This window comes from Juglans regia, chromosome 9 (genome assembly GCF_001411555.2).
Source record: "Juglans regia cultivar Chandler chromosome 9, Walnut 2.0, whole genome shotgun sequence".
Lineage (NCBI taxonomy): Eukaryota > Viridiplantae > Streptophyta > Magnoliopsida > Fagales > Juglandaceae > Juglans > Juglans regia.
Genome location: NC_049909.1, coordinates 22,105,697 through 22,246,431, shown reverse-complemented (window position 1 = coordinate 22,246,431; position 140,735 = coordinate 22,105,697). Strand labels below are relative to the sequence as shown.

Sequence of the window (140,735 nt, the reverse complement as noted above, 5' to 3'; positions counted from 1 at the left end):
TTTCACATAAAATATAATAACAATTCAACTTTTTCAAATCTGAAAATAATAATAATATTAAAAAGTAATATTCTAATAATATTTTATTTAACTTTTATCTAAAATCATCTCATCTCATTATTCAAATGGGATTTAATTATTTATCAAATGCATTAAGGGTTCTTCATCTATTTATATACTTCACTCTAGACCCCAAAAGACAAATTATCTTGCTTCTATTTATTCTGGTGTGTATGCGTTAGGATGTTGAACTAAGTTAAGTTGAGATAATAAAATATTATTAGAATATTATTTTTTAATATTATTATTATTTTAAAATTTGAAAAAGTTGAATTGTTTATTATATTTTATGTTGAAATTTAAAAAAGTTGTAATGATGAGTTGTGATTAGTTAAGAGGAGTTAAGGAACCAAACAAACCCTTAAGTCTGCGATTTTTTTTTAAATTTTGGATTATTTATTTATCTATTTACTAGAATTGAAACATGTTTTTGAACCCTAGATTAGCTGTGTGAATGGACGAAATGGGATTACCAGAATATTATTATCCGATATATATAATAATAAGAGTAGTGATAGACTTACTACTCTATTATTATCAATTTACTATTCAAATATATTTCTAATTTTTTTTATTATTTTCTTTTAAGTATTTTTTTAACATCTTTAATCACTATAAAAAAATTAAAAATATATATAATTTTATTAATATTTACTTTCTTAATTATTAAATAAAATTAAAAATTAAAAAAATCAAATGAAAAATAATAATAAATGAATAATATTATAGTACTAACTCTATCATTATACTTTTACAATAATAAATTGTAGCCGGAGAAACTTTTGGAAGCCAGCTGTCACTCATACCATCTAAAGTCAAACATCCTAATCTACGTCTGAAAGATTATAAGATCCCACGGGTGCCCACGTGTCATCACTCCACCTCACAAAATCGTTGACAATTTGATCCAAGGGTCACATTCTTCTGGATTGTCATAGGTTCGGCCATTCAATTAACTACGGTTTAATTGAAATAACGTATTATTTAAATAATGTATATCTCAATCCAAATTAACTACTGTTTAAAAAAAATGCAATAAATTATAAAGTGTTTGGGTGCAGAACACGAAATAGCGTTACTGTACCTTTGAAAAGTAAAGAGTTGCATTAAAACGGCATCTAAAGCTACCTTCTCTATGTCTTTGACTAACAACAATGCAACGTAGACCGAAGTAGATTACGATGAGGGGCGAAGGGACGAGCAACTCAGTCGTACATATAACTTATAAGCAACGTCAAATTATTAATTTATTTTTATAAAATTTTATTATTACGGTAATATTTCTTATATTTTAATCTATTAAATATATTGTTAATTTAAAAATCTACTACATAAATTAATTGAGTAGTGCTATTTAAAATTATTTACATCACACACTATTCATATAATATAATTTAATAAAAAATATAATAAATCTTATATTCTAAATAAAATTTAATAAAAAATTTAATTTTTAAAAATTTTATTCAACTTTTATCTTATTTCGATTCACTATCCAAACCTCTTCTAATTATAATATGTTTAACTTGTCCTTATTGGGGGTTTCTAGAGCACACACGAGTTGAATTAAGTACATATTTGACTTCGAATTGGAAAAAAGGGGATAATTCCTTACAATTTCTAAACAAAATAATTAATATTGTGGTGGGACAAGAGGAAGATTATAAATAAGTTGGCTTGGCCAGCCCTACTAATTAATTCTACTTAATTTCAAAGGAAACTGATCCTCAGAAACGAAATTCCAAGGTGTTAGCTAGCTACCAATGCGGTCCCAAGGAATTGATAGATAGTCTGATATATAGGAGGCTATATAATATATATATATATATATATATTATTGAAGGGAACATAAATTAATTAAGAGCCGTACTATAATACCTTAAATTTCTAAAGATCAACAACAAAATAATAACCATATATAATATATACATACTAGGAGAGCTACTATAATACCCTTATCATGCATTGTTTTATATTTACTTTTTAATGATATATTACGATATATTATGTTATTTGAACACGTGCTAGCTAGGTTAATTGATCACCATATTAAAAAAAAAAAAAGATCTATTTCATGCCAAGGTTGAAAAGATCTCAAAATGATCGTATAATAATTTTAAAAAGTGTAAGTTTCGTTTTTTTTTTTTTTTTTGAAAAAAAATAGAGTCTATCATAAAAAATAGATTTTTTTTAAAAAAATTATCAATTTTTAAAAAAAAATAGTTTACAAGACTTGTACGCTCTAGAATTATACAAATCACTACCCTATATATATTATAACCTAAGTTTAATATATAGCTAGCTAGCACCGTACCGTTGATGTATATAAGTTTGAAATAAATATTCTTTTTTTCTCCCTTCATCTAGAATAAATGATTCTTGGTTACTTTGTTACTTCAAGTACTTCAAGATAGACACGCTATTGAATTCTCAAATAATTAATTAACAAGTGAATGTATGCCAAAAAAAGAAAAATTGAAACGATAAACATATTATTCAGTATTAATATTACTTCTAAACAAGGGTTGATTAATTAGAATTGTTACGATATTCTAGTATGAAAAGTTTACTCGTAGAACTCAACATTCTCATAATTGATATATTTTTATGATAACATTTATTATTTCTGACAACTCAACGTACATTTAAAGAAACAACATTAGCTAGGAAAATAAGATTTGAGGAAACAAACAAACTAAACTAAACCAAGGACATATAAATTCATTACAAGAAAAATAAATATTTATGACGTTTATTTGTTATAAAATTGACTATTTGTATTAGAATATACTCATTTAAATAAGAAATAACTGTCAATAAATAAATAATTTTCTTATAATTAAATGATAATAATGAAAAAAATAAATCCTTGCAGAACTTAAGGAAAATGAGTTTTCTTCAATTTTCTTGTTGCCTCTATATTGAGAGAAAAACTATTGGAGTATAGGCCGGGGACAAAAAGAAAATACAATTAGTAAAATACTTATATATCATAATTTAATTTTGAATCTTGTAAATTAAATTTTATTATTTAAAAGACGTATGTGTTATGCTCTAAACATTAACTTGAGAAGATAATAACTCAAAAGAAAGTACATAAGTAAATGCATATCTTAGTATTTGATTTTCACTAGAGAGTGCATATATATTATTTTAAATAAAATTTGATTAATATAGATAAAAATTCTGCCGTTGGCAAGTCAAAATTATCGATGTGAATTCCACAAATCTACCGGTCTACACATGTTAGTAGTACTACTGATATTTTGATAATTAATTTACACACCATTATAATTTATTGAGAAGTGCTATACGGCATCTACTGTAGTGGTGCACACAATGCACATACTATGTGGATGTCTCTCATCCAATTGTTTTTTTTTATCTTCCTTTGGCTTCTCTCTCTCATCTCTCTCTCACCAACGTCTCTCTCCCATCTCTCTCTCATCAACTCTCTCTCATCATCTCCGCTCTCTCTCTCGTCTAGCTCTCTCTCTCTCTCATCTCTCGTCTCGGTCTCTCTCATCTCTGCTCTCGCTCTCTTTCTCATCTCTGCTCTCTCTCTCGTCTCGCTCTCTCTCTCATCTCTGCTCTCGCTCTCTCTCTCTCATCTCTGCTCTCTCTCTCGTCTCGCTCTGCTCTCTCTCATCTTTGCTCTCGCTCTCTCTCTCTCATCTCTACTCTCTCTCTCTCTCGTCTTGCTCTCTCTCTCATCTCTGCTCTCTTTCTCTCGTCTCGCTCTCTCTCTCATCTCCACTCTCTCTCTCTAATCTCTGCTGTCGCTCTCTCTCTCCTCTCTGCTCTCTCTCTCGTTTTCCCTCTTAACCATGTGGTGTATATTTTGACACCTAATTTGTGCAAAATTGACTTCAATAAACAGTGGCTTCTATATATAATATTTCTCAATTATATTTCTAATTTATTTCATTGAAAGGTCAATATTGTAAAAGCATTAAATTTTACTACGCGTTAGCGATACATTGAACGCCTGTGTGTGTATATAAAAATAACCCCACCCTATTCACCATTCACCAACCTCAACCATTCCATTTCTTCACGATTCAACGTCTCTCTGAGTCTGCGTGTCTGTTCCCCTCTCTTCCATAAGAGTTCGGTTCAAGGTTTTTGATTCAGAGACCCTTTTCTTGTTCTCTTTCTAAACGAGGTATGATTGTTTTCTTGTTCTCTTTCTAAACGATTCTTTTGGTTTGCTTATTTGATTGCAGTGGTTTTAGTAAACAATGGATTTTCTTTGTTGTTTTCGGATTTTATTTTTGAAAACGATGTCCAGTCCCGGACTTCGTTTCCTAAATCAATCCTTTGGGAGTTTTTCTGTGTATATATAATATGTTCTATATGATGGGGAGTTTATTTTGTGCTCAGTTTTCTTGTGAGAAAAGTTATCTCTTTGGATCCTAAATTTTATGCTTAATTTTTCTGGTAATATTCATCGATTGAAACAAGAAGGGCTGTACATGTTTTCGAGGGATTGAGGGTCAGTGTATTGCAATATTTTCTCTCGTTGTCATTAGGCCGAGGTGAAGTTGAGGGACAGGAAACAAGAAAATATTCTTACCCATAATGATATATTTTCCTCGATGAAGTGGAGACAAACGTTGAACTGCTGAACTTTCAGTTTATCTTTTTGGGTTTTAGAAAACTGCGAAGGGAGACGGTAGGATCTACTTATCAAGAGGATCCTCCTTTCGTTTCGTAGCCCAAAAAAAAAAAAAAATACAGAGGGGTTGGTCCATCTTCCTTTTCTATTTGACTTAATGGAGAGATGAATATATTATATAGGCCATAGTTTGATCAGTCTGTAATTATCTTAGCTTAAATGTATAAAATAAGTTTGAATCATAGGATCGAATAAGTGTTTTCAATTTTGATGATATCTTTTATTCGCCCAGTCTGGCGTTTGTAAATCAGATACTTCGGATTTTGTGGTGTTGTAGAAATATCCACATGAGCGGAATGAATTGAATTATTAAGAAGACCCGGTCTTTCCAATGAAAGAGAGGTTTTTCAGTTGTCCACTGCCAGAATCCTGGAATTGATGCGCGTCTGTAAATTGTAATAGATATTTCTAAAGCTCAGTGCTCCTCGGATATTATAGGTGCCAGATAGAAAAGGAGTGCTAGGTTGCAGGGGGGCCTAGCGTGGATTATGCTGCTGGAATAACAGACATAATTCTCTCTTTTACTTCCTAAATGTGATGATGATAGGCAAGAGTCCATATTTCATATTCTTCTTAGCCGTGATTCTGGGGTTTTTGAAGCATGCTTTTTGCTCTTCCTTCATCTGTTTGCAGCCAGTCTGGCTGTTTGACATTCCCTTTTCTCTTGTCATTTGATGATTGCCACTAACTTAACCGTAGATTATTTGATCTTGGCCTCTCCCTTGGTTCCTATTCATTCGTTCTTTTATACATTCTGATCTGTTATTGATGAGTTTCTATGGATATTTCTGCATCCAGTATCATCCTAACGAGACCTCATTTTGTAACAGAGTAAATAGCTATGGAACACAATTTCTTTGAGCCTGAGTTACATTTCGAATCAGCTGGAGATGTTTCTTTTCATCAGACATGGAAATCCATTTCTGCCCCAACATCAGTCCCAGACAATGAAGATGGCTGCTTTGATTGCAACATATGCTTAGATTCAGCACATGAACCTGTGGTCACTCTCTGCGGTCACTTGTACTGCTGGCCATGCATTTACAAGTGGCTTCATGTACAAATCTCCGCAGATGACCCAGATCCGCATCGGAAGTGCCCCGTTTGTAAAGCTAACATCTCACCGACATCGTTGGTCCCCCTGTATGGCCGGGGCTCCTCCCCTCCAGATTCTACTGGCAAGAAACCCAACTCGGGCCTTGTCATACCCCACAGACCAGCTCCTTTCGGATTGAACACTCTTACTTCTGCTACAAACTCTACTTTGGATTCCAGCCACCAACTTCACCCAAATTATTTTCAGTCACAGTCACAGTCATTTCATCACCAGCAATACTTTCCTCACATGTATGGAGGTTTAGCTGCAGATGCATCAACTTTTCTTGGGGGTGAAGCGATGGCTCGTTTATTTAGTCCAACAATTGGCATGTTTGGGGAGATGGTATACGCGAGGATGTTTGGGAGCTCAAATATAAGTGTATACCCTTATCGTTATCCGGGTTCCCATCCTCGCACAGGGATTGGCAGTACTAGGATGAGAAGGCAGGAAATGCAGCTTGACAAGTCTCTTAATCGACTTTCCATTTTTCTCTTCTGTTTCATAATCTTGTGTTTTCTCCTTTTCTGATCACGTTTCCTTTCTGGCTTTGGCCTTTATAGTCGCCGGAAGATGTAACATTATGTGCCGTAGATCATCTTCTTTTTTTTTCTTTTTTGTGTATAGTATTATGTGACATTTTTTTAGCTGGATTTATGATGAATTATTGGTATGGATGTATCTGCCGCTTACGATCACCAGTGGAGCCAGGAATTTGATTGGATTGGGATTGCACTTTAAAGGAACTTGTGCCATATGAGCTTGTCAGATGGTACTGTTTTAACTACCTCCGTTGAAATTCACAAATCTGCCGTTGATTATTTTCAAAATTTTCTGGGTCAGTCTGGCACTCGTGTTTTACCTAACCTGGTCTTCGCTATTATTATTATTGGAGTAATATTATATATAAATCTTAAATAGATAAATTTTATACAAATTTTTTATAAAAAAATAAATCTTATTAATAAAGAATAATTTTTTTATATTTTTTAAAGATGAGGTCAACCTTTTTATAAGGATTTGTATGAGATTTGTCTATTTGAGATTTATACAAATAATTTCTCATTACCAATGAGGAGAACCAGGTCATTGGCAGAGTCCCTACCATAAAGGATGTTAAGGATGCCTTCTTTACCATTTCCATTGAAAGTAGCCCCGGGCCAGATGGCTTCGGCTCTGGTTTCTTCAGAGTCTGTTGGGGTCTGGTCAAAGATGATCTTCTTGCTACCACTCATAATTTCTTCCAGAACCATTTTTTTCCTAGGTGCTATACTGCTTCTGCTATTGTGTTAATTCCCAAGATGGACAAGCCTACGAGCTTCGACAAATTTAGACCTATTAGTCTCTGTTTAGTGATTTATAAGATTTATTCTAAAATTATTGTGGCTCGCCTGACTAATTTGCTCCTTAAAATGATATCGCAGGAACAATGAGCTTTTATCTCAGGTCACAGTATTTTTGAAAACATCGACAGGGGAAACGTGTTGATTAAACTTGATATGTCAAAGGCTTATGATCGAGTAGATTGGAAGTTTCTATTACACGTTTTGAACAAGTTTGGTTTCTCTCCTCATGTTTGTGATTTGATCAATGCTTGTATTTCATCCTCGTGGTATTCGATCATTATGCAAGAAGTTCTCTCCCGTCTCATTAAGAAATATTTTGAGGCAGGAAAAATCAGATGTTTTACTCAAGCCAGAGGGACCCCCTTTATTTCCCATCTTATGTATGCCGATGATATCGTTATATTTGCAAATTGTGATAAGAAATCTATCCGAGGGTTGATGGAGGCCTTAAACAAGTATGAGGTCTGGACAGGACAGGTCCTCAACAAAGAGAAAAGTTTCATCTTCTTTTCAAAGAGAATTCCGGGTTACAGGAAACATTCCCTACTCAGACTCACTGGTTTCACTGAGGGTCATTTTCCATTTTAGTACTTGGGGTTGCCCATAGTGGATGGTAGGTTGAAGACTTCTGATTTTGGGGCTTTGCTGGGTAAAGTAAAAAATAAGATTGCGGGCTGGAAGATGAAATTTCTCTCTGGTGGTGGGATAGTTATTCTCTTGCACCACGTTTTAGCTAGTATGACCACTCATCTTCTAGCGGTGCTAGAGGTTCCTAAAATGGTGATTACTAGTCTGAACAAGCTCCTGAGCTCCTTTTTTTGGGATGAGTCTGAAGGCAAAAGTCATAGGAAATAGATTTCTTAGAATAATATCTACACCTTACTAATGAGGGTGGGTTGGGGATTATGGAATTTAAGGATGTTCAGAGAGCCTTACACATGAAGTTTGCTTGGAATCTTATCAAGGGTAAGTCTCTTTGGGCGGATTTTTTCAAAGGCAAATATTTCAAAGGAACTCACTTATCGCTGCTAGAGCCCTCTAAAGGGACTCGTTTTTAGAAATCAATTGTCTGCAGTATCCCGAAGGTCCTTAATCGCTCCAAATGCGTTGTAAGAGAGGGAAACATCTCCTTTCAGTATGAAAATTGGGATACAAGAGGTCCCCTCAATAGTCACCTTCCTGTGACTGCTCAGCCTTCGCTAAGATTAAGGATTGTTGTATTGAAAATGGGTGGGATACGTCTCTCTTGAATAACTTAGTGGGTCATTAGAAGGCTAGTGAGTTGTACGAATACTTGGCTAGACGGAAAGAGGGCAATGAAGTACTGGTTTGGTTGAGAGATATGAAGGGTACATTTACTACCAAGAGTGCCTGGAATTGCATTAGGGTTTGGGCTCCTCCTTTACCTTGGGCCCAGTGGATTTGGCACGCCAATCATGCTAAGAAAATTTCCATCATGAAGTGGAAGGCCACTGATAATTGCCTGAGTGTTGATGAAAAGATTAAGATGGTGGGTATTTCGATTGCTTCAAAATGTAACTGCTGCCAAGAGGACCATACTGAGGACTTGAATCATGTCCTCTGCACGGAGGACCTTCCCCGAAATGTCTGGCGGTTAGCAGCTAATCAAGTTGGGGTCCACATGCCTTCATTCCTCACTTGGAAGGAACAGACAAATTTCTGGTTTCGCCGTGCGGGTAGCTCTTCCCAGATACGTATTATTCTAGGTCTTATTCCCTCTATTATCTCTTGGGAACTTTGGGAGAGACGTTGTAAAGCTCAGTATGAGGACAAGGGTCATACGGCTCAGTCGGTCTGGTACGCTTCTAAAGTATGGTTTTGTTGTATCATGGAACATATTCTGAAAATTTCCTCTGTATCCAACAAGGACATTGATATTTTAAATAGACTAGAGATTCTGGTTTTGTCTCCCAAGTCGCAAAGGGTTAGGATGATAAGATGGACCCGACCCCAACAGGGCTGGGTAAAGCTCAACATTGACGGTAGTAGTCTTGGAAATCCAAGCTTTTCTGGCGTCGGGGGTGTTATTCGGGATGCTAATGGTAATCTCCTCCTGGCTTATTCGATATCTCTGGGTCAGAGTACTAATAACTTTGCCGAACTCAGTAGCCTTTTGGAAGGAATTCGTAGATGTTATACCCTCTGGCTTCAGCGTGTTGAAATTGAAACAGATTCTCAATTGCTGGTAAATTGGATCACTAAGGGTGACTGTCATACCTGATACTTAGAAGACTACTGGGATGATCTTCAAGATTACCTGAATAGGTTGGATTATATTGTGAATCATATCTTTTGTGAAGGAAATACTGTGGCTAACTTCCTAGCAAAATGTGGGGCTGAGAGCTTGAACTCAAAATGGTCTGACAATCATACCTGGCCTAGTCGATTAAGAGGTCTTCTTCGCATAGACAAATAGGGTTTACCACATTTGCAGGTCCAATAAGGTTTGTACCAGGTAAATCATTTTTTGGATTGTTTTATGTTCTTGTTTCTCTGTTTTGGTTTTGTTTCTCCCTTATAGGTTTCCATGTACTTGGTGTGTCTTATTGAAAATAGTGTTGTTATTTTAATTAGTGTTGTCCTTTGGACTGGTTTTTGACGCCTAGGTTTTGAATTTTATGTAATCACCAGGTGTTGGGATGTAACCACGATTTTTTTCCGCCACAAGTGAGGGCAATCAATAAATTTGGGATACCATCCTTAAAAAAAAAAGGCTAGAGGAACAGACACATGTTCCTAAACATTCGCACTCTCCCTGCCTGCCTTGTGAAAACACAAATGGAATGTGCAAGTTACCAATATATATACATAAATTCAATGTGACCAACCCAAGAAATTTGACTAAATTACAATAATAATAATATTATTATTATTACTAAACTCGACACCCATGAAATTCGACTATATTATTATATAATTGAGCATTAAAATAATTTTTTTAATATTCAAATATGACGGCAGTAATTCATTGGTGATGCCGTAGTCTTTGATGGATTTGTATCGTTATATTAATAGAGAGATTGATTTGATCAAAGTTAACAGTTCAAAATTAAATCTCAAGAATTAGTCTATTAATGGGGGATCTCTAGAGTTCCAAGGGCCTCAACCCTTGTCCAGAAAATAAGATCAATGAAAGAGACCCTTCTCGGTTGGTATCATTCCCTGTTACTCGCCTTACAGTCTCTATAGCAACATTGGAGATTTTACATTCCCTGATTAAATCTCTAAGCACTCGTTTGGTTTTTGACTGTACTCACCTTATAATCTCTATAGCAATCTGAGTTCGGTTCAGATTTAGACTTATTCTAATATCTAAACACCCAACTCTCAATTTATTAAACTTCTCTCAACTCAAAACTTCTTTACACGTGTGATCAACAATTTTTTTCAACTAAACACATATTTACATGTGAGACCTATAACATTTTTCAACTTTTCAAAAATACATCTAAACTCATCTTAACATACAAACACATCTAAACTCATATTAGGTGGATCCCACAAAACTCGCTTCACCATCTCAACTCATTATTATTCATAAAGAACTCAACTCATCTCAACATCCAAATGCAGTCTTAATCAGCTTAGTTTTAAATTGAAAAAATAAGTGTTAGAGTTACAAAAATATTTCATAAAAGTTAACTTATAAACTAATGCGACTTTATATGATATGTTATATATACTTTACAATAAAAATAATTTTGATTTGTTTTAATGAAATCCCTTTGCAGCTAAAGATTTAGGTTCAGTTTGAATTGAGAAACCATCTCAACTCATTTCATCTCATCATTATAATTTTTTCAAAATTTCACATAAAATACAATAAACAATTCAACATTTTCAAATCTCAAAATAATAATAATATTAAAAAATAATATTTTAATAATATTTTATTCAACTTTTAACTTTTATATAATGAGAAATGATTTATACAAATTTTAAATAGACAAACTCATGCAAGCCCTTGTAAAAAAGTAGACTCCACCTGAAAATAATATAAAAAAAACTATTCTTTATTTGTATGATTCACTTTTTTACAAAAAAACTTGTATAAAATTTATCTATTTAGAACTTATATATAACATTACTCTTATATAAAATCATCCCATCTTAATCTAAGCTATCGCCTAACTTGCCACTGAAAACTACGACGGGAAAAAATGGACCGCCAGGTAACGAGCGATGCTCAAAATTAGAATCTGATCATATATTATAATGCCACATCGATTCTGCCCATTCAAACAGGCCCATCATGCAGTACTCCAAATTCCAACCGTTGAGAGCATTTCCCCGGGAAAACATCCAACGTGAATTGAAACTAAAATTCCAAGCACTCTCCACAAATGATCGCTCTCGCCATCTCATTTCACACAAACCCTTCTCTCCCCTTGCCAATATTCTTGATCCTCATAGCCCAAAGAGCGCGAAATCTGCAACTTTCACAAGAAGATCCGAATTCCGTTTACCAGGAAGAGCCGAAACGACTCGCTTTGTGCACTCAGTCGCTGATTCTGATCAACCCAGCGAGTTTCGACGAGACCCAGATCACCAATCAACTATTTTTGTTCAAAATCTACTCAAGTTTCGAAGGGACAAGCCGGCGGAGGAGATTGAGCGTGCTCTCGATCTATGCGAGCTCACGCTGAGCGAGGATTTGGTGCTGAACGTACTTCAGCGGCATCGTTCGGATTGGAGACCAGCGTATGTATTTTTCGAGTGGGTTTGTAAAAGAGGAAGAGAAGGAAGTGCTTACTCACCTGGGTCGGTTGTTTACAATGAGGTTCTTGATATTCTTGGGAAATTGCGGCGTTTTGAGGAGCTTGTCAAAGTGCTCGACGAAATGTCGAGCAGAAAGGGCCTTGTCAATGAAGAGACCTATGGGATTTTGATCAATAGATTTGCGGCTGCTCATAAGGTGGAGGACGCAATTGGTGTATTCAATAGGAGGAAAGAGTTTGGATTAGACAGTGATTTGGTTCCATTTCAGAGGCTTTTAATGTGGTTATGCCGGTATAAGCATGTGGAGGCTGCGGAAACTTTATTTCATTCAAAGCGATACGAGTTTGGTTGCGATATCAAGACCTGGAATATCATTCTCAACGGCTGGTGCGTGTTGGGGAATGTTTACGAGGCAAAAAGGTTTTGGAATGAAATAATTGCATCTAAATGTCGGCCGGATTTGTTCACGCACGGGACTTTCATAAACGCTCTGACAAAGAAGGGGAAATTGGGCACCGCGATCAAGTTGTTCCGAGCTATGCGGGAGAATGGTTTGAACCCAGATGTAGTGATCTGCAATTGTATCATTTATGCGCTTTGTTTCAAGAAGAGGATCCCTGAAGCTTTGGAAGTTTTTGAGGAAATGAAGGAGCGGGGCTGTCTACCAAATGCGGCGACTTACAACTCGCTAATCAAGCACCTCTGTAAGATAAGGAGGATGGAAAAGGTATACGAGCTTTTGGAAGAAATGGAACAGAAGAAGGGCAGTTGTTTGCCAACTGATAAAACCTGGAATTACTTGCTCAAGTCCTTGAAGAAACCAGAGGAAGTTCCAGAGCTTATGGAAAGGATGGAGAGAAATGGGTGTCAGATGACTTGTGACACATACAATTTGATGTTGAAGTTGTATATGGATTGGGATGATGAGGCAAGAGTAAGATATACATGGGAGGAGATGGAGAGAAACGGGATGGGACATGACCGTCGATCTTATACTATTATGATCCATGGCTTCTATGACAAGGGGAGAATACGAGATGCGCTGCGTTTTTTCAGGCAGATGATATCGAAGGGAATGGTGCCAGAGCCAAGGACCAATATATTTGTCGATGACATGAACGACAAGTTGAAAATGAGAGCAGGCGAACAAGTGGAAATTTCAGCAGAGGTGGATGGCAGCTCATAGAGAGATAGAGAAGGTAATGCTTCCTCCAACTTTGAAAGTTGAACTAAGCTTGTAAATCCCTTACTTAGAACGGAACATCAAAATTATTACAAGAATTTTGGATATGGTAAAGTTCTCACTTTTTATTTGTCTTGTTAATTCCTCATTATTTTTCTCAGCAACCAAACGAGGAGTTGATTCTGCATTTACCTTTAGAGAAGCATTGCGCGATAGGTTTTTGTAGAAACTGAGCGACCTGAATGTACTTGTCATCTTAACTGATTTGAAGAAGAAGAAAAAGAAGATGCACTAAAAAGTGAAAGAGAATTGCTCAGCTTTGAGGGGAGGGTCAAACAAGCTAACAATAGGGTTGCCATCTCTGTCTCTCTTGCTTGGTTTTTATCCATGGGAGGAATCCGGTCAGGGGGTATGCTAAACTTAATATAAACTGGTGCAGCCTTGGCACTCCAGGGGGAAGTGGAGGGGGAGAAGTGATTTGGGATGAACAAGGAAACCTGGTGGGGGCTTTCTCAGCTTACCATGGAGAAGGGACAAATACAAAGGCGGAATTCCAAGCCCTTAGGGATGGCTTGAGCTTTAGGGGTGATCCAGGTTAACATACAAGTCTTACCTTCCATTTTTAAGAAATAGATGATAAAAGCTTGTATAGAGAGAAATACAAGGAACGAGGGAAGCTTCAATAGAAAAATATTGGAAGGGAAAAATACTTCGAATATGGACTTTTTCCCATCAAATAGTCAGGAATTCTTGATGGTATCTAGCTAGAACAACCTGTTCTTCAGCTTGAATACCTCGATTAAGCGCCAAAGAATTTCCTGCCCATCTCTACTTGGAACCCACATAAGTCCACTTTCACAGTATCGCAATAAATTATATATATTTGAAATAAAACCCATGCAGGGGTGGATTTCTACATTCCAAGTCTCCAACCACCTAGCAGGATGGCATGAACCATCATCCCTAGGGTGGTCGAGCCACCTCTTTTGGTGGTGAGAAGTTTTCTTTTGTCAATTTTCTTGTTTCTAAATAGATTATTATAAATAGTATGATGTATCTCAGTTTTCTTGAAAATAATAAAAGACTGGTGTTGAGGGTGTAGAAATAATAAGTATAGGCTTTATGTCACATTTTGACTGTAGAAATATTGCTGTAACAAACTATATACGAGACAGTATAATAGCAACACAAACTGATTAGGAAAAAAATAAAAATAAAAATAAAAACAACACAAACAACATCCCGTCTAAATTTGGGTCCAAGCCCGCCCAAAAGTTTGGGTACCATTGGGCCCAATCGACAAGTTTACCATTGCTCTATTTAAACAACCCATGAAGTATTCAACTTTGCAAAGCAATCCTTTACATTCCACATTTGTCAATTCACTAAGATATTGCTTTTTATTTTACTTATATCCACTTTTTTTTTTTTATATTGCACTCACATTAAATACTTGGGAAAACGAGACTAATAAATAAATAAAATAAAATATCTCAAAACTATTAAATGTACGACTTGGGGTTTAGTTAACAACATATTGACATAAAAGTTAGGAATTAGATTTACTTATTTTTAAGATGACATTATTTTTTTTTAAATTTCAATGGAGAAATGAAAGTTTAGAAGAGTTATTCATTTCTTAAATCAAATTATGTCGTATAAGTAATTTACTAGATATGTTCTACACAACAGCTTAAAAATATAATTTTTTATAAAAAAAAAAAAATTAGAAACAGCCCATAAATTGGAAAAAATAATTTCAATTTTTTTTTTTTTATAAGAAAAATGCTACTATACGGTCTCAATTATAGGGTGACAATAACAAAACTGTTTTGGTAATTGGATGTTCCTCTTCTGTGTTCAGTATGAAGTGTAATGGGAGCGTTTTCAACTTAAGGTTAAAGTCCAAAAAAAGTTGCACAAATAAGGGACACCCGCGTGCTGTGCCATAGCCATATGCACCGGGAGGAACCTACCAAAGTAGAGTCCCTGAGCAGAGACGAGATACCCCATAAAAAGGCAGAATAATGGAGGTATCCTGCTACTCATTTCCTTTCCTTGATGGAGTAGCTGTGTCTCTTTTATTTAGGCTTGATAATGTACGTACCAAGCTGCGTGCAATTAATATGTTGACTTGACTCTTTCCATCTCACAATCATTACGCACCTCCACCCACCAATCTCTCTGCTTGATCCCACGGTTCAAAACCAACTGAAATATACTATGATTACGATTTTATTCCCTTTTTTTTTTTTTTTTTAAATATTGACGATCCTAAAATAGACTTCTTCCCGTTCGGTTCTCTAAAAATGAATCATTTGACAGCTAGATCTATACATATGGCATCATCATGCCTACTTGATTTTATACTTTTAATTTCTTTTATTAGCGAAATATTAACTTATCCAAAATATATAAAAAAAAAAATAGTTGATATTGTGGCCTGTGTAAAGTTTTTAAATTGATTAATATTATATAAATTTTAAGATGTATAAATTTCGTATATTCATATTAAAAAAAATATATATATTTTTTATATAGATTCAAGATTTTTTCTCTTTTTTCAATAATAATACGTAGAATTTATGAATAAATCATGTTGGTTTTAAATTTGACTATTGTTAATTTGCTACTCATCATAAATTCTTCATTGCATTAAATTCGCGGGTATAGCAAGAATGATGCCTGAACATTGCAAACACTTTGAACCAGTGATGATCAGGAGATGTTAAAGGTATATGGTCTGATGATATAACACTTAAATCTCTAAAATGAAAGTTTTGAGTTCGACTCCCTTCCTAAATTTATAATAAAAAAAAAAAAAAGATGATTTGGAGCTGTATAAAGGCTTTGAAACAAAAGAAAGTTTCAATTTGCGAGCATCTAGTTTTCTAGATCAATCTGCAGGATATATAAAATTCGAACTGATTTTTGGAATTTCGTTTGGAAAAAAAAAAACACATTTTCAAAATCTTGATTAAAGGTCGTACGAGGAGAAAAAAATAGAACCAAAAATTTTTTAAAAAAAAAATTGTACGTGATATGTAATTGTCTGAAATATATATGTACGTACGTGCGTTGGCAAATATAGCGCGCGAGCATGACGTCCAACTAGCTAACTAGGAAAACGTAGACGCCCGCCCGTGTATATAACTATTCTATTATAATAAATGATTATTTCATTATAAATAATTATTTTTATTATTTTTTTTTCAATTTTTATTATTTTTTTGTTAAGTTTTTGTTTAATCAAAAGACTTTAATATTTTTTATCATTTGACATGTAACTTTCTTATATAATTTAATAAAATATTATATTTTATCAAAAAATTTTTAAAATCCTTGATCATTTGACGTATAACTCTTTTATAAAATTTAATGAAAAATTATATTTTTCCGAAAGATTTTTAATTGCCCTACGACGCACATGAATTGAGGTCTTTTGATCTTATTTTCCTCTTATTTTCAATTTTTTTAAAATAAAAAATTAATAATATTTTATTATTATATATAAAGAGTAAATAAAGAAAAATTCTATTTACAATTCCCACTTAGGGACTGTATGTACAGACCATTTATTAAATGAGAAAATGCATTATTTTAGGAGGGTTATTTTTGTAATTTTAAAATTTTTTAAATATAAAATTGCTTAGACTTGCATTGCAGTTCTCAAAAGGAGATTGTATATAGCATTGCTCGTAAATAACTAATCCAATATAAATACAAACCAATGCTCATATTTTGTTGAAATTTAGATTTTTTTTAATCTAAATTTTTTGTCCATCTTTAATATTGTATTTTTTTTTCCAGACAAATAAGTTACTGACTTTTTTACTTATTTTATTTATTTAAATCATTATGTCATGTGCACTCTGAGATTAACTCACCCGGGAGCATTTCCTAGTGTGTATATATATATATATATATATATTTAAAGAGAAAATATATTTACAATCGTAAATTATATAACTGTAACGTAATCACTTCAAAAAAATGGATAAAATATGAGATCTACATGAAAAAAAAAATTTAATTAATTAATTTTTTAATAATAGACTCTATTTTTTTAAAAATAATTACGTGACGTTTATGCATTTCACGATTGTATGTAAAATTACTTGTATTCTAATGTATATTTACCAAAAATAAGTTTATAAACAACTTCATCGATCGTCTCAGATGAACAACGTCCGCAGTGTGGACCTCCACTAATTTATTCTTCCCACTGTGGGAATCACGGGGATCGCATCTTCTTGTTTAATTTTCGTTTTGGAGACGGCCAACGTAATATTTACTCCTTAAAGTTAGGTTTTCTTACATGTATATAAATATATGCGCGCTGCAAGTACTCAATATCGATCAAAGAAATAAATGGGAGGCTGCAAACGAATAATGATTATAAATGTACACACCCATTTCTCTGAAGAACAGTTATTAGCAGTGTTCTACAACTTAAGAGGGGCCGACCGGGAGCCATATAACATATATATAGAACCAGCATGGAGAATCCGGGGGGGGGCCATGCACGGTCTCTGCCTGCAGGCTGCAGCCAGCGCCTCCTTCCGCCGCCACTGTTTGCAGGTCTCGTACCCGTATCTGATCATTGTTTGTAGTTAGCATGCATGGGGCGTCCATTAAACATGCAGTTAATACTCAGTGGTCTCGGACTCTCGAATATATATGTTTCTTAATAATAATAATAATAATAATAAAAGGAGTGAGAATTCCAAATTAATTAATATATCCAAAGTGCAAATTAATGATCAATGGCTGGGATATATATCTAGATTAATGCGTAGCATGAAGCTGGAGGGATTTTTAATATTTTTATTTTTTTGACAGTGGGTTTTTCGAGTTTCTTGTTTATTAACCCTAACTTAACTAGTGTCCGTGATAAAGTTTTACAGTATGGCATGTCAAGTCAATTATATGTAGGTTGTAAACAGATATAGTCCTAATTGCTCATGTTCTAATTCTCCGGCAATATTAGCCTAAAAAAGCAATGTCATTCGATTGTTATCAACATTAATTGCAAATTCAATGACTTCTTAAAAAGATAATACTCTAGCTACATATAGATCACAATAAAAGTAATCTTACATGCAAATTGATATTGCTAAATTTAATTAGTCAGATTTTAAGTTATTTTTATTGTAAAATGAATATAAAAAATGACTTGAAATTACGTCAATTTGTTAAATTCTTAGCGGCAATACCCCTCATTTATAAATAAGCCGGATTAATAGTACTACTCTTATAAAGAAACGACTGTTTAGGTGGTTGGCAATATATATAGTTTCATTCCCAACCCACGAAAAAAGTGGCTCTGGAATAATCAGATGGATCGTGTTTCTGTCCTACAAAACACCACAAGTTTTCATGGTTTATTAGCAGAAATAAATGGCATAGGCCGGTTCTCCATTTTTATCACTGATCTTGTATGAGGCACAAGAGGAGATATTATATACCACAACATTGTCACGATCAATAATAATTTCCTGCAGCTAAGGTAGTAGTAGCCCATGTTGTTGCATAGACTGGTCCATCGCCTAGTACCTTTTGATCTGTATCTAACACTCACATAAGACCATTGAATTTGTCCTTTCCACAAGCGGGGGCTGAAGACACAGTCCTCTCGAAAGGTCTTCCTTGCACTCCCCAGTCCCCCCTCCCATGTGGAAGTTAACTGTGATGCCGACGCTCCTTGACTCTATTCAACCGCCCATTAAATGTCGTGGAAAATGTTCCCTCTGGAAAAGGACCCCAAAAAAAACAAAAAATGCTCACAATTTTCTTAATTTCTCGCTTTACATATTGTATCAAGAGTTTAATGCAAAATATCGTAAAGTATAGTCATAAAAATAAGCAAGACAACCCGCCGTTGGAGAACTAATCTAGCTCCTTATTATTACAGTAAAAAAATTTCTTTTTTATTACTCATTATTCACCATCCACACCTCATACCTGAAAAATACACACATTCTATAAAAAGTTACAAGTGTGTGATGTGAATAATTGTTAATTTGTACCAAAACTATTAGAGTAATCACATTAAGCTCACGGTTGAATTGATTTGACTTTTTTGTTAGGAATGCATCAAGTATATTTATTCTAGAGTTCCATTTACTTAACTGAAATGAAAAGAATTAAATTCGGTGCATGAATTGATTCTCACCGTCTTTCCAATATATTTCCACATAAAATCTGAAATGTCTGAATCTGCAATGATATTTGAGCCTTATTAGATATAAGTAATTTGACACATCAAACTGTATATTGATATTGAAATAATTTTTTTATTGAAAAAAATATATATATATATATTAGAGAGAATAAAATATCTCTTATTTCATGAAAATTATTTTTATTTTTAATTTACAATATTTTATTATATAAATATCTTATATATAAGTATTGGTGCGTAATTTGACGTACAAACTCGCTTGCAAAGTACTGAGAAGAATCGACCGTTCATTTCTTTAAATCCATGCCGGATCTTCATAAATCTATCATGTGTCTTCTTAGTTACATGGTTTCCAAAGCGAATGCTTTAATTTTCTATTATATTTTAAGCTCGTTTTCGATATATACACCAACAAGCATCGGTCTAACATCTCAATCGAATCCACCACAGTACTTGAAAAACTGTCCTATATGCATTTATCCACATGAGGTGGTCAGAGTAATCGGGTGGATAATCCCACTTCACAACTATTATTAAATCGATAATATAGCAAAAAAATATATATTAAACTGAAAACACGAGTAGATATTAAGGAGACGTTAAGATTCGTAAATTATCTCAGCTCATCTCAATTCATCTTATTACTATTTATTACTATTCAATAATTTTAATTCACAAATCTCATTACTATTCACAACTCATCTCATTACTATTCACAATCCATCTCAATTCATCTCAACTCATCTTCGAATCCAAACGTCTCCTAAGAGTGATTTGTATTAAAAAATGGATTGAGATAGTGAATAGTAAAATAAAAGTTAAGTTATTTGTTATATTTTGTGTAAAAATTTAAAAAAATTATTTTAAAATTTAAAAAAATTAAATTATTTATTATATTTTATATGAATATTTAAAAAAATTATAATAATAAAATATACTGAGTTGTAGTGAATTTTAAATGAAAACGAGGTAAAAAAAAAAAAAAGTAGTTCAATTTATTACAAATATTAAACTAAAATGAAAGCACAGTAAAAAACAATGAGTTCACTTTACCAGGAAGTGAATCATTGCATTAGCAGAAGATAATAAGCTGTTTGATGGCGATCGAAAAGCGGCCTACACAATATCAAACCGACTTTAAAACAACAGTACTTAGAACAAGAGCTTCATTATCACTGTCTTCGGGCCCAGGTATGAAGAAATTAAACCTGAAACTTCTTTAGTAGGTCCACATGCAGTCAAGCTCAGTGGGACCCATTCCCGCTCTGCCACCACCGGTGCCATCGACCTTTAGGTCCTCCTGCATTGGCCATGTCCCAGACGAGCTGCAGAGGCCAGGTTCGGCGGAGCCTCCGTGGAACATAGGCGCCGCTCCCTGCGGGAAGAAGAACGGCAGCTGAAGGTTATCCTGCAAGGACCTCAGGCTCGGGAACGTCGAGACTCCAACGTTCGTCGGAAACCGCGCGAAGGGGTCGACGGAGGCAATTGCAGGCAGTGGTGGAGCGAGGTCGAAGCTAGGGTTGAAGTTGGTGGCAGCAGCGGAGGCGGCTGCTGCGGCTATGGTGGAGAAACAGGACACGTGCTCCCTTGCAATTGGGCTGTCGTACGAGCAGCGATCACGATCGGTGAGGTTGACGGAGGACGCGGCAGTGGCGGTGGCGTAGGGCGAGGAGTCAAGCAGCGGAGGGAGGGAGACCGAGGTAGGTGAGCTGGGCTCTGGGTACAAGGTAATACTAGCAGCAGAACAGATCAGGCGAGTCTTCTTCGATCCAACACTTCCTCCACCGCCGGATCCGCTCTTCTGAAACACCCGGGATATGACCCACTCATCCTGTTTGAAAGAAATTTGTGTAAATATCTCGCAGCAAACAATGCAGTGAAAAGGAAAAAGTTTCTAAGAGCAAAAGAAATTAATACAAAGATATAGAATATAATCAGAAACGTTAGGGCACAAAGTCGCCTGCTTTCAGTTCGTTTCCATATGTTTATATAAGTTTTAGATTGACTTAATCATAAATTTACTCGTTTGAATGCCTCGTTATAAAGATTCTAATTGAACATCTTACGCGTTAAGAAAATAAATAGTGAAATTCCATAGAAGCAAAGCTTCGGAATGGCACAGGAAATTTGTCTCAACAATTAAATGAGTGCAGAACCCATTCATATGTGATTTCATCCTCCACCCACCCTCTACCACCGATTTATGGAGAGAGAGAGAGAGAGAGCAACGGATTTCCTGTGAATCATCTTGTAATGCTATACAAGCGGATACAGAAGGACGAAGCGATCAAAGTTCCATGCATTAAAAAGTTTGTAGGCCGCGCCGAGTCGGGCATTTCTACTTTTGGATATGCGAAACGTTCTAAATTCCAGAATCAATGTAGACAGCAATGCTTTTAAGTTTATCCTGATGATGGAATCAATGCCATAAATTTTGTTCACAAACCAGCCGAAGTGAGAGTACGAAACATTAACTTAGGCCCAATGGCTCGAGTTTCTACTAATTACCATTCAAGTCGAAGCAGAAGGAAGTTGGAACGGAACTACGAACAACAACTTCCGAGGAGCGGGAGCATTCCGATCAATGGAACTATCAACTGAAAAACCTAACCTAACCTTATCAAACTTTACCTAAAAAAACCCATCCATAGATACATTGCCGTAAATAAAGCCTAAAATGGCGGAAAATAAAAAACTAAAGCCTAAGACCAACTCCTTCCACTCAGTACGTGATTTATTTAAAAAAAAAAACAATAATACGTAAAGGCTACAATAGTAATGAACCATTTGTGCTGGAAAGTGGAAAGTGCAAAACAATCTACGAACGCACTCAGAAAGCGAGAGAGAGAGAGAGAGAACCTTGGAACTCCTAGAGAGGTAATGGTAAGCAAATTTGCCTTCGAGTCGGTACTCATGCATGACCCAGTTACTCTTCTCTCCTTTAGGAGCTCTTCCTCGGTAGAAGACGAGCGTCTTCTTCATCCCCACGAGAGAACCAGTCTTGGTGCTGTAAATCTCCCTATCTTTCCCAGTAGCCTTCCAGTATCCAGCCTCAGTAGCCCTGTTAGTTCTAAGGCCAGTTGGGTACTTGCGGTCACGAAGGCTGAAGAAGTACCACTCTTTCTCTCCTATCTTTGCTTTCTCTGGAAAAAAAAAAAAAGAAAAACAATTTTTAGAGAAAAATATAAAATCTATCAAACTTGTGAATCTCGTTGGTGACCAGAAATGAGCTTTGAAAAAAAAGTAAATACCAGGTAGCTCCCATGGCTCGCACTTGTTGAGGTCAACTTCGGCAATGGCTCTGCCGGTGAAGTTGCTGTCCAAGACTTTCTTGAGGAGGTAGTATGTGATAAGTTCTTCATCAGTAGGGTGAAAGCGAAATCCAGGAGGCAAGTGATCAGCATCTGTGTTATCAAAATAGCCGTAGGACTCCATGGAAATCCAGCTAGAAGTCACAGGCGAAAAAGAAGCTTAATGAACAAAAAAAGCAAAAGCAACGAGTTTTATGCAGAACTTTAGAGACTGGCAAGGGTTATCAATAACGCAGGTCAGAATCTTGCTTCCAATCTTCAAGAATCTGTGAAAACCAATTCAGAGAACGACAAGGAGTTTGTGAACTCAAGAACAGAAGTCATAGTGGAGGGAGGAGAAAGAGGTTTGGTCTGGGTAGTTGTTAGTTTAACTCATAGGTGGGGTGGAGAAAGAGAGTGATCTTATATGGGTTTCATGGGGATTTTGATGAATCGGGTGGCAGGGAGAAAGGCGAAATAATAAGGGATGATATGGCTGGAAAATCTCTGTGTTTTCTCTGCCCTGTCCTTTCCTGTTACTCTGATCACTCTCTCTCTCTCTGCTGTTCTGCCAAGGTCCTTATCATGTCCATATAGCTAGAGAGAGAGAAGTAGAGAGAGAGAGGGGTGATGTATGTGTCTGAAGAGTGGCTCTGGGGTCTGGTTTGAGTATGCGTGCGTGCGTGAGAAAGTGTGCAGGTATTCCTCTGTCAGTGAAGAAAATGAAAGGGAGGGAACAGAAAGTATTTTACGAGAGAGGTCCTCTTGTGGTGGAAAGGAGGGGAGAGGGAAGATGGGGGAGAAAGATAAAACGAGAGACTTTCACCATGGATATCAATAAAGCTGTTTCAAATCTCCCCTTGTCAGCACAGTGCGTAATTAAATAATCAAATAGACAAGCCAAGCCAAGGGTTATCACACGCCATCTTCTTTCGGTACTTTCTCTCTCACACACACTCTCTCTCTCTCTCCGACACTGTTTCTCCATGAGATTCACTGATGATCGTCTTTGTTTTCGGGCATTTGTTCATTTGTTTGGATTCTGATGTCCTCCAGCCAAAGTTAAAAGAGCATGTATGGTTGCTGCAACCTACATCTAATAATACGATTTCACTTTTTTATCACTTTTCCAAGAACAGCTTTTGCCATTTACTTATATATATATATATGACATTTTTTTTATACTGAGGTACAGGCTTACAGCAACAGTTGGACGCATAAGACAAATAAGTTTCCCCAGGAAGAAGCTAAAAGCAAGGTGGATAAAAATTAAAAATTAAAAAAAAAAAAAACAAAGGAAAAAAAAAAAAAAAAGTTCACCAGCCCTCGTGTTGTAATCTTTTTGTATCCTTGTTGTTATTGGAATGGTTGGGGATCGTTGCTTGATGCAGTACCCTCATATATATTATTCTATTCTTCAATGCACACTACGTACGTACCCCTTATATATGTTTATATATGTATATTCACGTGCAAATTCGATGATATGTAGTGATCTTGTATTGAAAGGATTTCATTAATGTTCTACTGTGGAACTATTGCTTGATAATATTAATGTGCTATGAGACATATTTTTTATGTAAAGTGAGCAATGGAGAGGATGAAGCTATCTATTTACTGTATTGTTGCAGATGTTCTACCAATTCCTGGGGCAAAAAATAGGCAAACAGTCATGTAATTACTACAAATTAAAGGTTTTAAGACTCATGCATGTTTCTCATGTACTTGCATGTGCTGCATGTTGATCGTTCTGAGATGATGGTGTGAATATCGTGAGAAAGCAGAAGTTGATACAAATCTCACTCATCTTGTTGATCTAATTATTAAATGATCAATCGTAATCGGTTTCTGATTAAAAAATAAATCTGAATAGTTCCTTTTATAAGTAACAACAAAATAGCCAAGATAGCCATCATTTTCAAACTACATGTCAAAAGTAGCAAAATATTCTGTTCTCTGTAGAGGAAACAAAAGTCCATCATAATGAGTATCTTAACTCCATATTTTTGTCTTCTGATCCTTCTATACCCACGCAAAGATCAGCTGTTCCAAAAACAATTGAAAAAATGGGAAGGAAAAAGGGCTGTATTTGCATTATTTCTGCACTGCAAAAAAGGGTGTGAACGTAACCCAACCCTCAGCTATATGCCATGAAGATGAAAACACAGATGCCCAGAACGTAACACAATTGAAAACGATCGAAATACCGGATTGATTGGTTGTTGGAATCGATTTGTTGATTTTACACCCAAATGAACCATCACCCATTAAATTGATTAAGATTTCTTACTTTTTAGTAACATAAAAGACTGTGAATCCCAAAAAAAATGGGAGACAAAAGGTGGGGCTTCTTTCTGGTTTCTTTTACACGAATTCTAATACTGTGTGAGTTCAAATCATCTGGATTTCGACTGAGGAATAAATGATTAATTAAGCATATGTATATGTTTGTATTGAGCATTCCCATCCATCCATCCAATCCATTCCATCCATCACAATCAGTGAGAGATGAAGGGGGAGAGGGATTGATGCAATGAGATTTTGACACATCATGCTCGGATTTTGAGAGCACAGCTCCACTCTCAGGCTTTACATCTAATCATCTCTTCAATCTGCAATGCTACTGTCCGGGGGTCTCCCTCTTGTCGCTACCCTTCTTCTTTGCACCATCTCCTTCGCTACTCTCTTTAGCAGCATTTACCCAAAAAAGGCCAAAAGGTTACCTCCCACCATATCTTCTCTGGTTTTGGTCACATCTGCCTGGGCCTGCTAGGTTTCCCTTGACCCTTGGAAAAACGAAGCCTGTAATTTTCTGTATTGAGAATAAAAAGAAAATGAATGAACACATTGTTCCATGATTTTCACTCCTTCGTTTTGGTCTCATAACCTTTTGAAATATATTACTTTGCCTTTCAAGTTGTATCAGTCTAATAATTTTTTTATTTTTTATTTTTATTTAGTGATTAAGAAAGTGATTGTAAATATATTAATATATATTTTTTATTTTTTTAAAACATTTAAATATATTAAAAAAATATAAATAGAAAAATTAAAAATTAAAAACTAACTAACGAACAAGTAAAGCAGACTTCTCTAAGCCGAAGAGCAGTTCGACTCTAATCTTTTTGTTATGGCCACCTTTAGAACTTGACATGGTCAAATAAGTATTTTCTTTTTTTTTTTATACGACGGGACGAGGAGTCATTATACAACATAATCCTCTAAACTCACTTATGAAACTTAGGTTGTATTTAGATGTTGAACTGAATTGAGATGATAAAATATTATTAAAATATTTATTTTTAATATTATTATTATTTAAAAATTTTAAAAAATTGAATTGTTTATTATATTTTGTATTGAAATTTGAAAATATTGTAATTATGAGTTGAGGAAGCAAATGTTGTAACGCAAACTTATGTCCTGTTTGGATTTAAAAAGTATTTCATCACATCTCATCTCATTTCATTATTATAATTTTTTCAAATTTTTATACAAAATATAATAAATAATTCAAATTTTTTAAATTTTAAAATAATAATAATAATAATAAATAATATTCTAACATTAATATTTTTTTAACTCTTATCTTTTATTTAAAATCATCTCATCTCATTTCAATTTTTAAACCAATCCATAAAAAATTAGCAAAACAACCCACTGCTTTAGCCTCCCCTAAATCATTGTGGCATGGACATAAGTTCGCGTTTACCAGTTGGGCTACACACGAGTGGGTCCAATAACTTCCTATTCTATATCCATATCAAACAAAATTATAATTAAAACTCTATGTACGGATGTATATTTGCACCCAAAAATAGATCCGGATCAGACCAGATTAGTTTTTTCAATTTTGAATCGATCCGATTCGAAACCGATTCATGTATGAGGGAAATCGGCTGAAATTGATCCGATTTCAATTTTACGATTTTCCAAACCGGACCTAATTGGTTGGGGAAATTTAAATATATAAATTAATTTTATACAAAATATTTTTCATATATAAGTTTTATTTATAATATATAATTATATGTGAAAGTTGTAAATATAATATATAAAAGAATTTCATATTATAATTTATAAATTATTACATAAAATATTAATATTAAATATGAACATTTATAATTTGTTTGATCATATGTTATTAATATAATTATATATAGGATAATGTTATATAATTTATAAAATAAAAATTTAATCTTAAATATGAAAATTTAATTGATCATATGTTTTAAACATAAAAATATATATTAAATTATATTATATATAGTCTAATATATTATATAGTTATACTAAATCAATATAAGTTTATAACTAATACTAATATATAATATAGACTATAGTTATACTTATACTAATATAATTATACTATATCACCATAAGTTTATAACTAATGCTATTATATAGTCTAATATATTATATAGCTATATTAAATCACTATAAGTTTATTACTAATACTAATATATAACTATACAAATAGTATAAAATTTTTAATTATCATTTAAAAAGGAAAAACAGAACCACTCAAACACATTGTGGAAAAGATGTCGTTTCCTCTCCAATAAACCCTAAAGTCTCCTCACTCCCTCACTTCACTCTCTCGTCTCTATCTCTCTGCATTCTATCTCGTTCTCTCGTCTCTGTCTCTCTGCAATCTACCTCACTTTCTTGTCTCTTTTCCTCAGCCTCACTCTCATCCCTCAGTCCCACTCTTTGTCGCACATAACTTAGCCGCAACCTACCAGTGCTACCACGCACAAACCCTCGGCCTCACCTCACTCTCTCTGTCTTCGATTCCTCACGGTAAGTTGTTTTTGTATTTTTTAAATTACTTTGACATCTCAAATATGGTAGATGGTATAATGTATTTGTTTTATTAGAGTTTTTTAATCTGAAATTTAGGATTTTTGTGATTGTGATTGTGTTTGTGTTATTAAGGTTTTATAATTGGATCTATAAGTTTAAGAAAATGGGATAATTGCATCTGGTTTGCCTCAAGTTTTATGCTTCTCCAAGAACAAAAATATAAAGGTTTGGTTTTGGAATGGTGGCCAGTGTGATCATCAATAAAACAACCCATAATTTGTCATTATCTTGCTTCATTACGAAATACTGATTGGTAATGACAACTCAATCCTTTAACTGATCAAGTGCTTACAGCTTACCTCATATATATATAGTTATAGCTGCTTTTATTAATTTTATTTTTTGACTTCTAATTTAGACTTTTGAATTTATTTTATTCCATAAACTTATAGGCTTGTTGACGTCTATTCTTGAGTTTCTGGTGAGTTTTCTAATTTACAAGAGAAAATCCATTTTCTATTAATTTTCTTGTGACTGCTCTAAAAAATACGTGTAAGTTATTTCCTTTAACATGCAATGACTTGTTGCAATGTTTTGTTTAATATATGATGTCTAAATTTTGTAACTTATGTCCATTAGTCATAGCAGATTTTTATTTTTATTGCAGATTTTTTTTTTTAATTTTTGTAATAGCTGTATAACTTATATTTATAAACTTTTAGCAGATTTTTTCTAGTGGAATAGCTTTTTGGAAAGCAATATTTAGTAAAACAGATTTTAGTTAATCAGATTTTTTTTAGTAAAGTACATTTTTTATTTCAGTAGCTTTTAGTAAATTAGATTTTTTTAGTAAAACATATATTTTTTAATAAAAGTATAAAACATATTTTTTTTAAATTAGTTTTTTTTTTAAAAATTATAAATAGATTTTTAATGTCAAACTGTCAAACTTACATTTAAAAAGAAAAAGAAAATCGGACTGGACTAGACTGGAAACCGATGAAACCAGAAGTACCGGTTTAGGAGGTAATCGATGCATAATCGGTTTTGAAAAATGCAAAATCGGTAAATACCGATTCGGTCATAGATTTTGTCCACAATCGGACTGAACCGGACCAGTTACAACCCTAGCTCTATGTACTACTTCTATACTTAGCCTAAATTATTAAAATTAAACCATCAAACAATCTTATTATACAAGTATGTATAAATTTCAAAAAATACTAAATCTAGTCCCAAGCACTTTAAACTTGTCCAATTTGCTAACAATTTGGTGTTGCTTGATTCAAAGCCAAATGCCATATTTGAATCAATTTCATTTTTATTTTTTATCAAAGTTAATATTGTTCTCATGGACTTTTGCTTGTGGAGATTAAGGTCTCGCTTTTTTCGCATATGAGATGAAATGAAATTAATGTTAAAAATTGAATAAAATATTGTTAGAATATATTCTTTTAATATTATTTTTATTTCATGATTTGAAAATTTTGAATTGTTTATTTTATTTCGTGTGAGAATTTGATAAAGTTATAATGATTAGATGAGATGAGTTGAGAAGTTTGTAAAAACAAACGAGACCTAAAACTTTTTGTTTGTTTTTCTTGATTATTAAAATATATACATATAAAATTTAACAAGAGTGTTTGTCAGAAATTTTCCCTCCTGATCTAGAAAATTTTTTAATTTTAAAATTATTCTTTTATGATTTAATAAACATTTAATTATATAAAATCAAGTCAATTTTATAATGATTTTTATGTAATTATTTAACGATCGTAGAAGCTCTATACATTCTCGATGGATAGCCACAAGTAGGGGTGAAAAGAAACAAGTGAACTGGTAAACTGGATTGACGAGGGTGGGTTTGGTCCAGTCTAGTACCGGTTCGATTTTTCTCAAAATTGATCGATTGGTCCTGTTCCAATTTTTTTTTTCTAACACCGGATTAAACCGGACCGGACCGATTCATATATTTTTTTTAGTTTTTATAATATATAATTAAATATAAAATAATTTTGTATTATATGATAAATTACTAATTAATGTAATATTAAATCTTAAAATCATATATAAATAATTATATATTATCACTATAATCTATTGTATTAGTAGTTATACTAATACTATATCACTATATATTATAATATACATTATAATATACTACAATATATTATCACTATATTATTATATACTATAATATATATATATATATTATATAATATACCGAAAAAATCAGATCGAACCGGTAAATCGGAAGTACCGGTTTAAGATTGTAACAGGTGCGGTATCGGTTATTCAAATCTCAAAACCTATATATATTGGTTTGGCTTTAAAATATGTCAAAAACCGGATTGAACCGGACCGATTACACCCCTAGCCATGAGGAAGTAGTCAAACCGCATAGATGACAAACCCTTGTTTGAGCCGACCAGTTCAGCTCCGTATCCAGTGGGAACAAAATGCTCTAGCAATGCAACTCAGAGGCAGCTGACTTTTGATAAAATAATAATGATAATAATAATAATAATAATAATAATAATCTAGTTCTGTTGTAGTTTAAAAAATGTAAAAGAAAATAAGAAAGAGTATATCTTCCCACCAATTGACCTGATTTCTCTCAAATAACAGCCCTCCAGTGGATGTTTGCCATGTAGGTTTCCCATTTCAAACATCTCATATGCCTGCATACAGTTAATAAACGCCCTTGACAAAATCGATGAAGTTCGACTTTTCTCTTTGTGCCTTTCCCCTTCCCCTCTTCCATCTCAAAGAGGCATTCTTACCCTCCCCCTCTCCCAAAACCAAACGTTGGCGAGGGAGCCGCGACCTCCCTTGACCCTTAGCCATGACACCTCTCTCTCTCTCTCTGAACTAGAGACTCATTTAATAGTCTTTGTTTGTGGTAGATGTTTGTGTTTAAAGACCCATTTCAATAGTCATTGTTTGTGGTAGATGTTTTATCCAGAGACCTATCGATGATTGTAAGCTTGGGATATGAATATTTTAGGACTAATTCTACAAATTTACTTGAGCATAGAGATGAGATGTTTGTTAAATTTCAATGATTATTATTCCAAAGACTTGAAAGAGACATCAAGAGAAATGTTTGTTAAATTTTAATGATGCTTATGTGTAAAATTTAGTCAAGATTCTTGCATAAACATCTTTAAAATATAAAACTCAAGCCTCTAAAAGGTTTAAAAACTTCAATTCTCAAACACAGAATATCCATATAAGTATGGTGTTTTGCCGTTTGGTGGTTTTTTACTCTTTTTATTTAGCAAGAGAAGCCAAATTGTAGTGTCTGGTCAGGGGAGAACCAAAAACAACAAAACCAAAAGGTTGTGGTGGGTGATAGAATTTGGTGGTGCGAAGACGTTTTTCGGCTGTGTCGACGACAAACTTAATTTTGTACGGCGACTGTCTAGATATTTTTCAAAGTTCACGGTGAAATTTGAAGGAGGGTCGATGTTTCTCTTCACGTAACGATTTTACACTTCCTTTAGTTTTATAAGATGAGACCAAATTCATTACGTCTAGTATACAATTTCAAACGTTACTTATTTTTATTGGGGGTCGTTATACGCCCAAGATCAGTCGAACGGTTCCAAAGAGCAACTAAATAAGAAAATTAGGGGGCACGAAGATTAAGGAGAGAGATCTCTCCCTCCTTCCTCTTTTAGAAATGGGCGATGCTCTTTTATGGGCCCTTCTATATAACTTTTATTTGTAGGAAGGCCCGTTTCAGGCCCATATTGTGCCCAACCAACCTCTTTTAACAAGAAACCAGGCTTAGATAAAGGAACCTTGAAAGCAAACTATCTGCCTCATTTTGTAATTACGGTATTCTTTTATTAAAAGTGAGAGCTTATTAATAAAAATTACAAGTATAGTCTTATTTTCATAAAAAAAAAAACTAACTTTTTTAAAAAATAGTTACATAAAATTTATCGATTTAATACTAGTAAAAATCATCCCACTTTATCCGTAAAAGGCGATGAAAAAGGTGAAAGTTTGAAAACTTTTTGTTGCCTTGAGATGTACAAATCACAACTCCTGGTACCTGACTTAGTTCTGACATGAGGAACATCGTCTTGTTGCCGAAAGCTCGTAGAGATTCCTCTAATTTCTTGCATCCAATATCAGAGCAGAGATACCTTTAAGAAAGTAGCAGGATTTGGATGGTGTGACACCTGCTCTCCCTGCAGATCAATCTTAGAGAGTTAGACCAACAGTGAAAGGATAATGGGTAGAATGATTGAAAAAGAGTATTATCAATCCGGACTTTCCACATCTAAATCTTCAAAAAGTTTACACATTTTTGCGTAAAGACTTGTGGGCGCAGTTTTGAATGCATGCTGCATTTGTTTGCAAATTGCGCATGTCAATGTCCGGCTAGCTGCCTTTTTTGGATTTTAATTCTGGGGACTTTTCAATGTGCAACTTCCTTCACAAACAAATTATTGAGTAAATTCACAACTTTCGGAGGAATGGTAGATAAAATGTTTTGGGTCTCGAATTTGAGACTTAAAAAATGTCCCAAATGGATTTTTTTTTTCTTTTTTGGTCGAATGATTAAAAAAATATTTCTTAATGAAGTTGTGAATTTTTTTTTAAAATATTTAAAATGATTAAAAAAATACATGAAAAAAAAGATTAAAAAAAAAATACTGTTCGAGACATTTTTTGGATCCCGAATTCAAGAACCGTAGCAGTACTCTATTGTGTTATACTTTTTTTTTTTTTTTTTAAAATAAGATCAATTGTTAAAATTTTATTTTTTAATGTAAATTACAAATTTAACTATTCTTTTCAAAGTTCACATGCGTCACTTACATATTTTAAAATTATAAATATTATTTATTATCGAATATTTTGTCAACCTCTCTTTGAATTTGAATTGTAATAAATGTTGGAAAAAATTATTATAAATTCTTGTATTTGTATATTATGTGTGTCTTGTCACGCCGAGAACATCTTTCAGAAATTATGTTGGTTGAAATCAACTTTAATCAACTTGTCTCGCTTGTTGGCAGATCAACTTCCTCGCCAGTGGCCCAGTACTCATCGTAATCACATGCCAAATTGCCAATTGATTTGTCTCACTTCTTGGCCTACATTAAATAAAAAAAAAAAAAAAAAATCCTAGAGAGTAAAAGAATAATGAGTATATAGTGACAAATGATATTAGACAGTCATCATGAACCATATGAATTGTTGTTCAGTGTCGCTTCACATTATAAATACTATTATTATTTTGGTTGGGTTATCCGTTTCGAGCTTAATTAACTCTAAGGCCCGTTTGGAATCATTTTATATGTTGAATTGAGTTGAGATAAACTGAATTCTTTATGAATAGTATTGAATTGAAATGATATAATGAGGTTTATGAGACTTACTTAAGATGAGTTTAGATGTGCTTGAATGTTAAAATAAGTTTAGATATATTTATAAGAAGTTAAAAAAAATTATGAATCCCGTATGTAAAAAAGTGTTGAGTTAAAAAAAATTATGAGTCACACATATAAATAGATTTTGAATTGAGATAAGTTTAATAATTTAAAAATTAAGTATGTAAATATTAAATTCAACCAAATTGAGAAATTCCGTCCAAATTTAAAACGGGGCCTCCGTTTGAAGGGGGAATTTTTTTTTTTTTTAAATCGTTATTTTAAGAAAGATGTACGTGTTTAGCGTGCATGGCTTATTTTATGTTCGGGCAGTGCTAAGTGTCAGCTAGCACAAATCTCTTTTTTCATCTTTTTTAATATTTTTAAAAAATAAAAAAATATATCAATATATTAAAAATCAATTTTTTAATCATTAAATAGTTTTAAAAAAAAAAATCTAAATATATAAGCGATTAAAATAAACGAACAAAATCAAAGACGTGCTAGCATTTTGTTTTAGAAAAAATCTACACAATTTCTTACTATTTATACAATCTCTACACACCACACTTTTTTTAATTTTTATTATTTTTTTCTTTTATCAAATATTTAATATATAAATAATAAATAGAAGAATTGAATTAGTTTAAAAAAATAAATTTTAAAAAAATAAAAAAAATATTAAAAAATTAAAAAATAATATAATGTGTGGAAGTTGAAGAGATTGTTTATCATTGCTCTTTACGACTAAATCAGGATTTCAAAAGAGATATTAAAGGACTCCAGATTGGAAAATGGATTATATAGCCCACATTGTTTTGGGCGAGAAATTATGTTGTTTATAATGATTTTTTAAGTGACACTATCGGGTAGAAAATAGAAAAGAAGTTTAAAAATAAGAAAAATGGAGAAAAATCCCTCCTTTTAATATTGACAACCAAGAGAATGTAGAGAAATATTTTAACCACAAAATTTTTTTATAAAAATAAACTTATAAATTGGTGTGACTTTACGTGATATATCATATTGTAAAATTATTTTTATTATAAAGTACATCGATCTAAGTGTGTTTATGATTTTATTTTTATAAAATCAACACTACTCTAGAAGGTGAGAGGTCGGAGATAATCGGAAAACACTACTAAAATTAAATCATTTTTCAAACAATTGTGTTTTGGTACCGATCGACTGTAAAATTATTTATACTAATTTTCATAATGTCATCCAGAAGTCGTGGAGAAATAATGTCTATATATTCAATAGGAATCAGCTAATTATATCCAGAAGTCGTGTACTTTGGTTTATAATTTTTTAGACATGCAAAGCGCTGCAAGACAAACTGCAACAGGGGTTTCTCTTCGTTATATATATAGTTTTCTAATCTTTTTATTTTCCTTGGCTCATAGATTGCTAATCATTTATATTATTTTATTTCCCAAATGATGAGGAAGCATGAATGATTCACATTGATCTGTTGTGCCTCAGTTTCCACGTTTTTTTCTCTTGAAAGCCATGGAAAAGAGCAGCTATATATTCTTCTCATGATCAGGAATCAGGTAGTTTATCATTCCCCTCTTGTTTTTTTCGATCTCTGAAAAAGCAACCATATCCAGCAATGTATTCCAGCGTATTTGATGGAATTATTCTTGATCCAACCATGATGGTAATCCCATTAGATGATCACATGGTTCATCGAGGGCATCGTGTTTTTGACACAGCCATTATATAATTAGATGGGTGAGCGTTATATATTCATGATCTTTGACGTTCATATCAACTCATCTCTGCTAATCAGAAGTTAAGGTCTAATGCAATCCGAGCTTCTCTGCAAACTTTCAATTTTCTCTTACGTTTGGGTACATTTGGAGTAGCAAGTGTTGATTTTTTTAAGCTATAATTGTTGATTAATTGTCTTATTCCGACAGATATCTCTATAAGCTGGATGTTCACTTGGACCGTTTCCTCAGATCAGCTTCAAAAGCAAAGATATCCCTCTCCATTCCCTCGGTCAGATCTTCGAAGCATTCTTGTGCAACTGACTGCAGCATCTCAGTGCAAGAAAGGAACTCTAAGATTCTGGTTAAGTGCAGGTCCTGGGGATTTCTTGCTCTCACCTGCAGGATGCCTGTTCAAGCTAATTATGCAACCCGTGACATGCAACGTACAAGTAATGCACAGCCACCAGCAGCTGGTACGAAACCTGCTCAAGCAATACCTGCATTACAATATGCAGGACACACGGCATGCAGCAAGCAGCAATTTATTAGCTGTAATATTTTCACTGTAAATGATATTCCTCTTGTACCAAGCACTAGTATAAATACAGAGGCATTGCCTCATTGTAATTGCAGAAAATTAATATACAAGAAACATTTGTTTCAACATGGTATCAGAGGATACCAAAGACTAATCGTCCATCCACCTACTTCATCACCATGTCTGGTTCCACAGGCACCTCTTCCTCATCATCATCATCTTCTTTACCTTCTTCTTCTCCCTCCCTTTCTTTACCCAATTTCTCTCATATAATTTCAGTAAAATTAACCCCTGAGAACTACCTTCTCTGGAAGGTACAACTTGTTCCTTATTTACGAGGCCAAGGCTTATACAAATATGTTGATGGTTCCTGTTTAGCTCCCCCCATCTACACTTTCCAATGGCTCACCTAACCCACAGTATGAACCATGGGCTCAACAAGATCAATTTGTTATGTCTGCCCTCATATCCTCCTTATCTGAACCCATTATTGCACAAGTAATAGGTTGTGCATCTGCTCTTGAGGTATGGTTATCTTTGGCCTCTACCTATGCATCTTCTTCTCAAGCTCGACTAATTCAAACACAGTTGCAGCTCGCATGATTGAAGAAAGGAACAGACCCTATATCTACTGAAGCATTATTATCACATCTTCTTACACATGAGGCCAGGCTGCGACATCATGCATCCAATGCAGCTGCCCAATGTCTGCATCCTATGCTGTAGTCATAGCTGATGACTTCTCTCAGTGCAAAGAAGGGTTTAAAGTGACAACATAGACTGTACCCTTGAAGTCACCCCAATTTGCAACAATGAAGAATGTGAACTACCTCCCAAATGTCCTCTCCAAGATGAAAGCTGAGGAAAAAGGAGCATTTGCTTCTATTTGGGTACTAGACGAGGAAGGTTATATTGCTGAAGGTCCAAACGTGAATGTTGCTTTTGTAAACCATGATAAGGAGCTTCTCTTGCCTTTGTTTGATAAGATCCTTTAGTGGTTGCACTGTGAAAAGGCTTATTGCACTTGCGCCCGAGTTGGTTGAGCAGGGACGTCTAAAAGGGGTGAGAATTGCAAATATAACTGTGGAGGAAGCCAAAGGTGCGGCTGAAATGATGTTTGTAGGAAGCACACTGCCTATATTGCCAATCATCGTGTGGGATGGACAATGTGACATTTTTTTCTTTAAAATCAACAATGCAACCATGAATGAGATTTCGAAACACTTTCATGTTTGATTTTTCCTAACAGGCAAGGTGGGAGAATTGACAATGGCACTCTCAGATATGCTTTGGAATGATATGGTAGCAGGGCCTGAAATGAAGAGGATACCTATTACGTATCAAGGGAGGCTGAAAGAGTGGTTTCATCTTGCTTTTAGATGCCTCATTCCTCCTTATTCTTGTTGCAGAGGCCTTCGCCATTGTAGCCTTTCTTTTTCTGTATGAATGCGTGGAAAAAGTTCTGAATAAAACAGTATCGGCATCGTCATATTGAACTTATTTATTTAGCAGATGTACAAATTGGTAGCCAAAAGACGGGCTAACTGAATTGCCTCGCTTTCTTTTGTATTTGAAATTTTGAAGGTTTGAAACACTGCCCGCATGCCAAAATCTTGAAGCAGGGGCGGACCTATGTGAGTTGGGGCTTCAAAAGTTATAAAAAAAAAATTAAAAAAATAAATGGTCACTAATTCAGATATAATAGATAATGTTTGTATACTTTCACGATCGAGTAGGGCTGCCCCCACATGAACGCCACGTGCGTACAAAGAAAATCACTTTTTTTTTTAAGAAGAGGATGGTATCCTAATTTTATTAAAAAATATCATTTGTGGCGAAAAAAATCGTAGTTACAAACCAGAAGCCTGGGGGTTACACATATTCAAAAATACCAAAACTCAGGCATAAAAAAACCCTAAACATCAAACTAAATTTCAAGCTGAAAAGAAAATACATAAAACTCAGGACAACCAACCTAAAAACCACCTGCAAGAAAAAGTTAGCTCAAACGGATAATAGAATAGTAAAGAAAAAACAGCTGCAATAAGAAAATACTTCACTACGATATACGCAAGTAAGGCAGGCCAATTCTATCCATGCACAGAAGACCTCTTAACTTCCCAAGCAAATTACCTCGATCCTCAAGCCAATCCATATTCAAACCCTCAACTCCAAGTTTAGCAAGGAAATCAACAATGACATTACATTCACGAAATACATGACTCACTCTATAATTCAAACAATCAAGACAAACTTAAAGCTCGTCCCAATAATCCTCAAGATACCAAAGGTTACAATTTCCCCTTTTAATCCAGTTAACCAGAATTTGAGAGTCTATCTCTATATCCACCCGAAGGAAGCCAAGTTGGCAACACCTCCTGACACATTCTAGCAAACTTATCAGTTCAGCGAAATTATTAGAGCCCTGATCGAAGGAAACAGAAAAAGTCGCACACATCTTACCACTGACATCACGAATGACACCCTAAGCCGCAGTTGGACCAAGATTACCCATACTACTCCCATCAGTATTAAGCTTGATCCTGTCCTGTTGGGGCGAGGTCCACTTCACCACATAAACCTTCTTAACTTTAGGAAGCAAAACTGAGATATCCAATCTCTTCAAAATGGCAACATCTTGACTAGGAAGTCTAATAGGATTCTTATTCAATTGCATGATTATACAAACCCAACTTTTAACAACATGCCAAACTGTCTCAACTGTATCCAAATGACCATCATACCTAGCTTTACAACGCCTCTCCCAAAGCTTCCAAGAAGAAATGGAAGGAAGCAATCCAAAAATAATCCTAACTTGAGAAGACTTACTAGCCTGACGAAACTAGAAATAAATTTGTTCTTGCCAAGTACAAAAAACACCTATATGCACATCTAATTGAATGGCCGCCATACGTCAAAGTTGTCTAGCAAAATCACCAGTACAAAGAACATGATTAAGATCCTCCATATGTCTAGAAACACAACAATTACACTTAGACACCATCGGAATCCCAGCCATTTTAATCTTAGCATCCACACTCAGGCAATTATTGGAGGCCTTCCATATCATTATGGACATTTTTTTAGGAATATTATTGTGCCAAATCCAGTTGGCCCAAGTAAGAGGAGGCGCCTGAACCCTAATGCAATCCCAATCACTTTTAGTAGAAAAACTACCATCATTCTCCTTCAACCAAACTAACACATCCTGCCCCTCCTTCCTTTTTGCCAAAAACTGGTACACATTATTAGCTTTTTGTTGACCCACAAGCCTTTCCAAGAGAGAGATATCTCAACCATTCTCAATGCGACATTCTTTAATCTTAATCATAGGATAATCAATAACGGATAGTGAACATGGAAGGGACCACCCTCTTCCCAATTATCATACCAGAAAGAGACATTACCCTCATTCACAAGCCATTTTGAATTATGTAAAACATTCGGAATACTATTGACAATGGACTTCCAAACATGAGTGCCCTTATTAGATGCCAAAAGGGATAAATGCTTATCCCTAACATACTTATCTTCGAAAAAATCTGCTCACAAAGAATGACTTGACATCAACCGCCAAGCAAGTTTCATGTGAAGAGCACTCTGAACATTCTCAAAATCCCTAATACCTAACCCTCATTCTTCAATGGGGCAACAAATCTTCTTCCAAGCCACCCATTTTCGTTTGCCCTTTCCTCCAGATTCATCCCAAAAGAAAGAGCTCAAGATCTTGTTCAAGTCCCCGATCACAATCTTATGAACATTTAAAACAGCAAGCAGATGAGTGGCCATGCTCGAAAGAACATGACGCAACAGAACAGTTCGCCCACCAACATAGAGTAATTTCATCTTCTAACCTGCAATTTTCTTTTTAATTTTCCCAAGCAAATCACTAAAATCATAGGCCTTCAATCTGCCATTAACAATAAGCACACCTAAATATTTAAAAGGAAAGGAGCCCTCAGAAAAACCAGAAATACAAAGAATAGAACGCTTTCTAGACACAGAAATATGTTCAGAGAAAAAAATAGCACTCTTATGTTTACTAAGGATTTGACTCGACCAATCTTCATAAGAATTCAAAACCTGAATCAAACCTTTTATAGACCTTTTACTACCATTGGCAAAAATCACAATATCATCAGCATACATAAGATGAGAAACAAGTGGGGTGCCTCCAGCCTGAAAGAACGGATTAATATGACTATTATCAAAAGCATGTTTAAGAAGGCGAGAGAGCACCTCTTGCAAAACAATAAATAAATAAGGTGATAAATGATCACCTTATCTCAGACCTCACTCACTCTTAAAGAAACCTTTGGGAGTACCATCATAATAGAATACCATGGTGTAGCTATGCATGCATTAATTAAATCACAGAATTGAGCAGAAAAACCAAAAGCATACAAAACATGTAACATGAACCTTCAATCAACTCTATCATAAACCTTAGACATATCAAGCTTGATTAACACATTACCCCTGACAGACTTTTTACTAATAGAGTGGACCATCTCTTGAGTTAAACTGATATTCTCAAAAATACTACGACCAGGAATAAAAGCTCCCCTGCTCCTGAGATATCATCTTAGAGAGCAAACTCTTCAATCGAGCCACAATGATCTTAGCACAAATCTTATAGAAAACAGAGCAAAGGCTAATAGGCCTAAATTTATCAAAACTAGGAACCTTATCAACCTTAGGAATCAATACAATATAGAAAGCAATGAAAAACCTGAATAAGTAGTACGAATGGAATAACTCAAAGATGGCTTCCAAAAGATCCTCCTTAACAAATTCCTAACAAATACGAAAGAAGGCATACCCAAAACCATCCGGCCCGGACTGCTATCAATAGGAATGCTGAAGAAAACCACCTCACTATAGATTAGACCTGATAGAGACTCTATCGCTTCAATCTTCATTAATTTTTGGTTTCCCGTTTTCTTCGTAGGGTCTCTGCCTCCACTAATTTCTTAACCGATCGAAAAGCGCCACTTTCACATTCATAATCCTCTCCAAAGCTTAATCTCCCCAACTTCCTAGAATTATTTCAACAAGTGATGGATTTCTGTTGCAGCCAAAACCAAAAACACCCATCCAAACACAACAAAAAGAGACTAAATCCTGAGCAAGTGAGGCTCCCTGATAGAAGCTTCACTTCTAACAACAAGCTAGAGCCTGAGCGCAAGCTTCAGCTAGCAGAACAACTCGTTTTGCCCCTGAGACAGGTTGCTATTTGGTACCAAAACAAGCGAGCTCGGTGGAAGACCCAGAGCCTTGAGCTTGAACACAACGTGCTTCATCAAGAGCTAGAAAATGCATTAGTTGAAAATAGGTGGCTCGAGAAAGACATGGAGCGGCTTAAAGGAGAGTTGGCGAAAGCTCAAGATATGGTTCTTCCTTTGAAGCAAACTGGGTCGGCTCAGGTTTCTTGTACTTCTATTAATTTTGATCAGGACTTCTATGCTTGTTTGATTGGTGAAAATTGGTCAAGCTGGGATTAAGTGGGTATAGCAAGAAATGTTCAATGATTCCTGAAAATTCGTATTTTTCAATTTTTAACTGCAAATTTTAATCTTCGTCTAGAACAAACAGTGAGGACTGATGCATCAATGAGTAAACAAATTGCCCAGACTGACTTTGTAGATGATTGTGTTGAGTTTGATGGAGAAGAACATGGATATATAGTGAAAATAGTAACCGATGGAAATGCCTAATTATGTGCTATATATAGTCCATTGCATATATAGCAATCTATGTTCTTCTACTTCAAATTCTCTTTCCTTTCGGGATTCAGAGACTGTATTTTATCTTTACCTAGTTATATTGCTTGTAACTTCAATGCAGAATACCTTCTAAACCTTCCAAATTGCAAATGGGCATCTTCAATTTGCCTGACCAGTTACGCATTGCCATTCGAGCAATTAGAGTTGATCTAAGGTTGATTTAAAATGTGAAATCTATTGTCCAAAGATTTGCCCCTGAGATTACAAGTCTTGGCAACATGGAGAAGAGAGAGATGTGACTCAGTGGGACCTACACTATCCTTGCGAGTCTCTAGATAGATGGACCTTACCCGGTATTCATCCATGTCAAATATCCTGACCTAGATTTAACACGATCCACCTATTGCCAATAGTGTCATGCACTCTCCAGGTGGGATTGAACTGATTATCACCTAGGGTTCTACATAACATGACTTTTACCCGAAGCCAAAAATTTATGAGGTACTCAACTCTATTTTGACTTTGCTCGTAGGATTCTCTCCATGAGAACAAGTTTGTGATTATGATGTAATTGCAAGAAGTAGGACCAGGTTGAAAGCCTTTTGTTTTGACTCTCCAGTCTTCAGCAGATGGGGAGAGTCGGAGACACAGCAACAGGAATTAGGTTGGTTTTCCAAGCCATGTCTGCAAGCTTAGGATGAGCCTGATCCTACTTCCTACCATTTTTCACCCAAAAAGGGAGAAAGACTCCTACCATTGTATTAGATAAAACCATTAAAAATAGCCATTTTTAGCTATTTTCCACCTCATATTTTAACGCATAGAATCTAACTGTCACACGATCTTATTAAAAAAATAGACAAAAAACCTTTTTTATGTTTTTTGATTAGGAGAGGGGGTCAAACCCAAGACCTCTATTTTAAAAATTTAGATGTTATGTCATGAGGTCATATGCTTTTGACATAAAAAAAACCCTCTTATATATGTAGCTGCCTAAACAAAAAGCCATCACATATAAGTATGCTGGCACGTCAATGATGTCATATGCCTCATCAATGCTACCCTCAATGTATATCCCTAGTTGTTAGACTTTAGATGCCATAAGTCCCACTTCAGTTCTCATCCCTCTGTGTGCACCGCTTCAAACACCTTCACGATCGAAGTCCTACTTCCACGTAGAATGTTCTTTGTTTCCACTTCCAAGTTCAAGCAGATGGGGTCAAATCACACATGGCTTCCCTCAGTTAGCCCATTTGCAGCCTTATTTTTTGTATTTCTCATTTAGGTGGGATGTTGATCTTTAATGGATTACGTATCAATAAATGATCCGGAATGGGAAGAACCCTCATGTGGTATGCTTTTAATTTGTTGAGGGGTAAAAAGTAGGGCAAGAATGGAGCCTGTGGATGACCCTTTTGAGTCCTCTTCTTCTACTAGATATGAAAAGGTGGAAGTTGTTGGAGTGTTGGTTCTTTAGGAAGTCGCTTTATAGAAAAACAAGGATGTCCGGTGCTATTCAGATTCTTCTTCAACCAGGTTGTTTGATTTTAATGGCCTAATCTGTGCGCATTTGTGTTGATGATTGAATGGAATGAATTTTTCATTGACTATGGCATTTCTGCTTTATCTTACTTTTATAATGATGAGCTTACATTCTGGACTCTAGGGCATGACACAGACGGTATAGTCTTGCAAAATACAGACCAACAAGGAATCCGGAGGTGGAACCATTACCTCGAGCTGCACCAAGGACATGAGGCGGCAACTCCTGAACCAAACAAAGTTGAGGAAGAGCAAAAGCGATCTTGAGTTTGAAGAACTACAAGGTTTCAAGGACTTGGGTTTCACATTTGACAAAGACTTCAACCCGGATGTGGTTAAGATACTTCCTGGTTTGCAAGGGAAGAAGTGTGAGGAGTTGGAGGAAGATAAGTTGAGGCGGCCTTATCTTTCTGAGGCATGGTTTGCAAAGCTGTGGCCCCCCAATTCCAATCTGGGCATCCGAAGGGTCTATGGCATGGTGGCACAAATCAAGTTTTGGGCTAGAGCTGTGGCTTTGAACGAAGGGTCTATGGCATGGTGGCACAAATCAAGAGTGCTGCAGATCGATCAACAAATGAAATTTGACACCAGAATGAGATTTGCTATGCCTATCATGCTAAATCTATCTAATCCATAAGAATTTGCTATCCCAATCAATGCCATCATGCAAAACTATCTACTCCATGAGAACTCTGTAGTCTGATAACTTTTTTTTTGTCTTTTTGCAATTCCTTGTTACATCAATTGTAGAGAAAAACACCTATGAAATCCTAAATTAAAAAAAATAATTAAAGTCTTGATTTAGTTGTGGTTTGGATGGTGTGATGAAATAAGATGATTTTAGATGAAAATTAAATAAAATATTATTTTTTAATATTATTATTATTTTAAAATTTAAAAAAATTAAATTATTTATTATATTTTGTGTGAAAATTTAAAAAAATTATAATAATAAAAAAAATAGATGAAATACTTTTATTATCAAAGGAGGCTTTATTTGTGTGTAGGACGGCGTCTCCTTACATTTTCGAGCAGAGATTTCTCTCTCTTTATTTATGGAATAAGAGAAAAAAAAAAAAAAAACTGAAATGCCAAATAAAAAATTCTCCTATTAAGAAAAGGCGAGAAAAGAAGAAAAAAACATAAAAAATCTAAAATGCATGCCAGATATTATCAGTGTCACAATCTCAAATCCCCACCAAAATCTAAGCAGCGAAAACACGAGATAATTATTGTATCTTCTTCTTCCATTCCAAATTAAGAAGAACAATATATTTCATAGATTCACGAGACAGACCCAAATCATCAAGAACCGAAATCTGACATAACCACAAAACCTACAATGTTGCAGTCTCTCTCCTACCACTTTCTCAGTCCCAACTTTCCCATCTCCCTACCTCACCTCCACAATTCCTCTCTTTTCCCATCCCCTCTTGTCAGCGTCCCTTACAGACCCACTAATCTCCACCATGTCTCAGCCCTCCCTCGCACCAGACCCGAGACATGGCTTGCCCAGGTCCCCGAATCCACATCCACTGCTGCACCGGAGGAGGGTCCTATCGAGCTCCCACCGTCTACTCCTTCCATTTTTGCCACCACAGACGACCCTTCTCCTATTCAAGTTGCCACCAGTGTTCTTCTCACGGGTGCCATCTCTGTATTCCTCTTCCGCGCTGTCCGTCGCCGCGCCAAGCGTGCCAAAGAACTGGTATTCTTCCTGTTTCACTCCTTTTTTCTGAGTTTTGCAATTTTATTTGTTAAAATTCCTCACTTTGGATTTTTAGGAATGGGTTTTGGTGGGGTTTTGTTTACTTAAATCCTGCATTTGCGTTTGTTATGAGAATTGAGGTGATACCAATTTGGTATGGAAGGGGACGGAACGGTAAAGTTGGTAGAATTTTCACAGACACCTTCCACCATGAAACTTGAACTTGGAGTTCTTATGCTCGAAAATAATTTCAAAATTCCCCACATAGCTTCAAAGGCCGCATTGTGGAGTTCATTCACTGTATACATGTTGTTTATCATTGTTACGAGCTGCGTCCAATTTATTTTTAGTTCATTTCGATAGTTCCGCGTTGCTACGTGTTATTATGATTTATTTCAGTTCTGTTTTTTTGTGTGTTTTTAAAGGTGTATTTGGATTTTGATGAAGTTGGTTTTGGCGGGTCTAGAAATTTAGGTCTTCGGGAGTGAAGTCATTGAAGGAGGAGGCAGTGGATACCTTGAGAGCAATGGGGTCGGCTCCTGTTGAAACCAGCTCTCCTCCTTCACCTGTTCAAGCATTCTTGGGTGGAGTGTCAGCTGGTGTCATCGCACTTATTCTCTACAAATTCGCTACTACAATTGAGGCATCTCTCAATCGCCAGGCGCTTTCAGATAGTTTTTCGGTTTGGTCTTTGATCCCCTACCTTTACCATGTCTTCATAAGGAATTGCACTTTGTAAAAATAATATGATAGTGTTGGAGTCTACTTCAGTGGTGTGTTGGGTGTGTCGGCATTTAATTCTCAAATATGATTGAATGGTCACTGGCAGTCTTAATTTCCTAACCACAACTTACAACAATGGCTGGATGTCTGATTATTATCCTGGAGTTGAGAGTTGGAGATTAGTTAATCCTACTTCTATGATTCTTTTCAGCTTTCATCACAGACTGGTCACTGAAGCTTTAAAGTTCCAGCATTTTGATAATCATGTGTGATGGTTCCAATTGTTTGATATCCATCTTAGGATCAGTTTCTTAGAAATTCTTCTTTGGGGCTTCTCATTTCTAATTCCAGATTTCAGAACAGGGACCAGTTTCTGTATATAATACGAAAGGGTTTTACTACTTACAAATCCGCCAGTTACATACGATTATGTCCATCCTTTGCAATTAGCCAGGCTTTCCTAATAGGCCTCTGACCTTGTGATTTTATCTCATATGAATTCGTTCGTACCAAGTCACTAAATAATATGGTTTCTCATATTTGTGGTTCTGGAAAAAAATATATCTTCCAGACTCACTGTTCTCTTTCTAGGTGTGTATTTCTATGCAGCATTTTAATAAATGCAAGAAGAATCATCATTTAACTAGAAACCATGTGGTACATCCATGATACAATATTGTTTGTGCTATGTATGTTGTCTACAAGAAAACAAAAATGGAAGAAATCATTTTTTTTTATACAAGAGCATGTGACAAAGGACTTTCCTAAACTAACTAACAAAGGAAATTCCACAAAAAAACACCTTTTACGTTATCATAATACACGGTATGCTTGTCTGTTCAAGAAGGTCTTTATGATGATTGCTATGTCTTGAGAGGGTCATCATATAATTCTGACACTAGCTTGTTTTCATAATTTCTAGGTCCGCCAGATAACCATAACCGTAAGGTAGTTCCTACTACTACATTCTTCCTGGAAATGTTGTTGTCGACTTCTATAGGAAAAGAAATCATCATCATCTCGTTTCTGCTGTTTACAGGACTATTGTAAATGGTTTGTGCTACCTTGCAACCTTTGTTTTTGGCGCCAACTCTATTGGGTTATTCCTTTATTCTGGTCAACTTGCCATGAACTCCATGATGGAAGGTTCTACAAATGAAGAAAACAAAAGCAAAGGTGATGAGCCGTTAGACTCACCAAATTCAACAGCTGAGAGTGCCACAGATGCCACTGAGGTAAGCAGCAGCAAGGGGGATCAAAGTTCTAATGATAAACAATAATTGAAGGGAGCTGCAATTAAAGTATAGGAATTTTAGAAAATATCATCAAAATTACTCAAGCATTTTCATCATCATGGTCTTTACTCAATGATAGCTGTGTACTCAATCCACCATGCAAATACTTGATTATTATTGTAGAAAGATTAATGCTGTTTTATACACCCATTGTGAATTTTTGACTGACAAATTTTTGGTTTTGGTGATGAAAATCATCAAGGAGGGATGATTTAAAGAAGTTTGACTGCTATAACTGTTCCGGGCATATCTTTCTGAAATCTTCAATCCAAGTCCTTTTTTATTCGTAACGTCCTGGCTGGTGATCATCGTTTTCCTTCTGTACAAATGATATGATAGCATTATTGACCACCTGAAGTTGTGCTTCCACCCCGTTGCAATCTTTTGTGGTGCTCAATGGCCCTGTTGACTGCAGTTAGTTCATCCCAAATTTTCCTTAGCCATGTTAGGATTCTAGGCTGGTTAAAATCGATGCGCTGGAGTCGCATTTGTATCAAGAATTTGAAAATTCACCACGATACTCACTGAAGAAACAAACGTGAGTATTGGACCAAAGATCAATAGCAGCAATGTGGTGGCAAAGTAGATTGCCCGTAGCCCGACAGACCAGACAGAACTTTCAATACTTCATGCGCATACCCCCACGGCAATATCGCTGTTTGGCATGCTGACGAGAAAATTGGCATGGACTACGCTCCTTGTACGTTGGATAAGATCCTGGACAAAAAAAGGCGGACTTAACGCTCCCCTGTTGGTATTGGTTAACTAAAATGCCTAATTATTTTGTCTGAAAGCGAATAATTACGATCAAGAAATGACAACTTGCAAAGACCACATACTCTTCTCTTCGCATACCACTCGCTGGTGAACAGTGTTTTCCATTCTATGATCTATCTAAAGCCGCATTACCTTTCAACATGACTGGCATTTTTGGTTTGGAGCTAGCTGTTGGGAGCAAGTTTGGAGGGATACCCTTGAAAGGACTCAAACACAGTGCAGAGGAAACCTTTACCAAAAAGAGAGGAAAGAGGACCCTTACATGCTTGTCTTCTGGCATCCCTTTGGGCTTTAGTTTATACCATTCCTTTATTTGTATGTGCCACTATTATTGAGATTGTGATTCTCCAAAACTTTCTCATAATTGTAAAATGGAGATCTCTCTTTTAACCGAATTAAATCGCCTGATTTTGAAATATTTAATACTACCTGTATAAGATTATTAGGCAGAGCAGAGTAAATGTTTGTGTTAAATTCCATTAAGAAATTGAAGAGGATGGGAGCTGCCACTAAAACCCAGCAGTAAGTCATTCTGGAGCCATACGTACGGGTCCTGCTTTTTCTTCTTTTTGGTTCTCAGAATTTGCCCCTTGCTCACGCCTCATCGATCTCATATAAAGAAAAGTAAAAACCCACAAAGAGAGGACAGGTGAAACAAAAATCTATAGACCACTGAAATCTCTGCAAAAAGAAATGATATTGAACCCACCAACTTCTGCGGCCTTGGAAATTGATTACTGCATGCATGCTATTATGTAATGAAAAGTAAAACTAAAGATTGCCATTGCTTTGAAACTCAGAAAATCACACATGCTCATCCATCCTGACCCGCACCTATTTCTTCTATTTTCTTTTGTTTAGTAGATTGAAGACACGAGTGAAGTTTTTAACGTGCAATAAAGATTCAGTACAGTCTAGTTCGATGTGATGACTGCAAACAAATCCAACGTAAATGTTCTCCGAAATGCAGATTGAAGCAGAACAAAAATTATTAGTATTTCTGAGGGAGATGGCTGCTGATTAGACCAAACAACTACCTAAAATTATTTCCAGAGTCAGAGACAATAATATAATAAAGAGGTAAAGCAAACATCGTCGACACCATCAAATCCTTCCCAGCCTGACCAGTGCCAATTCTCAACTGTCCCACTGGTGTGCGACTGCTCCATGCCAACCCCACCTCTTCTAACATGCACTCTGCTCTCTCCATCATCATCCATAAATTATTAGCCTCATCCCCACCAACATACAGACATAGGGACGACAGTAAACGAAACAGATGTGTAATATATATATATATATATATATATATATGTAAAGTAATATTATTGAAGAAAAATTAAAAAGGACAGAGAGAAAAAGAATTGCTCGGAAACCATTGAGCATAGATTTACAAACATGAAAGAGCAGTAAAAGCACACTGCCAAAACTAACGTACAACTACAAACAAACAACGTTTAAGAAGTTGCCACAGTAATTTTTTTTTTTTTTTAATCTTTTTACCATAATTGCCTCTGTTCAGAATCCGATCCCAGCCGCACCTACCCCAAGCGTAGCCGGGCGGTGCGGCTCCATCTTCCGATTCTTCCAGAAACAGGCCTCCGGGGCGAACTTACCCGACGACCTCCTCGGCTCCGACTTGCACCGCGTCAGCACGAACGGTTCATACCCATTGGACCCCACCAGCTTCTGCTCTATCATTCTAGCCATCGAGGAGCCTGCTCCCGGAGCCGCCGCTGCAATTGGGAACGAGCATGAAGATCGCGGCGGCTGCAGCAGCAGCTGGTGCGGCGGGTCAGTAGGATTGGAGACCTCCGTGCTGACTCGTTTCTTGACCTCATCTTCGCCGTTCGTTTTGTTGGCCGGTCTCTCTGGGAGGCATCGAATGAAGTCTGTACTGCAAACCCAGGTCTCTTTGGAGACCTCCATAGATAGCTTCGGCTCACACATCATCAATAACAAGCAATCCGGCAAGACTGAACTCCCTCTCTCTGGCTTTTGTTGAATTTCCTGGATATTTGGCTCGAAACCCGAATAATGTTCGTTGTGGATCGGGTATTCGGGGTCCGACCTTCGATGGGAAGGCCCTTCCCATGGCCTCTCTGGCATCTCTTTCTCCGCGTTTGACTCCTCTGCTTCTTCGCCTAAAGCTGCAGGCTTTGCATCTCTTTGCTCTTCTTGCTCTTCTGATTCTTGCCCTGACTGTGCCGATATTACAGAGGAAGGTGAAAAGCTAGCTCCTTTGTTATCTTCTGCTTCTTGTTCTGCGTGGTCGGCTTCGGGTTCCATCTTTGAGTTCTCTGGATCTGCAAGAGCTCCAGGTGGAGAACTCAACAGAGTTTCTTCTGCTGGTACCACCTGGTTCAACTCTAATTCTTCTTCTTCTTCATCAACTTCGTCGTCTTCTTCTTCTTCATCATCTTCGTCTTCGTATGCTTCTTGTTCTAATGGGTGTTCATGCAACTGATTAATAACTTGTGGACTCCTTTCTGAGTTTTCTTCCACCCCCTCATCTTGTTCCTCTACAACGAAGTTTGCCTTCTCTTCTAGGTGTCCATGCCCTTCACCAGCAGAAACCCACTTGTCACGAATTTCATCCTCTTTTTCCTCTGTTTCCACCTCAACTTTTCCTTCCTGTCCTTCGCCCACTTCCACCTCCCCGTGTTGTTCTTCCTTATCTTTGTGACCCTCAGCTTCATCCTGATCATAATCCTCATCCACATCTTTCCGAGTTGGGGAGTCCCAAAACCGATTCGCCAAGGCCGCCATTTTCACTGGGTCGGATCTGCACCTCATAAGCAACAAAGCATTCTTAGGCGGAATACAAATGCTCGCCCTTGCTTCCTCTTCCTCCGCATCCTCAACCTCTTTCCTCTGCTCTTTAATCTCAAATCCCGCATCAAAAACCTCCCTCCTCCGCTGACTCGGATTTCTCTCGGTCACTCTCTCTTCTTCTCGTACCACCAACTCTATCTCCCTCCCCTTGCCTTCACCTTCTTGCATCGCCACCAGCCACCTTGCAAACACAGCCCCGCAAGAACTCCCATTTCCACACTCACCACCGTCCGCTCTAGCAGCTTTCTCTTCCTTTTCCCTTTCGCTTGTCATACACGAAGACCGGCAAGGCAGGAAACAATTCAGCTCAGCACCGAAGGCCCTCAAAGCTTCGCAAATTGTTACTGGTAGATGTACCCACCTTTGGTTCCGATGCGGCAAGCCTTCATGCTGCTGTTGTTGTAAAATCTGGTGGCTTTGAAACTGACCGTTAGCAATATTCTGAGTGTTAAGCTCTTCATGCGTGACAACACTCGCATTTTGCTGCTCCACTCTCCGAAAGCTCGCCTCACCTCTTCTTTTGGACCTCGTTCTCATCTTTTTCCCTTGTTTCTTGGTTTTGACCCTCACCTGGCCAATACAGGTCACCTTGGGAGAAGAGGGCTCTGGGTTTTCGAAACCGTACCCTCGTTTCTTGCCCCCAGTTGGGAACATTGGCGAGGCCTGGCCACCCTTCATGCTGCCACTGCTTCTCAGTCTTCGGCTAAGAGAGGAGGAAAGAGAGATTTGGGATGGTTCTCTGGTACGGCCTGGGCTGAGAATGGATTTGGAGAGCTTCATGGAAGAAGAGGAGAGGCGCGAGGTGAAACAGATGAAGAGCTCGCTGGTGCTACTGCCGTTTGTGCTTGTCGTGCGATGGGGTCTCTCTGACTCCATTCTCTCTCTCTCTTTTTTTTTTTTTTTCGGTAATTTGTTATTGAGCCATTGACGGTTGAAAATGTGAGACTTTGTGTTGGGATAGTCAATATAGATTGGAGACTATTGGGTGGAGAAGATCTTTGTGTATGGGAAGTATGTTTTGGGGCCGTGGTCGCAGAGGTACAGACTGCAGAGAGAGTGAGGGTGACGAAATGCCCTTTGTCCTTTGCAAAATTTAACCCAGTGATCGTCTGGTTACTAATTATAAATTTCATTAATTTCATTAAAATTATTTTTAAAATTTAATAAAAAATAAATAATTTTTATAAATTTAAATTTTTTTAATTATTATTCTATATTAAATTAATCATTAAATTTATCAAAATAATAATATAATATTATTTTTTTAATAAAAATATGTTTATTTTTTTTATATTTTACAATTATACTAATTATATATTAATTAATAATTTAATTTAATTATTACATTATTATTACAAGACAATTATAGATTAAACGTGAATAAAAAATATCTTTAAAGATTAAAAATGAATAAAAAATAGATTTGATGAATGAATACTAAACTTTTAAATTTAAAGAAACCTATACATTTACTATAGCTTAAAGTTTCACATTTATCTATTTGACTAATTCAATACAATTCTATTTTGATGAAATTCATCAAATTTTACATTTGAATTGACTTTTGATGAAGCTAATGTTAATGTTCTAAAACTTTTCACGACGATAATACCCTTAACCTTTGTGCAAAATCTGGAGATAATTGCTAGTGTGCATGAGATAAATAAAAATTCTATACATCTTATAAAAAATATCTCTATATCTTATAAAAAATATATATATAAATATGAAATATAAAAATAAATAATAACCTATACATAAAATTCGTCCAAGACAAAATAAAGTTCACCACTTCCATCTCGGTAGAGCAGCCCACACGGTGGGTAAGAGCAAAGTTGTAGTTGTGGAATTCTGAAACTCGTAAAGGAAAAGCCAAAAAAGAAAAGTAGAAAGCAATGTTTGAGAGAGAAAGTAGCCCACTACTACTTTTGTTTTCGGGTTTAGGTCTTTTTCCATCCAATTTTGGTGCGCAGACACACCACTATCCTATGATATGACATTGTTTAAAGATGGGAGATAGATGCATTGTCCTCCAAACAACTTAGGTCGATCAAAGTTTCTTATTCATTTTGATTCAGAATCCGAAAATAGAGAATTGACAAAATCTAATGACATGGACACCATTCTCAAAGGAGAACCATCTGATAAAGTAATAGAATGCAAAGAAATGGTATAGGAGTTGGAACAACGTGGGTGACAGATGAGAGACAGGAGGAAGATAAAAGAAGATAATATATATATATATATATATATGTGTGTGTGTGTGTGTGTGTGAATTAACAAGTGTGTAATTTGTCTTTGTTGGGAACATCGAGAACCCATCCGTGTGGTCTTGTGCCATGTCCCAACCTCGCTTTTACCCCTCCCTCGACACGAGCCGTTTTCTCTATGCCTTACAAAAATGGATTTAGCTAAATGACAAGGTGGCATTTTCGATATTAAATCGAAAAATGAATGTTCCTTTGGAGTGGAGCTCACATGTGAGAGAGGGTTCGAGAGGGACGATGTGAAAGAAACGGAGAAGTATCCAAACGTGCACGTGATCGGTAGCCCAATGGCGATGGCGACGGCGATGTAGATGATAATATGCATCGATCATACGCAATGTTCGTTCTTTAGTTATCGTTATTCTTTATTCATAAAAAAAAAAAAAGTTATCGTTATTCTTATAATTTTAAATTTCTTATAAATAAATAATATATATATATAATTTTCTTTGCCATCAACGTAATCTACGTACTTTTTTTTAATAGATAAACATCCCAAACTTCTCAAATTATTATTTTTTTAAATATTTTATTATTAAGTCAATGTGTACAGTATATATAAGAAAATACCTATATAATACAACTTAATTTTATAAATTAAATATTATCATTTAAGTAATATAAATATTGTGTTCTACACAATATATTAAAAAACATAATTTTTCTTTCAAAAAATACCCACATCTCATATATTGGAAATATTAAAAAAAAATTATATTTACAAAGAGATTTTATAAAAATAAATTTATAATTTAATATAATTTTATATAACATATTAAATTTATTTTATAATAAAAATAAATTTATATCCTGACGTAGCGCATTAAATATATCAATTTTTAAATTTAATTTATGCAATCCCTTTTTTACATATCTTGTATTGAAATTTGAGGCCATTTACAGTTTATATGTCATCCTGATGGTATGCCACGCGCATGGAATGAGAGTGGGTATGAACTGCTTGAGACGTTTGCAATGGAGCCTATACTATGCTTCCCATGCGAACATAGAGAACAGCATCAAAGCAGGGCGTGGGACGGAGGCCATAATCCGATGCACAAAAGATCACTACACCGCTTTAGCTAAACTCAATAGCTGCTCGCCACGTTCGCAATGGATAAATGAATCCAACGTGGCGAGTATGTAGAGCTTCAGCGTAAACATAATGATTTTGTCATGGAGTGGGTTTCCCCATGTATTTAAATAGTTGATTAAAGAGTAGGGGCCAAGCTGCCAAAAGCAAAAACAACACAATAAATACAATAAAAGAAGCAAAGACGCTAACTTCAAAGCCAAATGATAAGCAAAATAATGAGTGGGTCAAGGTTTACTTCAAGGGGAGGGGAAGGGTTTGACCAAAGATTTTGTACCACAAGAAGACAGACAAACGTTATTATTAGATTATTAGTTAATTACCACTTTTAAACCCAAATAAATAAATTGACAAAACCAATATGGTGGGCTTTCTAAAAGCATGCAAAAACAATGGAATGTGACGGACAAAAAGAAGGAATCACCCATCAATAATATGGTGGGCTTTTTAAATGGCTGTAGATAAAAAGATGATATTGTAACTAAGGCTAAGTAAGGTGTGGGGGAATCACCCATCAAAATCCCACAACAAAAGATTAAACAAAGTTCTTTTAAGGTTTCTTCACTTTCTTGTATGCCTACTTAGGTTGCAGATGGTGGTTTGATGGTTGAGGTGCATAGAAATTCAAGAGCAGAAAGAAGCTAGAAAGGAGGAACAACGGAAGCAAGAAATAGAGGCATCTCCTCTCTCTTCCTTCTGTTTGGTCTATTTGGTTTCAGAAGCTACTTAAATGTTCCGAGGTCCTAAAAGTTTACACAATTTAGTTAAAACATGCCAACAGAGTGAATGTTCGACGATGCCATGGACTCTTTTCAATGAACTATTTTTTAGTAAGTAGGCCCACAGTCCGCCAGCTTCCCTTCACAATTCCAAGATGTTCTTTTCGACCTCTTTTGTACCCATATCCATGTTGCCACAATAAAATAAATAAAGAGAGAGCTAGTTTTTGTTAAATTTCTGAAATTCAATAATGCCCTCCCTAGGTGATAATGGATGTTAGAGATGAGCGTTTTTATATGCACATATAACGGGACTCATTTGGTAATTCTTCAGTCTGTCTCCACTTAACATCAAATTGAGATTGGAACGAAATGAACTATATAATAGATGTTGAGCATGATAAAGATTCTCAGATATTTAAAGATTGCCAACCCGATAGAAAGTTTCCACCATCAAAACTTGCTCAACTCCTATGCAAAATCCTAATACTTATTGTACAAGAAAAGGCTGATATTGCAGTATCCACAGCCACAATTAAATTTCAATGGAATGGCATTTTGGTGTTGAAGATTTTAGTCTCCCACAACATCGATAAGAAATCATTAAATATTATTCAGTCAAGTTCCAACACTATTTTACCGGGAATGTGCCGCTCATCTTTGGCCTTGTGAGCCTCTCTAACCTGCGTTATGGGAAATGTTTTTTCCACTGGCATTTTCAGCTTCCCAGCTTCTGAGAGTCTGCGAATCTCATCTAAACCTTCTGAGTCAGCCCTCATGTATGTCCACCAATATTCTGTGCCATTCAAAACAAAAATGCAGGCGTTAATTCAATGACCTTTGTGTGATTGCACACGTTATCATGGGATACAAGAACCAGATGAAAATGTGTTATTCATGCACTTGAAGGCAGATGAAACTGTGAATAAAGAGAACTATGATATTTATTAATCAAAATTTTCTATAGCAGAAGCTTGCTCTTCTGATAAAAAGACCAGATACACAATTCGAGCCAGATTTTATACTTACAACAACTAATACTAAACTCTAAAAAAGAAGACAAAGGATGAAGCTATTCCGAAAGTTGTTAAACACCCCCCACTACCCCGCCCGTGGGAGTAAGGACAGCAGGAAGGAGAAATACATGTTGGATCATATCATCAACTATGACTTATAAACCACAAACCCATAACAAGAGTGCAACAATCAAAAAGTTTCATGTATGATCACATTTTCCCTTCTCACTTCCACCTTTTAATGCTTTTGACATTTGGGTTTGTACATTGATAAAAAATTTAAACCCAACCTACTCTGAAGTTAACAAGGGCCTTTTTTTAATTGTCAATGAATTGAGACACTAAAACATGGTCAAATATGTAAAAAATAATATGTAAGATATAACCTTTTTACCTATTCCATGAGAATAACGGTATTGAATTTGTTTCTTCAGTAAAATAGCTGTGGCTAAAGGAAGTCCAATTGCTAGCCCATACCTATCAGCCAAAGATGCCGCCTCACCCTACAATGAAAGAGGCTAAAAACTTTAGAGGCATATGTGGCAGCATTCAGAAAAGATGCATACAAGAAATCTTTAGAGAAGACCATGCAACTATCTCATACCTGAAGCGTCATATAGTGTCCACCTCTCTTCAAAAAGTTTATACTTATTCTTTCTGTCTCTGGTGCACCAATGGTGTCCAAAACAGCATCAAACTTCCCTTTTATTGCCAATTCAAGGTCCTGTAAGGGGGAAATCAGTCTTGGTCCCCAAGATCATATGAAATCACTATCTACATAAGGTATCTGAGGAGAGATGACCTCAGCAGTGTAGTCAACTGCCTGCTCCGCACCAGCTGCCAATACTCGACCAATACTTTGACTTCCACAAGTAGCTGTAACATGGCACCCTGCAGCTACTGAAAGCTGAATGGCGGCAAACCCTACTGCTCCTCCACCACCCACCACCAATACTCTTTGCCTGTGAAGATGAGATCAAGGAGACAACTATGAGGGACTACATGATGAAAATATAACATAAAGAACATACAGTAATTCTTAAGTTGAAATTACATTTCCTTATATTTCATCCTTTTCAACAAACTTCACGCAAAGCATAAAATAGGCCAATAGAATTCCAATTATATTAAAGCATGCCAATTACTAAATTCTTTCATAGGGTTAATTTTATCACCACATCCAGCAACATTTGCAATGGAAAAGAAAAGAAATCAATACTGCTTGGTAAATAAGAATGTCTATATTGAAACATGTCCACATTGAAACAATCAACCAACCAACCAAGCAATATTCAGAACAATCTCATTTTTTACTACTGCAGTCATTGTAAAATGGTCATCCAAATGCCTGAAATAAAGCATTTCAGCTATCAGCCATTTTGTGGTGAAGACTGCTCTATCTGTAATGGTGACAGCTTTGTGCCTTCATAAGGCACATTATTCATACTTGATAAACGGGAAACAGCTAAGAAATATATGGCAGAGAGAGAGAGATCAAACCATACCCCTCACTTATCCTAGCAGAACCTTTTAAGGCACGCCATGCTGTCAACGCAGCAAAAGGAATGGCACTTGCCTCCTAGGAGCATAAAAGTTATATACGAAGTCAATCTCTGTAGACACATGGAAAAATAATAACTTTAACTATTTCTCAATTATGTGATTCATCATATGTTGAGAGCTGTCGTTAGGCCACATCATGCAGAATAAGAAAATCTGGACAGCTTATGAAATGTTATCATCAAATCCACATGGAAGTCCCAAATGACACAAGGTATGGAAGCAGCAACTGTAGTTTTTGCACCAATGCATTCGGAAGAGGTGATTTTCAGAATTCAAAAACACTGCCCCATTAAAATACTAATGATGAGCCAAATATTTTTTTTCTTTACTTTTCTGTAAAATCCAAAAGTGAGTTTTTTGAGCAGCCTTAATTTTTTTCTCTCTCATAAATTGTCCAAGCTAGCAATTAAAGCCTAGGCATCAATATTCAGCATATCGTTCAAAAGGACAACAGTACACCAACTTTAATTAGCATTAGAACAGCTTTTATCGTTGAATGAAAATGCCCACACATATGAGACTAACAATTACATCAATAATTCTTCAGCTAAAAATAAAAAACGCTCCAAAATTTACCACGTGTGTTACTGCAACAGGTTTGGGAGCAAGCTCATCTTCAGAAAGAATTGCATAGTCAGCATAAGTACCCCTAATGGCAGTTGGATGCAATGCACCAAAAACTTCTTGCCCAACACTTAGTGACCGAACTGAAGCTCCAAGCGCTGCAACTTCACCACTAATATCACGACCCAAAATGAGAGGTAGATGTGGTTCAAATATGGAACGACCATAGGCTGATCGCATCTGAAAATATTAAATCTAAACCATTCAATATGTGCTAAGATCAATGGATGATTAAATGTCTAAGCACAAGTGAAGGGAAAGTGGAGGGGGCACTGGGCAGGGGCAGAATATAGTATTGGTACATTCCGTTATATAGTATTGGTATAATAGTTTGCCCTGTGTGCGGCAAACAGTTCAGCACCCGTATCGAGTGGCACGAAGTGAATGTGTTAATACGTCTACACACAAGCGCATTAACACATAGTGGCTAGTATTATAAATTCGTAGAGTCTAGTTTCAGTAGGCAACATCTCTCAAACGCCAATTGATTTCCTTCAGTTTCATCAGCTATTTCCCACGTTTTCTCAGCAACCAAGCATAACTAAAAAAAGATAAAACCAATTCCTCCACCCACATTTAGAAAGTAAAAACAAAGCGCATACTCTGGTATCGAGAGGGTTAATGGAGACGGCACGAGCGCGGACGAGAACCTCATTGGATTTGAGAGCGGGGACTTCCAGATTGGGACGGAGTTCCAGCACCTCCGGCCCACCGAACCGCGGAAGCACGACGGCTCTGCAGCTGGTAACGATGCCTCTCAGCCCCGAAACGTCTGAACTGGGACTAAGAAAATTTCTACCAATCGAGAAGCTCCGAGGCGTCAGAATTCGCATTTTGTAATGTCCGTTTGATTAATTGTGAGTTCAGAAAAGTGATCTGTTATGGAATCGGAGAAATAAGAACGAAAAAGAGAAACAAATATCGATACGCAGTAGTGTTTGTTAGGGTTTCGATGAAGAGGGAGGGGGAGTCAACGCAATATAAAAGGAGTGAAGAAGAGAGTGAAGAGAGTCAAGAAGACGTGTCAGTACTTTGGTCCGCACGGCAGAGATGGCGGGGGTTCGTTTCCGCTGCGTAATGGAGGACGCTCGCTCTGTGCTAACGTGCACCTTTGGTGATCTTTGTGATAAGCTGCGCCTCATGCGTTTTTTTTTCCCGTGTTGATCTCTCGTGCAACAATTTTTTTTTTACTGCCATTTTTTTTTGAGAAAATCTAAATCACACTCTACTGTTTGTAGAGTCCCCAGCACACTCAACGTGCTGGGATGAAAAAAAAAAATAAAAAATTCTTCATAGTGTGCTGCGGCTTCCGGCTGCTCCCAAGCATTTCTCTTTTTTTTTTTTTTGCCTGGAAATAATTATTACAGAAAAATTATTTACAGCATGTAGCCGCAGCATACTTAATATATTGAATTGAATTTAAAAAAAAAAAACATCATGTGAGGTGTGCTATAGCTACAGGTTGATGTATAGTCATTCTCTTATTACAATATTAACATGTATAAACTATACTTATTATTTTTTAAAAAATAAAAAAAAAGATTTGAGACTAATATAAAAACAATCTAGGATTTTTTAAAAAAAAATAAATACACAAAACTTACATATCAAAAAATTGTATCTAGCATTACTATTTTCACATTAATTGTCGTATGCTAATAAGCATACTTAGGATTTTTCTTTTTCTAAACAAGAAATGGAAGTAATCAGCACAAGCCAATTATCGTGTCAAGTGTTACGATCTCATATCGATTGAGTATGAGATTGGTTGATAGTTTATAAGTCTCTAAACATCTTTCTCTTATAAGCTAGTTTTCAAAGGTAAGTTATACGAAATAGGTTTATAACAAATAGTATCAGAGCCACCTCACATCTAAGGTCATGTTGTGACGGTTACAAATGTGCGACACGCGGGGGGAGGGGGTTGATGCTAGCATGGCAGTGTTCACCCAGAGCTAGGAAAAAACCTAGTGCACAGCCAGCCCATGTGAGCGCCCGACGTGGACGTCTACTGCAGAGCGTGGTGGTTGTTACGATCTCACATCGACTAAGTATAAGATTGGTTGATGGTTTATAAGCTCCTAGGCACCCTCCCCTTGTAAGCTAGCTTTCAAAGGTGAGTTTTACCTAATAGGTTCATAACAAATGGTATCAGAGTCATCCCACATCTAAGGTCTTGTTGCGACAGTTACAATTGTGCGGCACGAGGGGTGATGCCAACATGATAATTTTTGCTCGGAGCTAGAAAAAGACCTAGCTCACAGTCAGCCCGTGTGAGCGCCATCAACTAAGTATGAGATTGGTTAATAGTTTCTAAACCCTTAGGCACCCTTCTCTTGTAAGATAGATTTTAATAGTGAATTCTACCTAATGAATTTATAACACCAAGTTTAAGATATATGACATCTACTTCTTTCTTGGCTAGCAACTTTTTTGCAATTCTCATTTATTTAAAAGAGATGATATTTATAATCGTAGAGTATACAAGCACCGCGTAATCTTTTTAAAAAATGAATAAATACAAAATCTATATAAAAAATAAAATTAATTTTTTAATAGTGAACCCTAATTTTTTTTCAAAGAAATTGCGTGATGTTTACACATTACTGTATGTAGCATTACTTTACTTAATCTGCATTTCTGTGTTGTATGCAAATATGCTAACAAATATTGTCATGAATGTAAAAGAAAATTTCTTGTTCAACGTTGCAGAGGACAAAATATCTTGCTGGGAAATTTTCCCCCGTCCGCCTTTTTGTGATAACTTATAATCAACGTCGATTCATTATCTTGATCAACGAAAATAAGAAATAGGATTCTGCCTTCCATGGTGGTGCAAAGGACTCTACCAAATATAGAAGTTAGGGGGAACTATTGACTGTATTGTAAGATACTATCATGAAAACAGATCCTACTCAGAGTGATAAAGTTCACTGATAGTTTAAAAGCAAAAACAAAAACAAAAATAACGGAGAGAATTGCATAATTTCTTATCAACCTACAACTTTGCTTCATGTCTGTTCTCCATAGAGCCAAAAGGAGCAGTGCTGCTCACGACTGCAGTACCTGTGGGAACATTAGAATTTCCTGCAATGTTAGGGTTGCCAGCTTCAAATTCTTTCGGTTCAAGGGTTACTGTATGAGTGGCTACAGAAATGTTAGCATGGGATACAGGAGCCACCATGGCAGCCTCGCCGGAGTGTTGCTTTTGCATTGTTTCAACAGGAGTAATAGCCCTCGGAGCACTGTCTGCCAAAGGATTTGTGGTAGTTTTCTGCTGGTTGATGGATGCTACCTCATTCACAGCATGAAGTTGCTGCAGCCTGTAGTCAGTTTCAGGCCGACGGCAAACCTTTCTCAGTGGCACTATTTCCTGAGGTTTAAAAAATCACGAAGCAAACAAATAATTATATACGATCATAAACCACATTTGAATGACATTACAATGCAATCAAAAGTCCTGTTTGAATCCACGTTCATCACCTTAAAATATATAAAATGAATAGAAAGCAAATGAATTCCCATGGCAGCGTGAGATATAAATAACTACATGACAGAGTGCATTTGGGGCTAAATCAATCTTACTGCTAAATAGAAAATTCCTCTAAAATGAATGACCATAAAGAAATGGATATTTTTCTACCATTTATAGGCAAGTGGTGACCTAAAACAATATAAAAGAATCATCATCATACTGGCCAAAAAAGTTATATCAAGTTTATCAAGTAAACCAAGGACCATGGCTGATGTAGAACTCAGAGGAGGATACGGGGAGGGGAGAGAGAGAGAGTCAAATGATTGAAAAAGAAAAGGAAAATGAAAACCTTACTAGAGAATTCAGGCAAGTAAATACCTCAGACTGATCATGATCGTAACGCACCAAAAACCTACAACGGCAACCTCTGACATCATGCCTTCGTCTTTGTGCATCAAGGACATGGGCATCATAGTAAAGAGCCTGCTCTTTACCTTCCTGAAAATTTTCAAAGCATTGAATAAAACGTTCTCAACATCTGATTAGAATAACTACCCTTGCTGTCGTTGACTAAAGGTCCCGTTTGGATGTTGAGCTGAGTTGAGTTATTTATGAATAGTAGTGAGTTGAGATGGTGGAGTGAGTTTAGTGGAGCCCACCTAAGATGAGAAGAGGTGTTTGGATGTTAAGATGAGTTTAAATGTATTTATGAAAAGTTGAAAAAAGTTATGACTCTCACGTGTAAAGAGGTGTTGAGTTGAAAAAGGTTGTGGGTCTCACGTGTAAAGAGGTTTTGAGTTGAGATGAGTTTAGTAATTTGAGAGTTAAGTGTTTGGATGTTATACTCAGTCCAAGTTCCAAACGGGGCCTAAATCAATTTCCTACTGCAATTGCATTGAGATAATTCCACCTGAAAACAGAGTATGAGATCTCCAGGAAGAACTGCAACACATTCTGATGATTCACATGGGAGAGAGCGCGGCCTGACATGCTTACGAACATTAACCCACTCATCCTCCTCTGATCCGAAACCAGCAAAACGGACAAGTACTTCCTGAATATCCAGCAAGATTACAGACATGACATGAGACAAACGGTAGGTGAAAGGCCAAGAAGAAAAAATGTAACCCAAACAATAAGAGCAATGCTATCTGCATTTTATTGCACACTTCTAAGGATAAAATTTTAAGAATTGAGGGATTGACTATGAAGACGACGAAAAAAAATCCAATCAGGTATTTGGACTTAAGACCTTCATGGCTCATAACTCATAATTTTTAAGGTAATTCTCATGATCCCCATTCCAAGCCCTAATATGGTCAACCGGGATATATGCAATGTGGATACCTCTTTCTCACAGGAAACAAGGAATTATTCTATGACATTGAATTTACTTAAGTAATTCCTCATTAAATATGGTGTAAGAGATGTAGATAAGACGGGAAGGAATGGATGGACAAATATCAAACAAACATAAAAGATTTTTTTTTTTTTATAAGTAAACAAACATAAAAGAATTCAAGCCACAATAAAAAGGGGAAAACTGAAGTAGCTTTAACAATTTATTGAAGAGGAACTTGAAACTCACTGGATCACCAGTCTCCAAATGTCTATGGGAAACAAAGGCAGCAACATCATACCTAAGAAAAGAAAAAAAGTTTTAGGCTAATTGCTACTGAGTCATTTACCAGAGTAAAAAAAAAAATCATATTTATAGGCTAGAATAAAGAAAGCATCTAGAAATACAAACTACAGTTCCTAACAAAAATGACAAGAAATACTAACCATGCACCATCCCTCCCAGATTTGGCTTCAAACTCCATTGGAGAATTTTCAGTAGCACCCTTTCCTGCACTTAGAACTGGCTAAAAGAAAATGAGGGCTAGATATATCTAAATATGATGACATAGATGCCTAACAATTTTTATTTTTATTTTTTATGACAAGAAACCCCGGAGATCTTGCAAATGCAACATGTCTTTTATAATGTGCCCACATCACATGGATCAAGTTATTTTCGGCTTTTCACTGATGGGGAGGTCACCCTAGACATTGTCTGCACTGAAAGATTCAAACCTTGGACCTAGGAGAATGCCCCAAAGACCAAGGCTCTTACTAAAATGGGCTTTAGAAAGTGTTGGGGTAGTGAAATGAAGAGCATGCCTATCTACTGCTCTTCCTGTTACCCAATTAACAATGTTTCTTAATGGCTTCTCAGGGTTTGGGGCATTTATGGATGGCATCTTTCATCTACTTCACCTTTCACCATTATAGGAAAAGTAAAAGCAAAGTAATAAAAGGGATGGAAGATGGGCTGTGAATTGTAACGAATGTGAAGGGCACAGACTACTAGACATCTATGCTTTTTTTTATAAGTAACTATTAGACATCTCTGTTAATTAGATATTTTGAAACATTGAAAAACAAATGATGGCCAAGAGTGCACTTTTGGAGGTAGGTTGTGTTTCTGAAAGACGAGAGCATGACTGTAAACTTGATAACAAATCAGTTCAATTTCTGTATGCTCCTGTGTCATGTTCTATGTTTACATTGATAGGCAATTTTTAAGGTAACGTGCAAGCAACAAAAAGATGTGCAAGAATCATATCAAACAACATGGACAACAGGTAATAGTCATTTCCCTGAAAATTCAAACACAGACGAATATAATGTTCTCATAAGGCTATAAAATTCCAAAGTGTTACTCTAGAAATAGATACAGATATAAACATAAACAACTACATGCAGCATTTGGATAACTCCAGAATATTATGAGTTATGGGTGCATATTTTTTTCTTCTCCCAGGTTGTAGAGTTTCTACTTAGACATTATATCTTAACATGCTTCCAAATATACAATAGATGACATACAAAAAATCAAAAAACTAATTCGCAACACCAGATTATGTGCACCATAGAGATAAAAGTTGATTATCAGTCGTCATGACAAAAAAAGAAACTCAAGACAATATAGAAGAGTAAAAACTTTACCTATAAAAAAAAAATAGAAGAGTAAATACTTTTTCGGCAAGGAATAGTCTATATTAAATACAGAAATAGGGCTAAAAAATATGGAAGAGAGAAAGGAGGTCTTTAAAACTATGAGCATTGAGGTTTTTATCCTAGTTTCTAATGTGCCTACATAATTAGGGCATTTTCTCTGTATTCGACATTTGGTATATTAATAAATTCTTGTTTTACTTATCAAAAAAAAAAAACTATGAGCATTGAGTAGGACACATCGTACCTGAAGAAGCAGCTACAGATTGTGGTTGTGGTACATTTCTCACTGGATTTGAGTCATCCCGAGGCATGGGAGAGACATTTAACTTCCCAGGAGCCTTACTTATTTTTGCCCTTATAGCATACCGCCTATTTTGGAACCAGTTCCAAACCTAAAATGAAGATTCTAAATGAGAAATGAGACTCTAAATGATTCCTCATAAGGCAAAAATACATTAAACCACCATACTTGCTTCATTTGAACTGTAATCTTCCCTTTGCGTTCTGCTGACTCACTACATCACAAGACAATGCATCACAAGTAAAAATTGTAATGCTTACAATATTGAAAGAGATGAAGGCATACCTGAACTTCTCTGCAAGTGACACAATAACATCACGTGATGGCATTGTATTATTGTGTTGCTGCAGAATAACATCCATCTCCACAACCTTGATAAAGTAGCAAGACATTATATGGCATCGTGAAAACAGAATCATTTGATGGCTAGAGGAAAGACAGTAAAATTAACTTCCATTCGTTTTCTTTTCTTTTCTTTTTATTTTCCTTTTCTGACCCTCTCTTTTTTTCTTATTAAAATCCAGGTATGGATTTTGTTGAACTATTGAAGCCCCTCAAGGTGTACAGGTAGGTGTAGGTGAATTCAAGAATCTTACCAGGAAGCTATGCTTAAGACATTCTCAGTGTCAGTATAAAATTGAATATTCCAAAAATAAGATGACCGAAAAGGCTGATAAAACTGCACCATTTAAGGTAAGAGCTCGTTTCCAAAAGTGGAGAAAATGAAGATGGCATTAAAACCTTTATTTTAATGCCATCTTCATTTTCAAAACTGTATCCTAAAAATTATTCCCAGATCCCAACACAACAGATCATCGCTAAAATTTTTGATAAGTAAAGATATAAACTTTATTGATGTGAATGAAATAGGCATATACCTAGTACACAGGAAGTATACAGTTGAACACCTAGATACATTCTAAGAGCGTTAACCTAAAGATAGGAATTCATGTATATCATCCCCATTTAATACAATAACTGAAAACCAAAGCAATAAAGTGTGCAGAAAATAATTCTTCAGCTCCATCATTGTTCTTTCTTTGTCTTCGAAGCAGCGCATATTCCTTTCCATCCAAATACACCACATAATACACAACGGAATCATTCTCCAAACTGCTGCCACTTGATGACTGCCCTGCAGTTTTCTCCAACAACCCATCAGCTCCACCACTCGCCTAGGCATTACCCAAGCCACACCGACCCGTCGAAAAATCTCATCCCACAACCCTCTTGCTACATCACAATGTAGTAAAAGATGATCTACCGATTCTCCATTCTTTCTACACATGTAACACCAGTCCAGTACAACGCATCCTCTCTTCCTCAAGTTATCCGTGGTTAAGATCTTCCCAAGGGCGGCATTCCAAACAAAAAAAGCAACTCTAGAGGGCACTCGAGACCTCCAAATGTTCCTCCATGGGAATGAGGTGTGATCCTGTGAAGTCAAAATTTTATAATACACTTTTACTGAGAATTTCTTATGATCCTGGGACCTCCATTTCAAGCTATCTTGTTGCGCCCTAGTAGACCCTAAAGAGTGTAACAAGCTGAAAAAATCTGAAACCATAGATAATTCCCAATCATGAATATCTCTATTAAACAGAATATTCCACTGATGCGAACCATGAGCAAATAATCGCACATCCGCCACAGAAACGTCCTTGTTAACTGCAATACGATATAAAATTGGAAACACTCTTTCCAATGCATGATCTCCACACCACACATCTTGCCAAAAACTGATTCGATTACCCTCACCTGCGACAAAACGAATATGATTTACTAAAATATTCCACCCCTTCCTTATAAACTTCCATAGCCCCACTCCATGCCCCCCTCTCACTTCTTTAGAACACCAACCACCCCATTCAACCCCATATTTAGCATCTATTATTTCCCTCCACAAAGAACCCTCTTCCATATGATATCTCCAAAGCCATTTCCCCAACAACACTTTATTAAAAGTTCTCAAATTACACACACCCAACCCCCCATACTCAACTGGAGAACATACTGTCTTCCAATTAACCAAATGAACTTTCTTCTCCTCCCCTAAGCCTCCCCATAGAAATGCCTTGAAGAGTTTCTCAATTCTATTCACCACCCCTGCAGGCATAGGGAAAAGGGATAAAAAATAAGTGGGGAGGTTTGTGAGGGTACTCTTGATGAGAGTGAGACGACCTCCTTTCGATAGATACACCCTTTTCCATCCAGCCAACCTTTTCTCTATCTTTTCTACCACCCCATCCCATATAGCTCTACTCTTGAAAGTAGCACCTAACGGAAGACCCAAATATTTCATTGGGAACGAGGACACCCTGCAACCCAGAAGACTTGCTAGATTACGTATATTAGGGACCACACCCACTGGAACCAACTCAGACTTGTCAAGGTTCACCTTAAGCCCTGATACTGCTTCAAAACAAAGTAATAATGCACGCAAAGTTTGGACCTGACTCCTATTCGCTTCACAAAACAACAGGGTGTCGTCTGCAAAAAGAAGATGTGAAATGATACAAGAGCTACCAGAGCTATTTCCTACTTGAAAACCAGATAAAAAACCTCCACTAACAGTAGCCTGCAACATCTTACTCAACGCCTCCATAACTATGACAAAAAGAAAGGGAGATAATGGATCACCCTGTCGCAAACCCCTCGAGCTATGAAAAAAACCTGCAGGAGTGCCATTAACTAGCACTGAAAATCGGGCCGTTGAAATGCAAAAACGCATCCAAGAAATCCACCTATCGCCGAAACCACACCTCTTCAATAAATACAAAAGGAAATCCCAGTTCACATGGTCATAAGCCTTCTCCATGTCTAGCTTGCAAAGAATACCTGGACTTCCCTCCCTCAATCTAGCATCCAAACACTCATTTGCAATGAGCACCGAATCAAGTATATATCTCCCATGAATAAAAGCATTCTGAGGCTTGGAGATAATATTTTCCAGCACTAGACTAAGCCGATTAGCAAGGACCTTTGAAATAATCTTATAAACACTGCTAATCAAACTTATTGGGCGAAAATCCTCAATATTCGACGCCCCATGTTTCTTTGGAATGAGTGCAATAAAAGTCGCATTAAGTGATTTTTCAAGCTTTTGATAAGCATGAAATTCACTGAACACCCGCAAAACATCACCTTTCACCACATCCCAACAAGTTTGGAAGAAACCCATTGAGAAACCATCCGGACCCGGCGCTTTGTCCTTAGCCATACCAGATATGACCTTGAAAATCTCATCTTCCACAAAAGGTCTCTCCAATACACTCACAAGCTGCGGATCAATTACCTCAAACGGTAAGTCATCAAGCTTCGGCCTCCAAGTTACTGGTTCGGTAAGTAGAGACTCATAATAATGTGCAATGTGACTTTCTAGATCAGCCGAAGAAGATAGTACCTGTGTACCTGAATGTAACAACTCAATCGCATTATTACGTCGATGAGAATTAGCCATTTTGTGAAAAAACTTCGTACACCTATCACCCTCTTTCAACCAGAGAGCTCTGGATTTTTGACGCCATGAAGTCTCTTCTAAAAGCAATACCCTTTCCAAATCTGCCACAACCGTTACTTTTCTCAATAACTCCTCCTCCGAAGCCCTTCCCATTAATTCCTTACCCTCCAACTCCTGCAACTCCTCCATCAAAATAGACTTTTGATTGTCAATGTGACCAAAAACTTCCAAGTTCCATTTCTTCAGGTCTTGCTTTAGAGCTTTCATCTTACCTGCAAGAATAAAACTCGGAGTGCCACTAAACTGGTACGAAGCCCACCAATTTCTCACCATCTCAACAAACCCGTCCACCTTAAGCCACATATTCTCAAACTTGAAATACCGGCGACCCCCTTGAAAGCCACCACAATCTAAGAGGATGGGAAAATGGTCTGAGCTGACTCTAGCTAACCTTTTCTGGCTAACTTCTGGATAGTGGGCTTCCCATAACGGCGAGACAAGAAATCTATCCAATTTCGACCAAGCACGGCCATTAGACCAAGTATACTCACCACCCACCAAAGGGAGGTCCATAAGATCCATATCAAAAATGAACTCAGAGAATTCCGCCATGGCCAAAGTGTGTCGATGAAGCCCCGATCGTTCACTAGGAAAACGAGTAATATTAAAATCACCCCCCATACACCACGGCACATCCCATAAAGAGTGTATTCCCGCCAACTCCTCCCACAACCGTCGTCTATCTCTATCTATGTTAGGACCATAAGACCCTGCAAAAGCCCAAGTCCACCCATCGCTCACATTTTTGAATAGCACCGAAACCGAAAACTCTCCAACACACTCCTCAATCGCCTCAAACACTCTTTTATCCCACATTAATAATACTCCACCTGATGCTCCCTGAGAGGCCAAATAGGACCAGCCCATATAGGAACATCCCCAAATACTACGCACAAAACTTCTATCAATAAAACCCAACTTCGTTTCTTGCAAGCATATCAAATCTCCCTTCCATAATCTCAATAGCGCTTTGATCCGAATGCGTTTGTCCCTATCATTGAGACCCCTTACATTCCAAGAAATGATCTTAGGCTTCATTAAAGCTTAACTTACCCCTCCCTTTTGATCTAACCCTTCCGCTACTCCCCTCCTTAACATCATAATTGATGGAGCATGTCAAGCGTTTAAGTTCCCTATCTTGTTTTGAGGCTGATTTCGAGCGGCTAGCTTCAATAGCCACAAGAAGGGCCATAAATTGTTCCTCATAACCTCCAAAAGAGACCCCAAAAATTTTCTGTAGCTCCTCTACCTTTTTGAAAATCCAATTCGTCGAACAACTCCCATAATCACTGGGGGGGAGTGTACATAAAGGAGTAAGAGCCCCCTCTTCCCCAACACTGTTATTTGAAATCACCGAAACAGTTTCACCACTTAAAACCATATTATTAAGAGAAGGATCATCCCCAGAAAATAACTCATCAGAACTACTCAACACCAAAAGTGGAAGACCACTCTGAACCACCTCACTGTCCCGCGAAAACACCTCACCGCAAAGAGACATCTCTCTCTCCCTCAAGCCAGACTGCTCGAGCACCTCTTCTGGAATTCTATCCCTCAAGCCAGACTGCTCGTGCACCACTTCTGGGAATTCGTCCACCACACACAGTTCCGATAGACTATTCTCCACAGACGCAGGAGTTAACGCCAGAAACTCCCCCTCCTCGACCTCTTCCCGTCGAAACTCCTTGACCGTCTCACCTGAGTGGTCGACCGAGGGTGTCGGCAACTTCTGTGCCGGCAGGGATGCCGATAAAGCAACTATCGGCGCCACAGGAGCAACAAGACCCTGGTCCAAAGTCTCGGATCCGAGCCGGATCTCCTTTTCCGTCTCACCAGAGGGTTCGACCGAGGTTGTCGGCAGCTTCTGTGCCGGCAGGGTTGCCGGTAATGAGCTTATCGGCGCCGCCCGCTGTCCCTGGTCCGATATCTCGGATCCGAGAACCTTCCCCGACCCAACGGTCTCCACTGCCCTCCAGGCCTTCACAGGGCCTAAAGCCTGACCCTTGCCCAAGCCCGTCGCGCTGCCCAGACCCATACCAAGCCCACCATTTCGGCCCACCACCTCTTTACCTTTAACGCACCGTTTTAGAAAGTTTATCTCATCTAACACAATGCCGATCTTCTCCTCCAATCCAGCTAACGTCTTCAACATGCTTTCCTCATTTAGCCCCGCCAATCTGCTTTCTGCTACACCATGCCGCTGCACGTCCTTGGTTGCACCTGACACCACGTCAAACGCAGCATGATACGGTACCTTCTTCAGCACCTCACTGTACGACCTTGCACCTCTTGCCCACGATGAAGGAGCACCTCCCTCACCTTTGTTCTTCTTCACAGCAACCAACTGGATATCAGCCATCTCCATTAAAGTATCAGCAAGCTTCTTCCATCCCTCCCCCTTTCTTCCTTCCGGAATCACAATCAATCCTCTCCTCTTATCACGACCAAATTCCGATATGGATATAAAACTTCCATTAAAGTTACGTCCCTTCCTCACTATTATCACAGTGTCCCCTTTCCTACGAGTTCGCAGAAACTCCTGAGTACCCAAAGTTATTGCACACTCCTTCACCATAGAACCCAGCCAACCCAAAGTTTCCCAATCCACTGAAATATATTTCACACCACGATGACTACTTTCTATTATCCTCCACCACCTTGCATTCTCCTTTCTAAACTCAAACAACTTCTGATCAATGAATACCTCATTACACAACCCCATCTAAACCAACCCACAGACCTAATGATTCAGAGAATACACTAATCCCCTCAAAAGGGAAAAGCCATTGATGAATCACTACCAACAGAAGGCACTACCAACAGAAGGAAAAAAACTAAAACTGTACGGAGAGAAACTAGAGAGAACAGAAGGCACTACCAACTAGAGAGAACAGATCATCGCTAAAATACTTCCAGTTACTACCTTTAGGTTTTTTGTTCAATGAAAGAAATGCCGCATAAACAAGCACACCTTCCAAAGTGTTTTCAGGTTTATTTTTAAAGTTTCTGGAAATAAAAACATCTAAAAAAGTATCCAAAATAGCTTCATGCTACCAAATACACCGATCACCCAACAAGATAACATTACTGGGGAGGCATGTTTTGTCCCAATAGGGCTTGGTGTATATCGGATAGGTTTCTAATTTCTCCCTCTTGGGCGTTGTTCATTAGGCGCTCTCTATTATGGGCTAGGTGCTCTCTCTTGTATACACCCAGTGTAGTTTGTTACACCTATTGATATTAATATAATTTTACTTATTAAAAAAAAAAAAAAGAAGAATAACATTACCATTGATTACATGTCGTTTCCTGGCAACGACAGAAATGAGTGTGTTCAATGTGAAATGCAATCTAAATGACAAGCATACCAAACCATACAAAACAACAAAGTTTTATTAAAAAATACCCGACTAAGAGAATTAAACACGTCTCATATTTACATATATATTTATACATAATAAAATCATAGCACCATATATACATCTACCCTACTAGTTAAAAGAAATAAATAAACGTAGGAAACAGGAACAAAAGGAATCAACAATAAATCAATTCAACCCAGAAAAGTACGCTGATAACTGCAATTGAACTGACCTCTTTAACGAAATGAACTTTAAGTTCAAATTTGATACATACATATACATACACACATGCAACAGTAAATTGATAAGCTTAAATTAAATCAACCACCAACAGGGAACTTTAAAACCCCAGAAAACCAAAAACATAGAGCCTGCATAATTGACCCATTTAACAGTTCCACCCCTAAATTCGAAATTTAAAATATTTCACCCAGACGTTAGCTGGAATTCATCCAATCAAAAGAACAATGCATAATACATGCCACACAAACACATATATAGGTTCCCAGACTCGTACATATTAACATGAATCGCAAATTAGAAGGAAAAAATAAGTCGCAGAAGAAGATACCTCATTTTGTGTGAAGCGGAAGGCAGGGCCTCCATTGCTAGGAGGCCGACCCATGATCTCTTTCCGTCGCTCTCCTTGTGTCTCCCTCTCAAACTCTCAGAAGCGAAAGAAAAAAACTTCAACCAAAAACAAACGCCCGATGGATTTAGATAGATGCAGCGCTTAAGCTCGCCAAAACTTGTATTATTATTATTATTATTAAATTATAATAATCATAAGAAGCGAGAAGGCCCTGAACGCTGTAGACTACTACGGTGCTACCCTGACTATCTTTGTGTAAAGTCCCTGCAAAATTTCTGGTAGAGACGTAGGTTGGGCGCAAAGTGCAAACTGCACGACACTAGACAGGATATTTGCGCATTTTGGCGAGCTATAGCATTAGCATTGAATGATACAATTGCATATATATCTAGATATTTGTATAATATCATCTTAAAATAAGTTATATTATTAAATTAAGTTATATTAGATTATACATATTTAAAAATTTTTATAACTATAAATAATATTTTTATAAATTTAAAGATGTACTATTTATTTTCTAAATTTTATTTTATTATTTTTCTCTCTCTCCTTTCCTTCTCTCTCCACCAACAAATAAAATTTTAAAACAAAAATTCTAGTGGGTGTTAAATAATAGAATTTACAGTGGTGCTAATTACAAAATATTAAAAAAAAGAAAAAAAAGTAAATAATAATAAAATATTAAAAAATATATAATCTAATGTGAGAGTTTTTCTTTATATACAAAATTAATCTCTAAAAGATATGATTTTACAATACTACATGATCTAGCATTGACATTGGTTTTATCAAACTCATCTTCAAAAATTGATGAAAAGTACATGTTTTCCTTAAATCTAAAACCTCTCTATCTATAACTCCACATTGAATTAGTCATTAGATTCATCAAAATAATAATATAATATTATTTTTTAATAATAATATTTTTTTTATATATTTTGTAATTACACTAACCATATGTTAATTAAAATAATCATAGTCATTGCAGGAATAGAACTGATAAATATTTGCAAAATGTCAAACACGAAAATTTGGAGAAAATGTTGTGATATTGTATAGAAATTAAAGAAAAAACTCCTCCAAATTGCCTACTAAAAAATGAGTGGATTGTAGTAGTTGAATTGTCTCATCATACCAAATTGGATTCTACTTTCGAGTATATATGTTTTTAATTCTGATTGAATCTTTTTTTTATGTGTATTCTCACGTCGGCATGTTGTCAACAAATTAATGAAGAATCGACAAATGGATCACTTTGGAATATGATTTATACCACAAGATAGTTATTCCAAAATTCGTGTCCTAAACACCAATTTGAAATTCGACAAAATCAGTTTAAAAAAAGAAAAGAAAAAGAATTTCGACAAAATCCAGAAATGAATTTATAACCACAAACCAAGTTGCAAAGCTCATATATTTACTAATGTCATCTGAAAAGCATAGTAAATGCAATAGATCTCTCCCATATAAGGGAGTCAGGAATACAACCCCATCACCAACAAGGTTCTCTCAGTGCATGCTAACACAATAATCACACATTATTATTCTCTGGTTTTGCTCTACCCGTCCAGAAGAGAACCAGAATTATGAACATCTAAGCAGCTTCCTAAGCACCATCATCTTCGAGGCTGTTGACCCGCTCGCATTCGTCGATCCATTCACTATATCTGTGATCCAAAAATATGAAATGAAAAGAAAGAAGAATACAGAAAAGCAATTCTCTAGTTCTAAAGTAACATTCATACAAAACTTCAACTTACATGTCTATGGGTTCAGTTAAAGCTGCAAAACAAAAAACCAAAAAAAGAAAAAGAAAAGAAAGATTAGTACTTTACCGATTTAATATGGCTAAAAGATTAGTGAGGACTCTTGGGGAAAAAAAGGATTATCGAAGACCAGTGGAAGCCACAACAAATAAAAAGGCGTCTAATCCCCAGAAAACAATAAAAAGAGGTCATAAAATGCAACTGCATTTGTTTATTATTTTTGTCCCACGTCATAAAAAAAGTAAAAATAAAAAACAAATGCAGTTGGACTAAACCATACAATTAAGTAAAACCAAGAGCAAATTTTTATAATCTATACGTCTCAAATCCGAGAGAGAGAGAGAGAGAGAGAGAGAGAGAGAGATTTTCAATCCAGTCCCGTTTAAGAAGGTTTTACAAGTTGAAACTCTTTTTCAAACTCAGGCCCCTGACAGGTTAATTACCAAAGCCACGAAATAATAATAAGGTACCTGTTACGGTGGTGCTGAAACTCTCTTGGCAAATCCCACAAGAAGCCTCACCAATCAAGTTCTTCATATCACTGAAACAGCACAAAATCTTTCAGTTCCAATCAACACCAATATGAAAATTACGTACATGAGCACACAAACTTTACTTCATAAATGCATTAATTAATGAGACACGACTAAAAAAAATGGAAAGATCTTCAGGATCAAATTGAACTTGCAAACATGATGCTAGGTGACCAGAGTCCACAAGTGTAATGGAAGATGTCAACTTCTAATATAACTATAATTCATCAACTACATCTCTAGTAAAAGTAATTCCATCGTAACAAGGCTGAAGAAAACAGCCAAAACTAATAATAATAATAAAAAAAAGTGCAATCTTGTTCCATGAATCTAAATGGATACTACTTACATTCGGCATTCAACACTTGTTCCATGGTTGCAGAAGGGGCAGCTGAAGACAGTATCAAGCTTGTCCATTCGCTTCTTCGGGGGTGGCTTAGCCCTTGACTTCCTTTTCCCCATTTGTCAACTCAAACCTGTTCGATATCCATGTTTCACCACATCAGCCCATGTTTAAAGCCATCAAGCATGCAAAGCATGCGATTATTACTCAAAGAATATATAAATGGAATAAACAAGATGCATTATTGACATAAAGCAAAATCTTTTCACGCATATTAAATGCTCCTGATCACTGCTTTGATTAGCACCTTCTCATGATGAGATTCCTTTCCTTTCATATGTATATAATTTTTCCCAATATTTATATTGATTGTTTCGACATATACCATCGCCATCATCACTACTGAACCAAAACTATTCGACCAGATACGGTAATTCAATTACCAAACAGCAAAAGCTATACACTTGCACACCCAGCAGAGATTTATCAACAAATATTAAGGACCGAATCATTCAACAGATACGCCCAAAATACTTTCTTTTTAATTTAATTTTTCCTCTATTGATAAACAGTAAGCACTAAGCAGATTGCAAAACATCGAGGGATTGCAAATTTAATCAATCAATAAAAGGAAAGCCCGACCGAATGACCAAATTCAACCTATGAAAAAATCAAAAGCATTAGCAATTAGGCAAACTTCAATTAAAAAAACAAATCCCCCAAACAAATGGGCAAGATTCATATAAAAACATCGGGGAAAAAAACCTAACCAGCATTAGCAAACTTATTCAATTGATATAAGGTAACCTTAAACCTATACTCCAAAAAAAAAGGGACTTGGAATACAACTATACAAGTTTTTCCCACTCATAATCTATAGAGTCCAAAATAATTATAACGAAAGTAAAACGAAACCACAGACCACAGACCAACGAAACGAAACATTTGCTCAGAACCAGAAAAGATAATTTGGAAAATTTTCAAAACACTAAAGCCCTAACTCTCTGTGATGCCATTATTGGTCCTCGTCGCAAACCATACGACGAAAACTCGGAATTTCAATAATTTTTCTTTGCTTCCTCGGAAGCCTATCCCGAAGATCAAATCTAATTATAACAGCGAGTGAATAGATGGAAAAGAAGCTGAGAGAAAGGAAAGGAAGCTTACCCACACCAAAGTTGCTTGAAATATGATTTCAACGGAGAGACTCAGAGAGAGGGTTCACCCGTCAGTACCTAAGAATTTAGTTGGATTGCAGTATTTATAGAAATAAATAGAGGATTTCAATAGGAGAAAAAATATTTGTAATAGTAAATTATGTAATGATCTATATTTTTAATAATAATTTTTATTATAAATGATTAGGTGACGTTTATATATTTTATAATTATATGTAAAATTATTTATTTTTTCTATAAATTTTATCTCTAAATGTTCTCTACCTGGCATGCCATTTATTAATATTAAAATATTATATTCAAATCTAAATGACACACGAAAATATAAAAAAAATTAAAAAATTAAAATCGAGATTTTAGATTTTTTATTTTATTTTATTTAATAAATTACATGACATGACATCACATGATGTGTCGCGCCAAGATGGCGATATAAACAGTAAATTTAGATGACCAAATGACATTATTCTGAAAATAATATGCTTAAATATTAAAAAATATATATATATACACCCATCGGTATACTCTCTCGGTACAATCTCCGTCTGTTTAGCATTATTCTTGTTTATTTTAAAAGAGTACTGCTACGGATTCGGATTCAAAAAATGTTTTGAATGATGTATTTTTTTTTTTTATGGATTTTTCTAATTATTACAAACATTTTAAACAAAAATAAAAAGTTTATAGCATCATTAAAAAATATTTTTTTAATCATTAAGTAAAAAAAAAAATTCCAACATTTTTTGAATCCCAAATTGAGACCAAAACATTTCTCATTTTAAAATCAATTATCCAACAAGCTCTTTAGAGAAGGGCGGTACTTCTATATAGATAAGGACACTCCTACAGGGACTGATATTTAACCGAAGGAAATGTTTCGAGGAGTATAAATACACTTTTTCTTTTAATCATTTTTTACACAATTTTAATTACTTTAAAAAAATAAAAAATATCAATTCATTAATATTCACTTCTTTAATCATTAAGTAAAAAAAAATTAAAAATTAAAAATTAAAAATTAAAAATTCAATCAATCATTTTTATCGATTCAACTAGTATTTTCTTTTAAATAATTACCCCTACTTCTAATTTACCATCAAGATTATCCCCAAGTTTCAATTTAAGACAAATTATAATTCAACCATTTGGTTTAACACCTCATGTACAATATATTTAGAAAAATTATATTACTATGTATAAAAAAATTATGTTACTATGGATAATATACATAGTAAAGTATTTACATAACAATTTGATTTAAAGGAAAATTAAAAAAAATGATTGGCATCGAGTGTCCGAAAACAGCATCCTGACTAATTCTGAAGGTGCACAGGTCTCAACTCAAACCTTAGAATTAGGAGGGAGTATACCAACAAAACCAAAGTCTTTACCACTTGAACCAACTCTTAAGGATTAATTTTAAAATTTGAATCTTACAAATTAAATCTTACTAGGTATGATGTGAATTTATATTTTACATACCGACTTGAAATAGAATAACTCATACATTTATATTTTCAGAGATTGGGAGTACTTAAGTATTATTTCTTATTGAGAACCTAATTAAAAATTTTAATAATTTAAAGAAGAAAAACTCATCATCCCACACTACACACCACATATGATTTTTTTTATTTTTGTTCCCTTACCAAATATGTGGTGTGGATGATGAGCAAAAGAACTCAATTAGTTTAAGAGAAATAAAACAACAAATAAAATAAAATAAATATGATGTATAAGACTATGAGTAGCAAAACTAAAACTCTTTAAAAATTACATGATGAAATAATCGATAGTTCGGAGGGACTCGGTATAATTTCTTCTAAGTAGAGAGTTGAAGAGAAGAAGAGAAAGAAGAAAAAATAAAGGTCAGTACTCGACTCTGATGTCCTGTAACCATGCAATCTAATTTTCTTTTCTCGTATTTTTCAGCAATCACAGACAAAGAATGGGTGTATCCTATACAAACAAAGAAGTTCATAATGCACCAGCATTATATATCAATACATGGAAAGAACAAGATTGGGTGGAATAGAGTTTACTGAGCAACATGAGAAAGTCTGTACAGTTTCTGTTTAGGCAAGGAGACCCATGTTCCAGAAGCCAACAAATAAATGGTTCGAACATTACAACTGTCAAGTCATATATGTTCATTTACAAAATATAAAACAAATATCAACTTGCTGCCATAATTAGCTTTCAAATGGAAAGGCAAATGGAAGAGTATTTTTTTTTTCACTCGATCTTCCAACTGTCAACCCATTTCTATACATCCCTCCTTCCTGGGGTCAAGGCCTCAGATTTGCAGATGGGGCAGACATTCTTCACAAGCAGCCACTTCTTTAAGCAATCCGCATGATAATCGTGCCCACAATCAAGAATTCCAATTTTCTCTTGGTTCTTATATTCATCCTGCAAAATAAAGAGCAAACCGCAAGTTAACGAGGCAAGTGGATTAACCAGGGTAAGTAGTAGAAATATGAGCAAAATAACAACTCAAACTTCCCCATTGCTAAACGGTACGTTTTAAAGTACCTGGCATATAATGCAAGAATCAGCTTCATGATCCAAAGAAGCTGCTTCCTCCAGATTAATAACAGTAGCAGATGATAGATAGGTTTTTGTCCTCAATTGACTTGTGACAGTTTCCTCTGACAACCCAGTGCTTACATTCCCAATCTGTTCCCCCAATGCAAGAAGGTCCTGAGGGAAGAAAATTCAAGGTAAAAAGTTTTGTAGGGTGTCTTCAAGATTTGTACAAACAAACGAAAAAAAAATCTATCAACACTATCTCCAATATGCCACTCTATGTTCTATTTAGCACTAGAAGCATTTCCTAGCAAGGACTATACATAATTAAACATTCTCCACTTACCTCATAAGACATGTGCTCTATATCCAACCTCATGTCTCTATGATGGTCCATCAAACTCCCCACTTGATAAATTTCTGGAATATCTAGTATGGCAGTTTCCTACACATTAACCCAACACTTTGAGCCAGTTTGAACCATATCATTCGTCTAAATAAAAACCACTGCTTATTTACAGAAAAATAATGACAGAGAAGAGGCAAAATAGAGAATATTACATCAGCCTGCAGAACTCTCAAGTGTGGCAGGTTGCGATGTCTAAGAGTTGCCTCAGGTATGAACCCCCCTCTGTGAGGACGGTATATCCGAAGCCCAGTTGGTGGAACAGCTGCCAAATTCCTTAGACCCATCTCAAAACTATTTTGAGAAGGATTCGGAGTGCTGCGTAAAGAATTTGTAGGAACTCTATATGAAGCTGCAGCTACTTGAGGGTGAAAGTTAATAGTCTGGCCTCTCACTCCTGGCATTGACGGGCTTGGATGTTGATGATTGTGGTGCCGGTGATTGATGGGGGAAGGATGCTGGAAACCAGATGAAGTTCTGTTGCTGGCTGTCTCATGATATCTCGGTGCACCCATGCTGCGAGTCTCCACAGAACCTCCATTGGCATTGCTCCCTGAGAGAGAGAGAGAGGAAATTAGGCTCCGTTTGTCGCAACAGAGGTCTTCTCAGAACAAAGAAACCACGAGGGATTTTGACAGAAACAATCATGCTTATGAATATTAGCTTCGTTACATATAAAAGAAGAGGTGGAATTGCTTTGACATTCTAAGAAAAAATAAGGATACAGGACAATATAAAACCCACAAACAACCTCAATTTTTTTGCTAATTCCAACAAGTAAACCTAAGAATATGTTGTTGAAAACCAATAGAGCTCTGAAAAGGATAAAGGAAACCTATGAATAGTTTGTTGCAACAGGCATATCTCCTAGCTATCGCAAACCTAAGAAATTTCAGTTTTCTAACATAAACTTAGCACCACTGGTGCAAACAGAGCTCTGAAAAGGAGAAAGCAATTAAGGAACGGGTAGTTTACCATGCATGTGAGGCATTGCAGGAGGCTGGTTCCAGACCGAAGTACCTCCATCACTGGAATTACTGCTCAACTGTTGCTCCAACCAGAGAGCACCAGCTGGCTGAAAAGGCTGACCCATATAATTTCCACGAACCAAATGACTATGGTCATGCACCATAAGAGAATCCATCCCAGTAGCACCTGATCTGTTTCCCAAACTATTTTGGGGTCCTACTTCCATGAGTGATGGAGTACCAACCCCTCTGTACTGAGACAGGTCAAAAGATGAGGAATCCATTACAGAAACGCCATCAGGATGCCTTGAATTCAAGAGAGCAACTGAAGAACTAGAGCTTGATGAAGCATCATTACGCTGAAAACTCCCAGCAGTTCTTTCAGCATATTTTCTCTTGCATGGACCCCTGATGTCATCCACAAGATGACTGTTGCTTCCATGCTCATCTGCAGAAACTCCCATGACTCCATAATTGCTGGAAGATGCCAACTGACCTGAGGCCCCATGACTTCGGGGAGCAGGTACTACCCCACCACCAGATGAAGGTGTCATGTATGAATAATAAAAGTTGGCAGCAGGTGTGATACCTAAATCAGGATTATGATGATGCTGCATCCCATTGTAATGTGGAATCGCATAGATCATAGCATTTTCACAGTGCTCTACATATTGGAGGTCAACATTTGCCGTGTTCCCTGAAGCTGATACCATACTCCGGATATTGGGTTGTGCAAAACTTGTATTGGCCCCGAAAAGGATGCAGGGCTCTGAACGGAGATAATTCTGGCCATTTTGATCCAATCCAAAACCAATCATCTGATTAGTGCATAGCATATTTCTATGCCCCATATTGAATACCTTGTCACAATAACATTGAAAATCCATCAGGCTGGGGGGAGATGCACCATAGAACCTCAAAAGAAACTAAAATTATTTGGTAAATATGCACTGATTCAAAGTAGAACAACAAAAACGCATGTGCTGTTATTCAACTTGTCAGGTGATTGACCATACAAACACACCACCGGAAAGAAACTACAAAGCAAAAAAAGACCTTCAGCATGTTTCACCTTTATAGTCAGAATATGTGATGTCACAATGCAAATTTCCCCACATGTTTTAGCAACAGTCTTCAACTATAGTTTCCTGTCAATCATCGAGATAGATCCAACTCTATTTATATCCAAAATAAAGCCGCTCTCCATTTTTGCTTTCAGTAAACATAATTACTTGGTTATAGCTTGGCTATGTTTTCCTCGCAACAGACAAGTAAATGATCACTTCATCCACTGAAATCTAAAACCGTAATGATGCAACCGACCATGAATAGAACTCTGAAACAGATCATAGATACCATAAACTTTTATTCTACAATCCACCAAGACCAGAATAAGTCTTCCAAACAAAAAATTGTGTATAAAAAATAACTACTCTTAAACATGGTCTTTCTAGAAATAACCTCAAACTCCCATTGCCCCTACCAGTATTTCTAAGACGCCTACTTCTAGGATCTAATATTCTATTTCTCGACTATAATATTGGATAACGGAACCATCCAACAAATAGAGTAGCGCTCTCACCTGTGATGTAAACCTCACTAGCATAACCCACCCCATAATTACCAAACAAAGTCTGGACGATCACTCGCTTCCTATCTACATTCATAACCCGCAGAGGAAAGGTTTTAAGAAATTCTAGGTTAAAACAACTGAAAATCATGTATTTGTAATCAACCAATACTGACCCCGATTGTTTAATTGCAAGTAGATTTTCACCCAAAGGAGAAAAACAAAAGTAACCCGCTTGGCCGCTTTGTTTCCGGTAAAATGTAAGTAAAATAACAAAAAAAGAAAATCATACGACTTTTTTCCAATTTCTTAAAGACCCAGAAGAAAACTTACCAATATTCAAAATTTCTTAGGAGACGTTTGGATTCGAAGATGAGTTGAGATGAGTTGAGATGGATTGTGAATAGTAATGAGATGAGTTGTGAATAGTAGTGAGATTTGTGAGTTAAAGTTGTTGAATAGTAATGAATAGTAGTGAGATGACCTGAAATGACCTGAGATGACCTGAGATGTCCTACGAAACCAAACGAGACCTTACTCTTTACCCAGTTGCCGGGTAAAGGCACTGAAAGACAGCTTTTTTATTTTTTTTTATTTTTTATATATATAATTTTAACCTTATATTGTCAAGGATCATGTTAAAAATTTTAAAAAAGAAAGAAACATAAAAGGTAACGAAATGTAGATATGATCTTTGCCGAATTCTTGGTTACCCATAAGAAGAATATTTATCACCCTATGCATACAAATTTCCTTCGCTTTCTTCTTCTTTCCCCCAGTTTTCCCGGTTAAAAAAAAACGCGAGCATAATGAAACCCATCATTTGATACTAACAAAAGGGAAAGTTTTCAAAGATTTAACGTTATTTTTAGAACGATTATAGGGAACTTTAAAAACTAAAAAAACATAGAAAGATATGAAATCTTAAGACGGTTTATACCTGAACTCTGGGATACCCAGAAGAAAATTGATCACGATATTTAACCAAAAAAAAAAAGACTTTCAATATTCATCTTCTTTCCCCAGTTTCCAGTTAACCAAATATATGAAAGGATAATGAAACCCTTTACATCAAATTAAAAAAAGAACAAAAAATATCTACTGGTATTTTATAACCGATCATGTTAAACTTTGAAGATAAGATAAGAAATCGCAGGATAGATATACTCACTTGCGATCGTAGAGAGGGCGATCCACGATCTCAGAGAAAGAAAGAGAGACAATCTACGAACAGAGGAAGAGAAAGAATGAAAGCGTTCAGAGATTGAACATCAATATTAAAGATGAAGAAAGCATTGTCTCGGAGAGAGAAAATCGGTTTGTGTATTTTATAGCGCTACGGGTGGAGAAAATGGGTCCGTTTCGGACAATGTCCACTGTCTTTATATTAGGGGAAAAAGACATTTTTTGAGGATTTTGATGAAGAATATTATTTTAAAATTAAGTGCAGGTTGGATCAGTGGAATGAGAATTTTATATTTTATTTTAGAATTTAAAATATTATGTTTTAGTATTATTATTATCTTAAAATTTAAAAAAAAAAATTTTGAGATTTAGAAAAGTTGAATTGTTTATTATATTTTATATGAGAATTTGAAAAATATGTACTGATGAGATGAGACGAGACTCATCTTACCCCCAAACCTATCCTAAGGGCTGTTTTGTACAGTGAGATGAGATGAAATGATTTTAGATTAATTGAATAAAATATTATTTTTTAATATTATTATTATTTTAAAATTTTAAAAAAAATAAATTATTTATTATATTTTATGTAAAAATTTAAAAAAATTATAATGATAAGATGAGATGAGATAGTTCTTTTATTCAAACAACCCTAAATTATTTTAATGAAAATTATATATTTTAAATAATTATATATTTGTTATTTGAATTAAAAAATTATTTCTAATATAACAATAGTTAGTAAATAATAAAATATTTTTAATTAAATTTATATTCATGGTTATTGAAAAATGTTTATAAAAAATATTTCACCACTTTTTTTTTTTTTTCCTGTTCTTGATAATAATGGAGTCCGAAGAATTTTTGTGTGATCGTTTTTATGAGTTCTGACATAAATTATTTTTAATTTCTAGAAGTGGGTGGAACGTGAAAATTCTTTGAGGAGATGAAAATGTGTTTTTGAATTAAAACATGTTTTTATTGAAAGTTAGTGGAAAATAATGTTATGTTATTTAATTTTATTGGGAAACATGCAACTATTGTCGTTTCTTATTTTATACATAAATATAATTAATCAAAATCTAAAATTAACATAATAAATTATAAAATTTGTACGACTAAAGATAACATCTTTGAGTAAAATCTAACCGCTAAAGTTGTATTGCGTTTCTCATTGATGCGGACGTTTGGATTTTAATCCATTGTTGAAATTATGAAAAATATAAATTTTATATATAATTTTATGAATAATATTATATATAGTCGTAGAGTATGCAAGTGTCGTACAGTCGTTTTAAAAAAAATATGATCAACTATTAAAAGTTTAATTTATTTTCACGGTCTCTTATTTATTCAATTTTTTTAAAGTGATTACAAGTCACTTTTATACTTACGACTGTAACTATTATTCTTTTAATTTTAGTTTTAAAATGTGTAAATATTGTACTTTCTTTAAAAAATAGTGAAGTCGATTACTAAAAATAAATTTTTTTAATATAAATTATAGATTGAGCTTTTTTTTTTAAGAAAGTGCACCGACGTTGTACATCTTAAAATTGTAAAAATAATTTTCTTATTAATATTATACACAATCCTATAATATATTGTCAATTTTGAAAAATTCAAAACTTAGTATACTTAAAGAAAATAACAAGACACATATTATTCAATTTTCTAAACAATAAACTATAAAGTTAGATTTGTATAGTAAAATTATCTCAATTCATTTAATTTCATCTTATTTAATTATTATAATTTTTTTAAATTTTAAATTTAATAAATAATTTAATTTTTAAAATAAAAATAATATCTTAATAATATTTTATTTAATTTTTATTTCAATTTAAAAGAGAAAAACAGAAATATTAGCTCTGATATTATCATCAGAATTCACGTCAACATAAAAAGTAACTTATCAGAGGTTACTTTTCCGTACTACCAATAAAATAAAGCTCAACAAATTTCAATTAATTGGTACGGCCAATTTCATGAATGAGGTTGGCCTTGCAGTTTCTAGGATAGCCTTAGCTCTTAGGTCCCTATCCAATTATACCACGTGTCATATCAATAGCTTACAGATATTTTTTTTTTCAAAAACCACTTATCCAGAAAATTAGAAATATAAGGAAAAAAATAAACTATTTTCCCATATATAAATTAAGAAAAATGAAAAAAAAATACACATTCCCTTGAAATCGAACGTAAAAAAAAAACTAGTGGATGGTTTAGATATAAAAATCGACTTCTATTATCATTATAATTTTTTTAAATTTTCATATAAAATATAATAAATAATTTAATTTTTTTAAAATTTTAAATAATAATAATATTAAAAATAATATTTTAATAATATTTTATTTAATTTATTTAAAATCATTTTACTATTTAAATAAGTTTCAAAATTTTATTTTATTTTTGGAGTTAGATCCCATTAAATTGAGAAATAGAGATTAATTACTGTGATCCAATATTTCCAGCTTTCAAGTATATTTATCCTCGTTTTTCACAAATACGACTTTTTAAGTTGTCTAGGTTGGTTTTTTTCCCGAAGCTATGGGATTAAGTAGAGTGAGTAGAGAGGAGAATTATTGGCCACATGGCCTAATCTCCGAAAATGTGATATAAATCTTATAATATGTTCATTTCAAAAAATTCTATATATTATATTATTATTTTATTTTTATTTAAAACTCTTTACAATACACATCATTTACATGATATTATTGAATTTAAAAGACAAAATCATTCACTCAAGTGGATCCTTCCTCTCCAACCCGCAAAGAAAAATTATATTTATTATATTTTTTCAATCATCTTCTTAACATCTCTTAACAAGACATTAAATAATTGACCCGCAAGTAAAATATAACAAATAATCACTGATCATTACTCACCCACAAAACATATCACTTACCTACTATTTTTTATTTTTAATGGTAAATAACAACTTTTATTGCGAAATGGATAAGATTTATTTAATGTAAAGCATGGAGCATTTTTTTTTTTTTTTTTTGGGTCTAACCCAAGTAACACGAGTATCAAAACATGCAATTTCCTTCAATAATAGGATGGAATCAGGTTCTTTCACTCTGAACTAAACAAAGCAAATGTGGTGGTGGGGGGTTTCTGGAGGGTACCGCCACCCATAACTTCATCAAGGACTCTCCTTTATTCTACTTGTTTAGATGAAGGATCAACCAACGCTGCGCCTAAATTATCTTTATTTATTTAAATCCAATGAAGGCTCAAGAGTTGCTATGGCTAATCACATTAGAGCATTGTTTAATGCCAGCTAAAGAACCAAGTACTTTTGGGGGGGAGGAGGGTTGACTTAAATAACCTAAGAAACCGCCATGCAAGACCAGAATTAGATGGAGCTATCAGATATGTACATGGTCTGTCTAAAAAGAATAAAGCCAACAGAGAATATGGTTCAACACCAAGTTTTCATCCATAACAAAACAAGACCTATTACAATTTTTCTGACATTATCAGGACATAAAACCAAACTGCATCACTATTTATGAGAATTTCATAGCTTCAGAGTACAGGTTAAAAAGGGTTAAATATTCAGAGAGAGAGCAACCAAGATTTTATATGCTTGGCTTATTCATAATCTCTCATTTGCGTGCCTCGCCTTTTTTCTGTTCTTTTGCTGACAAGAGTAGATAAGTTACAATCAGTCATTTTTTTGTAAATATGACTGAAGCATCACGAATTGCAAAGCAAGAAGAGGGCTACTCAAAGAGTTAAGACAGACTGTAACAAGACTTTAGGGCTACAAGAATCATACCAGCCTTCTCTTCTTCCCGCTTCCTAGCAGCCTCTGCTCTTTGTTGCCGTATCAGGGCTAAGCGTTCTGCAAGAACAATTTTAGTGAAACGACAACAAAAAGAAAGAAACGGGGCGTTTTAGTCAAAGGTTCGTGAAGGTGGCAAACCATATGACTAGGTGGGATTAGAGCAGAAGCAGGGTGCTAAACCAAACATACAAAAGATAAAGAGCTTTCAATTTCAAATGAATCACCTAAATCTTTTCTTGCTTGTTCTGTTTTTCCTTGTTCTTGCAGCCTCATGTATCGCTCATGAGCTTTTTGTTTCTCTATCTCCTCTCTGTAAATAAATATAGCGAAATTGAGTAAATGAAAGCATTAACTCATTACCTAAAGCAGTTACTTTCTTGGCTAAAAATACACAAGTACTCTAATCACAAGATTAGAAACAATCCTAACTATTAAAGACTGAAGTATTACACCATATGAGTTCAACACTGATGTGGTATTAAGACTTTCAAGATAATTGAATACGTCCAACCAAATACAAAAGCAACAAATCTTAACCACGTGCCAAAAAGAACATGCAAGCATGTAAATACAACATTCCTGTATCAAAATTACAGAGCATGATTAGTATGATCACTACTCTACAAGGTGAAATGTTTCTATAGAGATGTTTAGCACAGTACTCAAAAAAATAACTTCGGGATTTCACATGATTGTGTGCAGGAGGTGCAAAATTGTGATAACCACAAGTGATATATGGAAGGTGTAACAAGCTAATTATAAAAAAATCTAGAGATCACCAGAGTCCAAAGCAATGCGTTAATTTTACAGAGTTACACTTTTTTTTTTTTTTTTACTTTGAGAGTTGCACAAACTACAGGCCTGAAGATTGCATTTGAAATCTTTCCAATGCCCATTGATGGGAGCTGAAGCACTTTCAGAAGCTCTGTTCAGTTATATACCAGATTTAGCAACAACCTTAAAACCAGAGGATAAACTCGAAAAAGAAGAAAGAATAATAAGACACACTGAAGCGTAGTGAGTCTAGAGTAGAAACTAGAAAATGCAGGACTGTTTCACAAAGCAAATGGTACCCAAATGCATTTAATGTACTGTGACTTGAAGCATTAGACGAAGGAAATCAAGAGCATGTCTAACCTTTCACGCCTTGATAGTTCAGTTGTTTTCTCCATCTGCAACATGGATTTATATCACCCATTGCATTAATCTAAAAACAAGATATAGAAGCAGCAAAACAAGAAAGAAATCTGCTAAACTTACATCAACATTTCCAGCCTTCAAATTCTTCGGTTTTACTAAATTGGGATTTTCAATCTCAATGAGGCCCAGGGTGCCTTTCCGCTTCTGTCATAATTTAATTAGTAGCAAGCCAGAAAGGAACGCAGACATAATCATATGAATAAAAAGGATTAAGGCACTTAAAACTAAAGCGCCAAAGAGTACACGGACCTCAGGTTCTTCTTCTTTTTCTATCTCCTCTTCAGACCCTTCTTCTACATCCTCTTTGACTTCTTCCTAATAGTACCACAGAAATCAAGTAACAATCAATACTACTTATTTTGAACATGCAACAAAATAGAAAAAGCAAAAAGCCAGTGAAGCACGAATTAACTCAAAATATCTTGTTCTTTGCTTTATTATTATTATTTTTTTGTGCTCATTAACACACAAGTACAGCCAGAAGTTCTGTTAACCATGCAAGTCAACTAGTCCATAATCTTCAAATATGCTATAGACACAAGTCAAAGGAGAAACACTAGCTGTTTTAAGTCATATATTATATTCTCAAAATACTTATAAAAAAATATCTATATTATATTCTCAAAATAGATCTTTGCGCTTTTTCTATAAGTAAGATACTAATATTATTAGTGTTTTCCCAGTATACTTAAGATGTATACAAAAGATACCTAATCAGGAAGAGGAAGTAGTGCCATAAGATCTTGAAAAGAAGAAACAGAAAAAGATACACTATTTTGAGGTTAAGCCTGAATTTCCTATTTACCCCAATATCTCAAAAACACCTTATTTCCTGATGACCTTAGACAAAGTAGCTTCCCCTCTCTCTCTCTCTCTCTCTTTTTTTTTCAATTTTTTTTTTTTAAGGACATAACCCCAATTTTATTGATAACCCTCATTTTTTTTTTTTTTTTTTTTAGGAAGGGGACATAACCCCAATTCCACTCATTCAATGTTAGTTCCTTATATGAAAGGCTAAGCCACAAACCCAACTCTTAAATTTCTGCTAGTGACATTGTCAAAATCTAATACAGGCCAGGTCCAACTGATGAGAGAGTCTACATGAGATGAAAATTTTGCTCTCGAAGTATGCATAAGGAATATCATAGAACAAAAAAAAATTGCCCCTTCGGCAGGAAAAGGGAAAAGTTTGGGGGGGTCTGGGAGAGGAGTGGGACCGATATTGACGAGAAATGATAAACTACCAACTAATTTACTACTCTTAAACTACTACTGAATAAAATAATATTTTTTTCAAATTTGATTTGCTTTTTGGTTTTGATTTGATGTATCTAAAATTTGAAAAAATTATATTTTATAAGAAAGTAGTAGACAAATTGTAGATGAGTTGTTAGTGTATCACTACTCGATATTGACATGTCACAACCACAGAGAAATTTAGTTCTTGCTGGTAGTTTTTCTCCATGCTCATTTGGAAAATAATGAAGCCAAGATGAAAATATCAGTGCACCATAACTGTAGTGTTTCAACAAGACACTTCTTGAGTGCATCAGGATTCAGATTGCTCACAAACATCAGTACTTTGTCAATCATGAGAGTAGAATGACATGAACAATGTTAGATATTAATTAAAAGAGCTACATTAGTAATATAAAATATACCCTCTTAAAAGTTCGTGGGCGGGACGAGCTACCGGAAACTGCAACCATTAGAAGTACAAACGCAAAGCACATGGAGTCAAGAAAGTGAATAATCTCATCAAATTCTAATTTAATAAAAGTAACAGAAAACCAATAGTTTATTTATTAATCTTTTGGTGAATAACTTCTAAAAAATTGTCGAAACCAACCTTCTTCAGAAAATCATTTAGTTAAAAATCACTCTCACTGGCTCACAGATACCCTCATAAGACTGTAATTAACTCACTAACCCCAAACCACTCAAGAATAAATGGCCGCACATCCAACCATTGTTTTTTTTTAATTGAATGGTGTACAGAGAGAGAGAGAGAGTACATATATAGCGAACTGATTCGGTCAAATGGGCTGTGAACACTAAACGACCAACTTCCACCAACCTATTACCAAAATTAATGAGCCTCCACAATTTTCAAGCTATAATGTTACAAGAGTTCTGCTATATACATTTATTTTTACATATTCTTTATATCCTCTACCTATAAGATTGGTTAAAACAATTATTTTATATTAAAAAAAATATTCAACAAATCACATTAATAAAGTACGTACGACTGAATATAAAATTTTTGATCTTACAAATCTGTAACTTTAAAAATTTAATTGAAGAAATGACCATGGTTCATAATTCCGAATATATTATACAAAATAAAATGGCAATAGTTACGCCAAATTCGTTACGAAAAAAAAACAGTCAAAATTTTGGTGGATCTGATGTAATATTTGAGCAGAACTGAAACCTTATACGTACATACATGCATACACACACATACAAAGAGAGAGGGGGAGGGGAGGGGAGAGAGGGAGGGAGGGAGGGAGAGAGAGAAGAGGGTTACTGAGTTCTTCGTGTGTAGAGAAGTTGCGGTGACCAGTGGGCTTGCCCTTGAACTTTCCTCTTCCCATATTTGAAGCAGAGTCCGAAGATTTCGGCTGCGAATTGAAAAGAGAGAGAGAGGGAGTTTGATGTAGGTTCCGGTGGCCTGGATTTTTTTGCCTTCCCGTCTCGGCTCTCGAACTTCTGCTCCTATATTTGAAAGCTCCACTAATTCATTCGATATTATTTATTTAATTTGTGCACCGGCATTTCGCTTCACGTCGACGCGCCATTGTTACGAATTTCAGGCGTCGCTAAAAGTGGGGGAATACTCTTTCTCCTCCTCTTTCTTTCTTCCCTGTTTGGTTATGCTGGAATATAGTTTTTTCATTGGCCATCTATTACTATCAGCCTTTTCATATAAACAAGATTCGATTTTTATCGCACCAATCCTCACAAAGCGAAAGCTTTATCCCTCAGATGTAACTAATAAATATTCACGAGGAAGAATAAGGTAAATAAATGTAGAAATTATTTTACAACCCTGTTTTTTTCTTTTTAATTTGAGAAAATCGCATCTATCCTTTTGGGTACATAAATTTCTCACCAGCAGAGTATAATGAATGCATCTCTACTGCCTAAAAAAAACAAAATTCAAAACACTTGACATTTCCTCACCAATGATAATAAGATAATAGTTTTCCAACATGCAAGATTGCCACCGAAATAATGAGACTAAAGTGTATCCCCCTGGACGTGTTGGATGGAATTGGTTCTAGTAGCTAGGTATTGTATCCTCTTCGAGTTTCCTTCTCAACATCATGGACAATGTGCCGGTGGATTTGAAGTGAGCTTGATTTTAGTGATCGAGTTTCGAAACGATCCGGGGAACTAAGCATCAAGTATCATCAGGCAGCAATTGCTACAATGCAGTCGGAACACTGTCAATTGTAACATCTCCTTGCTTTATTTTCTTTTTCTGCTTGCGCTTCTTCTGTTTTTGTTTGAGATGCATTTGATCTTTAACACTTTTTTCCCACTTCTTTTTGTTTTTCTGATAAAGCAGCATTGCAGCACGAGCATCTTGTATCTAAACAATAAAGTCAATTATATTCGCTCAATAATTTCAAAGTTTCAGCAAAGTTCTTCGCCAAGAAGCTGATGCAGTAATAATATGGGCAGGATCATAAAATTGGATTATGAAGCAAAACTGGATAATTGGCCTTCCCTCTTTTCTAAAGATGCTCACTGGCTAGGGCCGGCTCAATAGGTTAGGGGGGGTCTAAGGCTAAAATTTTGATTGAGCTTCTTCTTCTTTTTCTTTTTCTTTTTTTCTTTTTTTTTTTTAAATATATATTTATTTAAATTTTAGAAAGTAAAATTAAATAATTTTATTTTTTACATTACATTTTTATTTAAAAATAATTCCTATCGTTTGCCAAGTAAAATTACTAATTAAGACTTTATACTACGTTTTCAACTAATAACCGACTTAATCTTTATTAGAAAATTCCGATTTAGAGAGGATTTTATCAAATCTAGTTTTACAAGACGTGCTCTAGAATCTTAGGGGTCGTTTGGGAACACAATTATTTTCAAGTATTCTCAGAGATTCTCAAATTCAACTTTTTCTCTCTCATTTCTCAAAACTCAATAAAAACATCTTAGCTCGAATTATTTCACTACTATTCACAGATATTATGATATATTCTTACTATTTAAAAGAGTCCTAGAAGCAATTATAATCATTATTATTAACAGAGTTCTATAAATAACTACACATTTGGGAAAAAGTGGGCTCTTGCCTCTTCAAAGGATCATACAAAAAAAAAATTTATGAACACTCAGAAAATTAGATTTTGCTATTTATAATTTTCACATTATATATTAAACTAATAATGACGAAAGAGAAGTGTATTCTTATATGGAGAGCACTTGAAATAATTATTATACGAGATAATTTTAAAACTAATAATGACATATATAATATCTATTTGATACTTTTGATGTTCTCTTATCGAGTTAATTAATTTTTTTAATTGGATATTTTTTTTCTTTTGAAAAAAATTCTACTTTAGAACTTTTTTTGGGGGGCCTTCTTCCACTAGGGGCCTTAGGCAATTGCCTAAGTCGCCTAATGGAAGAGCCGGCTCTGTAGACACTAGCTCAAGTTACAACTAGGGAAGCCTGTGACACTCCAAAGCCTGGGAGTCATGACATCAGTAGCATTACCCCATCAACGATATTGCATATGCATTGTCTAGCAATGAGATAAGCACACAAATTTGAATACTGACTAGCAAAATGTTAAAAAATTATCACCAGCACAAGATTAGAGAACTAACAGAGCAGTGCTCCCCATTCTGGATCTGAACACCAAGAAACTGTGCTGCAAGATGCCGGAGTGCTCTTCTGCCACCTTCCCTGATTCAATAGCCTCACAAATTAAGTTATTAGGAGATATCGCATATGGTAGGATGTCAATAACAATGCTCTCAATAGATACAAAATTGGGGAGTGGGGTGAAGTGGTACCTGAGAAAAGGCTGGTATTCTGAGGTATCCCTCAGGTCCTTCTTAGGATGACTTAATAGCAGTACCTGTCCAGGAAAGATCCAGCGGCATTAGATTTATACCACAACACAAGAAAAAATTAATCAAACAGAAAACAACAGTCAACCAAGATATCAACCTTCAGATCATTGTGCAAGGCATGTCCCACGAGAATCCTTCCTTTAATTATATCTGCCACCCTCTTCTGAACAACCCAAAAATCTTTTGCTGAAGAGAATATTATAAGCATGCATGAGGGCCTTCTTTTATTTATTTGAGAAGTGGAAATATCAAACATTTCTAGCAATTGGTATTTTTCACAATTCCTCCCATGTCAATCATCCCTTCTTGTAAAGACCAAGTAAAATAGGTATTCAAACAGCCACTATGCCATTATCAGATAGCAGATCGAGTATATTTTCATTAACTTGTCAGTTTCAAACAGCCCTATCCATGATATATGAAATTGCCTCTAGAGATTGTTTACTCTTTCTGGTTTGCTTGAACAAGTTGAGTGGGGAGACACTGTAACTTGTTTAAGATGCTAAAGGAGATGAAGAAGCATGACTTTTCTCTTAAAAATTAGGATGAAGGAACTTCTTATCTGGGAAAAAAAAAAAGTTTTGGTCTGAGCTGTAGCGTATAATTTACCAAAAATATAGGAGGAAATTTATTATTCATCTATAACTAGCTATGGGGAAGTATAATTCTCCCCACACCGAAAAGTTCTTTTTCCAGAAAAAAAAAAATTCACCAGGAAGAGCCTCATCAAATGGATGGTACTCAAGTAAATAAAAGAACAAAATTAAACTTAACAATTAATATTGGAGGGCAAAATATACAGGTAATCCAGGAGTTTATAAGTGCTACAATTTTCAAAATGTTTCTAAAACTCCAAAGTAAAAAAGAGATTCAACCTTTCCTCAAATCTCGGGGTCGAATGCCACTAATTTCAGTTCGGAAGTCAACAACACGATCTACTGGGCGAACAAACTCATCATACACAACATTTCCCCATGTATTAACCTGCCATTAACTAAAAGCAATCAATAACAATAAAAGGCATAAAGGCATGACCGTAAATATGATCTCTAACTAGATAGCCTTTAGTTTTTCTACTCAAATCAGGAGTTGTAGTCTTAGTAGGCTACAGGAATTCAAAGAGTTTTTTAAGTCAACATATTCCAAGAATTCAAGCTTAAGTATATGTGTCACGATATACTGCACATATCACCATAAGAAGAGGGTTACTTCTCATTTGCTAACCCTAATGGGTGAAGACTGCCAAAAAATTTTAAGATATCAACCAATTTGTCTCAGAAGTTCTAAAAATCCAGGACTAGCATCATTGTCCTGCTCTCATTCAAAAACTCAAAAAGCAGATTTTCCAGCAAAAAGACCTGATCTAATTCTGCAGAACCATAGCCATCAGATCTCTCCAGATCACAAAGTGTTCACCCTGAAGCTTCTGCCAAAAACTTTGAGATAGCTTCACCTTGTTCAAGACATTGTTCTCTTTAAATCCTTAACTTTCCTTTTTATCTTACTTTCCCATTATGAAATCTCAACAAAAAAAGATTTCCAAGCAAGAGACACTGCCTGTTTCACTGTCTATAACCATCAAAGGTCCAGAAAAGCAACACTGCCTTAATACTTTCTCTTTCATATATTTCCTTGTCCCTTTGCTTTTGCATCTTCAGATCTAAGAGAGTCCATTCTTTAAAAGACTATATGTATATATGACATAGAAGTTAACCAAGAACCCTAAATTAGAGTTCCCAAGAAAAAGAAAGTCAGCAGATGTGAAGTCACTGACTATTTTGAGGAAACATCTACAAAGGCCCAAATAGTGTCTCAATGATAATCAAAGCAGTGTATTCCTTAGGAATAATTATACAGATACAACTATTTTACAATCCATTTACAACCAGCCAGTGTGATATTACCACCAATACTAATCCTTTTGAGTTTCCCATCTCATTTGAATTTCAGATTTTACATATCTGCCTTCCATTTAAAACTGGGTTGTAAAAATAGTTGTAAGAATTTGTGACAAGTGTAGGGCGCATTACCGATCTTAGAGATGGAAGTCATTTAAAGACCAAAAAGTAAGAAACACAAAGAGAGAAACTAATGAATACCAGAGTAACTCGTCCAAGGGCACTTTTGTTTCCTTGACTAACACCGACCATTTCACAATCCATGGCTACCACATCTGTTACACTGAAAATCATTGAAAATGTAAGGCATGTGTCGGTTGAAACAAGGAAAAAAGGGGGTTACAGAAAGAGTGGTTACAGACTACACTAAACTATCTCAACCCATCTCATCTCATCATTACAATTTTCACAAATTTCCACATAAAATACAATAAAAAAATTCAACTTTTTCAAATCCCAAAATAATAATAATATTAAAAAAAATATTCTAACAATATTTTATTCAATTTTCAACTTTCATCTAAAACCATCTCATCTCATCTCACTATCCAAACCCCACCTAACTCAGCTTTCACATGAAGAATAAAGGAGATATCCTGATGGTGTTCAAAGTAGTGGGAAAATATTTCACGTCAATGGTACTGTGGTTTGAAGTTGCAATGTAACGTAACATTGCTATAGCATGATAAAAGAACAGAAATAAATAGATCGCCAGGAGATAATAATAATAATAAGTCACAATGTCTCTTTATCCTAAATAAAGGAAAGCCACAACATGGAAACAAGCTCTTGGGTACCTTAAAGAAACAATAACATATCCAAGTAATGAAAATATCCCACATTTTACTGCAATAAAATTGAGCATCAGAGTAAATAGATATAAAGAAGCACCTGATATCATCATTAATTGGAGCGAGAGGATTGATCGGAGAATCGTCCAATTCTACATTTGGCCTCTCCTTACGCTTCCCTGTGAAAAGAAGTCTTAGCAAAAGAACGTTCGAACTGAGACAGAGGAATGGTTTCTATACAATATTTATTTGTGTTTGCTTCCGAATGGAAGATTCAACCGACTCTATTTCATCGGAAGCAAGAAAGTTATTTCCACAAAACTGAATACAAACAGTCCTATAGCATAAAAAAATAAACTTTGACCGAAAGTTAGCCACAAGAAAATCTCCCACTAATTTATGTTTAGTAAAAGGAACAAAAAATACAATCCGAATATAGACCAACCAGCATTAGCAACAAGCAGCATAAATAAGTAAGCGACAGGTCGATTCCGAATTTAATAAAACGCTTGAATATTCAAAAAAAAAAAAAAAAAAACCAACCCAGAAAATCAAAGCAAAGCAGTATTTGAAGTGTTAACAAATATATTACCCAGAATGGTTTTCGGGTTTTCGGTTTGTGAGCCTTTTGAGCGTCTTTGAGGTTTTGAGTCATGGCTTTTCAGCTTCTGCACAACAAAAACATGAATTTTGATCTGAGAAAAGATATTTGTTTATATGCAGAGAGAGAGAGAGAGAGAGAGAGAGAGAGGTACTTGTTGAAGTTGAGCCCAGTTGGGATTGAGGTGTAGCCGCTTATTCTTCAGCTGGCTTCCCATATCCTACTAGTACTACTATGGGGTTTCTTTACTTTCTCCTAGACCCAGAGGCGGTGGACAAATAACGTTGTGGCTGCGAGTCTGAGACTGCAGCCTTGGAGAAACGCCGTCGCTTTTGAATCTGGTCCGCCTCGATTGAGAGAAACGGGTTGTATCAGGAAAGTGAAGAGACCCACCCGATCCACATGATTTACAGATGGGCTGCATCAGAAAGGCCGGCCCAAACCATAAAATAGAACACAAAAAGAATTAATTCCAACGTTCTTATTTACGTCCCACGAAACCTGAACTTTGGTGGGAAAGGCTTTCGTATTGGTTGTAGACTGTAGTATAATATAAACTAATCACCTTGTTCTCAACTTCTTGGAGGACGATGCCAATTGTGTGGCGTCCCAGCCATTAGCTTCCATCTCCGACGCAAGAACGAACGGGCGATCAGCTTTCTCGGCTCCCTCCTTCTCTGGCATTGGTTGGGTGGTGAAGGAAGTTTTTCAAATTGAATGGTAAACTTTTTCCTTCTGGGTAATCAAGAATTTGGTAGAAACGGTATATTTATTTCTTGTTTTCTTTGTTCGTCATGGATTTGTTGAAGTGTATTCGTCTGAAAAGTCGTCATGGGATATGCGGATTGTATATAGAGGTCAAAGTAAAGGATAAGAATGATCAGTTCTATAACTCAAGTAAGTACTCGTGGAGAGAAAAAGCTTATTTGGATGGATGGATTTAGATACTATAGTAGGATCTTCATGCCACTGTAGACCGATGTGCTGTAGAACTCTCTTCTCTCTCTCTCTCTGCTTCTGATTTTTCTCCCTCTCTGGGGTTTCAGCAAGAAAAAGAACAAAATTTCATTTTGTTAAAGATTGTAAAGGATAAAGAATTTGGTAGAAACCGTATGAAGACTTCTTCTATCTTGGTTTTTTTAAAGATCTGTTGAAGTTTATTCATCTGAAAACTCGCCATGGGATTTGTGGATTGTCGAGGTCAAACGGATATGTAGGATCAGTTTGAAAGCTCATGATAACGTAGTAAATACTGTGGAGAAGAGAAGATTTGATTGGATATAAAGAGAGCAGGTTCTTTATGGATGCTTTTCTTGTTGATTTGGACGAGATCGTTCAGAAGTAGATGTTTGTGGATTTAGATATTATAGCAGGATCTTTATGCCATTTCAGGCTGAACTCTCTCTCTCTCTCTCTGCTTCTGGTTTTTTTCTTCCTTCCCGGGGTTTTTTAAAAAGAAAAAGAACAAAAGTACATCTTTTAATCCCAATGTTTGGGAAATAAGGAATTCCTTGTACGAAGTAGTACATCTTTCAACAAGAAAGCTTTACAGAGGAAGCTATAAATTTTTATATAAGATTGTGTTCCTGTAAATAAATAACAGCGCATGAAATTTTTGTTATTATTTACCAATAATTATTGTTATTGTTATATTATGGTTCCTAATTCCGATGACCTGAATGACTTTTGTCAGTATTGTGGAATGAAAGCTGGTACTCAACATGGGGCGAGGAACTATTCCATCTACTAATCAGATGACTGGTTTTGAGTCGGGTCTACATGGCCAGAACACAGGTAATGAAAACGTTGCACAACCTAATATCCAACCAGCGGTATCAGCTTCGGAGAACACAGCCAATGCTGGCGTCCAATATGTAGCAGCGCCGTACTGGGACGACGAAATTCAGAATCTTCGTAATCCTGGTACAGGCGGGGCACCTCCAACCAGATTTTATCATTCTGACATGATATCCTCACTTGGGGCTGCTTCACAAAGGCATGCGGCCTCCAGTCAATTGCCATCTTCCAGCAATTATGGATTCACTGGAGTTTCTGCAGATGAACATGGAAGGGACGGCAGTCACTCTTTGGATAATACCCGGAGTCTATGCGAGATAAGATATTCTGAACGAATTTCTGGGACCATCCAACATAGTAACTCATCTTCAGGCTCTAGTTCTTCAGCTGGCCCCTCGAATACAAGGCATCCTGATGCTGATAGAGTTGCTGTGATGGACTCTGCATCTTTTGCTCTGCCTCAATATTACAGAGAAATCGGTGATCCATCATTCATGGAAGGACTCTCGAGTAGGCACTTGAGATACAGATCAGGCGCTACTGAAATGAATCATCTTATGGTGAATGAACATACTCATTTGATTCCAGGAAATTATATGGTTCTGCATTTTCAGCCAGCTAGTACTCTCCGACCGGACCGACAGTTGAGCAGTAATTCTGCCCACGAAGGTACTTCAGCCACGAACCAGACTCCTGCAACACCTTCTATTAATGGTAAGTCATTGATTCCTTATCATATTTTCCCTTTAGCCACAAATTAATTACATAAAAGTAATCTCATAAACTAATGTAGCTTTATATAGTTTGTCAGATTGTAAAATTACTTTTACTGTAATGCTGATCTGATGGATTACATGAAGTCACGTAAGTTTGTAGGATTACCAATGGCATATATTTTATGTCGAGAAACTCAAATCACTCAACGGTCTGCAACAAGTTATCTGGCTTACACGATGGAATTAGCAAACAGTTTTTGAAGTTGTTTTGAGGATTTTGTCGGGTTCTGTATCTTTGATTGTGAAAGCATTTCCGCCGCTTTCATATAGATAACATGCTGCTTATTCTCACGAGCATGGTTGTTTCTATTTAAAGCCACTCTTACAGCGTTTGTTTTCTTTATCATAATCTTCACAGGCAGCAATTCCATTGAAGGTTCTATGGGGACTTGGAGTTTGCAGGGTGTACGAAGATATCATCACACAGCTAGCAGTAGAGGTACCCTTGGTTTCCTCAACAGGCAGCGCCCCGATCATCTGAGCCCACAAATGCAAGAATTGAGAGGCCAAAATACTAACTCTCACCTGTATAGTTTCCATCATCTTCATCCTTCCATCAACAATTGGTGCCACGATTGTCATGATTATCATTATTATTATCCTTTGATCCCACAAATGCAAGGAGTGAGAGACCAAAATATTTACTCTCACCAGAATAGTTTCCGTCATCTTCATCCTTCCACCAACAATTGGCACCACGATCATCACCATATGATCCCACAAATGCGAGGAGTGAGAGGCCAAAATATTTACTCTCACCAGCAGGTAGCTGCAGCTTCAAGTAGAGTTGCTACGAATTCTTCAGGAAGCACTCTAAGGCCTGCTCGGAACAATTTGGAGATGGTTCTCAGGCATCGCGGATCTATTCCGCCAACTAGGCCTCAGACATACTGTCCTCATAGAAGGGAAATCCCGCCTGAGACAACTCTTAGACATAGCAGCCGACCACCCATGAGAGTTCTGCCAGCTGATGTAATATTTTCTCTTATATTTCATCTTCTTTCTGTCTCTCTTTGGAATGAAGTATTTTGCAAGTTTGTTAAACAGTCAGAGTTAATGTGTAGGAAACTGTTATACTTGATTTGCTAGTGCTGCAACAATTATATCAACTGAGGAACTTGACTGACTCTAGCAATGAGGTATGGTTGAATGTAGTGCAAATGCCATTGGTAAGCTAAAAATATTTTATGTGGTTTTCTATGACAATAAATTAAATGGACAGTCACTGAAAACCAGCTACATGGGCAAGTGGGTAGCATTGATCTAGAAACATTGACATTATATATTATATATATGTATAGACATATATTAAAAAAGACCTTGCTCTCTATGATTTTGAATTTAACAAATTTTGCAGACATCTATAAAAGCTTTGACTTGAAATTCTTATTTCCTACAGGAGTTGTTTGCATTGATGGAAGAGGACTCCGATGAAGAGGACGAGTTGTCGGAGGAAACTATCGCTAGACAGTTGAGGACAAGAACTAATGTATCATCTGCTCCTATTATCAATCCGGGGGAGACTGCTTCTGTGCATCAGGAAGCCGAATCTTGCATTATATGCCAGGTATACTTTGAAACAGAGTTTAGAGATGGCAAAGTTTGAATTGTATCTGGCTCATATTTCTGTAATAATCTATCCCGGAATTATCAAGTCCAACTCAAATATATCAGGATATTGTATTAATTTATCTGATTTTGTAGCATGAATACAAGGATCAAGAGCAGATTGCAACCCTTGATTGTGGGCACGAGTATCATGCACATTGCTTAAAGAAGTGGGTGCGCGTGAGGAATGTCTGCCCAATGTGCAAATCTACAGCACTGAACACACGAAGGAATGAGTTATAAATGTTAAAAATGGGGAGATGGTTTGAAAGATTTTCACTGTAAAGCTAGCTGCCTCATCAAGTTGAGATCCTGTTTCATATGTTAGCATGGAGGAGTAACAGTTGCATGTCCAACTCATTTATATGCTGGTTTCTGGAAAATGGCCCAGTGGTTCCTGTCTTGACAACAGCTGTAGAGACTTTTTGTCCAATTATGACTTGGATCGGAATGAAATTCATTACTTTTTTTGTTCATTAAACTGATTTATATAGGGCACGTGACTATGCAAGAAGCAAAATTGCCAAAAAATCAAATATATCCTCCTCTTTTCCTCTTATAAAAAACTGACTACACCATTACACATAAAAAGACGAAACCAGCCCGTCATCTTCATTGTCATCCAGCAATAAAAACAACTAAATCATTTATCAGATGCAAAATTGAATTTGCCTCTGATGTCTTTCAATTCTAAAACAACCAAGTACAAGAAAAACTTCACAAAAGTTGAGAATTTAAACAATATACCAGTGGAAAAGACAGTCAACATTTCTATGGATGTAAAACGTTAAAACTGACCTCAGACATGCTCAAGCACTATCGGAAAAGTGAAAATTTTGGTGGGAAGATCCCTGAGTTGTGGGTGGAAACCTCAGATTTCAAGCGCAGCAAGATAGGTTTAGACTCCTTGATCTATCACCATCTATAATTAGGCAGAACAGCAACTAACTTTCTTAACAGCAGAAACATCATCCTTGGTTCCAACATTTATGGTTTGTCCTTTAGGCAAGGCTGTAGGATCATCTCCAATATCAAGTGCTTTCCGGCTCACTACTCGATATGTTTGGGTTAGAACTTGGGTGAATGCATTCTCCACATTCAAAGACTCCAGGGCAGATGTCTCCATAAAGAAGGTGCGCTCTCTCTCGGCAAAAGCTGTAGCATCCTCTGCGGATACAGCACGTAAGTGGCGCAGATCTGCCTTGTTACCCACAAGCATTATCACGATATTGGAGTCTGTGTGATCCCGTAACTCCTTCAACCATCTCTCAACATTCTCAAATGTCAAATGGCGGGTGACATCATAGACAAGCAATGCACCCACAGCTCCTCGGTAGTAAGCACTAGTAATTGCACGGTACCTATGTGGTAAAGAACATAATTAAGTAAATCAAACTATAATTTCAGGACTTCACATTACGACTGAGAAGATCACGTGAGAGCAGAAGTTTCAGAAAAGAAGATGACCCTTTTCTGCATTGAACAATAAGAGTAACAGGATTTAGCATGCCTACGGTAAGCTACATATACAATAGAGAGAGCTGCATAATATCCTTCTCTTCCAGTTTGAAATCTGACTCAAATTGAAATTCATCTTCTATTTCCTTTATCTATTTGTTAAATATCGGTGCAGTAAAAGCTGGAGAACTGAATAGTTACGAACATTATTAGAAGCTTCTACTCTTGTTAGGTTTCATTACTCAATCAATATCCTACCGCCTGAAAGATGCTTTTGCCCAACACATATTTCAAAAAAATGAAGCCCTCGGCTAAATCAAGTCAAGTACTTGTGCTAGGTCCATTAACTTGGAAATGCTGCTTCCCAGATCTCTCATAACCTCGAGAACAAACTAAAAGAAGTAAATAATAAATTAAAAAAATAACCCGAGATTCAGATACCTTAACTTTACCCGCATTTTATCAACAACCAAAGGACAAAAACATTTTAACTTCATGAGCAGATGTCAATTGATATTAACGAAAACAATTTCCCAAGAACACGATTTTATTTCTATCCCTACATTTCCGGCAAACTCAAATACCAAGACTGGTTTACCTCAAACGCCTTCAGACCCTTCTAAGATCCGGGACAGAAGAATCCCAGATTCCAGTCCTCCACCATTTTACCAAGTTTTGCAACCAATCAAACATGCCACACACAAAATAAAAAGTTCCATACCCCAACTGTAACCGAAAACAACATTCTCAACAAACAGTGCGCCAAAGTCAAATTCAAAACCACAATTCCGTCTCTTTCCCACGTTTTTCCCACAAAAAAAAAAAAAAAAGAAAAAGAAGAAACTAATAAAAAAAGAGGATAAAGGGAACACAAATTCTAAAGAAATAATGAAAATAAAATGAGAGAGAACCTTTCTTGGCCAGCGGTGTCCCAAATCTGGGCCTTAACGATCTTGTCGTCTACACGGACGCTGCGGGTGGCGAATTCGACGCCGATAGTGGACTTGGAATCGAGGTTGAACTCGTTGCGGGTGAAACGAGACAAGAGGTTGGATTTTCCCACGCCAGAGTCCCCTATCAATACCACCTTGAACAGGTAGTCGTAGTCGTCCTCCGCTCTGTACGCCGCCATTACTTCTCTATTCCTATTCCGTTCCGATCTTATTCTCGGATGATCAAGACGCAAACGTCCTCTCCGACATCAATGGAACTACTTTTCTACGTAACGTCAGAGAGAGAGAGAGAGAGAGAGAGAGCGAGAGAACCAAATTTCAGGGAGGTGGCCAACGACTACATGCACTGTCGCCTTCTTTCTTTCGTTCGTTCGTTCGTTGTTCGTTACTTTGAGTTTGGGCTTCGATATGTCACGTTTGTGAAGTGGACTGGCCTGCTTTATGTTCTGGGCTCAGATTGCAGGCCTAATTAAAAATAACAATAATTTATATTTATATTTTTCTTATTTAAATATATCCAAAACACAAAAAAATATATATATATATATTAATATTATTTCAGTGACAATCTTGCCACGTCATCAACGTCATCCCTCTTCCCCTCCAAATCGGAATAAATTGCATCATCTCCGTTCATTTGATCTTGTGCTGTGCAGGATTGACTAGACATGGAGACCAAACCGGTCAGCAAAATCGACGGCCCAGATTTCCCCCCGGAACTGTCGTACCAATCTGGGTTCGGCAACCACTTGGTGTCGGAGGCGATCCCCGGAGCTCTGCCGGAGGGTCAGAACAGCCCGCTCACTTGCCCCTACGGCCTCTACGCCGAGCAGATATCCGGCACCTCCTTTACCTCGCCCCGCAAGCTCAACCTCCGCAGGTCCCTACTTATCACTTTTTCCATAATAGAAACGTCCACTGCTACTTTTCCTTCTGAGCCTCATATGTATGGCTTTCTTCTTTCTTTCTTTTCTGTGTTTGGGATAAATTACCGATTTACTCGGGGGCTTTTAGCTTTGTACTGATCGTCTATTTCTATTCGAGGACCGCTCAAGCTCACCAAAGCTATATCTTATGTGATTCAGGTTACGTAATTTTAGTATTCATAATTCTGCTGTTGATTTTTTGTTTTTTTTGGTTTATTTTTCCTTTCCATAGTTGGCTCTATCGAATCAAACCATCAGTTACGCATGAACCATTTAAACCTCGCGTCCCGGGGCATGGGAAGCTCGTGAGCGAATTTAATGAGTCCAACAGTTCAACCACACCAACTCAACTACGATGGAAGCCTGCAGATATTCCCCACTTACCAACAGATTTTATTGATGGGTTATATACTGTATGTGGGGCTGGCAGTTCACTCCTACGCCATGGATTTGCAGTTCACATGTAATTGGCGCTCTATAGTTTTCTATTTGATGCACTCCATCCAACTATGCCAGTTTTTTTCCTGATATAGTATCTTCGATTGAATCTCTGATAGTGAAACGAAAATTAGGAGTAATCTAGTGTGACAGCCACTTCTACAATTGACATTGATCAACCTGTTAGTGTTACGAAAACCATTGAATACAAGTGCTTTCATGTTAGCTATAATTATGGTCTGGTTTTCATTATCATTATCTCTACAATAAGAAAGAGCATTGAATTCTAGATTAAGAATTTGTGAAAAGTGGGAAAAAAATATATTTGTGATGATTTTAAGCTTTCTTTGGGTTTTAATTTGATTTCCAAGCTATCAAAGAGCTGGCTTTTGATGAATTTAATCTTTAGAGGATCTGCCACTGTCTAGATGGTGATGTAAACACATAATTGAACTGGTGTCGCAACTTTAAAGATACTTCTCCCAAGTGTCACTAGTTAGTTTACCATGAAAATATTGAAGTGGTGTTAAAATGCTAATGTGACAAAAATATGTTCTTTTTTAGTGGGTTTTACTTGTATATGCTCAGTGACAACTAGCGACTGGTTCATTTGCCCAATGTCCCATTATAATGTTACTATCATGATACCTTAGTGTGGTGTAAGAAATGCTTCAATGTAGTTTGTCTGTTCCATTTTTTCAACTTCGGGCCATCTTCATTTCAAGTTTTGAAAGATTCTATATACGGATCCAAAAAAAAAAAAAAAGTTTTGAAAGATTCTACAGTAGAAATATTGTTGGAAGATATCACCGGATTCAGAAATTGCACTTTCTTTCTGTTGAGACTAGATTTGATGCAACTTTACTTGAAACTGTGGAGGTTTACATATAAAAAAAAAAGAAACTATGGAGGTTATAATGTTCACCTGATTAACAGAGGAACTCAATGTATAGGTACATGGCCAATAAATCGATGGATAACTGTGCCCTTTGCAATGCTGATGGTGACTTCTTGATAGTCCCCCAAGAAGGAAGTAAGTGATTGTTGCGATCCCTTGAAAGGCATTGTTTCTTTGGATCATTCTTGTTTAGATATATTTGCCCTGCTGCCTTGTTGGAAAGCTATCTATCACGAAAGACTAGGAAGGGGTAAAATTTGTAGAGGTCCCACCTGAAACACAAATTCCCCTCTATTAAGGAGATGTAGGGAAAAATATTGATTTTTGGATGAGAAATAGTAAATTCCCCCTTGAACGATTTTTTTTAAACGTGAATTGAATAAAAGTCATGCATGCCTTCATGCCTGTAAGCTTAAATGCACTATTCTGGTTTTGTAGGGCTATGGATCACTACCGAATGTGGGAGATTGCAAGTTTCCCCTGGTGAAATTGCCGTTTTACCTCAAGGATTTCGTTTTTCTGTTAATGTACCTGATGGCCCAACACGTGGTTATGTTGCTGAGGTTTTTGGAACCCATTTTCAACTTCCCGATCTTGGGCCCATAGGTACCCAATCTCTCATTTAGCCGTGGCATGTGTGAACAAAATCTGGAATATTTGTTACTCAAACCATATGAGTAAATTACTTTGTTGAACATTCATTATGTGGAGCTGCAATTTTGATTACATGTAGGTGCTAATGGTCTGGCTGCTCCAAGGGATTTTCTAGCTCCTGTGGCCTGGTTTGAAGAGAGTTCTTGCCCAGGCTACACTATTGTACAGAAGTTTGGTGGTGAACTTTTTACTGCAAGACAAGATTTTTCTCCCTTCAATGTAGCTGCCTGGCATGGTAACTACTTTCCATATAAGGTGGGTGTTACTGCTAAAGAATTAATCCCACTGATAAGACATGGAGACTGAATACTTCTGTGTGCAATTATGATAATCCTTGTGGACCTGATTTGGAGTAAAATATTATTTACTTGCAGTATGATCTAAGTAAGTTCTGCCCTTGCAATACTGTTTTAATTGATCATGGTGATCCATCAATAAATACAGGTATGCTTAATGGGAACATAGCTTTTTGTTTTTTGTTTTAATTTGTTTGGGTAATAACCTTTATACTGTTCAATCATAACTTGGGATTAATAATCTTTATTGGTATCTTGCTACTGTAATGTAGTATTGACAGCACCATCTGACAAACCCGGTGTGGCACTTATTGATTTTGTCATTTTCCCTCCTCGATGGGTGGTTGCTGAGCATACCTTCCGGCCTCCGTATTACCATCGCAATTGTATGAGTGAATTCATGGGCCTCATTCATGGTGGATATGAGGTAAAAATTTTGAGTTAAAACTGCTAAGCTCTTCGTAAACTTATTTGTATGGAGAGTGGAAAAAGCAATATGTTTTGGAATCGAACTTTGAATGGGAGTACCAAATGTAAAAAAGAAAGGAAAAACCCTTCATATGAATAGAGAAAGAGACTGCAGAAAAAGATTTAAATGTCAAGCTTCTTTTCCTAATGCCATTGGAATTTGAAATGAATAACATCATTGTATTGTGGTTCTAAATGCATAGTAGCCATTTCTATCCGCAGATGCTCCTCGAAAACCAACGAATTTTAGGGTCATTCTCATGTTGAGATCTGTCAATATATGTGTATTGTGTGTGTCTGTCACAGATCATAACTATTACGCAAATTTGTTCTCAGGCTAAAGCTGATGGGTTTCTCCCAGGTGGTGCAAGCCTTCATAGCTGCATGGCCCCCCATGGTCCTGATACCAAGTCATATGAGGTATTCGTCTTATAAACAACCCAAAGTTATGGCTAGCCTCTCTCTCTCCCTCTCCCTCCCTCCTATTTGAAACCTTGAGTGTGACAAATAACAATGGAGCAATCCAAGCTTGGACTCAACAGTCAACACCCGCATCGATGGTCAACGAATAGTCTTTGTTCTAACCAGTAACCACGTCCCTGTTTTTTGATGCACAGGCAACCATTGCACGTGGAAATGAGGCAGGGCCTTACAGAATAACCGATACCATGGCTTTTATGTTTGAATCGTATTTAATCCCCCGCATCTGCCCATGGGCTCTCGAGTCCCCCTTCATGGATCATGATTATTACCAGTGTTGGATTGGACTCAAATCCCATTTTAAACGGGAAGGGACGCATGACAAAGACATGAATATGCTGCGGAATGGACATGATTGAGACCACAAAAAAAAAAAAAAACAGAGAGAGACCCAATTTGCAGCCCATCCTGGGTGAATGTGCATAATGGACATTATTATCAACCTAGCAGCAAATGTACAACCATCCCGTCTGGAATGTACTTATATAGCTCAATAAAAGCATTATAGAAACTGTGAAGGACTTAGTGCATATACGTATAGAACTCGTTATTGTCTTATGGTTCTGTCTCATCGTTGTATATATATAATCACACGATTGTCCGAAACATTTATGAATTGGCATATACTTAGAATTATTGTTAGATTCAGGACTCCGACGCCAAAACAGATTGAAAATGTTCACTCCGCTTGGGACTTGCTCATGAATGGTTGACAAGACTAACGAAGTTCAAACCAGGGCTGCTTCTCCCTGTCCCATGGATCCCACAACCCCAATCTGTATTCCCAACTTTGAGGATCGAATTAAGTAGTTTGAAACATAGCCCATGAACACAATGTGGCCGAATCCACGTGCGATACTGATTCCTGCCAACATGTACCAACTTAAAACCCGAACCTATTGATCAGAATTTACAAACTAGTTTATAGAACAAACCCCTTACACCGATTACTTGCCAAAATTTTATTTTATTTTTTTACAATTTCTAATATACAAGAAAATTCCAAGATTTCAATGGGTACGTGACTACATACCCATCAGAAACAATGTGGCCCCGTCACTACATCTGCATGCATACATATATATTATGGTATGAGACCACACATTCCTGCTGTTGTCTTCAATACTGATTAATTTGGCTATGTTTGATTAGTGAGGTAATCTTTCCATATCACTTTAGACTACTTCATTATTATTTATTATTATTGATAAATTATTCATTATTTTTTATTAATATTTAAAAATTATCTACCATCAGCTCAACATCCAAATAACTTGTCAAATAATTACTGTGTTGTCTCTGGTGAAGCTGAAGCAGCCCCATATTGGTCTATATATACATGCATGCCGGCGTACTTGAATACTCCAATCCTGCACAAAAACAGTACGTACTCTAGCTAGCTAGCTACTCTTCGAGTTATTAATATTATATATGTTTTTTTTTTCCATGATCTTTGAGTGGGAAAATGATCAGTTTTAGGACCCAAAAAAAAAATGAAAAAATGAAAGGGTCCGGTGAATGATCTCATGAAAAATTGCAATCGGGACTGGATGGTCCCAGTTCATTAGCAATAGGTCTCGTGTTAGGTGTAATTCCATTATTTGGGAGTGGTACCAATTGTAATGAAATAAAAACACTAAATTAATAAAGAAAATTAATAAATGCTAGAGCTAGCTACCAATTGTAATTAAGAACATATATAATTGTCGCATGCATGTTCATTACTTGCTTAGCAGTGCAGATATATAGGTATATAGCCTCTCTCTCTCTCTCTCTCTCTCTCTCTCTCTCTCTCTCTCTCAATATCATGCAAAACCTAAGTTGATAGCATTCGCGGATGCAGTCCCTAATTCTCTAAATCTTAACAAAAAATAAATTAACTTTTTGACAAAAATCCCTCTCCATCCTATTCCTTATTTTAGGGAAAGTTTTTGAGATGTTGAAGATGGCTCCCTAAATTTGAAGAGCCACTCTTCATTCCTAAATCATTTTTTATAAATATTTTATTCTAATAAATAAAACAAATCTTTCTCTCAATCATTTACACTTTTTTTCATGTTCATATTTATTATAGTTTTAAGTAATAATTTTAAAAATAATTTAAATAGTTACAAAAATGTAAAAAAAAAATTAAAATATTATCATACCCTCAAAATAAGAATTTAAATTTTTATTTAAAATATTCGTTAGAGAGTAATAATTCAAAACATAAGAAAAAATATAAAATAGTGAGTTATTAAGTTTATAAATAGAAGTGAGAGAAAAAAGTAATAAAGAAATAATATAGAAGAAATATTATTTTAATATAATAGATAAATGATAGAAAATGTGATATAAGAGGTTTTTGAAAAATGAATAAAATTTAAGAAAAAAAATTATGAAGTGTGTTTTTTAACCGAATTAACAAAATTTTAAGGAAATTTATAGGGCCAATGTGAATGCTACGAGAGGTCAACAACCATAGATTAACGTAGAGATGGGCCAATCATAATTAATGTAAAAGTGGACACTGTTCAGTACGAACAAGTAGAAATACATTAAAAAAGCTATAAATTTTTTGTTTCATTATTTTTTTTTCTTTATAATTTATAGGATTGTACAATTTAGACCATTCTCAATTGCTTATGTATGATACAAAAAATATAAATTTTTTAAAAAATTGTTAATAAAATGAGTTACATCCTATTATGTAAAAGAATATGTAAAATACAAATAAGAAAAGTTGGAGAGTGGTCTGGTTGCTCTTCTTCATTAAGCAGCCCTCCAATAATTGTGCACCATGTAAGCATTTTATAGTGTTTAGTCTACACTTGTATATATATGATCAGAGACTTATACAACCCCCCCCCCCCTCTCTCTCTTTGTGGATATGTCCTCTCTCTCACATCTTGTTCTCCCTCCTCCTGAATGCCTCCAGCTTGCTCCTCTTTCTCGCGAATTATCCTCTCTCATTTTCTTATTTCTCCTTTATATGCTCAAGACCCATTTCCTCCATTAAAATCCTCCACCAAAATTGTTGTGATGCATATAAACGGCTGAAAAGGCAAAAAGAGAAGGAAAAAATCCTCATATGTACCCATCACAAAGGTTATCCCTCTAATTTGAAAAAAAAAGGTTATCTAAATTAAAGTTTTTGTGTTTTGGATGGCTGCAAAGGCATCTGCCTGTATTATGCCCTAGTTTATACAACATATTTTAAAGATAGTTATAAACGTGGGGTGCTGCTCTTCCAAATATAAAGCATTTTAGATTTGTGCTGGCATCATGTCGGCTGGAGATGAGAGGGGCTACGACGGGCTCTAGAGATGAGAGGGGCTGCAAGTTTGTGAAGGAGATGAGGAGTCTATGAAGGAGATGACTCAGAGTCTGCGACAGGCTCTAGAAGGAGTTGCAAGGCGACCCCGACAAAGACGAAATGAGGAAGAGGCTTGGAGAGATGAAATGAGGAAGAGCTTGGTCTTGCAAGTTGTGATTCTATGTGGTGAGTTCTAGTTAGTCTATTGTGTTTTTTCCTACTTGTTCCCGTCTTAATGGAAGGCTGCTCTTCTACCTTTAATAGTTCGACCGTCCCGCATCGTTTCTCAATACAAAGTGCTACAGTAACCCACTACATGTAGCGAGTATTGTTCATCATTCAAACAATTTTTTTTTTATATTATTTATACTTCATTTACTCTCTCGTTACCTTTTACTTTTATATTTCAATACAAATTCTTTTTATTATTCATCATTTAAAACATCTATATTTTATTTTTTTTCTAAAAAATATATTGGAAATATTATTTATCCAATTTTTTCATATTTTTATTTTATTTTTAATTTTTGTTTGGCTTATATATTTTTATTTTGTGTGTATAAAATTGAATTATATTACATTGTATATAATGATATATTGCAAATATAAAAAATATATTGATATTACAAATTTATTGGTAGAAAGGAAATGTATAAAAAGAATAAAAATATATTATTTAAATGATATGAAGAAAAAAAAATAAGCTGATGTATGATATATTGTAAAAATCAGTATATAAAATAAAAAAAAATGAAGTAAAAATACTACACACTGTGCCACGTCTCCCCTTCTTATTCTTCTTTTTTTCCTCTCTCTCTCTTTTCTTCCCCCCTCCTCCTCCTTTCCCTCTCCTTTTTCCAACCCCTCCCCACCCCTTCAGCTCGACCAAAAGAATAGATGTTGACCGAGGTGAGGATGTCAGCGAGTGGCGATGATATCAAGGGGCAGCAACGATGATGATGACGGAGGTGATCGACAGAGAAGGGCAACATCGGCAAGTGGCGAGGAAGGTGAGGTGTGGCAGTGACATCAACGAGGGGTGAGGAAGCTTCGACGGCAACAGGAGAAGGGAAAGGGGGAGGAGGGGAGAGGCACAGGGAGAACGGGAGAGGGAAGAAAAAAAGAGAAAAAAAAGAAGAAGATACGTGATACACTGATAATATGTTAATATATAGAATCCCTTTATATCTCTAACAACCGTGATTAATATAACGTCTTCACTAATAATTATAATTTACGAGTAAGAGTTTAAATTAGGTGAATTTATGAAATAGGGCCAGAGAGTGTGCGTGAATCTTGCACGTACGAAATAGGTGAATTTAATGTCTTGGTTTACTCACAATTTCTCGCACTTTTTTTAGTAAGATAAAAATAAATAAAAATTATATATATCATTATTCATATATTTTACATGATCAATATTAAATACAGTCTTAGAATATATAAATATCGCGTATTCTATTTGAAAAAAAAGTATAATCCATTATTAAAAATTATTTTTTTACGTAAATTCTAAATTTATCTATATTTTTCAAATATATAGTGCGGAGGACTTGTACCCGCATTTACACCCCTTAAAAATAGAAATATCATTTATATATATATATATATATATATATATATTGTAATTGATGCAAATGGATGAATGGAAGCGTGCAATATTGTGGTCGCCAGCCACCCTTGTTTCTCCAATATTAATGTGTTTGCGCGTCCTCTTTTTGGACCTTTTATTATTTTCTGATGGAGACTATAAAATAGATAAAAACAAGTAGGATCGGGTCTACTTTGCTCCATCCACGTGCAATAATGCTTCTTTTGTGTCCGGTTCGGACACAGTTCCTGCATGTACGTTAATTTATGAGTTTTTTTTTCCTTTTTATTTTTGGGATCCCAACATTAATTAAAGTAAAGTTGAGACAGGAAATATAGATAGAGATTATTATCTATTTATTATTGCATAGTAGTAGTTTAAGTTATTAAGTAACTTGTGTGCTACTAATTGTATGCACATGCAAAGGATTTAATTAGCATTTGGTTGTGAGAATCACATGGTAACCAGCATATATATATATATATATATATATATATATATCCATCCATACATACGTACATATATTTGTTGGGTATTGATTATTGATGATTACAAAATGGAACATGGGATTAGTTGCATCATTGCTGTTAAAACTTATGACTTTTTCAGGCATTGACCAACCCTATTTTGTTTCTAATATACTAGTCCGATCATATGGTTACTTTTGATTTAGAGAAATATTTTAGTTATAAAAAGATTTTATAAAAATAAATTTATAAACTGATATATCTTATACGATACATTATATTATAGATTACATATTATATAAAATTATATCAATTTATATGTTTACTCTATAGTTTTCGTTGCTAGAATTAACATTCATTTCATAACGAAAATCATGCCCCAAAAAGTGAATAAAAAAAAAATTGTATTCACGACATTATATATTAAACAGGCCAGAGAGAGGTACTTAACATGCATTGATCTAACCTTTTTCCGTTAATCATTATCAGTGGTTTCTTAGTACTTTCCTTAATAAATTCCGACATGAGATGATGGAACTTATCAAGAAACTTCAGAGAGAGAGAGAGAGAGAGAGAGAGAGAGAGAGAGAGAGGGGTCACAAGTCCTTCCCATGTGAGCCTGATTTTGGGGACAAAGCAAGGAAAGGTGGGCTCTTGCAAACAATTCACATGGGAGGGAGGAGGACATGATTCTTACAAACCCCCTTTGTTTCACAGCTCATCCACCAAATATTAAGGATAATGAATACAAATTATCTAACTGATAATGATCCGTTTGGTTCCTTTAAGTTTCTCCTTGCAGAAAACCAGCCCATTAGTTTAAGTTCTAACCTTAACACTAAATTAGTGGGTATCCACTAATTCATAAGATCTAAGTTCTAATTACAAGTAGACATCAATCACATAAATAGGTGTGGACACATGCTATTATTTGGTAACGAGAAAGTGGGGGCTATGAGATGAGATGATCGATCATCACAGCTTGTACATGAAAACGTCAATCATGTGAGATATGCATAGAGTGTAATCTGATTTTATCTATATTACATGTAAATTCAACATGTAATTGGAGATTAGATTAAGGCCTTGTTTGTGTTAATGTGATGGATGCGAATTAAGGAGAGGGGTCACATCGGCACGTGGTGGCTGATTCCGCCATTTATTAAACTACACTGACGACTTTCCCAGTAGAACCGTTTAAGTTCTCCCACCCCTTCCTTTCACCCCCACCCCCCCCAAACCAGCTGTTGCTAGCTGTCTTTCCTCCCTCCCATGTGAACCCCGGCCTCTCCCCTCCTAAGACCCATTGCCCTTGAAAAAACATAGGTCTCCAAAATCCCAGAGAGAGAGAGCAGCATTTCATGATCGATTTGTAATGAAGATGTTGCTGTTGTTGTCGTCGTCTATGTCATGTACTTGCTCTGATCACCTCCTTCAATGTCTCCCAAGTGTTTTTCCAAGTCCAAGATTGTGATAAAGATTACTGTTTTCAGTTGTTTCGATATTTGGCCAAGTTTATGGTCATAGCTCTCTCTCTCTCTCTCTCTCAAATAATCAACACTCATTTTTCACGATCTTTGTTGATCTTTCTCTCAAATTGCACATATATTTCGCAAACTATTGTTTTGGTGTTATATGGCACAATTACCACCCAAGATACCAAGCATGACTCAAAATTGGCATTCTTCTTCTCACCAAAGAATGCCCATTAATATGTCAAACTTCGTTCCCACCAACAACAATACTTCTACTTCCATGCCCACCGCCCAACAACAACAACCCACTTGGGTGGACGAGTTCCTCGACTTCTCGTCAGCCCGGCGCGGAGCCCACAGGCGGTCCATGAGCGACTCCATTGCCTTCCTCGAGACGGCTCCATTCATCGGTGTCGAATGCCGGAATAATGGCACCAGCGGCGGTTTCGACCGCTTGGACGACGACCAGCTCATGTCAATGTTCTCCGACGAGGTCTTGGTCGCGCTGCCGCCTACAGTCTCATCTTCCAATGCGTCCACACCGTCTGACCACAACAGCAATATCGACGACGAGAATAAGCCAATAATGCCTCTCGACCAACAGCCCAAAAGTGAACCGGGAGAGGTTGAAAGCTCATGCAAACCTGAGCCACAAGATCCAGTACTACTGCCCTCCACCACCCCCACCGGCGACTCCAACGTCGATCCTAAGAGGGTGAAAAGGTAACCCTATATACTGATGATGAATGAATATCGATGACTCGCACGCATTATAATATTATATATATATATATAAATATTTCTTAAATGCATTAATTCGTTAGAGGAATGTAACTACATGAGGCAGTGATCATATTGGATCCGCAATGCAAAATAAGATTAAGATCCGAATTACTGTTGTTGGGTTTGTGCTAGAATTTTGGCAAACCGGCAATCAGCGCAAAGGTCAAGAGTGAGGAAACTGCAATATATTTCGGAGCTAGAACGGAGTGTAACAACATTACAGGTACATGATATAATTAATTTACTTGTTACTAATTAATTAGCTAGTAAACATTTGTTTCATATCATTAGTGGATTGACGTGCTTTAGATATTTATTTCTGATAATTAATTGTTTAATTTGATTTTCAATACATGAAAAAAATTGAAGACCGAAGTATCATCATTGTCACCAAGGGTTGCATTCTTGGACCACCAAAGGTTGATACTTAATGTCGATAATAGCGCTCTCAAGCAACGGATCGCTGCTTTGGCTCAAGATAATATTTTCAAAGATGGTAATTAGAACTTCATCCTCATCCTCATCATCATCATCATCATATATATTTAAGTATTGTCTAGTGCTATTACAATGACCAAGTATATACCTTGATAATTTACTGGAGAATTGATTGCGATTAATTCATGGTTTTTGAGTAAATTAAAGATCCACGTGACTTGAAATTATTCAAGTTTACGGACAGATCATATATATATATATATAGTACGTACTCATATATTATTGCGTTGGTACCACAAATACATGATACACTCACAATGCATGCATATGCGGGTCTCCAATGTTTAGCTTTAGCGCCGCATGCTGCACTTCTACCTACCGGCCAGAAATATTTAACCTTAAATATGCATCAGTTTCGTGATAACTTGAGAAATCAATATTTGTTTGTAAGGGACATGCATACATTATCTGTTGTTCAAACTTTAGGAAATAGGAAGATTAGGTGGTTTTCCACCGATTATCAGAGCACATTTTATTGAGCTCATGCCTTTTTTTTCTTCTTTTTTTTTGGTTGTATAAAAATTTCAGCTCATCAAGAGGCATTAAAGAAGGAAATAGAGAGATTAAGGCAAATCTATCACCACCAGAACCTCAAGAAGATGAGCAGCGCAGCCAATCTGCAAAATGCACCACCACCACCAACATCGCCATCACAAGCACCGCAGCCCCCAACTCCCGATCACTTTGGAGGTACGGACAAGGAAAGGCTTCTCAACTGAGAGATAGAGAGAGCGTGGGTGCATTCTGCTAAACTGGATTTTCACGTGATGTGTTCCCACTTGTTGGCTTACATGGGGCCCCTGATAAAGCTTTGTGGGATTGAGAGGATTGGAGTTGACACATGGACTACTTAGATTGGGTGGCGAAAACATCTTGTTTTTCTTTCCCCCTCTTATTTGGGAATCTAGGGTTGGAGTTGGGTTTTTTTCTTTATGCTTTTGTGATATTATTATATGATTCTTTTTTTTTTGGGCCTCTAACTTTTAGTTATTTTTTCGATGGGTAAAAAAAAAAAAAAAAATGGTGCGTTTTAATATGTTGGGTGGGTTTGTATTGGAATAGATGAAAGGTGTCAGGGTTGAGGGGTTCATGCTATGCTTGCATGATTCTTGTATCTTTTCTTTTCTTTTTCCCTTGGCCGGGCTTAATAATATCCTGTAACTTCTGTTTATTTTTATTCTTTTTTACTGTAAATCAGTAAATATATGCACTGTGGCACAAGGTTTCACTATTCTGCTCGAGAATTCCCAAATGATTGGTTAATTAGGTAATTACCTCTAACGACTATATCATGTCAGGTCTTTTTCCCTCAAATTATCATTTATATGAATAGTTGAATTTAAATATTTATATTATATTCTTATATAATACTATGTACATGATGTAGAATTTCTTATAAAAATAACATTATTTTATGTATTAATTATAAAAATGTGTTGGTCTCTGAAACTTGAATAATTGGTCTCTGAATTTGTAATAACTATTGATGATCAACAGCTGGACATTTTGATAGGCCGGGTTTCAAAACCATGCATGTGGTTTGTGTTTGATATATTTATGGCAACACGAAAGTGTTGGTCGAGTACTGCTTAAACCAGCAAACACGTACACCTATTAATGCGTTCCAACTGCGGCATACAAAAAAGTACTTACTATTTACTCTCATATTTTATATTTATAATTTTTTTATAAGATATAAGAGTGTTTTTATAAGATATAAGATGATGAATAATAATTGATAAGAAGAATTTTTCTTTAAAAAAATATATTGTACAATCCAAAATTTTGACAAAAAGTATATTGTATTTAACTTCACTCTCTGAATTGCCTTTACCGAGAACTTTTGCACATATTTAATTTCCCCATGTTTTATTTTTAACCATGTCAGAGCATGAACCAAGCCCCAGATCATCAGATCGGGCAGATGAGGAAGACAGTTGAAATAATTCATTAGTTTTAGGAAGTGTTTACAACAGTACTTTTAAAGTTTAGCTCCATATATGTACTATTACCATGATACCTCACCTAGTACGCAGTACACATGAAAAGATTGCTTTTGGATCGAACCTTTCTCTTGATCTTGTTAATGAAGTCAAGCTTTTCTATTGTTTCTGAGCCTTGTTGATGAAGTTAAACTTCCATACCCTAAGGGAATCATCGCTTTTGACTCCTCATTATTCAGCGTGTCATTGCAGCCATCATAAGCCTTGAGATGTTTGTTTGTCAGAATCACGTGTGGAATTATTCGCATAAAAAAAAATATGCAGACAGCTAGCTATGAGAGATATTTTGATGTGCCAACTCAAGATGGTATAAAATTCACTCTATCATTTCAATTTATTATTATTTATAAAAAATTAAATTCAACTCAACATCTAAATGAAACAGTACTAAAAAGTTGTTGGAAATAAGAGTTGGGAGTGATCACTTTCTGGTGTACATGTTATGATGATCATATGGACATAACCTGGAGAGTAAGCAACAACATTTAACGAAACTAATTTTATCAGGTTTTGTTGAAGTAGTCCTAATTAACACTGGCCTAGCAACTCCTTATCTACAGTTATTCTATCTAGCAGCTGCAAAAACAACAGAGTTTAAGCATATAAGGACAACTCATGAGCTGGTCTTGATCTGCGATTCTGCAGAATACTGCCATCATGCAACAGTGTTCATCACTTCTACTTCTATATATATGGATGACTCGGGATCCATTTCCTTGTATTTCTACACTTGAATCCGTGAATTAGATGTGTTTGGAAAATTGCTAGACCTTTCATTGCTACTGACTCTTCGAGAGAATGACTTCTTCCGATGCCACCAATGTCTCATGACAGCCAACATCAATCTCCATATGGTTTTTTGTCCAAACCGTCTATGACAAACAACATAGACCAGAAGAGCAGCTGTCGATGTACCTGCCGTTAACACGAAAAGAACCCAAAAGCTGCTGGGGTTAAGACTAGAAATATCATCAATCGACTCGATGTCCTCGCATTCTTGGGATGCAATCATCCTGATCTCTAAATCTCGTAATTTGCCACTCTCAGAAACGTTCAGTAGTGCTTTAGTTACATCAGGAAGCAGTGGAGAACCCCTTGGAAAGACCTGAGGCACCATGAATGAAAAAAAATAATGTAATTAATCTTCTTATTCACAAAAAAGGCTTTACTTGACTTAACGACGTTTCTTGATCCAGTACTTCAATTCAGTCTACAAGTTATAGTTCAGATTGCAAGGCTAGTAACAGCTACGCAGCATGGCTTTTCTAAGAACGGAAAAAGAGACTCGGTTTAGATTTATAAGGAGTACTTACAAATCCAAATCCTCCAACTTTGTAAGTTGGTCCAGCTATGGCGAACTCCTTGCAGTATTTTGCGAGGAATAATTTGGCCAAAGGAACTTCAAGAAATGCTGCTGCTATTTCCCGACTTCTAAGTGCCTGAGCATAATCTTCCGGGGAGTTATAATTCCTGACGTTGCCGCGGTGGATTCGTAAGACATCCACCAAATAGTCTGCCACGAATGATCCCTTGCAGTATCCAACCACTGCGTTGCGATTCCGCAGCAGCTCGACGTCAGTGACGGTGGGTTCAAGGCGTTGAACTGTGAGTATGCTGGTGAGGTTAGCCGTATAAGTTTGCGTGAGGACTAGTGCCACAAACAGCCACACCACCATTGCCATCCGTGAAAGATTGCTATGCAGCTTTTCCCCTATATGCTCCAATCAGATGAAATGAAGCAATGTTTTAGGCACATATTTCCAAATATATTCAGAGAAATAACGGGAAGAATAACCATATTTTCATTTTACCGTGTAAGGAGAAGAGAGTAGTAAACGCTAAAGAAAGCAATGCGCCAACTTGATTGAAACCGGAACCTTTGAGTTCGGGACAGTGTTTTCTCTCTATCAACCACACAACAAAGCCATTGTAGATGTTTATTAGTCCTATCAGAACCCACATGGCTTTTGTGAAAGGCTTCATGAACAGCAAAGCTCTATCACTGGTCTGGGGGCGAACCGGAACTATCATCACCAATCCTGATTCTGTGTAGGGGTGTGTGAATTCTGCATGTTGATATCGCTTGGAAACTATGGCTACATCACCAACTACTGCATCAAACTTCTGCTCCAATACAAAAAAAAAATATATATATTTTTAAATATGTGCCTTGGCTACCGGAAAGAAAAAAGAAAATCATGATCACAAGTACTTAAAATTGAGGCAGACGATTTATCCTAGCATAAAATTCAACTAAAAATAGATGCATGCAGTATTCTAATATATTGGATTAATTAGATGTTCTCAGTGACTTGAATTACCAAGAAAGAGTAGAAAAATCCTCACCTTTAAATGAACCTGCTTCACTATTTCATCGTATGTTCCATCAAAGGGAGTCAAATTGTATGGTAGGTAGAATGGCAGAATTTTCACTGCTGCATTGAACAGATCGATTGCAAATCCTTCAAAATGAGTAGTGTTTGCTGAGTTATCTTGTATCACATTTACATATTTTTTGAAACTCGATTTGGTGGGTACACCAATCATCAGTGGTTTGGCATCTGTTGGAAGAGCCCATCCTCTTGGAGTGGACGAGGACCCACCTGGCCAAAACACCTGCCCCAAGCTGCTTCCCATTGAAGGCTGGTACGGTGCTCTTTCATCAATGGTTGCTGAGAAACCCGATGTATTTGTCCAGAAGCCAAGTTCTTGGTAACTCTTCCCAATCACATTGATGACCAGAAATTTATGTGCAGGAGCAACTTTCCGGTCAACAAACTGAACCTTTCCACTCAAGCCATAAAACTCACTTAGCGTAAGTTTACGTAGCAATTGTTGGCTGCTGCTGCTTTCTCTCATTGCTTTGCACACTGTCCACACAGCATCATATGCCAGCACAGCAAAAGTCCCAGGTTCATGGTTATCCTCTTCTGGATTTTCTGAACTAAACTTTCTACGAAATCTAGTATAGAAGTCTTGAAAAGTGGCATCTTTCCGGGGGAAGTAGCTCTTTACTCCTATAGTTCCTTGCATTGAAGAAATGGTGGTGGAATTAAGGGAATGGACAAGGCCTGTTGTGGGATCTGTTGTGATCCAGACATATTCTTTCTCCATCATGCTCATTTCTTTAGCACTCTCAAAAAGGTGCATGGCCAATGACAAGGACAAATGAACCACAAAAACTCTGCATTGTTCATGTTTAAGCCTCTCGAGCTCTTTCGACAATGAAGGAGAACTAAATGGTGAGATGGCTAAAAGATGGCTTATTTCTGCTCCTACATCTCGCAGGGCATCAGAAAGATGAGGCATGACTCCGCTGCGCAAAGAGTCAATGTCTTCGTAAATTACAGTGACCTGATGCCATTGCCAAGACTGAACAATAGCAGCTATAGCTTTCATTTGGGAATTCTGGTTTGGCGAAGCTTGAAGCAGGAAGGGCCATCGTTCTGTCGCCCACGATGGAGTTGAATCAGCAATAGAAAGAACAGGGATGTTTGCTTGGTTACCGATCTCTGCAACTAGAGAAGTTTCTTCCCACCGTTGCGGTGACAGTAGAGCTTGCACTTCTTGTTGGTCGATAAGATCCCGAGCTGAAAATTACCATTGTGCTATCAGAAAATAACAACTACTGCACAACGCTTCTAGTTTCACAATGCTAATTACAAACATTAATTATTTGAAGTTTGAACAGCGAATCTTGACAGCAATTATGGAAAAGACACCATCATATGAATTTATACACTAGAGGAAACTTCATCAAAATAGATTAAGGATCTAGTTTATGACTTAGATAAGACAAAGTGCTGGCATATATGTATATCTAAGTAAATACCTGCAAGAGCTGCTCGATAAGGTTCCCCATTCGAGTTTTTCATGTGCAAAGCATAACTTTGACTTGTCCTGTCATGAACATCCTCGATCGCCATTTCCATCGCCACTTTCTGTTCCTTACCAATGCGAGTGCTGTTATCCACTATCGCCCCTATAATGCCCCTGACGTTGTCAGTTCCTGATGCGGTGATCCTTCCATTATCTGCTGTAGCCTTTTGTGAGAGTAACAAAACTAAGGCCAAGAAGGCCGTGAAGGAGGGAAAAGTGTCCATTTCATGCAAAAGGCATGCTTTATCTCCTAGAGGGTCATTCTATATAAATATCATGTATGCATACATAGGAGTATCTTTGATTCTGTTCTCTTCGATCCTGGTCAGTCTTTTGAATTGAATATGATTGGAATATTTCTTTAAGTTTTGAACCCAATTTTGTAAGCATTAGTGAATAGATGGACGTTTGAGTTGGCCTGTTCAAAGACATGAAATTCTTTACATTAATTGACACAAAACCACTTGCAGATTGCAGACCCCCTCAACCTTTCTAGATTTTCACTATAATTAGTCTATATGATATGATATTTTGCATGTCATTATCACTCAATTAGCAAAGACAAAATTAGTCATATATCTTTAGACATGGGATCACCAGATCTCCGCAGGACATGCATTCTTTACAACGTGGCTAGATAAGTTCGTTAATGCTCAGTCTTTGTCAAAGAATATATATATATATATACATATATATATATATATATATTTATATAGGAACGTGCTGACTATAATATCTCCAATTCAAGAGAATATAAGATCTTACACTTTTCAAAAGAGAGAAAATTCTAACCGTTTATAATGATTCCAAAAATGTTCCAATCATTAATAAAGATATTTTAAATGCATGAATTTGAAACGTAACATAATTGAACAACGATGAAAATTAATTGTAAGAGATATTAGAATTAGAGGAAAAAACTTTAAAAGAAATAGTCTATGGGATTAAGTCTTACGCTTGCCAAGAATTATGATATATACTTTGATAGAAAATATAAAATATAATAAAAATTGAGATAGAGATCATGATGAGAGATTGATGGTAAGAGACTTTGGATTCTACATTTTTGTGTGGTACTATCATTACTCTTGTATTATTCTCAATTGTAATGGAATACAAAGTATTAGTCGTTGTATAGAGAGAAATTACATAGATATTAGATAAGATTGAGATAATTAAGTCAAGATCTTTTCGATCAATCGGCAATACCTTAATTTTTCATTACCAAAACTAAGGATCAAGTCTCTTGATTTAATAATTATGAATAAACAAATCAAATTCTTAATTTAATATCTCGAACAAAAACATGATTTACTAGCTAGTCTTATTAACTACAATATACGTAAACCTATTAAATCCACCGCCGTAACATTAATCATCATTCAGCAGCAGCTTCATGCACAAGTACTAAGTAAGACCTTTGACTTTCGGAACGTTAGTTGAAATTACCCTATAACAGTTATTATATAAATATATATATATATATATATATATCCGGTGTTGCAACCACATGCTTGTTGTAATAAATTATATATTGTTTTGGAAAACTATGCATGCAGAGCCATAAGGGTTGACAGATTCAAATTTCACACGACGCGGTCGCGTACATCAAGACCCTCGATGCTGTAGAAATTGCTGACTTCCTTTTCCGTGGTGCTTACTCGTTAATTAATCGATCGGTCGAGACCATTTACAAGCTGTTGGTTGCGAGTCTTTGGACTGCGTCGTCGCTCAACTCAATCGAAAGAATCTAGACTCGTAAATTCAAGTTTAAATGATTAATGTTACTTATAATTCTAGAATATTTAAATATTACGTAATTGTTTTGAAAAAAAAAAGAAGATATTTATTATTAAAAAATTAATTTTTTTATATAAATTTCTTATTTATTAATCTTTTTAAAAATAATTATGCGATATTTAAATATTCTATGACTATAAATATAATTTTTTTAAAAAGATTTATTTTTTAAAAAAAAATTAATATTTACAATCGTGAAATTTGTGAACATTACACAATCTCTTTAAAAAAAATAAATAGATACAAAATTTATATAAAAATAATAATAATTCCTATTTTTTAAAAATAATTACACATCACTTGTTCATTCTAATTCTATATATAACATTAATCTTATAAAAAACCTCACCGCAAGACTTTACGTTCGGGGCTTGAGTTTAGGCCAAAGAACCAGGTTCGGAAATAGTACCGCTGAATCAAATCTTTGAAAGCCACCAGCCATTCCCGTGACAGAAGGTACCGGTCAAGTTCCCCAACAAGACCCTGACATCCTTAATGAACCTGTAGCCATTTTGTACTTTGTTTGGGTGACTGTACTGAGGCTGTAAATCTGGTCACAGACATCCTAGTCACATTATTATGGCTGTATTTGTACGTCTATGGTCTATACGGATATGGTTAACGTAGCTCGCACAAATAGTAAAGTCTAATGATACATTTACATTTTTTATTATTGATTTATTATTTAATTTTTTTTCTCTTTAAATTTAGATTAAAAATCTTATAATAATATGACCCTAATACATAATCTAAAAATAAATAAATTTAATCAACCAACGTAATCATATAATTTAATTAAAAATAATTTTAATTTTATAAAAATAAATATTCTTTTACTCTTTGAGTCAATTTTTATAAAATTAAATTTATATTTAATTAAATTACATAATTATAGTAATTAATTAATTTTTTTTTTAATTATACAATAAGGTAATTTTCTAAAATTTTTAATCCAAATTCAAATAGTAAAAAGAAAAAAAATTAGATAGTAAAATAGAAATAAAGAATGTGTAAATGTATTATTATCCAATAACAAATCCTTACCATGTTTTTAATTTCATTTCGCGATGACCTCATACATGAATGGTTAGAAAATGAAGCTATATATTGTGTTACTTTAATTTCTTGCCGTCTATCGAACGGCTGTATGCTTCCCATCTATATAAAAAAGAGGACTTTGGGTCTCCTTGACTATATGCACACAATATTCAAAGTTTTATGTAATGACTAGAGTTGTTCACACGTTGTGAGTCTTTCTTTTATATATTTAGGGTTGTAATCAAGTCGAGCCGAGCCAGACCTTGGCTTGTCGAGCTCGGTTCGACTAAAAATATTCGAGTCCGAGCTCATAATTTTTTTTTTCTTTGTTCAAGCTTGACTTAATAAGCTCAACTCGAGCTCGAGCTCGAATTGTTTATTTTTTTATTTTTTGAATAAGATTTAATAATTAATAAAATAAATAAATAAATATATAATATAATATTGAATTTAAACAACTAACAAGTAGAACCTCTATTGAATTATAAAATTTTAAAAAAATTTTAAATAATTAATATCTAACTAGTTGATATTTATCCAAAATAACAATATATTATATGCCTACATATATTATTAATACATACACTTAATATAATAGCATATATCTATTTCATATATAGTTCCCACATACTAGTATATGAAATTATCAAGTTTTATCGACTAATTATTATACAAATTATAAAATATACCTATGAAGTATATTCACTATATAGACATAACTAATTAGATTACATATTATATATTTAATTATAAAAGTTGTATGCTTATATTATTAGCTAATACATATATATATATGTATATATACATAGATGTATGTATATATTTATTAATATATGAATGAGTTTTAATCGAGTCGAGCTAACGAGTCGACTCGAGCATAAACGAGTGGGCCTTAACGAGTCTTAGTCGAGTCGAGTCGAGTTTTGTCGAGTATCTGTCATTTATAAATCGAGCGGGTATTTGCTTTCACGAACGAGTTTTTTTTTTTTTTCACTAGCCGAGTTCGATTCGAGTTTAACCAAGCGAGTACCGAGCGGACTATTGAACAGACTAGTTCATTTACAGCCTTATATATATTTGTGTATCTACAATCATAATTTTTAAGTGGCTGTTACTTGTGGGTTTTCTTTAGATTTGGTATACATAATAACAAAATTAAAATAGACGACAGATCCATGATATTAACTATTTAGATCAGTTCTTCTACTTGTTAGCTGTTATACGTCGCCACCTTCATCTTATAACTTAATCAAATGAAGCTCCAATTAATTATAACTAATAGGCTTCTCTCTTATATTTTATTTTTCTCAAGTAAGATCAATTAATGCAAATAAACCAAAAACAGTAGTCATGCGCTGAATTTCAACTTTGAATCAACTAAAATTACTTGTAACCTTGATTTATACATCTCTCACATTTTGGGTCCCAAGTCCTTCAAGATCATAAAAGCTGGCTTTTCCAGTAAACGGATCAAGACTGCATGCATTTGTCAAAAAGTCAGATGCGATTTCCAGTAAATTACACTGATGCCTATATTTTCATGATATTCACATTGGTCTTCAACTTTGATTGTAATTAACGGTAAACGTACTAGAAACATGAAATGAATATCCTCCCACATGACCGCATGGTATATGACCTCCCCCGGTCTAATAATTCACATGAAAATCCACCCTTATGGTATATTTGGTCCTCAGAGTCAGTAGTCTGATCACAACGCTGATTAATTAGTAATTTAGGTGAATGATCAGGATTTTTGTTAATAATATAATTCAAATAATTAAATCTACATCTTTTTATCAGTTTAACATTTTAGAATAAGTGGTGATTTTACTCAGTATCATAGTAGAGGTCCTCAATTCAAACTACCCTGAATCTACAATCTACCATATTAAATTATATATTCTACGTGTTGGTCTCACTTATTGGGAGGAAGTCTGGCATATACGTAGGAGGAGTGTTAAGAATATAATATAAATAATTAAATCTATATATTTCCATCTACTTAAACTTTTGGAATAAGTGGTGAATAGAAATAATGTTCTTTTATTAACCTAGTTATACTTTGTAATCCTAGCCATGCATACTTGTTGATATTACAAATTTTAAGTGGCTATTCATTTGAGAGAAATGATAGTTACAGTAGTGAGTGTGCAAGTACCGTACAATCACTTTGAAAAAAGTGAATAAATATGAGACTCACATAAAAAAATTTAATTTTTTAATAGTGGATCTCACTTTTTTTCAAAAAGATTGTATGACATTTGCGCCCTCTATGACTGCATGTATCATTACTCTTCATTTAATTGGTAGATACATAAATAAATTTAAAATATAGTACATTAATATAAATGATTAAAAATTACAGCATTTAAAATAAGGAAAATTTTATACACCGCACCACCATCTCACTTTTATCCTATTATACATGATGTGTCACATTTATTACTATTAAATGATCATTTATTAGATGATTATTTATTAACTAATGATAATAAATATGACACATCATATATAATGATAGTATAGTATATAATATTACTCTTAAAATAAAGACTAAAACTACTCGGAAAAACACGTAAAGGCAATTGTGAAAAAGGGAGCAACAAGGAAATGGTTAGTAGCGGCCCACTTAGCGAGGCTTTTGGATTGCAAAATTTGTTCTGTGATTAACTTTTGCCACAACATGGTGCTATGTTTTTGGAGTTGGGCTGTGTGCATTCTTTGGACTATCTAGAGATGCAACAAAATCTACGATAAACCCATTTCACTTAACTTTGAATAAAACTTACGAGAAATGAAATTCTTTAGCTATAAAGGGATTATATAAATATAATCTTATAAATTGATGTAGTTTGATATAGATCGTCAGATTATAAAGTTACTTTTATTATAACGTAGATCTAACGGATTAAATAAAGCCACATTAATTTGTGAGATTATTTTTATGTAATTTTTTTTGTGGATGTATCAGTACTCTAATTTGGAGGGTGCTACGGTATCGATGAAGTGTATTTTTTTTTTTTAATGTAAAGAGTAATGCTATACACCATATTTTTATTCTACTTTCATAATATTATATAAGATATAACAAATTTATCATCATTGGATGGTCTTTTATTTTCTAAGAATAAATATAAAGATTGACCGACAATGCCACCTCATCATAATGGGATGGTAGTGTAATGTTTAAATTTGTTTTAGCTATATGATTTTAATATGTGCAAGTTTCGCGTATTTTCTTCGAAAAAAATAGAGAAAGAGAGAGATGCCGAATTGAGAGCTGGGTTTTTAGGCTGTTTGGATAGTAAAAGTATTTCATTTTATCTTATCATTATAATTTTATTAAATTTTCACACAAAATATAATAAATAATTAAACTTTTTTCACATCACAAAATAATAATATATTAAAAAAATAATATTCTAATAATATTTTTTTAATTTTTATTTTAACTCATCTTATCTCAACTCACTGTCCAACAGCACCCAAGTCTTATATGAATTTTTGTGCCTTTTTTTATTCAAAGAAAAATGATTTATTATAAAAATACATATTTTTTTAAAAATAATTTCACTGTTTTTTTTTTTTTTTTTAAAAGGGTCTGCAATAACTTACAAGCCGATGTAGTAAGTTTTGAATATGTCCAATTTGGAAGTAAAAAGAGTTATTACACGATTGGTTGCGACTGACCATCAAGATGGAGTACCCTGTCAACTAGCATTAATAATTTTTATTAATGTTTGTTTGCGTCATCGATCCGCTGCATAATGGAATCGATCGATCTGGATTCGCTCAGCTCAGCAGCAATATTTATTCGCCACACCATGCTTTAATTTGGTCCATATCCGCCATGTGACTACCTTCATTATATGAATCATCATCGATCATATTGCCCCAATTGGCCAGCTGTTGAGAATGGGGTTTTATCTCTGAGCTGATTCCCATGCCGGGCTGCCAATTAAATACTCACTCTCTCTCTCATCTCTAGTGTCGGCGGTGCATGGGGTGTTCCTGTCTTAAGATCAACACATTTTACTTTTGAAAAAAATTTATTAATCATCTATTTTTTCATCACATATCATTAAATGATAAATTTATAAATTAAATATAATAAATAATTTATAATCATCTAATATCACATCATAAAATAATGATTGAATAATGAGAATTGAGATACTGAATAACATCACTCTTTTTTTTTTTTTTTTGCTATCTTTTAAAGTCTTCTTCTTGAATTTTGGCTTTAATTCTAGCAAGTTGATCGCATATTGATATTATTTAACATATTCATATTGGAAAATGTTAATATGTCGCTTGAATTTATTCTTCATTTTGACCGCTCGTATATTTTTTTATTTTATTTTATTTAATGATTAAGAAAATAACTTTTATTATATTGGTATATTTTTTTATTTTTCAAAAAATTTAAATACATTAAAAAAATATGAAAGAATAAAAAAAATAAAATAAAAAATTAAATTTGTGCTAGAGGGCAGGTGGTCATAGCTGAACGGCTGCCTAGCACGACTCATTCAGATTTTCTCAATGGAGATTGATTACTTGAGCATGCGAGCCTTCATACGTGGTCCGCACAAGAAGGTAATTATGTAAAGGATCAATCTTGGATCACCTATCCCTTTGTTCCCATTTAAAGCTGCCAGCTTACTTAAATGAATAGAGAGGCCGAGAGAATATCTTTATATGGTTTGTACGAAAAATATTGTAATTTTAAGATCTTTACACTATATACTATTTACCGGATATAGTTTAATTTAGAATATAAATTTTAAAATTTTAATATTATAAATCAATTCTTATAATTTAAGTGATGTTGATGATATTTTACATACCAACTTGATAATAGAATAATTATTGTAAGAATTTTCTCTCATGAACTCTGAAGAGTATGCACGTAGCCTTCATGTACACTTTTGTCAATGAGAAATTCCATGTAAACTATATCCCAAAATCCCATGTTATAGTATTTTGGAAGAATATATTTACTTAATTTTCATAATAGAAAAAAACACTACATCATCTAATCATAGGTATACATAAGGGTGTTACCTGCTCATGCTGGGTGGGGTAGCCCATTCCCCACATCTTGCCCCACCCCGGTGCCAGGGGTTCGCCCCTCATCCACTCTGTCTCCCGCCCATTTCAATAGTGTCTATAGTTGACTAGACCTAAAAATTATTCTTAGGCTCAAAAGTGACCAAAAACACTTTTTTTTTTTTAATCCAAGTTGTAAATTTAAACTTGTGAATATAACCATAATTTAAAAACCAATGACATAGTTTTTAAATTTTCTAGTGCAGATTTTGTGTAAGTTATAGTATGGCCTATAATGACATTTTTATAGGAGGTAAAGACAATACAAGTATCTCACTTAAGCAAGACAATACAAAAGTCTCACATTGCTTAAACAAAACACTTGTATTAATTATCTTGACATTCTATATAAAGGTCATTATAGGTTACACTATAACTTGGACAAAATATGCACTAGAAAGTTTAAAAAATAAGTTATTAGTTTTTAAATTATAAGGTCATATTTGCAAGTTTAAATTTACAATTTGGGTAACAAAACAAAGTATTTTTGGTCACTTTGGACCCAGGAATAATTGTATATTAATTCAATTATAAAAAGAGAAATGAAATATGCAAGCTTCAAATGCACAAGCTTAACGTAAGTCTTTTATAAAAAAGGTAGATTCCATCATGAAAAAATGTGAAAATTCACTTTTTCTTGATGAGACTTGCATTTTTACAAAAGGCTTGTTCAATGCTTGTACATTTAGGGCTTGTACATAGCATTAATCTATTTATAAATTTATTTTTTATATACCAAGTACATTGTTAGCTTTTCACATCAACTATACTAAAAAATCATTGTTGTTTTAATTTTAAAAAAATTACAATGGATAACACTATTAGTAGTGTGTTAATAGAGGACTTATGTGTAAACTACTTGTTCAATTAAATTAACCAACAAGTGTATACGTGGAGGATCACACACACATTATTTTTATTTGTAACACTTTTCTGTTCTGAACAATGCATGTGAGTACCATGATTCTATTATGGAGGAACTAGGCGAGGCTTGGCAGAATCTAAATCTTCATGATGACGAAAAGGTGGGGATAGAGGTTCAGTTTGATAGTGCAATTGGTCCTGGAGATAAGGAGGTGAGAAGTTTGATTGACAAAGTATGAATGAAACGACGAATAAGAAGAGAGGTACTCCGATGTGCCTACTTATGCTATGTGTGTTTTCAAGCTCCCAAAGAGATTGTGTAAGGAACTATCAGCTCTAATGGCTAAATTTTGGTGGGGACACATGAATGTTGACAATAAAACTCAGTGGAAGAAATGGAGCATGATGGGGACTCCAAAGAGTGATGGAGGTTTGAGTTTTAGGGATATTGAGGTTTTTATTGATGCTATGCTGGCTAAGCAGGTTTGGGGATTGATCATAAATCCAAACTCCTTGATATCAAAGATTATGAAAGAAAAGTATTATAAAGAGGGTGATATTTGGTCTGCTAAACTTGGAAATAGTCCCTCACATATATGGATGAGTATTTGGGGTTCAAAGTATATGTTTAAAAAAGGGCAAAGATGGAGAGTTGGGCAATGGTCTTAAAGTCACGATATGGGGTGATCAGTGGCAGCCCATACCAAGTTCTTATAAAGTTCAGTCACCTGTTAAAGTCCTTCATCAGGATTCGATAGTGAGTGAACTTATAGATCAAGTTAAAGGCTACTGGGACTCAAAGCTAATTCATGAAATATTGAATAAAGATGAAGCTGAAGTTATTTATGGGCTTCCTTTGAGTAAGTTGGGTCTGAGAATAAAATGTTCTGGGGATTTAGTAAACATGGTTGGTTTACAATTAGAAGTGCCTACTATTTGGCAGTTGACAGTTTGAAAGGCCATAAGGGTGAACCATCACAGTATGTTAATGCTACAAATGGATGGAAGATCATATGGAATTTACAAAGGCCTAATTCAACTAATGTTTTTCTTTGGAAAGCAGCAAATGAGGCTCTTCCAACAAAAAGAACCTGCTGGCACAAAAGGTCATTGATAATGGTTTATGCCCAATCTGTGGGTTGGTGGAAGAGTCAATATGTCATGCTTTATGGTCTTGTACTGTTGTGTCTGATGTATTTGCAGACTCCCAAAGCCTGGTTCAGAAATGACCATGTATAGAGGAAGCTTTTTTAACTCTTTGGGAGAAGCTGGAGAGGAGATTGCAGAAGAATGAATTAGATGAAATAGCTTGTGTATTTAGAAGGATATGGCTCAGACGAAATGTTGTTTTTTATGGGAAATTCAAGAGTCCTACCTCGATTTATAATCATGCTAAGATTGAATTGGAGTATAAAAGAGCTCAGGTTTTATCAAGAAACTCTGTTAAGACACATAGTACCACAAGCAGAAATGTGAAATGGAAGAAACCAGCTAGTGATTGGTACAAAGCTAATTGAAATGTAGCTTTGGATGCGAATATTGCAAAGATGGGTGGTGGGGTTGTAATCAGAAATTGTGAAGGTTCTTTAATTGCTACTTTATGTATGCCTCAGTTTTTTGTTTCTCATCTAGTGTTAGTAGAACTCGATGCTTTATGGAGAGCCATGTCTTTTTGTAAGGAAAATGGTTTAAACAGTTTATATTTGAAGGTGATGCTTTGAATATCATTAAGGAGATTCAATCACCGGAAGAAAATTGCTCCTGGTATGGTCAGCTTATTGAGGACATTAAGAAGGTTTTTTCTGATTGTAGCCACAGGAATTACAATATACACCGGGGAAGGAAACAACGCTGTTCATTAGAGTGCAAAGCATGCTTTGAATGTTGATAATGAGATTGTATGGCTGGAAGATGGCCCATATGTTATTAAGCACTCTATTCTTGTTGAACAATTATGTGTAAGAGAAATGATAGTTGTAATTTTGAGTGTGCAAGCGTTGTGCAGTTACTTTAAAAAAAATGAATGCATACGGAATTCATATGAAAAAAATAATAATAATTTTTTAATAATAAATCTTACTCTTTACTCTTTTTCAAAAGAACTATACAATACTTATACACTCTATAACTACATATAACATTATGAATAAATCTTTATAATTTCTTAACACTCTACACTCTATATTTTTTTTAATTTTAATTATTTTTTTCTTTTATTAAATATTTATTATATGAATAATGAATAAAAAATTTGAAATAATTTTTAAAAAATAAACTCAAAAAAAAATATTAAAAATTTTAAAAATTTAAAAAAATATAAAATATAAAATATAGTAGAAATTGCGTAGCAAAATTCGTAACATTATTTAAAAATGTTGATTTACGAATGTTCAGAGGAATCTTTATGTAAAAAAAAAAGTGTATACGTGGGAGAACGTTGCCGACTTGCCGCCCAACTGACAAAGTTGGGGCCGACAGAGACGTGCACGTGGCGGCCATACCCGCTCTTAATTTTAATATTGTTTTCTGATAGTTAATTGGACACCCAACTAAAATAAAATAAATATTATCCATCTATGTGTATGTACGGGACCACTAAGGGAATCGTGTCCTTTTGGGTACGATACAATACACAGAATCGTAACAGATTTTTCCGTTTTACAATGCAAAAGGAGAAAATTAATGGAGGTTTTCAAAACTGTACAATTATTTTAATTTTCTTTTAATTTTACTTAATTAATTAAATTATTTTTTTTATTTTTTTAGTAATAAAAAAATATTAAATAATTAAATAATCTAACCTCTGGCCGGGCCACCTAGCTCTATCCGATGCAAAATTGACAAAATAATACTTTGTTCAGTTCGGTGTCTTTTTCGGAGATCGTTGACGTTAACACATATCGAGGCAGGGTACGGCCAAATGAACATTTTTTTGGTTTTTTTTTTAATTATGCTATTATTATGTTGGTACATAAAATATATTATCTATAGTACTTAAATATTAATATTTAGTATGTAATATTTTAATTCTAAAATTAATTTTTTAAATTAAATTATGTGTATTAAAAATTTAATTTTTAATAATCAATTATACTTTTTTTAAAAAAAAATTGTGCTGTATTTATTCTCATCACAATTAACATTATTCTCCATAAAATAGATTTGTTTTAAGACAATGCTAGGATCTCATTGAGATCTCCCGCTCTTATTTTATTTTTTTTAGTGATTTAAAAAATATTGTTTAATAATATTATGAATTTATTTTTAAATATTTAAAAGTATTAAAAAAATAATGTGAAAAAAATTGAAGTCTTAATCACTAATAAATTTTTTTTTTAAAAGAATGAGAAGCGGGAGCTCCAGATCTCTATTATTTTCCTTTATTTTAACGTAGATTGCTCGGGTCCGAACGGATATAACGGTTTCACAATTCATCATTTCATACAATATAAATGCTTTGGGTCCGGAATTCGAGACCCAAATAGTAGCCTAAATGAGTTTTTTATTTATTTTTATTTTTATTTTTACTTAGTGACTAAAAAAAATATTTTTTAATGATGTTGTGAATTTTTTATTTTTTTTAAAAAAATTTATGATAATTAAAAAAATACATGAGAAAAAAAATAAAAAGAAAAAACTGAAATACACTATCCAGTGACTCTATTCGAGACACAATTTCGATGACGGTAGCACCACTCTTCATAGAATCATACATATGCGTCCCATACATACGTGTCGGGATCACACACTGATACAGTTCCCCCTGATTTCCAATGAAAGAATACTTGCATATTTCCTCTTTTTTATTATGACAATAAAAAATGCAAATATTAATTTCGTCCGGATCAAAAACAATCTTATGAACATCAATCTTGTAAACAATCTTACGTGATATAGGTTACTTATTTTACTCTTGGTCACACGTCTAATAGATTTGGTTTCTTTTAGGTAACAAGTAAAACATTCTGTCTCTCGGCTTATTTCGAGAAATAGTATTAATTGATTGTCCACATGTTCAAAATGAGAAATTTCATTTGAAAGTTGGTACACAGAACATTCATTTTTATATTATTGACATTACGAAATTTAATTTATAAAAAGAAAATAAAGTTTTTTTTTGAGCGTAAAAGAAAAATAAAGTTTTAAATCTTATAAATCGAAGTGTTTTTTTAATTTATTTTTTATTTTTTTTATATCAATATGAAGGTGTGCTTGCACACTGAATTGTGAATATAATAACTCATTAAACATAAAACTCTAAATCATATCATTTTACTATTTATATTGGCAATCTTCATCTATTTTGTTTGCCATAAATGTAATGTTTGGATGTATATCACAAATTCTAAGAGTATTGATATTAGATTAGTCAAATATCAGTGAAATTTAAAATATAACTAAATTAATTTGTTCAAACTCATCAGCATTGGACTAGCTAAATACGTGTAGGAAAGATTTTGAGCTACAGTAAATCTAAAGATAAAGTCATAGTTGGGTTGGCGAGTCACTGTTCACCAATCAAACACATTTTATTGAGAAAAAAATCACCACCCGAGCGGTTCTTTTTCTCACGCTTTCTTGTCTCTCAATTTTCTTTTATTGAGATCAAAATGTAACCAAAGTTATCGCCATTAACCAACAGTATTTTCACTTCACATTCATAATTCCTCAATTATGAAAATGTAGAAATGGGAACGAGACGTCGCTTTATTTGGGATGCAATTATTATATATTTTTGCGTACGTTCACCCATTTCCTTGTTGTCCAATCCACATCCACGAACGCGATGATAGATTTTACGCGTTACCCGTGAAGAGTATGTGATTTATAGCTCCATATCACTACCTAATGAGGATAAGATTTATTATTTTTATCATTTTATTTAAATACACATATATTTTAACAATAATATATAATTGATATTTGATATAAGACTTTTACGTAGAATTTTTCTTTAACAAAACAAATGTATCTCTAGCCACAGCAACAACATTTTTTTATAAATATAAATTTATAAATTGATATCATTTCATGTGATTTTTTATATCATTTGATGTCAATTTCGAGAGTTATTTTGTTAAATTATTTTCGTAATCAAAGCATTAATTAATTAATTATTTTTTATTTGAGTAAAGAAGTTTATTTGTGTACCCAAATATTTAGATTTGGTTTGAGAAAATCTGATTCATATTGATTTTGCCTATTTTCATTCAACCTTTTGACCTTATAATTTGCAGTTGTGCCGGTTTATTTATTAATATTAATAATATTATTATTTAATGAGCACCACTTATTACTCACACAAAGGTCACCCCACTACTCATGATATATTTTGCATCATAATACGAAGGGCTTTATATTTTACACCTTATTAAACTATTAAAATCAATACATTTCATAAATCAATTAAATTCAGACTTTGCATCATGAACTAGTTAATAATTACTTTTTAACATTTTTTTAAAGATAATTATCAAATAATCTTGAGTATAACATGCCATATTTTGTAATGACATATTTTCTTGTAAGATTATGAGCACAACATGGTTGAAACATTTTTTTAATAAGTCGAATGAGCTAATATGTATACGCAGAAAGTATATATGTATAATAAATAGTTTAGGATGCAAAAGGGCATTATAATAATCCGTATATAAATATATATTTATTATTATAATATTAAAAATATAATATAAATAATTAAATGACTACTCGTCTTAAAATATTAAGTCGATGGAATGAGTAGAGTTAATATTATAATGACACTTTACATCATAAATTATTTAATAATTATTTTTAACGTTTTCTTAAATAAATAATTATTATATAATTTGATGTTAACATTATAGGGTATTTTCACATAATTTATTCGAACTCTTAATTTCTTGCTTTTTATATAATGGTATTCAAGAGTTTTCGAGTACGGTAGGGTACGCTTTTTAGTTAGAGAACTCTTAATGATTTATTTATCCTATCTTTTAAAATACATTACTAAAATTTATTTTTTCTATTTTATATACTGACTTTTATAATACATCATATACCAGCTTATCTATTTTTTCTTTATATCATTTAAATATTATAATTTTTAATTTTTTTATTTATTTTAAATATTATATTCTCTACACATCATATATTTCAATATATTTCTCTATCTCTATACATCATATATTTTAATATTTGCAACATTTTTTTATGTATAATGTAATATTTTAAATTACTTAAAAAAAGTAAATGATAAAAAAAATAATTGCCTTTATATTACATTTTATAATAACTTGTATAAAGTTTTATTGTAATATGTTATTTTATTCTGTCCTTAGATGTAATTACGCTCATTTTACTCATTTTTACTTTAGCCTTTGTAGTATAAATACCTTGTATTATTTTACAATACTCACTGATTTCGGAATATACACAGAGGTATTTTTTACCTGTGTTTTACATTTAATATGGTATCAGAAGTATTCTAGAAGGCTTCTCCCGAACGCTTTTTTCGCGACTTTTCCCCTTTATCCTTCCTCTTCTCATGGCTCTGAAATCTTCCATGGAAGAAACATCCAATCCTTTCTTCCTTCATCCAGGAGACAGTCCTGGTACTGTTATTATTACGCGATCTTTGAATGGTGATAACTATCACTCATGGCGTCGATCGATGCACATGGCGCTCTTTGAGAAGAACAAGTTAGGGTTCATCAACAAATCCATTCTCAAATCCTCATATCCTGCCAATACAACGCTTCATTATTGGTTGCGCTGTAATAACATGGTAATCTCATAGATTCTTAACTCTGTTTCATATGAGATTTCTGCTAGTATTCTCTACATTAATACGACACATAAGATTTGGAATGATCTCAAAGAACGATTCTCTCAGAAGAATGGCCCCTATATTTCTCAATTACAAAAGTCGAATTCGACTCTTTCTCAAGACCAGTTAACTGTTAGTGCCTATTTTACTAAGCTCAAAGGTCTTTGGGATGAATTAATCAATTACAAACCAATTCCGGTTTGTTCTTGTGGAGTTGTTCACAAACTTAATTCCTATATTCAACAAGAGCGCATACTTCAATTTCTTGTTGGTTTGAATGAGTCATATACATCTGTTAGGGCTCAAATCCTCTTAATGGATCCTCTGCCTCCTCTTAACAAGGTTTTCAGCCTTGTTTTACAAGAGGAACAACAACGTAAGATTTCTATATCTCCTGCATCTTCACATGACAGTCATGCTTTTACTGTGAAGTATGATACTAATCGATCTGTGAAGCCTATGTTCAACAAAGAGCGTCCTGTGTGCAAACATTGTGGCCTTGTTGGTCATGTTATTAAGAAGTGCTTCAAGCTTCATGACTTTCCTCCTGGATACAAATTCAAGCCACGACCACAGTCCATGGTCAATCAAGTTGTCTCTGACAACACCTCTTTGGTTGCATCTACATTTTCATTAACTGAGTCTCAATATCAGCAGTTACTGGCTATGCTTCAACCATCTGATCCTGTTACCTCATTTGTCAATCCACCACACACTGCTAATGCAGTTTCCTCTGTTTCAATTGTTGGTATAGACTTTTTCTCATATTCCATCTATTTTTTCTTCCAATTTTGTTTAGACTACTAATCTTGGTTTGTCTTCTTGGATTCTTGATTCGGGAGTCACATATCATATAGTTCCATCAACATCCTTTTATTCTTCCTTCATACCAGTCATTAACACTACCTTCAAGCTTCCAAATGGCCAAAATGTATCTGTTTCACATATTGGCACTGTTCACATTTTTAAGGATTTGATACTTAGAGATGTTCTTTGCATTCCAATTTTTTCATTCAAATTAATTTATGTTAGCAAGTTAACCTTGACTCTAACTTGCTGCTTGTCTTTTTTATTTTTATATATATATATATATATTGTCTTTATACAGGACCTGAATCAATGAGAGCTGATTGGAGGGCCCTACTTTCTGCAACAATCAGACTCTTCTACTAGTGATACTTCAAACTCATTATTTACCTGTAATAGCATCCAATTTAGCTAAACAATTGTTTGTTTGTTCCAAATCCTCAAAACATGCCTTGTTTGAACTTTGGCATAATAGGTTAGGTCATCCCTCTATTTCTAGGATTAAATTTTTACATAAACTTGTGCCTGATATATTAGATACTGACTCTCCATGTCTTGTTTGTCCTCTGGCCATACAGAAAAAATTGTCATTTCCTCATAATTCTTATATGTCTACATTTCCATTTGATTTGGTTCAATGTGATGTATGGGGACCCTTTTCTACCCTCACTGTTGAAAGTCATAAATTTTTTTTGAAAATTCTTGATGATTGTACACAGGCAACATGAATTTACCTATTAAAATGCAAGTCTGAAGTTTCTTATCTTTTCCTCAATTTTTTAAACTTGTTAAAACACAATTCCATAAAAAAAAATTAAGAAAATTCGTACTGATCATGATACTGAATTTTCCTTAACATCTTTCCTTCAATCTAAAGGTGTTATCCATCATTTCAGTTGTGTTGAAACTCCTCAACAGAATTCTATTGTTGAGCGTAAATATCAACACCTTTTAAACACTGCTTGGGCCTTAATGTTTCAGTCCAATTTACCTATTCATTTATGGGGTGATGCTATTCTTACCTACACCTTTGTTGAGAAATAAATCACCTTGTGAACTACTTTTTCAATCACCTCCCACTTATGATCATCTTAGAACCTTTGGATGTATTTGTTTTGCATCTTCTCTACTTAGATCAAGATCTAAGTTTGATCCTAGAGCCCAACAGTACATACTTCTTGGTTATCCATTTGGTATTAAGGGTTACAAACTGTTAGATCTTACTACAAATAATACATTTGTGTCAAGACATGTTGTTTTTCATGAGCATGTTTTTTTCTTTTAAATCTCATTTTCCTTTTGTTCTACCTTCAACTTCATAGCATTTTAATATTGTTCCAGGTCAACCATCAACCTTTGAACATTATAATATGCTTTCAACTGTATCTTCACTTTCTGTTGAGAAATTTTTTTCACCAAATACAGATTCTCCCACTACCTCTCAAAACTATACAGATACTGAACCACAGTCCTCTTCATCCACACAAATTCATTCAATTTCAGATTCATTCATAGAATCTGAAACAACCCTTGAAACAGTCCCTGTACCAAAATCTGAAACAGTTTCTCCTCCAATTCGTAAATCATCTAGAGATAGAGGAGCTCCTGGTTATTTGTAGTATTACTATTGTAACTCTCTTACTACACACTCTACATCAAATTTCACAGATTTTGTTCCTATACCAGCAGGTATTCCATATGATCTTAATAATTTTCTTTCTTGTCATAGACTATCCCTTAAACATAAATCATTTGGTTTAGCTATTACTGCTGATATAGTGCCTGAATTTTATTATTAGGCAATCAAGCACTCTCATTGGAGAGATGCTATGGCTATCGAGATTCTAGCCTTATAGAATAATAATACTTGGACTGTTACCTCTTTGCTTATTGGAAAAAAGACCCATTGGATGTAAATGAGTTTATAAAATCAAATATAGAGCTGATGGTTCTATTGAGCGTTACAAAGCTCGCTTGGTTGCTAAGGGGTATACCCAACGTGAAGAATTAGATTATTCTGAAACTTTTTCCCCTGTGGCAAAAATGTTTACTATTCGTACACTTCTTGACATAGTTGCTGTTCAGAATTGGTCTTTAGTTCAACTTGATGTGAATAATACTTTCTTACATGGGGATTTAGTTGAGGAAGTTTATATGACATTTCCTCCTGGTTTTCATACTAAGGGGGAGTCTAAAGTGTGCAAATTAAACAAATCCCTCTATGGTTTGAAACAAGCATCTCGTCAATGGTTTTCCAAGTTTTCTAATACTCTTCTTGAACTTGGTTTTAATCAGTCTAAAGCTGATTATTCCTTATTTACCCGTTCCAGTGGTGCTTCTTTCATTGCACTTCTTGTAGTTCAACTTGATGTGAATAATGCTTTCTTACATGGGGATTTAGTTGAGGAAGTTTATATGACATTTCCTCCTGGTTTTCATACTAAGGGGGAGTCTAAAGTGTGCAAATTAAACAAATCCCTCTATGGTTTGAAACAAGCATCTCGTCAATGGTTTTCCAAGTTTTCTAATACTCTTCTTGAACTTGGTTTTAATCAGTCTAAAGCTGATTATTCCTTATTTACCCGTTCCAGTGGTGCTTCTTTCATTGCACTTCTTGTGTATGTTGATGATATCTTAATTGCAAGTAATGATTCACATGCTGTTGATGATTTGAAACTATTGCTGGACACTAAATTTAAGCTGAAAGATCTGGGTTAGCTTAAGTACTTCCTTGGTTTGGAAGTTTCAAGATCTCCTAAAGGCATTTCCCTATGTCAACGTAACTATGCACTTGAGATATTACAAGATGCTGGATTTCTTGGTGCTAACCCAACAGCTTTTCCTATAGAACAAAATTTGAAACTCAATAAAGATAGTGGTATTTTATTGGCTGATCCTATTGGTTTTAGAAGATTAATTGGTAGATTGTTATATCTTACCATTACACGGCCAGATCTCACATTCTCTGTTCATCGGCTTAGTCAGTATATGTATAAGCCCCGTGAACCTCACTTATAGGCTACTTATCGTATTCTGCAGTATGTCAAGTCCACTCCAGGACATGAATTATTTTTTCCAGCTGACTCTTCTTTTCAAATCAAAGCTTTTACAAATTCAGATTGGGCTTCATGACCTAATACTTGCAAATCTACTACGGGCTACTGTGTCTTTCTTGGAGACTCATTAGTGTCCTGGAAATTTAAGAAATAACAAACAATTTCTCGTTCATCTGCGAAGGCAAAATATCGTTCGATGGCCACTACAACTTGTGAAATTGTTTGGCTTCTTTCCTTACTCTCAGATTTTAGAGTTTCTCATTCTAATAGTGCTCATTTGTTTTGTGATAACACAATTGCATTTCATATTGCTGCTAACCCTGTCTTTCACGAGCGCACAAAGCATATTGAGCTTGATTGCTATTTTGTACGTGACAAGCTTCAAGCTGGGATTCTTAAGACATTTCATGTTGGTTCTCAACATCAACTTGTTGACGTACTTACTAAAGCTTTGGGCAGTCATCAATTCTCTATATTGATAGCCAAGATAGGAGTTCATTCCATTTACTCTTCATCTTAAGGGGGAGTATTACATTTTGTATAAAGTTTTATTGTAATATGTTATTTTATTCTGTCCTTAGATGTAATTACGCTCATTTTACTCATTTTTACTTTAACCTTTGTAGTATAAATACCTTGTATTATTTTACAATACTTATTGATTTCGGAATATACACAGAGGTATTTTTTACATGTGTTTTGCATTTAATACTTTATTATTAATAATATCAAAACTTCTGCATGCATAAAAGTCGAATGGACTATAAACGGAATGCTAAAGAGTAGATGAGAGATGAGAGAGTGGGGCATGTGCAAAAGTGATAAAAAGATTAAAATGAAAATAAGATAAAAATGAAAGAGGATGAAATGAGAGAGAAATAATAAAAAATTGTCTAGAGGAATAAATAGTAACCTCTACATGTAGAGGATTTACTGTAGCTGAATGTAAAATAAAAATAGAATAGATGATCCAATAAAAGGGCCTTTTGGCCATCTTTTTTTATATTTTAAAGAAAATTGTATTTTACAAGAGCCATTAAGAGTGCTCTAAAACGGCTATAGTCATGAAAAAAAATAAATTCATAAATTGATATGATTTTATATAATATATTAAATATATTTTAAAAAAATAATTTTATAATATTTATAATATATTATATTAAACTAAATTTATTTTTATAGAACTTCTTTCCGTATTGCCAAAGTTTGGTCTTGACGATTGACATAGACAAACAGATACACAAAAGGAAGAAAAAGAAAAATTGAAAGGACAGGAGAAAATCCACCCATCACGCAACTTACCTTTCCTCTTAAGAAATGGTGGGTCAGTGAGGTTGAGGTAGATCCACTAGATCAATTACAGAACTATTTTCCAAAAACAATGTCAAACATTATTCTCAATTTTGATAGCAATCGACATTTGTCGTTTTATAATATTCAAATATTTATCATC

At 35.1% G+C, this 140,735-nt stretch overlaps 18 protein-coding genes and 1 pseudogene across 24 annotated transcripts; 9 read left to right on the top strand and 10 right to left on the bottom strand.

The window, feature by feature from the left end:
• Window positions 1-4,082: 4,082 nt before the first annotated feature.
• Window positions 4,083-6,570, top strand: LOC108992714 (E3 ubiquitin-protein ligase RMA3-like). Of its 2 annotated transcripts, none has more exons than XM_018967343.2 (2): window positions 4,083-4,225; window positions 5,569-6,570. In XM_018967343.2, the coding sequence occupies exon 2, from the start codon at window positions 5,580-5,582 to the stop codon at window positions 6,363-6,365; it is 786 nt and encodes a 261-aa protein (XP_018822888.1). In that variant the 5' UTR covers window positions 4,083-4,225; window positions 5,569-5,579; the 3' UTR covers window positions 6,366-6,570. The 2 variants fall into 2 exon arrangements, with proteins under 2 accessions (XP_018822888.1, XP_035549662.1); XM_035693769.1 differs by lacking the exon at window positions 4,083-4,225 and adding an exon at window positions 4,235-4,257 and having other exon boundaries at window positions 5,567-6,570.
• A 2,252-nt stretch (window positions 6,571-8,822) lies between these two features.
• On the top strand, window positions 8,823-9,422 carry LOC118349441. The gene has a single exon (XM_035693876.1). The coding sequence runs from the start codon at window positions 8,823-8,825 to the stop codon at window positions 9,420-9,422; it is 600 nt and encodes a 199-aa protein (XP_035549769.1).
• Window positions 9,423-11,453: 2,031 nt separating this feature from the next.
• LOC108992707 (putative pentatricopeptide repeat-containing protein At3g15200) lies at window positions 11,454-13,591 on the top strand. Its single transcript, XM_018967337.2, has 2 exons — window positions 11,454-13,119; window positions 13,265-13,591. The coding sequence occupies exon 1, from the start codon at window positions 11,454-11,456 to the stop codon at window positions 13,104-13,106; it is 1,653 nt and encodes a 550-aa protein (XP_018822882.1). The 3' UTR covers window positions 13,107-13,119; window positions 13,265-13,591.
• Window positions 13,592-20,257: 6,666 nt separating this feature from the next.
• On the bottom strand, window positions 20,258-23,612 carry LOC108992696 (protein CUP-SHAPED COTYLEDON 2-like). Its single transcript, XM_018967330.2, has 3 exons — window positions 22,539-23,612; window positions 22,147-22,430; window positions 20,258-21,118 (listed from the first exon to the last, which is right to left on the bottom strand). The coding sequence occupies exons 1-3, from the start codon at window positions 22,720-22,722 to the stop codon at window positions 20,507-20,509; spliced, it is 1,080 nt and encodes a 359-aa protein (XP_018822875.1). The 5' UTR covers window positions 22,723-23,612; the 3' UTR covers window positions 20,258-20,506.
• A 10,478-nt stretch (window positions 23,613-34,090) lies between these two features.
• Window positions 34,091-36,475, top strand: LOC108991910 (annotated as a pseudogene).
• Window positions 36,476-39,857: 3,382 nt separating this feature from the next.
• On the top strand, window positions 39,858-43,077 carry LOC108992680 (homeobox-leucine zipper protein ATHB-52-like). 3 transcript variants are annotated; one of them, XM_018967301.2, is made up of 2 exons: window positions 39,858-40,445; window positions 42,434-43,077. In XM_018967301.2, the coding sequence occupies exons 1-2, from the start codon at window positions 40,090-40,092 to the stop codon at window positions 42,510-42,512; spliced, it is 435 nt and encodes a 144-aa protein (XP_018822846.1). In that variant the 5' UTR covers window positions 39,858-40,089; the 3' UTR covers window positions 42,513-43,077. The 3 variants fall into 3 exon arrangements, with proteins under 3 accessions (XP_018822846.1, XP_018822864.1, XP_018822854.1); XM_018967319.2 differs by having other exon boundaries at window positions 42,422-43,077; XM_018967309.2 differs by having other exon boundaries at window positions 39,858-40,455; window positions 42,422-43,077.
• Window positions 43,078-43,473: 396 nt separating this feature from the next.
• Window positions 43,474-46,270, top strand: LOC108992673. Its single transcript, XM_018967288.2, has 4 exons — window positions 43,474-44,005; window positions 44,472-44,687; window positions 45,651-45,676; window positions 45,768-46,270. The coding sequence occupies exons 1-4, from the start codon at window positions 43,640-43,642 to the stop codon at window positions 46,006-46,008; spliced, it is 849 nt and encodes a 282-aa protein (XP_018822833.1). The 5' UTR covers window positions 43,474-43,639; the 3' UTR covers window positions 46,009-46,270.
• Window positions 46,271-48,155: 1,885 nt separating this feature from the next.
• Window positions 48,156-50,686, bottom strand: LOC108992661 (eukaryotic translation initiation factor 5B-like). The gene has a single exon (XM_018967269.2). It carries the CDS (start codon window positions 50,509-50,511, stop codon window positions 48,319-48,321), a length of 2,193 nt encoding a protein of 730 aa, XP_018822814.1. The 5' UTR covers window positions 50,512-50,686; the 3' UTR covers window positions 48,156-48,318.
• Window positions 50,687-54,037: 3,351 nt separating this feature from the next.
• Window positions 54,038-58,057, bottom strand: LOC108992648 (reticulon-4-interacting protein 1, mitochondrial-like). 2 transcript variants are annotated; one of them, XM_018967260.2, is made up of 8 exons: window positions 57,949-58,057; window positions 57,520-57,793; window positions 56,870-57,097; window positions 56,236-56,309; window positions 55,533-55,692; window positions 55,335-55,454; window positions 55,125-55,233; window positions 54,073-54,510 (listed from the first exon to the last, which is right to left on the bottom strand). In XM_018967260.2, the coding sequence occupies exons 2-8, from the start codon at window positions 57,748-57,750 to the stop codon at window positions 54,329-54,331; spliced, it is 1,104 nt and encodes a 367-aa protein (XP_018822805.1). In that variant the 5' UTR covers window positions 57,751-57,793; window positions 57,949-58,057; the 3' UTR covers window positions 54,073-54,328. The 2 variants fall into 2 exon arrangements, with proteins under 2 accessions (XP_018822796.1, XP_018822805.1); XM_018967251.2 differs by having other exon boundaries at window positions 54,038-54,510; window positions 57,520-58,057.
• Window positions 58,058-59,707: 1,650 nt separating this feature from the next.
• Window positions 59,708-71,526, bottom strand: LOC108992635 (protein SAWADEE HOMEODOMAIN HOMOLOG 2-like). Its single transcript, XM_035693961.1, has 9 exons — window positions 71,150-71,526; window positions 63,982-64,067; window positions 63,865-63,910; window positions 63,640-63,787; window positions 62,178-62,253; window positions 61,981-62,032; window positions 61,303-61,446; window positions 60,771-60,890; window positions 59,708-60,290 (listed from the first exon to the last, which is right to left on the bottom strand). Exons 1-9 carry the CDS (start codon window positions 71,201-71,203, stop codon window positions 59,916-59,918), a joined length of 1,101 nt encoding a protein of 366 aa, XP_035549854.1. The 5' UTR covers window positions 71,204-71,526; the 3' UTR covers window positions 59,708-59,915.
• A 1,005-nt stretch (window positions 71,527-72,531) lies between these two features.
• LOC108992628 (transcription elongation factor 1 homolog) lies at window positions 72,532-75,091 on the bottom strand. The gene is made up of 5 exons (XM_018967230.2): window positions 74,983-75,091; window positions 73,822-73,948; window positions 73,410-73,480; window positions 72,934-72,955; window positions 72,532-72,840 (listed from the first exon to the last, which is right to left on the bottom strand). Exons 2-5 carry the CDS (start codon window positions 73,932-73,934, stop codon window positions 72,780-72,782), a joined length of 267 nt encoding a protein of 88 aa, XP_018822775.1. The 5' UTR covers window positions 73,935-73,948; window positions 74,983-75,091; the 3' UTR covers window positions 72,532-72,779.
• Window positions 75,092-76,967: 1,876 nt separating this feature from the next.
• LOC108992618 (probable E3 ubiquitin-protein ligase ZFP1) lies at window positions 76,968-81,823 on the bottom strand. Of its 2 annotated transcripts, none has more exons than XM_018967221.2 (6): window positions 81,638-81,823; window positions 78,904-79,756; window positions 78,084-78,481; window positions 77,869-77,967; window positions 77,529-77,696; window positions 76,968-77,405 (listed from the first exon to the last, which is right to left on the bottom strand). In XM_018967221.2, exons 2-6 carry the CDS (start codon window positions 79,745-79,747, stop codon window positions 77,259-77,261), a joined length of 1,656 nt encoding a protein of 551 aa, XP_018822766.1. In that variant the 5' UTR covers window positions 79,748-79,756; window positions 81,638-81,823; the 3' UTR covers window positions 76,968-77,258. The 2 variants fall into 2 exon arrangements, with proteins under 2 accessions (XP_018822766.1, XP_018822770.1); XM_018967225.2 differs by lacking the exon at window positions 81,638-81,823 and adding an exon at window positions 79,969-80,188.
• Window positions 81,824-85,010: 3,187 nt separating this feature from the next.
• Window positions 85,011-89,551, bottom strand: LOC108992603 (28 kDa heat- and acid-stable phosphoprotein-like). Its single transcript, XM_018967205.2, has 8 exons — window positions 89,187-89,551; window positions 88,315-88,352; window positions 86,903-86,968; window positions 86,714-86,797; window positions 86,591-86,625; window positions 85,678-85,763; window positions 85,445-85,510; window positions 85,011-85,306 (listed from the first exon to the last, which is right to left on the bottom strand). The coding sequence occupies exons 1-8, from the start codon at window positions 89,251-89,253 to the stop codon at window positions 85,272-85,274; spliced, it is 477 nt and encodes a 158-aa protein (XP_018822750.1). The 5' UTR covers window positions 89,254-89,551; the 3' UTR covers window positions 85,011-85,271.
• Window positions 89,552-89,652: 101 nt separating this feature from the next.
• On the bottom strand, window positions 89,653-95,382 carry LOC108992580 (RNA exonuclease 4). 2 transcript variants are annotated; one of them, XM_018967180.2, is made up of 9 exons: window positions 95,203-95,382; window positions 95,040-95,115; window positions 94,548-94,626; window positions 93,858-93,939; window positions 92,634-92,742; window positions 91,856-91,944; window positions 91,699-91,763; window positions 91,510-91,588; window positions 89,653-90,254 (listed from the first exon to the last, which is right to left on the bottom strand). In XM_018967180.2, exons 1-9 carry the CDS (start codon window positions 95,263-95,265, stop codon window positions 90,087-90,089), a joined length of 810 nt encoding a protein of 269 aa, XP_018822725.1. In that variant the 5' UTR covers window positions 95,266-95,382; the 3' UTR covers window positions 89,653-90,086. The 2 variants fall into 2 exon arrangements, with proteins under 2 accessions (XP_018822725.1, XP_035550128.1); XM_035694235.1 differs by having other exon boundaries at window positions 90,148-90,254; window positions 91,487-91,588.
• LOC108979630 (basic leucine zipper 61-like) lies at window positions 95,185-115,045 on the top strand. The gene is made up of 5 exons (XM_035694234.1): window positions 95,185-95,198; window positions 112,496-113,351; window positions 113,544-113,634; window positions 113,781-113,907; window positions 114,438-115,045. The coding sequence occupies exons 2-5, from the start codon at window positions 112,789-112,791 to the stop codon at window positions 114,626-114,628; spliced, it is 972 nt and encodes a 323-aa protein (XP_035550127.1). The 5' UTR covers window positions 95,185-95,198; window positions 112,496-112,788; the 3' UTR covers window positions 114,629-115,045.
• LOC108992194 lies at window positions 96,770-99,610 on the top strand. Its single transcript, XM_018966666.2, has 5 exons — window positions 96,770-97,559; window positions 97,980-98,593; window positions 98,686-98,760; window positions 99,021-99,188; window positions 99,326-99,610. Exons 1-5 carry the CDS (start codon window positions 96,770-96,772, stop codon window positions 99,470-99,472), a joined length of 1,794 nt encoding a protein of 597 aa, XP_018822211.1. The 3' UTR covers window positions 99,473-99,610.
• LOC108992572 (ras-related protein RABA1f) lies at window positions 99,750-102,069 on the bottom strand. The gene is made up of 2 exons (XM_018967160.2): window positions 101,599-102,069; window positions 99,750-100,590 (listed from the first exon to the last, which is right to left on the bottom strand). Exons 1-2 carry the CDS (start codon window positions 101,817-101,819, stop codon window positions 100,158-100,160), a joined length of 654 nt encoding a protein of 217 aa, XP_018822705.1. The 5' UTR covers window positions 101,820-102,069; the 3' UTR covers window positions 99,750-100,157.
• Window positions 102,247-106,442, top strand: LOC108992561 (homogentisate 1,2-dioxygenase-like). Its single transcript, XM_018967155.2, has 9 exons — window positions 102,247-102,520; window positions 102,799-103,029; window positions 103,958-104,037; window positions 104,341-104,508; window positions 104,636-104,811; window positions 104,931-105,000; window positions 105,125-105,279; window positions 105,657-105,740; window positions 105,938-106,442. The coding sequence occupies exons 1-9, from the start codon at window positions 102,309-102,311 to the stop codon at window positions 106,157-106,159; spliced, it is 1,398 nt and encodes a 465-aa protein (XP_018822700.1). The 5' UTR covers window positions 102,247-102,308; the 3' UTR covers window positions 106,160-106,442.
• A 1,380-nt stretch (window positions 115,046-116,425) lies between the features above and the next one.
• LOC108992176 (glutamate receptor 2.8-like) lies at window positions 116,426-120,015 on the bottom strand. Its single transcript, XM_018966646.2, has 5 exons — window positions 119,745-120,015; window positions 118,259-119,502; window positions 117,724-118,036; window positions 117,226-117,623; window positions 116,426-117,017 (listed from the first exon to the last, which is right to left on the bottom strand). Exons 1-5 carry the CDS (start codon window positions 120,013-120,015, stop codon window positions 116,637-116,639), a joined length of 2,607 nt encoding a protein of 868 aa, XP_018822191.1. The 3' UTR covers window positions 116,426-116,636.
• Window positions 120,016-140,735: the final 20,720 nt, after the last annotated feature.

Excerpts from the sequence above, each read along its gene's own strand:
- LOC108992648 (XM_018967251.2), bottom strand. The coding sequence starts at position 57,750 with ATGCGAATTCTGACGCCTCGGAGCTTCTCGATTGGTAGAAATTTTCTT. Across the intron at positions 55,693-56,235 it reads TCTGCTAGGATAAGTGAGGG|GCAAAGAGTATTGGTGGTGG; the intron begins GTATGGTTTGAT and ends TCATCTTCACAG. Across the intron at positions 55,234-55,334 it reads GACACTATATGACGCTTCAG|GGTGAGGCGGCATCTTTGGC; the intron begins GTATGAGATAGT and ends CTTTCATTGTAG.
- LOC108992603 (XM_018967205.2), bottom strand. The coding sequence starts at position 89,253 with ATGGGAAGAGGAAAGTTCAAGGGCAAGCCCACTGGTCACCGCAACTTC. Across the intron at positions 86,626-86,713 it reads TGAAGGCTGGAAATGTTGAT|ATGGAGAAAACAACTGAACT; the intron begins GTAAGTTTAGCA and ends TCCATGTTGCAG. Across the intron at positions 85,764-86,590 it reads GAACTATCAAGGCGTGAAAG|AGAGGAGATAGAGAAACAAA; the intron begins GTTAGACATGCT and ends ATTTATTTACAG.
- LOC108992572 (XM_018967160.2), bottom strand. The coding sequence starts at position 101,819 with ATGGCGGCGTACAGAGCGGAGGACGACTACGACTACCTGTTCAAGGTG. Across the intron at positions 100,591-101,598 it reads GACACCGCTGGCCAAGAAAG|GTACCGTGCAATTACTAGTG; the intron begins GTTCTCTCTCAT and ends TTTACCACATAG.
- LOC108992680 (XM_018967301.2), top strand. The coding sequence starts at position 40,090 with ATGGATTTCTGTTGCAGCCAAAACCAAAAACACCCATCCAAACACAAC. Across the intron at positions 40,446-42,433 it reads CTTCCTTTGAAGCAAACTGG|ACGGTATAGTCTTGCAAAAT; the intron begins GTCGGCTCAGGT and ends GGCATGACACAG.
- LOC108992707 (XM_018967337.2), top strand. The coding sequence starts at position 11,454 with ATGCAGTACTCCAAATTCCAACCGTTGAGAGCATTTCCCCGGGAAAAC.
- LOC108992661 (XM_018967269.2), bottom strand. The coding sequence starts at position 50,511 with ATGGAGTCAGAGAGACCCCATCGCACGACAAGCACAAACGGCAGTAGC.
- LOC108992635 (XM_035693961.1), bottom strand. The coding sequence starts at position 71,203 with ATGGGTCGGCCTCCTAGCAATGGAGGCCCTGCCTTCCGCTTCACACAA. Across the intron at positions 62,254-63,639 it reads ATCTGTAGCTGCTTCTTCAG|TTCTAAGTGCAGGAAAGGGT; the intron begins GTACGATGTGTC and ends TCTTTTAGCCAG. Across the intron at positions 60,291-60,770 it reads ACGATCATGATCAGTCTGAG|GAAATAGTGCCACTGAGAAA; the intron begins GTATTTACTTGC and ends TTTAAACCTCAG.
- LOC108979630 (XM_035694234.1), top strand. The coding sequence starts at position 112,789 with ATGGCACAATTACCACCCAAGATACCAAGCATGACTCAAAATTGGCAT. Across the intron at positions 113,352-113,543 it reads GATCCTAAGAGGGTGAAAAG|AATTTTGGCAAACCGGCAAT; the intron begins GTAACCCTATAT and ends GGTTTGTGCTAG. Across the intron at positions 113,908-114,437 it reads AGATAATATTTTCAAAGATG|CTCATCAAGAGGCATTAAAG; the intron begins GTAATTAGAACT and ends TAAAAATTTCAG.
- LOC108992561 (XM_018967155.2), top strand. The coding sequence starts at position 102,309 with ATGGAGACCAAACCGGTCAGCAAAATCGACGGCCCAGATTTCCCCCCG. Across the intron at positions 104,038-104,340 it reads GATAGTCCCCCAAGAAGGAA|GGCTATGGATCACTACCGAA; the intron begins GTAAGTGATTGT and ends CTGGTTTTGTAG. Across the intron at positions 105,741-105,937 it reads CTGATACCAAGTCATATGAG|GCAACCATTGCACGTGGAAA; the intron begins GTATTCGTCTTA and ends TTTGATGCACAG.
- LOC108992176 (XM_018966646.2), bottom strand. The coding sequence starts at position 120,015 with ATGGACACTTTTCCCTCCTTCACGGCCTTCTTGGCCTTAGTTTTGTTA. Across the intron at positions 119,503-119,744 it reads TTATCGAGCAGCTCTTGCAG|CTCGGGATCTTATCGACCAA; the intron begins GTATTTACTTAG and ends GGTAATTTTCAG. Across the intron at positions 117,624-117,723 it reads TACTCTCTTCTCCTTACACG|GGGAAAAGCTGCATAGCAAT; the intron begins GTAAAATGAAAA and ends TGGAGCATATAG.
- LOC108992194 (XM_018966666.2), top strand. The coding sequence starts at position 96,770 with ATGGGGCGAGGAACTATTCCATCTACTAATCAGATGACTGGTTTTGAG. Across the intron at positions 97,560-97,979 it reads TGCAACACCTTCTATTAATG|GCAGCAATTCCATTGAAGGT; the intron begins GTAAGTCATTGA and ends TAATCTTCACAG. Across the intron at positions 98,761-99,020 it reads TGACTGACTCTAGCAATGAG|GAGTTGTTTGCATTGATGGA; the intron begins GTATGGTTGAAT and ends TATTTCCTACAG.
- LOC108992580 (XM_018967180.2), bottom strand. The coding sequence starts at position 95,265 with ATGGGAAGCCAGCTGAAGAATAAGCGGCTACACCTCAATCCCAACTGG. Across the intron at positions 93,940-94,547 it reads CCAATTAATGATGATATCAG|TGTAACAGATGTGGTAGCCA; the intron begins GTGCTTCTTTAT and ends AATGATTTTCAG. Across the intron at positions 91,764-91,855 it reads CCTTGCACAATGATCTGAAG|GTACTGCTATTAAGTCATCC; the intron begins GTTGATATCTTG and ends TTTCCTGGACAG.
- LOC108992714 (XM_018967343.2), top strand. The coding sequence starts at position 5,580 with ATGGAACACAATTTCTTTGAGCCTGAGTTACATTTCGAATCAGCTGGA.
- LOC108992618 (XM_018967221.2), bottom strand. The coding sequence starts at position 79,747 with ATGGGGCATAGAAATATGCTATGCACTAATCAGATGATTGGTTTTGGA. Across the intron at positions 77,697-77,868 it reads TAGAGCACATGTCTTATGAG|GACCTTCTTGCATTGGGGGA; the intron begins GTAAGTGGAGAA and ends TTCTTCCCTCAG. Across the intron at positions 77,406-77,528 it reads ATTCTTGCATTATATGCCAG|GATGAATATAAGAACCAAGA; the intron begins GTACTTTAAAAC and ends TTTATTTTGCAG.
- LOC108992696 (XM_018967330.2), bottom strand. The coding sequence starts at position 22,722 with ATGGAGTCCTACGGCTATTTTGATAACACAGATGCTGATCACTTGCCT. Across the intron at positions 22,431-22,538 it reads CGAGCCATGGGAGCTACCTG|AGAAAGCAAAGATAGGAGAG; the intron begins GTATTTACTTTT and ends TTTTTTTTCCAG. Across the intron at positions 21,119-22,146 it reads ACCTCTCTAGGAGTTCCAAG|GATGAGTGGGTCATATCCCG; the intron begins GTTCTCTCTCTC and ends TCTTTCAAACAG.
- LOC108992628 (XM_018967230.2), bottom strand. The coding sequence starts at position 73,934 with ATGGGGAAAAGGAAGTCAAGGGCTAAGCCACCCCCGAAGAAGCGAATG. Across the intron at positions 72,956-73,409 it reads TTTCAGCACCACCGTAACAG|CTTTAACTGAACCCATAGAC; the intron begins GTACCTTATTAT and ends TTTGTTTTGCAG. Across the intron at positions 72,841-72,933 it reads TTAACTGAACCCATAGACAT|ATATAGTGAATGGATCGACG; the intron begins GTAAGTTGAAGT and ends TTTGGATCACAG.
- LOC118349441 (XM_035693876.1), top strand. The coding sequence starts at position 8,823 with ATGCCTTCATTCCTCACTTGGAAGGAACAGACAAATTTCTGGTTTCGC.
- LOC108992673 (XM_018967288.2), top strand. The coding sequence starts at position 43,640 with ATGTTGCAGTCTCTCTCCTACCACTTTCTCAGTCCCAACTTTCCCATC. Across the intron at positions 44,006-44,471 it reads CCAAGCGTGCCAAAGAACTG|AAATTTAGGTCTTCGGGAGT; the intron begins GTATTCTTCCTG and ends TGGCGGGTCTAG. Across the intron at positions 45,677-45,767 it reads CAGATAACCATAACCGTAAG|GACTATTGTAAATGGTTTGT; the intron begins GTAGTTCCTACT and ends TGCTGTTTACAG.